Source organism: Mesoplodon mirus (genome assembly GCF_964341445.2).
Source record: "Mesoplodon mirus genome assembly, chromosome: X".
Classification (NCBI taxonomy): domain Eukaryota; kingdom Metazoa; phylum Chordata; class Mammalia; order Artiodactyla; family Ziphiidae; genus Mesoplodon; species Mesoplodon mirus.
Genome location: NC_138981.1, coordinates 136,014,727 through 136,158,905, shown reverse-complemented (window position 1 = coordinate 136,158,905; position 144,179 = coordinate 136,014,727). Strand labels below are relative to the sequence as shown.

The window sequence follows — 144,179 nt, the reverse complement described above, 5'->3', positions numbered from 1 at the left end:
TTTGACCTGGGGGCCATTGTTTGCCAACCTCTGCACTGGATCTTTGCTAAGAAAGATGATCTTTGTTAGCTTAGGGACATGCACCCAAGATGCATCTTGTGTAGTACAGTGAATAGGAGATATGTTAGTATTCTCACCTGGGCAACAGTATTGGAGTGGAGGTCGTGATGGTGAGATCTCCTAAAATGAAGAAAGAATCACAATAGTGATAAGGTCTCTATGTCTCTTTGTGTTACATTGGCCCAAGCAGAGGATGATCAAGTAGTATAAAGAATGTCAAAGGGCTTCCCTGGTGGCACAGTGGTTGAGAGTCCACCTGCCAGTGCAGGGGACACGGGTTCATGCCCCAGTTCGGGAAGATCTCACGTGCCACAGAGTGGCTGGGCCCGTGAGCTATGGCCGCTGAGCCTGCGTGTCCGGAGCCTGGGCTCTGCAACGGGAGAGGCCACAACAGTGAGAGGCCCGCGTATGGCAAAAAAAAAAAAAGAATGTCAAAGACAATAACCCATAAATGGAAAGATGAACAGTTATCCCTTTGACATTTCATTATGTCCTTCTGGCAAAGTCGGGGGGGTGGGTTGCTATAGAACCACCTAGAGCTGTGGAGCTTTCAAAGACAATGAATTAAATGTAATTTCAAAATAGTTGGTCTTTATGCTAAAACATACACACACACGTAGAGGAACAAAGTGTTGTAATCTAAAATGGTTAGAAAAAATGACAGAATAAAAAGAATAATTACATTAAGAGAGCATGATTTATTATAAATCTGTTTAGTATTGACAGAAAGCAGGCATGCAGGAGCAGCCTGAAAGCAAGAGAAAGAGTATTTTAAAAAATACAATGTTTAGGAGAAAACTCTAATTCGAAAAGATACATGCACCCCAATGTTCATAGCAGCACTATTTACAATAGCCAAGACATGGAAGCAACCTAAGTGTCCATTGACAGATGAGTAGATAAAGAAGATGTGGTCTATATATACAATGGAATATTACTCAGCCATAAAAAGAATGAAATAATGCCATTTGCAGCAACATGGATGGACCTAGAGATTACCATATTAAGTGAAGTCAGACAGAGAAAGACAAATATCATATGATATCACTTATATGTGGAATCTAAAATATGACACAAATGGACTTATTTACGAAACAGAAATAGATTCACAGACATAGAAAACAAACTTACAGTTACCAAAGGGGACAGCAGGGGGTGGGGGAGAGATAAATTAGGAGCTTGGGATTAACAGATACACACTACTATATATAAAATAGATAACCAACAAGGACCTACTTGTTAGGTAGGTAGCACAGGGAACTCTACTCAATATCCTGTAATAACCTATAATGGAAAAGAATCTGAAAAAGTATATATATATATATATATATACATATATATACGTATATATATATATATGTATATATATATGTGTGTGTATATATGTATGTGTGTGTATATATATATATAACCGAATCACTTTGCTGTACACTTGAAACTAACACATTGTAAATTAACTATACAATTTAAAAAATACAATGTTTAATGTTATTCCCAAAGAAAATGTTTCCCAACTGAACTCTCCTATCAACAAAATGTGTTCTATTTAATAATGGTTATCACCTATTATACAGATGCCCTGTGACAAAAATAATCTTTTGAGATGAGGTAAAAACCTCAATAGTATCTCTCCTTCTCATTTTTTTCCTCATTTATCTGCAATCCTTAATCACAAAGTAAAACAAACAAGAAAAATACTAAATATACTGAGCACGTGTTCAAATAATTTCTACTCCTGACAGTTACTTGGCATTGACACGATGCTTCCATGGGTCTGATTGGCTCAGATTAAATATTTCATACCCCAATTTGGCTTCCTTCTCTATTTGATCACAGCCTTACATGGTGACACAGCTTTTTGTTCCAGCATCAATCCTGAAAAATACGGTGGCCCATTTGGTTAGAGCAATGTGGACTGCAGATGCAGTCTGTCCAGGGCTCAGCTAGCAGACCAACCACACTGTACCTGTCAGTCCCGGGGGTAACCGCACCATTCCTGGAAGGCCACTGGAGTAAATGACAAGATGGCAGGAAAGGAGTCAGTGAGGACTCAAAGCTATGTTAACCAAGAACACCAGATTTCCCAGGACAGGAGCACTTCCAATAGTTGGCTTCATTGACCCGGCTCTAAATACATTTGTTCTTATCAGACTATGGTCTAGAATTTTAACTTCAGGGCTAGGAGATCTCAGATCCAGCCAGAATCACCTTTCCTTATTTGGTATACTTGCCCTCCCCTGCCTATTTCCCATTAGGGGCTGATTGGCAGTGAAGTCCCTAAGATGAAAGAAAAGTCAGCTAGGAAGTGGAGTCTGGGGTAAGAGTAGCCAGGACAAAGCCGGGGAGGACAAGCATCTGTGACATGACACTGAGTCTCTCTGGACCTTCAATTCCTCGTCTATCAAATGAGCATCTCATACCCACCCTGCCACACCAGATATGAGGATTCAGTGTCAGAATGCATAGAAAGAGCCCCTAAAAGCTCTGGCACAGAGGCAGCCCTTATGTTGATTAAGAGTCGACCCCTGGGGCTTATGGGAAGGGGATCCTGGGTAGCCAGCCCAAGATGGGAAATAGCTCCAGAGCTGAGTCCTCAGTCAGCACAGCTTCCTCCACCCCACACAGGACGACAGCTTGGAGAACAGGCCTCATGGGCGGGTGGTCACACAGCTTGCCCTAGTTGAAAGTCAGCATCTTCTCAGTGCACAGGACCATATGACAACATGTTCACTGGGTACTTTGGGGGAAGCAGCCACCGGGCAAAAGAATCGTCCAGCAAGTCCTCTCAAAATCCCAATTCAACCTAGAATAGATGCTATGCAAGGCCACTGCAGGATACTGCTTAACTGAGGGGACTCTTTTCCTCACCACTCTTTCCACCTTCATCCGGTATCTTTTAGTTAATTGTCAAAAGGTTGTGCTCTTTGCAGCACCTGCTGTTCCTGTGGCTGCTACAGCTGGGACGTTGAGGCTGCCTGACAATTTCCTAATTCTGATCCTAAGTTGAGGACACTGCCAGAGCAACACATGAGTGGCAGAATATCTAGGGTAACAGTGTCATGCCACGTTAACTTCTGTGGCTTGTTCAGTACATTCTGGATTTATTAACCTCTTTAGCTGCTGTGACCTTGAGGAAAAGCCATCTGAATTGTAGTGTAAGTATAGCTCACTTAAGAAGGGGGATCTGCTATACATATATTAAATGATGTCTTTCAAACTGAAATGAGTGTCTTTGGAGTGACACTGTCTTGGATTACCCTTTTGAATTATCCATGCTCCTTCCTTTAACACAACGGAAGGCTGGCATCACCATCACACCTCATTCTGGGGAGTTGGGCAGAGATAGTTAGAAGGAATTTTTATTAATATCTGTGAATGGGTACTCTAAAAATAAAGGAAATGCTTTTTAAAAAAACAACTGCATTGAGACAATGCCTACTTCCACAGAGCTTAACACATGTTGCCATCATCTATTTGATGGCATCTATCCTTAAAATCAATTTGTAAGTATGTATTGAGTATCTGCCATATGTGAAAGAGAACATTCCATACTTTAAACACAGAAGTTTAAGTAATCATAGAAGACGTGATGCTGTCACTTGAGTAAGAAGAGTACAAGAAATGGAGAAGGAACTTGAATTTCTGTGTACCTACTATGTGCCAAGCTCTATGCTAGGTTCTCTCTCTCTCTCTCTCTCTCTCTCTCTCTCTCTCTCTCTCTCTCCATATATATATATATATATATACACACACACACACATATATTTATAGTTACATGTCTATAATTTTAATTTTCTTAAGAACCATAGAAAATAGGTGTTATTAGCTCCTTTTAATAATGAAGAAAGTTGAAGTGGGTAGATATTAAGCAGGTTATACATGGCCATACAAGCAGTATGAGATACAGGTAGAATTCCATCCCAGTCTATCTGACTCCAATGACTGTGTTCTTTTTACTATACTGCGTTGATATCTAAAAATATGGTTCTTCAGATCTGGGGCAGGAAATGTCCATGATGATCCTGGATTATCTTACCATACCTAGCAAGGAAGCAAAGACTACTAAAGTCATGTAAAAAGGACTTAAGGAGCCAGTTTAAAGAGGCTCCCAATGGCCAATGCAAGCCTCAATATGCATAAGAACAATGGATTAAAACACATCAAATATGTTTAAATCCATAAATTCGTCACTATACTTTAAAAAAAATCACTCACTGACTTTACTTGCAGATGCTGGCGAACTAGCTCAGTATTTTGAATCAGGCATTTATCTTACCTTCTTATATAAGCTGTGCCTTCAGATAACCAAGTAGTAGATAAACAGACATATTCCAGCTAACAAATAAAGAAGGAAATATAAAATAAGAATATAACAATTTTGCAATCCTTCATGAATGAATGAATCTAGACTTGATCATCAGTGGCTGACATAAAAAGAGACAACCAGATAATATGTGTCTCTTAATGGAGAGCACAAAACCACGTCTGACATAGTCTCACCAAAAACAAACCAAAAAGCAAAAAGCTTAAACATGAATCTGATTAAGCCTCTAAAATCAACTACTAATTTAGAGAAAACACGTAGTCTGAGGATACTTAGCATACCTATTCAATGTAACGATGGGGATGCAATCAGCAAAATTCAGAGTGTGGGAAATGCTACAGGGAAAAGAATACATTTTCTTCAAAAAATAAATTGCAAGATGAAGAAAGATCAAGGGGGGAACCTGTAGGTTAAAAGAGACTAAAAGGCTATATCAATCAATTACAGTATCTATTCTTATTTAGAGCTTTATTCAAACAAACAAGAATCCTTTTACCCCAATTGTAAGATAATTGGAAATTGGAACACTGGCTGGATATTTGTTGATTTTAATGAAGGTTTGTTCATTTTGAGCTGTGATAATTGCATAGTGAATATTTTTTTAAGAGTCCTAACACTTTAGAAATACATACTGAACTATTTACAGCTGAGGTCTGCAATTTGCTTCAAGATATTACAGAAAGACGGAAAGTGAATGTGGTATAGATGAAAGAGTGGCCATGGGTTGATCATTTTTGAGGTTTGGTGATGGGATTAAGGGTGTCCTTATATAATTCTATCTGCTTTTGTATGTCTTTTTCATAATGAAATGATATAAAACATACATAAGATTTGAAGAGACATACATACAAAATCCCACATCTTGGAATTGATCCTACAGATATACAGTGGAATCACACCATATGCATATGCGAGTCATACAGATTCAAAAGTAGGCACTCAGCATACAGAGAGGGAGAGGGGAGAAAGGTGTGAGAGAGACAGAAAGAGACAGAGACAGAAAGATAGAGGAGAGTTGAGAGAGACAGAAGACAACAATTGAAATGGTGTAGCAAGTTGTGCCTACCATTCTTCTCAATGACCCTGCTCTGCCCTAGAGAGAACGTAAAGTAGATGCTGTGATTCTGTTAATCCCTCAGTAAGTCTCAATCCCCATGTGCCTCTCACAGAGTGAGCATCTCATTGTGATGCTGGTATTTAAAGATGCATACACGTCATTCAACATGGCTCATAACTACAAGCTCATCTCCTCATCAGGTGCTGAGCCAAAGACTCAGAGATCTACTTCAATACTGGAGGACAAACAGGCAAACAGACTCTGCTGGAATGATAAAGATATGGTATGTTAGCCTTCCTAAGGGAATTTTAAGGGTGTTTTTGACTATATAGGATTTTCACTGTATGTGGTAGTTCAATAATCTAACAAAAGATGCCGAAGTCCACTGTACCCCACACGAGTGTGCAAGGATATGTGTAAAATATTTTTAATATTTAATATATCATTGTCATATTTTAAAAACTGGAGAAATCCCAAATGTTCACTAATAGAGGATTGGTTAAACACAGTGCATCCCCACAATGGAATACTTTATGGAGTCTTTACAGAGAAGAAGGTAGATATTTCCCAACCACTGATAGGAAAAGATGTCCAAGACATAGTGTTACATGGAAAAAGCATGTGGCAGGACAATGCATATGGTGTGCTTCCATTTTTGTAAATAACAAAAGGAATAAAGATATACCTATGGATACGTACACACCATTGTTTATTACAGGACATTTCAAGAATACACAGGAAGCTGGCAATAGTAATAGACTCTGATGAGAGGGGATGGGAATTTAGAGTGGGAGAGTTACTTCCCTTGCACTGTACACTCTTCTATATAGTTTGAAATCTTATCATGTTCATGTATCAATACTGAAACTTTTGCTGAAGTATAACACACGTATAGAAAAGTGCATAGTTCATACCTGTACAGCTCAATGAATGAGCATAAAGTGAACACACCCAAGTAACCACTACCCGGGCCCCCAGACAGAACGTTACCAGTCTCCAGAAGCCCATTCAGGCCCATCATCTTCCTCCCCTTCCTCCTGAAAGTTAGCACTATTCCTGATTTCTAATACAATCGTTTCATTTTGTCTCTTTCTGAATTTTATAGAAATTGAGTCACACAGTGCATGCATTCTTTAGGGTCTGACTTATTTTGATCAACATGATGTTTGTAAGAGTTCTCCATGTTCTTGTTAATTTGTACAGTATTCCATTGTATACATGCACCATAATTTATTTATATATTCACTGCTGATGGACATTTAGGATGTTTCTGTTATTTGGCTGGTACTAAATAATGCTCTAATGGACATCCTCGTATATGTCTTTTGGTGAATACATGCAGTGGAATTATGGGGTAGATTGCTGGGTCATAGGGTCGATGTTTGTTTAACTTTAGTAGATACTGCCAAACAGCTTTCCAAAGTGGTTGTATCAGTTCAGCCTTCAGCTAGCAGTGTATGCAAGTTGAATTAACTTTTCAAACAAACAAGAACAAGAAAAAAAACAAAACCCTAATTCAATTCATATAAGCATCGTTGATTTGATTGGTATTTCTGTGTTATATTCTGCGTTTCACTTGTAAAAGTTAAAGACATGGGTCACTATGTTACCACATGTGCTTATGCAAGGTTCTTGTGACAAATCCTCATTTGAGTTTCATGTCAGGGAGAAGATGATCGTAAAAGAGGAATATAGCTGCTTTCTGGTTCTCAGATAATACATACCACTGTAACCCTTAACCCTGACTGCCAAGAAATCCGGAGTTAATGCCAGTGTTCAACAGCTATAGCATTCCACTCATCCAAAGTATTTGGTGATATCGACTCTTTCTTTTTCAAATAGACAATTCTGTTCTATGTCTTACTTTGCAATATGCTTAAACTGGTAAGCTTCTGCAAATCCTTTTGGAAATAAAGGGGAAAGGCTAACTTGTAAATAAATAAAGCAAAAATAGTTCTAGTCCCAGATGGTGAAGTTTTAAAACAAAATTTAGGAAACTAAGGCTAATGCAACCCCAACAAGAAAAGTACAGAAAAGAAGCAGTATAGAATGCAGTGTTCTGTAATTTGTGATTGGCCAATCACCCTGTCACATGGCTGGCGGCCTAGGCAATGTCAGGCTTGTATGAGTCCTAGGTTCTCACCAAACAAAATGCCGTGTTTTATCTTGATGGGAGAAAGGTGGCAAAAGCAGTGCTCTCCCAGGATTTGGGAATTTTTGACTCAATAGCCTTTGGACAAGACCCTCTCCCCAGACAAAAGTCCAATTTCTTCTCCTTGAACTGGAATTAAATCCACATTTGGAAGGGACACACAATCTACTACCACATTTCTCAGTCAAGTATTGCCCCCTTGGAACATCTTCCTAGCTGTGCTTCCAGGCAGATAGAATCCCACATCCTTCTTGGTCACTGTGAATGGCTAGAATGAACCCTAGCCAATCCAGAGGTCCACTTTCATCACCTTTGGATGCTGCTCTGATATTCAGTTAATGCTTCATGAATGTATGAATGAATTTCTTAGATCTCACATTAGTGACCAGATGGTCCTAATAAGAGCTTTCCATTTGGCTTGGGGCTAAGTCTATGCTCAGTTTCAAATGGATATCACAAAGAATAGCAGCTCAAGGGAGAAAGAGAGCCTGGGCTGAGGTTCCAGTAGGGTTTCCAAAGATCTGGAATTTTAATGGAATTTTGAAAAATAGATAAGGTATAAAGGTAATAATAAACCTGATATTTGGTAAATCACATATGCAGAGCAATATGCCTACAGACCAAAGTAGAGGGAATGAATATCAGGAAAGGAAATTTGGGTCAGCTCACAAGGCCTTGAATGCCAAACAAAGGAATTTAGATTTTATGTGATTATTGAAGATTTTTGAGTAGGCTGAGAAGAGATCACAAGAAAAGAACTATTTCAGGAGATGAATATGGCTGTGGTGTGCAGCATAGACTGGCTTGGGGAAGAAAATAAGTAGAGATTCTACTGCTATTGCTATTATCCAGGCAAAGACAACTAGTGCCTGAAGTTGGGAGAGACCAACAGAGGCAGAAAGGCAGAAACAAGAAGGGTACAAAGGAATAATCACCAGGGTTCAGAAGTGATTACATGTACAGAAGGAGACAGAAGGGAGAGTTGAGAATGCCACTGAGGCTTGAAGCCAGGAGAACCATGGGACAGACACCTCTACCACATGTGGTGGCATCCTTTGTAATAACAAAAGACTAGAACCAACCCAAATATCTGTCAATATGGACTGACTGGTTGAACAAACTATGGTTCCTCTTTGGGATGGCATGCTATACAGTTTAAAAAAAAATAGGAGCAAGGAAGATCCCCATACAGTGACATGGAACAATCTCTAGGACATGTTAAGTGGAAAAGGGGGAGCAGAGCAATGTTTGTAGTACATGCTACATTTGTGTAAGAAATAGGGGGTGGAAAACTACTTATTCTCACTTGTTTAATATTCAAACATACAACGGATGCATAAACCAAAACCTAATAAACATGATTGCTGTAGAGGGAGGGAGGATAAAGAATGGAGGCAGGATGGAAGCAGGACTTTTAGAATATCTCCTGTTATATGGTTTTGACTTTGGAACTATGTAAATGTTTTATACAAATTAAATTTAACAGGGGAAGGAAAAACAATCCCCAAAACCCAGAAAAAAATGAAGCAAATGAATCAAACTGTGGATCAACTTGGTAACATAACCACACAGAGAAAAATTACTTCAAGTGACTTTAAAACACAGTACTTTGACTACCTCCCTAGCAGGATTTATTCTAAAGGCAAAAGGAAGAGCAAAGACATCTTAAATTGCATTCGGTAGTCTTGGTAGTAACACTGGAATTGTTCCTTTGAAATTGTTACAGATATAATATAGTGGAATGCAAGTAATTATATTAATATCATTAGGAACCAAGACTTTCAGAGTGGGAGAGAAGAGACAGTTACAAAATCAAAGATGTTAAGTAAAAGCCTATACTCTTAAATTCAACTTTGAACTATCAGTAGGAACTCATCACTTCCCCCTTTTAAAAAATACGCATTTTCTAAACTCTTTTAACTAAAAAGAAAAGACCTGACAACCTAGCAGCGGTGAGGAAACCCAGCCCTCAGAAGGGATTTAACCTGCACACCACAGTGAAACTTCCAAGTCTTAACCACTGGACCACCAGGGAATTCCCAGGCTGTGCTTTCTTAATACCATTTTACATCAAGAGGAACTAGAGGTCCTTGGAGAAATGGCTGACTCCAGGACTGGGTTTGGGATTGTACAAGATGAGCCTGAAACATCTCATCAAACCAAAAATCAAGAAATCTATCATGACAAAAGAAAACAGAAGCCAACTTGAAAGGACCCTCACTGACCTAAGATGAGACAACTTTAGCAACCAAATGAATGACTAAAAGGGATCAAAACACATTAAAAATCCATTGGTTCATAGCAATACTTAAAAGACTTGGTTGGTCACCATTGGAGGTTGCTAGGATACCAACTCATTCTGAAAATTGATGTTTTTAAAAGGAAGGTATCAAACATTTATCCTGCCTTTCTTTTTTGTTTACACTGTAATTCGAGGTAACTAAATGGCTGATAAGTAAAATTCTTCTTTATAGAAAAGCCCCAACTAATAAATGAAGAAAGAATAACAATTAGAAAAATGCCATTTTGCAACTCTTAATGAAATAATGGACCTAAGCAGTAATCATCACTGGTTGTTAAAGCCATTAGGGGAAGGGGTGATGGGATCTTTATAATGGAGGACTCCAGGTGATACTATCTGAGCCCACTGATCAATGTTAGTATAGCTAAAAAGTGGGGGCAATCAGACATTATTTGCCTCATGAAGTAACGGGATAGAAGGTACACAGTCCTGACTGTGAAGTATTCTTTCCCCAGAATTTCAACCTGGATCTAATCAAAGCCTCTAGACATAACTACCAGTTTACAGGGGATAGAGAAACAAGTTCAAGGGACAATATGAGGAAACAATCAAGCAAATTGAGAATGTGAGACATTCTTCAGGGCAAATGACCTGGTTTCTCCAACAACTCAACAGCAATATAAGACTTAACGAGACATAACCAAGTGCAATGCGTGGGCTTTGTTTGGATGCTAACTCCAACAAATTAACTATAAAATGATATCCTTGGGAAAATCAGGGATATTTGAATATGGATTGGGAATTAAATGATATTAATGAATTATTGCTAATTTTGTTAGATGTAATAATAGCATAGTAGTTATTACATTACATATAACATATGTAATGTATTATAACTACATATAATATATATGACGATGTATTATAATGACTATGCCATATATATGTATATATATATTATATATATGAGCTAAAAAAATTGAAAGGCACTACTGCTAATGAGAAAAGAGAAGATGGAGGAAATGAGAAAAGAGAAGATGGGGAAAGAGGTTAGTTTAGGGGAAAAGGGATGAGAATTTTATTTTTATTTTTATTTATTTATATTTTTTAAGTCCTTTCTCTGCCAGTTGCTAGCTGTGTGACTCTGGGCAAGTTACTTAACCTCTCTGTGCTTCACTTTTTTTATAACACTTCTTTTTGATGCTTTTTTTAAAATTTTATTTATTTTTGGCTGTGTTGGGTCTTCATTGCAGCACGCAGGTTTTCTCTAGTTGCAGTGAGCGGGGCTGCTCTTTGTTGTGGTGCGCGGGCTTCTCATTGCAGTGCCATGGAGCATGGGCTCTAGGCGCACGGGCTTCAGTAGTTGCAGCATGTGGGCTCAGTAGTTGTGGCACGCAGGCTTAGTTGCTCCGCGGCATGTGGGATCTTCCCAGACCAGGGCTCGAACCCGCGTCCCCTGCATTGGCAGGCGGATTCTTAACCACTGCGCCACCAGGGAAGTCCCGGGATGAGAATTTTAAACATGAAGTTCAGGAAGACAGCCAAAGAACCAGGTATAGATGTGCAGCAGGAGCTTAAAAATGCACACTTGAAGCTCAGAAGAAATGTCAGAGCTGGAGAGAGATTTGGGAGTCGTTCATATAGATGCCTCTAAGGAGTGAAACCTTGGGATTCGGTTAATTTCACTGGGAAAGAAGAAAGGGCCCAATTGAAACCCTAGAGAATACTTAGATCACAGTGAGGTGGGTAGTGGAAGTGGAAGAGCAAATGGAAGACTCAACACCAACAAAACGAAACGAGGAATGAGGAAGGGGTCAGAAAAGTGGGAGAAAACCCCAAATAGTTCAATCTCATGGACACTAAACAAGGAAAGGATTTCAAGGAAATGGTGGTCAACAGTGTTGAATCCTCGAACAAGACTGTGGAGGATCAGGCCTCAGAAAGTAGAGTATCCCTTACCTTACATTCCTACTATCCATCCAAATTAATTTCAAGCTGACAGTGACCTCGCTAGTAACAGTGAGCCTCTAAGAAACCGTCTTAATCATCAGCCTCCATCTGTTCCTTCATTCATTCCTTCCCTCATGCACCCACTCGTCCAGCCACTCATTTAATCAGCATTACTGAGTTCCTGCTCCAAGCCAAACCCCTGCCGTGTTCTGCAGATACTGAAACAAATACAGTATCTGCCCTCCAGCTTAACGAGGAAGACAGACTTGGAAAAATAATGACCACATAGTGCTAACATTTCAGCATCGACTTATTGAATGTATATTCTGGGCCAGGGAGGCACTAGATATACAAACACAAACAAGAGGTTCCTGCCTCCAGGGCTCAGAAAAACAGCTGGGAAGGCAGATGGAATTAGAATATGCTGCAATACAGACTAGAAATATGAGGAATGTACAAATTATGTGAGAACGCAGAGCAGAAGATGAAGCTTGTGAGGAAGTCTGTGAAATAGGGACTATTCATATGTCCATTTCACACACAAGGAAACTGAGGTACAGGGAAGTGGGGTTACAGCTGTAAGTGGCAGAGCCAGGGTTCAAGTGTGGGTCTGTGAGACTCAGGAGTTCAGGTTACCCACTCTGTCATCCTGCCTGAGGGCCTCTTCCAATACTCCCATTCCCTTTCCACTGTGCCACGCTGGTCACACCTCCAAGGGCACAGAGCAGGTGATCAATGAGGGTCTGCTGAATGAATAAGTGAACTGTGCAACCTCACAGGGCTGTTGGAAAGGTTCACTGAGATAAGTACTAGGTCATCTGAGGTCACAGTGTAGGGTGGCAGGTGAGAATATAAAGACCCCACACCCAGAGGATCTCTGCTGGGTGGGCCACTATTACCGAAAAGAGCAGCCAGGTAACCAGTGTGTCTGGACAGCTAGTGATAGGCATCGGGGAGCTTTGAGACTGGGGGGCAGGACCTCAGTCACAGGGACTGGGACGGGAAGGGGCAAGGGCTAGGCACAGTCACAGCCCTGGAGGGCTCATGCTCTGAATGCAGGGGCTCAGGGACCCAGATCTAGTTACCCAAACTAGGCCAGCAGCACAGAGAGGCGACAGCCTGCCAGGCTGACCTGGTCCCTAGTCCACCAAGCCACTAGAAAGCCCTCTGATGGTGAAGGAGGAGGAAAAAGAGGGGAAATAGAATGGGGAGGAGGCAGAGAAAGACGAAGAAGAGGAGGGTGGAGGAGAGGGAAAGGAGAATAATGGCAGCTGACGTTTACCCAATGCTGAGGGTGGGCCAGGTGCTGGGCTGAGTGCTTTACAGGCAGTCAGGTAACCCAACCATCCCGTGAGGCAGAAACTAACATTTAACTCTCCATTTTACAGACGAGGCATTAAGTAACCTACTTGATGTTACAAAGCCAGGATTTGAACTCCAGCAGCCTGACCCCCAGGCAGGGTTCTAATCCACTGAACTTTCCTGGATCTCACGGTCTTACTGAGATGGGCTAAGCTTGCTAGGGGCCAGGGGCTCTGCCCGCCTCTTCCTGCACCTATCCGAGCCCTGCGGGCAGGTAGCAGTGGCCCTGGCTGATGATGTACATGTGACTAGTCAGCACAGCAGAGAATTAAGAATCTGCTCCAAATATTTCTTTTGAATTGCAGAGAGAAGGTGCTGGGGCAGGCGGGGAGCGGAAATGCTTCCATCTCCTCCTGTGAACTCCTGAGGCTGCTAATCCCTTGATCTGTAACAATGAAGATGTTAACAAGGCCTTGCGCCGGGGTCCTGCCCTGTAGTTTACAAAGCCTTTCACATACGTTACTTAACGTGTCACTTTGGAGAAAACAATTGGAAAAAAAAAAAAAAAGCTGGTTCTTGATCCTGGAAACTTTCCCCAAAAGATTGTGTATTCCTCTCCATTTCAATCCACATATATTTCCCAGATGTCTCTGGTCTTCCTGGAATTTCTATTAAGAATTTCAGCAATCCCAACAAGAATGTTCAGACATCACAGTTTCTACTAACATATGGAGCCCAGATCTCCTGGTGTCAAATTAATTTCGCTTTCTACCCCAGCTGGAGCCAATGCCTCCACAGGAATAGTAGAGGGGAAACAGGCTCCACAGGAGCTGAGGTGTCATTCCTGGTTTCTGTTCCATTAGCCCCCAGTTCAATTCCCCCACTCTACTCAGATCCCCACAGCTAGACCCACTTATCCTTACACCTAGAGGCTCAAGCCCAACCCAGTTCCCAGACCAACCGATTCACAGGCATAGGAGCCAATGCCTGGCCTTAGCCCTGAGGCTGGGGGATTAGGAATAGGCTGCTTTCCTGGATCTGGTACCCCCAGAACAGCTGCCTGAGAGGCCATGATGCTCCCAGACCAGAACTCTCCCCAAGCCCGCCTCTTACACTGACACAGTCTTAACAACTAGCCTCTTGCCTCGATTCCTATCCCTAAGTCCTACGTGTTGTCCTACCAACTATCTCAGCCCCCTTTAGAACTAGCACCCTGGCAGATGAGAATATCTTACTTGTCTCTTCCCCCAACACGTGGCACAGAGGATGGTTCTCAATGCATACCTGCTGGGTGGATGAGCCCTTCCGCCCTGCCTTGGTCTTGCCCACCCTTTTCTCTGGAGCTGGCACCTTGGCCCACTGATGGGTCTGGCCACTAAGGAGGGGCCTTCTAGATGATCATTCCCCAATTGGCTGAAGATCCAAGCAATACTCACATACCCACTCTTTAGCTGTGTGATTTTGAGCAGGTTACTGAACCTCTTGGTGTCTCGGTTTCCTCATTCGTAAAGTGGGGAGAGAGCATTGCTACCTAATGGGATTGGTGTGAAGATCAGAAGAGTAAAGCTATGTTAAGTGCTTGGTACAGCGTCCATCCATATAAGTATCAGCTCCTGCCATTGCTATTACTGTTGAGTTAGTTACTGTGGACCCTTCAATGTTGACCATTTCCCAGAATGTCACTGTGGCCCCTGGGCCTGCTACCTTGCTCCGCACCCACTTGCCTGCCTCTGTCTGTACCAAGGCCACTTCCCCAAGCATGTATTCTGGCCCAGTGTCTGTATCCAGCACCAGGGCTCGATTACCTCTCCCCCACTGCCTGGCCTGTTTCTGCCATTAAGCCCATCATTCCAGATGCACAAGCCTTAGCAGGATGAACACCATCCTTCTAACAACCGAAGTTTGGGTAAGCAGACTGTTCTCTCGGGACCGGGCCATCCCTAGGGTGAGCAGAGGTGGGAGAAAGCACCAGCGTGGTCTGGAGAAGCAGTGGGGTTAGAGGGGTAAAGCAGCAGCACAAAAAGCTGGGCCACGTCCCTGGGAATTAGGTGTGGCTGGACAACCCTCTGCAAGCCAGAAAGACCACTTCCCCTGATGGTAGAGCCACCCTGGGAAGAGTTTGTCAAAAAGCAGGAAGGCAGCTGGGCTATTTGCTTCGTGGGGGGTAGGGGTCCGGCCAGTGCAGCTCCTGACATAATCAAAAGAGAATCCTAGCATCTCAGGGACTCAGGGTCACACTCTGAGAGAGGACAGTGGCCCAGCAAGATCACTTCTTTGCTGCTCAGAGCCCTGGAGGCTCTACAGACCTGCTGATGTGGGGAACGTCTGACACGGGGGTACCCTTAGAACTCGTTTAGCCCCTTGCCTTTCTCCTACAGGTAAGGACACTGAGGGCTTGTTTTGCCCTCTGCCTGGCTCTTTAGATGCAGTTGGCCTATTCACATGCCATCCCATGAGCAGCTTCAAAACTAGCCTCAAAGAATGGCTTGTCTTGGCAACTGGACCCAAGCACTTCTTGCTAGCCTATGACCCACAGCGTCGCTCTTATCCTCACTGCTGTGTTCCACATCTTCCCCATCTACCACCTTAATGCCTGGTCCATTTGGTCCCTCAGCCTGAGCAATCCACTTTATGGACTTGGGCTGCACCTCAGGGCTTTTCACTGACTGTGCTGCTCCAGGCAGTGTCTGCACAGAGAACCTCTCCTTCAGCCCCAGGCAGACTGGTCCCTTCCTTTGCCTCTCCTCACATGCATGCAGCTTCCAGGTCATGGGATTCGGGCACTGTGGCCCAGAAAAGCAATAATAATAGCAACACAAGCTCCTTGGCAGCAGGTGAGATGTTTTTGACTTTTAAAATAAAGAACAGAATACTAGTACAAATCTCAGTTTCAGCTCTGCCTAGCTACACGATCCTGAGCAAGTTATTCAACCTCTTCGAACATCAGTTCCTTTATCCATAAAATGGAAACTAAATGGGATATCGTACCTAAGTGCCTGGCAGTAGGAAGAGCTCACTAAATTCTAACTAACATTAGGAGTAGTAACAGATGATGTAACAACCTTTACATCTTCGCCATCCATCAAGCTGGTGCCCCAGGGCAGTTGCTCAGTAAGTGCTGAGTGAAAGATGTTTCCTGACGTGATCAGCCCAACCACCAGGTGAGGCAGGTAGAGGAGACCCTGGCCTCTCCAGGGATGGAGAGCTGGGGCTGGGCGGCTAAGTGACTTGTCCCAAGTCAGAGTTAGTAAGCAGGAGAGCCTGGACGGGGAGCTTCTGTTTCCTGACTCCCAACTCGGTGTTTACTATTTTATGTCACCTGATCAAATTTAGGGCCAGAAAGGAATGTAGAGATTACATAGCATATCCTATCATCTGAGAATGTGAAAATTGAGGCCAGAGAGACCAAGGACGTTTCACAAGACCAAAGAGCTAGTCAGCCGGGGAGTAGAGCCCAGGTCTCCTGACTGCCAGCTTACTGATCTACCAACACAACAGCTTACCTTGCAAAAATCACCTCACTGTTCCTAGTTCAGCAAACATGGTCATCCTAGGCTCCAGGCTACTGCAGCTTTCTAAGGAAACACCCAAGTGGTAAGTGCAGAGGCCTCCTGCAATGACAGGTCCGCCCTCAGAGGACCAGATTCATTCTTCACAGAGGGTACACTTCCCATGTGATTTGAAAAAACGTGTCAATGCGAAGCTCAGTGGCAATCAAGAGTGCACCAACAGTCACAAGCTCGGTGGTATGGAGTACTATGTTTGAAGTGGACCCTACAGCATTTCTGGAATGTCAAGCATGAGCTCTGAGAAACACCCTACTTGGCAGGTCCTCTAAAGCAACAAAGACAGTTAAATGAGGCCCAAGTAGCACAGGATATTATTGTTTACATGCGACCCTTATCCCAGGGCTGTGGGAAATGGAGCCAAATTCCACAAGCTCTTTTCTCGCGAGAGATGCTTGGCAAAACAGAGAAGGCCAGCAATGCTTCTTGGTCTGCTGTTCTTTCTTGAAGTCAGCTTCATTTGAAAACAAAAAATGATGTCCTCAGAATTTAAGCTCCAACCCTGGGGAGATGTATTAGGTTGTTCCACTTGGAATTAATCTGAGGATGCAAAAGTCAAACGAGCATCATGTTTGCCTCAAATGAAGAACACATGAGGAGGGGGCAGAGGTGAATAACTCATTCATCAATGTAACAAAAAAGCGATATCCACTACTCTTTGAAAGGTTTCAAAATTCGAAGGGTTTCAGCTGAAACACGAGGGGATGTTTTCTGTAGAAGAAAGTCAACACCTTGTATTCTAATAGCACTTTTTTCCCCTTGAAAATATCACCAAACACATCTGTTACACACTTCCTTGTAGTTGGGCAACCGTGAGTGCAGAAGCCTGTGATTGATGGAAGAGGCCTGTCTCCGTGCTCACGGCATGCCCCGGCCAAGCACACAAATCAGGAGTACCTTGCCCTACATCCTCAAGCACAGGCAAGCTAATGCAGGCATCCAGAGGCTCAGTAAATACCATGCTTCTTGGTTCCCTCTGCTTCCGATATAAGTAGCCATAGCAAATCTTAGACAAGTGGTCTGTCTTAGTTAGCACACTTGCTTGGGTCTTGGCAGTAAAGGAGAAAGGCCTTTGGAAAGCACCACCTTTGTGGACAATCTAAAAATGATAACATTTTGCAGTTGGTTTTACTCTTACTGCATTCACCTACCACTTACTGCAGGCCAGGTTCTGGGCTAGGTATTGGAGAAGAAGAGAAGAATAAAGGAGGAAGCAATCAATTCTGTCTTATGGAGGAGGGATTGGGCTTGATATTTTTTGAGCTGGTCATGTAGGACATGAACAGAGCTTTGACAGACATGGGGATGGGGATGGAGTACTAATGAGAGAAGATGTAAGAAGGAAAGAAGCTGGCTAATGGCTCATGCACTCATTTGCTTAAACAGTTGGAATCACTGGATTGTAAATGGTTGGGGCTGTCTTCTCAAAGTGAATGAGTATATTCATGGAACACACACTTGTTATTAATAGGACACAATGCCTTTTTGCAAAAGACTACATGGAGTAGAAAGCAATGGACTCCCATAACTATGTTAGTATTCATTTATAAGATTTCTGAAGCTTCTAATAAACAGGAATTTGGTCTTGTCTAATTGGGTTTTAATAGTTCAGACAAAATTAAGAGCTAGAGGAATTTTATATGGCTTGTTTTTCATTCAAACTTTCTATAATCCTCATCTCTTTAGAAGCTATAAATTATAACTTACCCTCATAAGATTATAAACAAAGCCCATAAGTACAGGAAAAAAAATTAATCAGATATTGTTAGTTTGACTAGATAACAAATATTGCAACCACAGTCCTATGTCTGGTCAATAATGCCAGAGGAAAAGTCATTCATTACTTTCTAGCCTATCGCTGAGACATTTTATGAAAATAAAAATCGTCTCCTATACTGTTAGAACATACATCTGTAAAGGTACATTTAACATGTATACCATGGATGGTAATATTATGTCTATGTCATTAACTGGGGAAGCACCCAAAGCTGAGGATCAATTATTCTTCATTGTTTGAAATTCTCGAAGGTCTTCTAGGGTTCAGAAGGAATCTCTCATTGTTAAGTTCCAATGTCCTGAAATATATACCTAAAGAATTCTAGATATTTTCACTGTTTTAAATAAAAAGAGGTATTTATCCCAGTTCTTATTAAACTTGCAAAATTACAAACTGGCCAGAACCCAACCCAGGACACATCACAGAATCCAGAGATGAATGGTTCTATAAAAGTAGCATAAAAGCAGGGAGGAAACCTCTAGGAAAACAAAGGGTGGATGGGTCAGGGAGCTGAGTTGCATAGGACTTGGGGCGGGGGGTAGAGGGTGGGAAGGCAGGCTGCAAAAGAAGGGCAGGAACAATGGACAGAGGTTAAGGTGGGAAACTTTTTTTTAATGTGCTCCTTTTTCTCTCCTTATCTTTGCCCTGAGAAGACCATTTTCTGCCCCTTTGCCACCGGAAGGCATGTTAGCCATAGGCCTGTACCCACCAGGGGTGGCAGAGTAACTTCGGGGTGGAATTCAGGGCTGGCTGGAATGATGTGTCCTAAGTAACATGTGCATATAGATTGGCTGTCCCTTAAGAGTTCTTCCCTACCTGCATCCACACAACAGTAACCCTGAAAGCTCCAGGACTACAACTGGGAGAGGCTTCTCTTGAAAGAAAGGAATGCCCGAGGCCCAGTCACCATTTGTAACACTAGAGGTTTTCTCCCCGGAGGCATATCTTCCCTATCAAACTCACTGAGGGGCACCAGCCAAGGCTTAAGGTTTAGTTTCTCCTCAGAGTTACATATTACAACCCAAGATAGCCAACAACTCTAGTGGAATAGAATCTCACTAGGAAAAATAGCCAATGGGTATTCCCTGGAAAGTATGGTGGGACAATTGAGACTAGCAGGTGAAACTGGGATGGGTTGTACATTCTCTAATACCAAGTGAGTGCAAGGGGCCTGTGGCAAAAAGGACTGAAGCAGCTGAAGGAATCTAGCCCCTGTGCATTCTCAAAGCTGACCTGCCAAGACTCCGTTCTGTGACAGAATCCCACATTAAGGACAAATTGGCGAGAGTGAAATCAAAATGGAGCAGCATAGTTTCTTCTCCTGACATGGCTGAGTAAACTCCTCTTGATCCTGATCCTCCTGTAGAGAGCAACTATATACTCTGGGAAAAATATAAAGAAACCACAATATGAAGAGACTGGAGGATGAACAGAAGCAGGTATATTCTAAAGGGGAGTTGACACAAGGTGAGTTACCCATTTTTACAGCTTTTAGACTGAGGGCAAACTAAAACTGCTAAGTGGCTAAGACACCAAGAATAAGACGCCAACAGTAAATTAACAATCTTGCTGGTATGAAGAACTATAGGACATAGTTCAGGACCACAACCATTGGAAAGTAAGGGGCGAATCCTGGAAAGAAGAGAGCCAGAGACAGAGGGAGCTCCAATTTCTGTCTATAGACCCTCCCAAACGCAGCTGACTCCTGAACCACACATAAGTGGGAAAGGATTTAGCTAAAGATCAAAGCCCTGAACTAAGATTTCAACTACCACCAAGAAGCAAAGTTTAGAGTTTAAAATCTAACCACATCAACTGTCCACCAAAACAATAAAATCAATATTTTTTGAGGGAATAAATCAGAATCCAGAGTACCCATAAGATAACACTGAAAATATCCAGGCTACAATCCAAAGTTATTCAACATATAAAGAACCAGGAAATTATGATCCATTTGCAAGTGCTAAAACAATCAACAGAAAACAAACCTGAAATGACCCAGATGCTGGAATTAGCAAAAAAGAATTTTAAAGTGATTATTATGACTATGCTCAAGGGAGTAAGAGAAAATACGCTCACAATGAATGAAAAGATAGAAAATCACATCAGAGAAATACGAACCATTAAAAAAAAAAAGAACCAAATAAAAGTTCCAAAATTGGAAAAATATAATACCTGAAAAAAATTTTTAAAACATCACAGGATGGGCTTAACAACAGAATGGAAATGGAAGAGGCAAAGTTTCAGTAATCTTAAGAGAACAATAGAAATATCCAATTTTAAGAACAGAGAGAAAAATATTTTAGGCAACAAAAACACGAACAGAGCCTCTAGTACATATGGAACAATATCCAAAGGTCTAACATACATGAAATTACAGTTCTAGAGGGAGAGGTGGGGGAGAATGAGGTAGAAAAAAATAATGAATGTGTAATGGATTGTTTCCCCCAATTTAGAGAAAGACATAACTTTAAAGATTCAAGAAGCTCAGCAAACCCCAAGAAGGTAGAAAAGAAACTCTGGGAATATCACAGTCAAACCACTGAAAACCAAACATAATTAGAAAATCATAAAAGCAGCCAGAGAAAAACAATGCTTTATATACAGAGGGGGAAAAGTTTCAAATATGGATGACATCCGAAACAATGGAGGCCAGAAAAGAGCAACGTCTTTAAAGCAATGGAAAAAAAGCCAATTCAGAATTCTATACTCAACAAATATATTCTTCAAGAATAAAGGCAAGACAAAGACATTTTCAGATAAAACAAAAGTAAAAAAAAAAATCTTTGCCAGCAGACCTGACCTACAAGAAGCACTAAAGGTGTAGGAGAACAGCTCCACAATACAGTGCCCCAATGACATTTTTGGCTCTATATGGACCACTTAGTCAAGGCGTGACCACAGTCTAACCTGGGTCTTGGAAGAACACTCTGCAATTCCTCCTGGAGCAAAGGAAATAAGCAGCCTGGTGAGGGTCTATCACAGGGCTGTTCTCATCCATCTCCCTAATGTCAGTTGACCACAGGACTTTCCACCATGCCCCACCCCCTCCTCAGGGTACAGCTAGCTGCATGCTATAAAAATATCTGCTGTTGTTTAAAGTTGACTCCTCAATGGCAGAGCAATCCATTGTTCATGCCACCTGTCACCTGGCCCCTCTGGCTCAGTATCATCCTGTGGGACTAGAGATATGGGGTACTAGTGCCATACTGATCTTGCTCTTGTTGCCTAAGTAATAAACTGAATCCATTTGGACTTGTTGTCTCTTTACCAGCTGAATCTATGTAAGTGTGACAAGCCAACTGAGCAGCTGCCTAGATACTACTTGACCTCTTGACAAGAGGAAGTTCTTTATCAGACTGAAGGGAAATTAACCAGATGGAAATGAGTTACTCCTTTAAAAAATGGAAGTGACAAATATCTTGCTAAATACTGAAAGCTATTTGTGTTCCTCTTAATTTCTTAAAATACATATGACTATTTAAAGCAAAAATGATGATGTTGTCTCGTAGGCTCTATATGCAGATGTAATACATATGACAACTACAGAATAAAGGACAGAGAAGGGCTAAATTGACCTCTAATGTTGGAAGGTTTCTATATTTTATATAAAGTATTATAATATTATCTTTGCTTAGACTGTGTAAAGTTAGAGATATATGTAGTAATCTGGAGTGCACACTCTAAAAATTACTGTAAAGAGGAATATCTAAAAAGCCAGTAAGTTTTTCCTTCTATTTATTTATTTATTTTTATTTTATATTGGAGTATAGTTGATTTACAATGCTGTGTTAGTTTCAGGTGTACTGCAAAGTGATTCAGTTATACATATACATGTATCTATTCTTTTTCAAGTTCTTTTCCCATTTAGGTTATTACAGAATATTGAGCAGAGTTCCCTGTGCTATACAGTAGGTCCTTGTTGGTTATCTATTTTAAATATAGCAGTGTGTACATGTTAATTCCAAACTCCCAATCTATCCTTCCCCCAAACCCCTCCCTGCCTGGTAACCATAAGTTCATTCTCTAAGTCAATGAGTCTGTTTCCATTTTGTAACTAAGTTCATTTGTATCATTTTTTTAAAGATTCCACATATAAGTGATATCATATGATATTTGCCTTTCTCTGTCTGACTTACTTCACTTAGTATGATAATCTCCAGGTACATCCATGTTGCTGCAAATGGCATTATTTCATTCTTCTTAATGGCTGAGTAATAGTCCATTGTATACATGTACCACATCTTCTTTATCCATTCATCTGTCCATGGACATTTAGGTTGCTTCCATGTCTTGGCTATTGTAAATAGTGCTGCAATGAACATAGGGGTACATGTATCTTTTCAAATTACGCTTTTCTCCAGATATATACCCAGGAGTGGGATTGCAGGATCATATGGTAGCTCTATCTTTAGTTTTTTAAGGAACCTCCACACACTGTTCTCCATAGTGGCTGCACCAATTTACATTCCCACCAACAGTGCAGGAGGGTTCCCTTTTCTCCACACCCTCGCCAGCATTTGTTACTTGTAGACTTTTTAATGATGGCCATTCTGACCAGTGTGAGGTGATACCTCATTGTAGTTTAGATTTGCATTTCTCTAATAATTAGAGATGTTGAGCATTTTTCCATGCACCTGTTGGCCATCTGTATGTCTTTTTTGGAGAAATGTCTATTTAGGTCTTCTGCCCATTTTTTTGATTGGGTTGTTTGTTCTTCTGATATTGAGCTGCATGAGCTGTTTGTAAATTTCAGAGATTAATCCCTTGTTGGTCACATCATTTGTAAATAATTCTATGGGTTGTCTTTTCATTTTGGTTATGGTTTCCTTTGCTGTGCAAAAGCTTTTGAGCTTAATTAGGTCCCATTTGTTTATTTTTGTTTTATTTCCAATACTCTAGGGGACAGATCAAAAAAGATTTTGCTGCAACTTATGTCAAAAAGTGTCCTGCCTATGTTTTCCTCTAAGAGTTGTACAGTATCCAGTCTTACATTTAGGTCTTTAATCCATTTTGAGTTTACTTTTGTGCATGGTGTTTAAGACTGTTCTAATTTCATTTTTTTACATGTAGCTGTTCAGTTTTCCCAGCACCACTTACTGAAGAGACCGTCTTTTCTCCACTGTATATTCTTGCCTCCTTTGTCATAGATTAATTGACCATAGGTGTGTGAGTTTATTTCTGGGCTTTCTATGCTGTTCCATTGATCTATATTTCTGTTTTTGTGCCAGTACCACACAGTTTTGATGACTGTAGCTTTGTAGTATAGTCTGAAGTCAGGAAGCCTGATTCCTCCAGCTCCATTTTTTTTTCTCAAGATTGTAAAAAGCCAGAAACTCTTATGTCATGCAGAATATTTGGAGTAAAATGCTTAAAAATAAAGTAAGTTTGTTTGCCCTAAACTTGAAATAAGCTAACATTAAACTCCCTTGTCCTATTTTGGTTGATAAAAGTGATAAATGACTTAAACAGTTTTTAAAGGCAATGAATAAGTGAACATGGGAATACTTAATATTGTAAAGGTGTCAGTGACCCCCAGATTAATGTGTAATTCAATGTTATTCCAATTAAAAACCTAGCGTGGCTTTTTAATTTTTTTTGAAATAATTATAGACTTGCAGGAGGCTGCAATATAGTTCATAGAGTCCACTGACTGCTTCCCCCAGTTTTCCTCAGTAGTGACACCTTGTATGATTGTAGTAAAATACAGTTAACTAGACCACAGAGCTATTCAGTTGTTACCAGTTTTCATATGTGCTCACATGTGTGAGAGGTTCTATGTAATATAATCACATGTGCAGACTCATTCAATCATAATCATAATTAAGATAAAAGATTGTTGCATCACCACAGAGGTACTCATTGATGCTACTCCTTTATACCCCTCATCCCTGACCCTGTCCCTTGGCAACCACTAATCTATCCTCCATCTGTATATTCTCTCATTTCAAGAAGCTTACATAATTGGAATCATACAGTATTGACCTTCTGAGCTTGGGTTTCTTCACTAACCATCAAGTCCTCAGTATCAAACAAGGATTTTGTGTATATCAGTAAATCATTTTCTTTTATTGCTGAGTAGTATCCCATGGTATGGATGTACCATGGTTTGTTTATTTATCACCCACTGAAGGGCATTTGGGTTGTTTCCAGTTTGGGGTTATTACGAATAAAGCTACTATGAATATTTGTGTACACATTTTTACATGAGCATGAGTTTTCATTTATCTGAGATAAATACTCAAGTACAATTGCCAGGTTATATAGTACTTACATATTTAGTTTTATAAGAAATTGTCATACATTTTTTCTAGAGCGACTATCATTTTACATTCCCACAAGCAATGTATGAGAATTCTAGTTTCTCTATATCCTCATCAGCATTTGGTGTTATCACTATTTTTTATTATAGCCATACTAATAGGTAGGTTGTGATATCTCATTATGTTTTTCTACGAGTGAATATATAATATGATATGATATAATATAATGTAATATAACATAATATAATATAATAGGAACCTGGCATGAGCAAATGGTAAGAGTGTGTTATCTCATTATGGTTTTAATTTGCATTCCCTGATACCTAATGATGTTTAATGTGATGCTTATCTGCCATCTGTGGATCCTCTTCAGTGAAATGTCTCTTCATATATTTTGCCCATTTTCTAATTGGATTATTTGTTTTATTCCTGTTGAGTTCTGAGAGGTCTTTATATATCCTACATTCTAGTCCTCTGTTGGATATGTAGTTTGCAAATATTTTTTCCCAGTCTGTAGCTTGCCTTTTGTTTTCTTAGCATTGTTTTTCACAGAGCAAAAGTTTTAAATTATGTTTTGTTTTAATTTTTTAAGTTTAATTTTGATGGGTTACAATTTATAAATATTTCATTTTATGGATCATGGTTTTGGTATCAAGTCTCAGAATTTTTCACCAAATCCCAGATCTGTACATTTTTTTCCTCTAAAAGTTTAATATTTTACGTTTAAATCTATGAATCATTTTGATCCAGTTTGCTTTAAAACACATTCTGAATAAAATGGTCAAAGGACAAGAAGAGACAATTTACTTCTTCACAGGAAGAACTAGAACTACTAAACAAGTATGGGAAATTCAGTCTCACTAGTAACCAAAGAATGCAAAATTGCAACAATAACAAACCATATTTTAAACTAATTAAATAAGTAAAAATTTAAGCAATTTGTTCTGTAGAATTCCCCACACTCTGGGTTTGGTTGATTACATTGTTATGGTGTTTTAAAATGTAGGTTTTATTATTATTCAGGTATAGCTAGGCCAACAGATCAGGAGACAACTGCCATTGAAAAGATAGTTTGTTACTCACAGCTCCCAAGAAGGGGACATGGCACACCACACAGGGCCACACAGGGAACCACCAAGGTCAGCCAGCAGGCAAAAGAAGTGAGGGGAAAGTATGGGCAAAAGCCTTTACTGTGGTTTTCCAAGAGATGGATGGGAGAAACAGGTCAAGCAAGAAGGGCAGCTTTAGGATTGGATAGTTTGAGTAATTTTGGCAGGCTCTGGGCTATAGGGGTGGTCCTTAGTTGTCTAGCGCCTGGCTCTGGGATGATTTAGGGCAGAGAGATAATTAATGTCCTGGTCTGTGGAAGCCTGATAAAAGGAGGAGGATGGGGTATGGACTCAAGATTAGTTGGTTTGCATATGAAAGGTGTGCTGTAGGTAAGTTGTTTATCCCAGATTAGCTAAATCTGGTAGGGTCAGTCCTGCCCTGGGTCCACAAGGGTCCACAATATCAAAGCATCATAAATATAGAAAATAAAAAACATGAGATACACATGGTGTTGTGGAGGTGGGAGTTTTGGTAATGGAGTGACTAGTATATGTCTTTGCAGTTACTGCATCATGAGTTTTCCCAAAGACAATAAATACAGAACTGAATATCCTCCCATAGTGGTCCATTTGTAGGATTTACTGATCCCAATGTACTAAAAGACAGTGTTTTTGTTTGTTTGTTTGTTTGTTTTTACATCTTTATTGGAGTATAATTGCTTTATAATGGTGTGTTAGTTTCTGTTTATAACAAAGTGAATCAGTTATACATATACATATGTTCCCATATCTCCTCCCTCTTGCACAAAAGACAGTGTTTTTAAAGGAAAAGAAAGCCAACCAACAACAGTAGTTGGGCAGACTACAGGAATCTCAGGCTAAGCATACCAAAAGTGAGCTTTCCTCAATTTCCCAAAAGTCTCCAAAGTACCATCTGCTTCTGGCCCAGTCTCCTGACTAGAGAGATTCTGGATTAAGCACTGAACTGCATGGTATTGAAGCTCCCACCATCAGACTATCAGACTTAACAATGACTGTCACTTCCCCATATTCTGGCTTTCCAGTTCTTACATATTCTGCTTCTTATGGAAATTCCTAGTTGCAGGACACTTGCTACATGCCAGGCAATGAGAGAGGCCGGGTATAAACATCACCTTATTTAAGAGATATTGAGAAATAGACTCAAGCATATATGGAAATTTAGTATGAAACTGGCATCTCAAATCATCAATCTCAGTGATGAAGATGGCATTTCAAGTCACTTTTTAAATAAACGGTGCAGGGACAATTGGAAAACTATAAAATAAAATCCATACATGAGAATAAACTAAAAAAAAAGGGGGGGATCTAAATGTAAAAAATGAAACCATACAAGTACTAGAAGAAAACATGTGTAAATTCCTCTTTATCTATGATGCAGGGAAAGGCTTTATAACTATGACTAAAAATCCAGTGAAAACAAAAGACTGACAAATTGGACTGCATAAAAGCAAATAATCTTTGCACAACAGAAAGCACTAAAAATGAAGTAAAAGGAAAATTGATAAACTGGGAGAAATTATTTGTAGCATATATCACAAAAGGCTAGTTTCCTAAAATATGAAAAGTATTCAACAATTGAGGGACAAAGGACCAAAAACCTGGCAGTAAAATGGGGTGTGGCATGAACAGATAATTCACAAATATATATCCCTTAACATATGAAAAGATGTTTCAACTCACTCAAAATTAGAGAAATGCAAATTAAAACAACACCAAGGTACCATTTCTCACCTATCAGATTGATGAAAATTTAAAAGTATGAGAACAATTTTATTTGTGAGACTGCAGAGAAACAGGCACTTTCAACCATTGCTGATGGGAATGCGCATTGGTACAATTCTTATGGAGAAGAATTTGCCAATAGCTAACAAACAAAACTAACATGCATCTACCTTTTGACCCAGCAATCCTACTTCTAAGAATTATCCATGAAGCTACACCTCTGACAATACAAAAATACATACATACCAGGTATTTTATTGCAGCATTGTTTGTTATTTCAAAATGTTGAAAAAACCCTAATGCCCATACATAGAAGAATGTTTGAATAAGCTATGCTATATACACACAATGGAGTTCCAATGCAGCTGTAATAAAAGAATAAGAAGGATTTTTATGAACTGAAATGGAGTAATTTCCAGGATAAGTGAGAAAAAGCAAATTGTAAAAGAGTTTCTATAGTATGTTATCTTTCATGTAGGAAAGTATGGGATATAAGAAAATTTACAGGTATCTGCTCATTTGCACAAAAAGAAATACAGAAATGGTAAACCAGAAGTGAATGAGCTTGCTTACCTATGGGGGTAGGCAGGAACAGGGTGAAAAGAAGGGAGGTGAGAACATTATATATTAGGGTTGATCAAATATGTGAATGTATTTTAGATAATGAGTGTCAGCTTTCTCACTGTTGGAGAGAGGAGTTAAAAAATAAGGGAAGGATATTGAGCTGCATGAGCTGTTTGTATATTTTGGAGATTAATCCCTTGTCGGTTGCTTCGTTTGCAAATATTTTCTCCCATTCTGAGGGTTGTCTTTTCATTTTGTTTATGGTTTCCTTTGCTGTGCAAAAGCTTTTAGGTTTAATTAGGTCCCGTTTATTTTTATTTTTATTTTCATTACTCTAGGAGATGGGTCAAAAAGGATCTTGCTGTGATTTATGTCATAGAGTGTTCTGCCTATGTTTTCCTCTAAGAGTTTTATAGTGTCTGGCCTTACATTTAGGTCTTTAATCCATTTTGAGTTTATTTCTGTGCATGGTGTTAGGGAGTGTTCTAATTTCATTCTTTTACATGTAGCTGTCCAGTTTTCCCAGCACCACTTACTGAAGAGGCTGTCTTTTCTCCACTGTATATTCTTGCCTCCTCTGTCATAGATTAGGTGACCATAGGTGTGTCAGTTTATCTCTGGGCTTTCTATCCTGTTCCACTGATCTGTATTTCTGTTTTTGTGCCAGTACCATACTGTCTTGATTACTGTAGCTTTGTATTATAAATAACCCAATGAAAAAATGGGTGGATGACCTAAATAGACATTTCTCCAAAGAAGACATACAGATGACCAACAAACACATGAAAAGATGTTCAACACCGCTAATTATTAGAGAAATGCAAATCAAAACTACAGTGAGGTATCACCTCACACCGGTCAGAATGGCTATCATCAAAAAATCTACAAACAATAAATGCTCGAGAGGATGTGGAGAAAAGAGAACCCTCCTACACTGTCGGTGGGAATGTAAATTGGTGCAGTCACTATGGAGAACAGTATGGAGGTTCCTCAAAAAACTAAAAATAGAACTACCATATGACCCAGCAATCCCACTCCTGGGCACATACCCGGAGAAAACCATAATTCACAAAGATACATGCACCCCAGTGTTGATTGCAGCACTATTTACAATAGCCAGGTCATGGAAGCAACCTAAATGTCCATTGACAGAGGAATGCATAAAGAAGATGTGGTACATATATACAATGGAATACTACTCAGCCATAAAAAGGAACGAAATAGTGCCATTTGCAGAGACCTGGATGGACCTAGAGACTGTCATACAGAGTGAAGTAACTCAGAAAGAGAAAAATAAATATTGTATAATATGGCTTATATGTGGAATCTAGAAAAATGGTACAGATGAACTTATTTGCAAAGTAGAAATAGAGACACAGATCTAGAGAACAAACGTATGGATACCAAGGGGGAAGGGTGGGGTGGGATGAATTGGGAGATTGGGATTGATATATATACACTACTATGTATAAAATAGATAACTAATGAGAACCTACTGTATAGCACAGGGAACTCTACTCAGTACTCTGTGGTGACCTATATGGGAAAAGAATCTAAAAAAGAGGGGATATATGTATACGTATAACTGATTCACTTTGCTGTACAGCAGAAACTAACACAACATTGTAAAGCAGTTATACTCCAATAAAATTTTTAAAAAAAATAAGGGAAGGAGGGAGGTTAGGATGAGCCCTGTGCTGTTAGGTTGGAATTAGAGATATCAGTGTGAACTCATGGTGTTTAAGAAAGAGGAGAGATGCAAGAATTAGTGGGCAAAAGCATAATGATAAATAGGATATCTTCATAGTCTCAAAGTATCTCTCCACAAGATTCTTATTAGTTACAAAGGGAAAAACAGTAACTTAAGCGTGGAGAAACCAGGCAGACACTCCCTTAACCAAATGATCAAAGTTAATATCACCAATACCATAGATATCATGAACCTCCAGATACGATGCACTGAGAAGGGCACACATACTTCTGTGGTATTCTGGCCAGAAAAGAATAAACTCAATATAATCATAACATAACATAAGACAAACCCAAATTGAAGAGCAATCTATGAAATAACTGATGAGTACTTTTCAAAAGTGTCAAGGGCATGAAAGACAAAGAAAGACTGAGGAACTCTTCCCAGATTAGAGTGGGATCATGGATTAGATCCCCAAACAGAAAAGGGACTGGTGAAATTTGAATAAGGTCTGTAAATTAGTTAATAATATTTTATTAATGTTAATTTCCTGGTTTTGAAGTTTTACTATGATTATATAAGGTGTTAACATTTGGTGAAGCTGGATGAAGTGAACTCTATGTACTATTTTTGGAAGTTTTTGGAAGTCTAAAATTATTTCAAAATAAAATCTTTAAGTTTCTGCCTGAACCAGCACCAAATTCATTCAGGGTTCCTCAGGTTATCTTTCATGTGGAAGGTCAATAATTGGACTGCAGCTTGGAAGGTCTAAAGACCTCAAGACCTTGCTCCTTTAGGATCCCAAAGCAAGGTGGGTAAAAGAGGTAACTAATAACCAAGTGAGGGCAGGAGGCCCTTCTAGTTTCTGGATGAGAATGAAAAGGAAGATTATATCCATGGGCAATTAATGAATCCTCTTTTTATGACTGAGGATAAATTACATAAAACACCCAAACTAATCTTAAGAATTAATTTAAAAAAGATAAGAGGGGCTTCAGTTATCCAATGTAACACAACTGGAACTGAAATTTAAGCACTCCAAGGAATTCCTTGGTGGTCCAGTGGTTAGGACTCCATGCTTTCACTGCCAAGGGCCCAGGTTTGATCCCTGGTCGGGGAACTAAGATCCCACAAGCCACGTGGTGCAGCCAGAAAAACAAAAAAAAATGAAGTTTAAGCAGTCCAATTTTCCAGTTAGACAAAGAAGTTCAAATTCTGACCCTCCTTTCTCAGTGGTAAGACTATATACAGTGGCAAAAATTTGGGCAGAACGAAAAGGACCAAAAATAAAAAGTTTTAAAAAAAGGAAATTCTACACAAGAGCCCTAAGAGGAACAGAGAGGTTCCTTTCCTACTTAGCCCATTCCCCTCCCAGGAAGGGAAAGAGCAAATGAGGAAAGAAGTGAGGTTGTGAAGCTGTTCATTGGTCTCTTATCTGTTGATCCCTTACTGACCATTCATTTCTTGTCACCGAAAAATCCCTTTCCCTTTAACTTTACTATCTGCCATCTTAAGTTCAGGATCCTTCACTTAACATCTAAAGCTCTCCACAGCATGGCCCTAACCTTTCTCTCCAGTCACGTGTTTATTTCTGAGGCATAGAGCTTAGTGGTGAAGTGATGGATGTTAACTAAACTTATTCTGGTAATCATTTTGCAGTATATACATATATTGAATCACCATGTTGTACACCTTAAATCAATACAATGTTATATACCAATTATATCTGAATAAAACTTGAAAAAGGAAGGAAGGAAGGAAAGGAGGGAGGGAGGGAGGAAAGGAAAAAAGAACTTAGGCTTTGGAGCCCAACAGACCTGGTCTGAATTCCTGTTCTGCCATCTCTTAGCTGGTGACCAAGTTACTTAATTGCTGTGAGCCTAAGTCTCCTGATTTGTACAGTAGGGATGATACTGTCTGTAACTAATGTGATTGCTGTGAGTGGCAATTAAATAAGAGAATGCATACAAAGCACTTAACGTTACACATGGCACAAAAGTAATGACTCAATACATGGAGACTACTACAAGTCCTAAATGGATCCTATGATTCTCACCTTGTTACTTTTACTCAAGCTGTTCTTGCCTCCTGGAATGCCTCCGCCTGTAGAAATTCTATCTGTTCTTTAAGGCCAGTCCCCAAAGCCACCTTCTCAGGAACTCTTTCCTTCTGTTCCACCAGGACATATTCTATCCCTGCTTTGAATGTCCAGTTCATTTGCACTCCTCCCCTGGCACCTCCTTCACACTGGTAAGTGTACCTGGGCACTGCTCAAGCCTGAGCCTGAACTGAGCAGGTGCTCCATGACTATTTACTGAAATAAATCCACGTAATGCCCAAATGTTACATGATTCTCTAGAATTTTTAGTAAGAATTCCAAGTATCTGAGCAACAACTCGATTAATTCCAGGTGCCAAGTTTCTGCTAACAACCTCAACTCAACATGACCAAGAACTGAATCAGGGGTAAGAAAGCACAGAGCAGAGGATTGTGGGGAAGAACTCTGCTGACATTTGCTGCCAATGACAGTGCTGGCCTCCAAGATGTGCATGTGTCATATATGTGTTTTGGGGGCCTGCTACTGTCATTTTCTGTTTGTCCAGATCACTTTCTTTGGGGTTTGTTTACTACAGAGAGCTTGAAAAACAGTTCACAAGCAAACACATGCAAATGCTTTTTAGGTAGGTGGGAAAGATGACATTTGCCTATTGGAAGGAATAAAGGAATAACTCTGATGCCCCTCTCAGCCCTGGTATCTCTTGCTCTGCCTGCCTCGAAACACCAGCAAGTAATGCCAAGGGAAAGAAAAGTGTAAAAGACACTCACCCAACTCTTCCCTGAAAGCTAAAGGTATCTGAGTCAATGCTGATTTCTTAGGGTTTGGATGCCGACAGGTGTGCATTACCCATATGGCCTCAGTGGGCACTCGTCATACAGTCACAGATGAGCAAAAAGAACTGCCTCCCTGAAGAGGGAGGAAGAGAGATCTCCACCAGCTCTTTGGAGATGCACTGACAGATTCCAGACCAAACAAAGCTTTGTGGGTTATCTTCCCTTCTTATTCCTGACTTGGGAATGTTTACTGGTGTGCGAGTATATCACTCTCCATCGTTAATGACTCAGAGGGAGTTTGATGGCCATGGAAAACCAGGTAAATGGTCAATTCAAGTGGAGTCAAAGTAAGCAGGTTGCCCTTAATATTATGTTAGTGAAATGAATAATGCTCAATTATCTTTGAGTCTTTCACAGTCAGACTTAACACGGGAAACATGGTCCACAGCAGTGCAATATATTGACACACATTAGGATGTCACAAAAATGGGACAGAACAGCTATTCTCTTGAAGAGAAACAACCCTAGCTTCATGTTCCAGCCTCAAAATTCTCTCCCTCCCTCTCTTCTCCCTTCCTTCCTGGCATAGACATTTAATGAATACCTACCATATACAGAGCCCTGTGACAAGTGCTACTGGAAATACAGAAATGAATAATGTTGTGTCCTCGGTAATTTGCAAGTTTAACAGGGAAGAAAAGACTGTAACAAAAGCAGAAATGAGCCACTTGAGGATCCTACAAAATAGCCCGCAAACCTCAGACACTGGCTGCCTCCAAATAAACTCAATCCTGGAGATGTGACCAAAGTAAGAGGAGTGTTGATGGATCTGAGAAATTAAAGGGAAGTTTGTGAGAGGGTTCTGGGGAAGTCTGCCCATTTATATTTATTATAGGTACTGTCTTATTGGATTTATTTCAAAGAGAGTCTTTGTGGGGTAAACTTTCTGAGGCCCTGAATGCCTGACAATATTTCATTCTTACATTTAAATAATATTTAGCTGGGTATAAAATTCTAGGTTCCAAGTTCTTTCCCCTCGATACTTTGAAAATTAACATTCCCCTGTCTTCTTGTATTTTGAGTACTGAGACATCAATATGATTTTGTTCCTTTGTAGATAATCTGCTTTTTCTTGCTAGGAAGTCTTCTCTTTGTCTTTTTTTTTTTTAATAAATTTACTTATTTATTTATTTTTGGCTGTGTTGGGTCTTTGTTGCTGTGTGCGGGCTTTCTCTAGTTGCGGTGTACAGGCTTATTGCAGTGGCTTCTCTTGTTGTGGAGCATGGACTCTAGGCACACAGGCTTCAGTAGTTGTGGTATGTGGGCTCAGCAGTTGTGGCCCATGGGCTCTAGAGTGCAGGCTCAGTAGTTGTGGTGCTCAGGCTTAGTTGCTCTGCAGCATGTGGGATCTTCCTAGACCAGGGATTGAACCCATGTCCCCTGCACTGGCAGGTGGATTCTCAACCACTGAACCACCAGGGAAGTCCCTTCTCTCTGTCTTTGATATTTAAAAAAAATTACTAGTAGGTATCTAGATATAGGTTTACCTTATATATCCTGTTTAGCAAACTCTGGATCTTTTCAAACTGAAGTCATCCATATTCCACTAAGACTGGGGCATTCTTGGTCTTTATTTCTTCAAATGCTTAACTCCTCTCCAGTTCTTTTTTCTCTCATTCTTGGTTCTTATTAAACTGACGTGACACTTCTCTTTCCATCTTCTACATCTTCCGTGTTTCTGAAGGATTTTTTTTCGTATTTTTCAATTATTATTTTAGCTCATTAATGTATTCTTCATTTGTACTCATCTTGTTATTAACCTCCCCCCCACCATCAAGTTCTTTATTTCAACTCATATTTTTCATATCTGATATTTCTAGATGATTCTTCTTTGTAACTGTTTATTTTTGCTTCATGTTACCAATATGCTCCCTTAGCTCTTCAATGATATACTAGTTTGTTTTCAATTATTGTTTTGACTAGTTTATTAAGTTTGCTTTGTCTGGTAAGGTCTGTTAAGTTTGTTGTATTTCTTTTGGAATAGTTGCACTCATAGGTTATGTTACTTAAGAGGATCAATGCTCAGTAACTCCTAAGGTTACCACAGCAGTTTTTTTTTTGATTGGGCAGACCACCTTTGTTATAAGTTTCAGTCAGATTTCTCAGATTAATGTTGTGACTCCACTCTCATTCTGTTAGGTTTAGGTTATACATTCATCCTTCCAGGGATTTATTCACCCTTCCAAAGAAACAAACTTTTCCACATCATGCTTAATACATTAAGGTTTCTGAGAAAATTCAGTAGAGGCAGAATTCATCTGAGGGGCTCCGCTTTTCACCTATGATAACCACTGACAGAAGTTTGGACTCTCTTTGGGCATGGCTACACTAAGTAAAAAAAGTGGGGTGAAAATAGCACTTTCCTGGGAATTAGTAGACCTAAGCTCCAACCACAATTCTGTCACATAATAGCTGTGTGATCTTGGACACATCACCTAACTCTCTAGGCTTCAATTTCTTCATTTGTAAAATTAGGGTTGAACTACATCATCTCTAAGGTCCCTTCAGGCTGTACAAGTCTATCATTCAGTTTCATACGGTTATACCATTCCAAAGAAACATCAGTATTTTACGTAGAGGAATCTACTGCTTTAGAAAAAAAAAGTACATAAATTTACTTTTGTAAAAAGACAACCAAACAACAGTTCTTTTTATTCCAAACTATTGATCCAACACTCCACACCTACCTTGTGCCCTTAAATCTGTGTTTGGAAATGTCTGAATCATGTAAATATGAGAATTAGAAACACTATAATAATCAGTTGTGAAGCTATTTAAAAGAATTTTTTTTACTTTTTATACAATTTTACAGGTTACTTTCCATTTACAGTTATTACAAAATATTGGCTATATTCCCCGTGGTGTACATCCTTGAGCCCATCTTACACCTAATAGTTTGTACCTCTCACTCCCCCATCCATTGCCTATCTCCCCTCCCCACTGGTAACTAGTAGTTTGCTCTCTATATCTGTGACTCTGCTTCATTTCTGTTATATTCACTAGTTTGTTGTATTTTTTAGATTCCACATATAAAAGATACCATACAGTATTTGTCTTTCTCTAACTTATTTCACTCACCATAATACCCTCCAAGTCCATCCATGTTGTTGCAAATGGCAAAATTCCACTCTTTTTACGGCTGAGTAATATTCCATTGTATATATGTGCCACATCCTCTTTATCCATTCATCTGTTGATGGACACTTAGGTTGCTTCCATGTCCTGGCTATTGTAAATAATACTGCTATATGCAGATGGCCAACAGTCACATAAAAAGATGCTCAACATCGTTAATCATCAGGGAAATGCAAATCAAAACCATGACGAGATATCACCTCACACCTGTCAGAATGGCTATTATCAAAATGAACACAAATAACAAATGTTGGCGAGGATGTGGAGAAAACGGAGCCCTTGTATGCTGTTGGTGGGACTGTAAATTGGTGCAGCCACTGTGGAAAACAGTATGGAAGTTTCTCAAAAAAACTAAAAATAGAGTTACCATATGACTCAGCAATTCCACTCCTGGGTATTTATTCGAACAAAACAAAAACACTAATTTGAAAAGATACATGCACCCCAATAAATTTACTTTTATGTGTAAACCATGCAACCTCCTATAGAATAATTGAGAAAAGAGGAAAGTCTATATGCAGAGAGTCCAATTTGCAACTTACTCTGCAATAAAGCTCAGTTTCTAACTATTTCCTTTATTAATCTTACTCCTAGCTATAGACTACCTCAGGGCATTTTCACAGCTTTCACCAATCTGTTCCCATTTAGTTTTAGCTGCTAAATCTATAGACTCCAAGTGCTAAATACTAGATTAATAGGTCCTTACTAAGAGTTCCAATAGCTCAGCTAGCTCTTGTGCTCCCAGCTTAATCTCTCTTGTCTTCCCCAGTAATCAGCCTTTGCATAGTTCCCAAGTCTCAGCCCCTTCCTCCAGTTCCCATTATTTTTCTCTCCTTGAATCAGAGTTTGTGAGCTGCTTTTTATGCTAGAGGCACATGATGTCATTGTGTCTACCCCCAGCTGTTCTTAATTTTCTCTCAGCTCAGCTCTCTTGGAGGACTCTCAGCAGGCCCAAAGACACAAGCCCTCCCTTCTAGGGTGCAGATGAAAAGCTGGGGTGGAGGCGGGGAAAGGGCAATACACCAACCCATAATGACTAATCCTAGCAAAATAAAGGGCAGGGCCCTTTTAAGAAACAGAGCACTCCAGGAGAAGGCGGAGCCAACTGAATAAGCCCCAGACTCCGATGAGACAAGTGTGCTCCTGGAAGCTGTCATAGCAACAGGAGTTCGCTATCCAAGATGTCGACCATCTCTCTACCTTAGCCAGTTCTCTAAGACCTGAGAATCATGCTCTGAGCGCTGTCTTGAATAACCTGGCTCTAACTACCCACAGTGCCAGCCTCCTGCCTCCCACCAAGGACTGGCCTTCTCTGTTTAGAGAGTTAAAATGGATTGTGGGGAACTCTAGACAAATTTAGCTCTCTCCCCCACAGATGCCCAGTGTTTTGTGGCATTGTAGAAAATGCCCTGATATACCAATTCACATGACTTGTAATTCTTATTGAATTTATATTCCAGTATCCATAAGTGCTGCATGAAAAATGATGTAATGATGCTTTACACAAAGGAATGAATCTCTGAGGTGGAAATTCTTACTATACAATGGCACCTGGCTAGAGCAGATAGGATAGTACCCATACTAGTAACTTTGAAATGAGTTTCCCACTGGGATAGTGGTAGAAATATTTTTCCCTCATTCTATTTAGACCAGCAGCCAGTTGAGAACAAATCCCTCCACAGCAGGGCAATTTTGATGGAGAAGAGTAGGAGAACACAGTGGAAACCCATGAGGCAGGACCTAATGGATGAGATAGCAGCAGTTCTCAGCCCTGACTACACATCTGGGGGGGGGAGGTGTTAGTTTTTAAGTTTATCTTGAAATAATTTTAAAATTACAGACAAGTTGTAAAAACAGCACAGACAGCTGCCACACACATTTCATTTAGCATTTCTCAGGTCAAAATTTTACATAACCATAGTGCAGTTATCAAAACTAAGAAATTAACCTACGTACAATACTATTAACTAAACTATAGATTTTATTTGGATTTCACTAGTTTCTCCAGTAATGTCCACTTTCTGTTCCAGGATCAAATTCAGGATACCATGTTGCATTTACTTGTCATATCTCTTTAGTTTCCTCCAATGTATGACAGTTTATCAGTCCTTCCACATCTTTCATGATCTTGAAGAGCACTGAGCAGTTATTTTGTATAATGTGCCTCACAAATCTTTCCACTAATGTCCTTTTTCTGTTCCAGGATTGAATCCAGAATATTATGCTGCATTTAGTCATCCTATCTTCCTAGTTGTCTCCAATTTATGGCAATTTCTCAATGTTTTCTTGTGTTTCACGACCTTGACAATTTTAAAGATTGTCACGTACTTTGTAGAATGTCCCCCAGTTCAGGTTTGTCTGATGTTTTCTCATGATTAAATTGGGATTATGTATCTTGGGAAAGGATAGCACAGAAGTGAAGTGCCTTTCTCATCACATAGTATCAGGAAGTACATGGTATCAATATGACATACTGGTGATGTCAGCCTTGATGACTTGGTTAAGGAGATTTCTTCCAGTTTTCTCCACTGTAAAGCTACTATTTTAAAAAACTATTATGTTGATATAGTTGTAGATTCACATGAAGTTGAAAAGGTGATACAGAGAAGTTCTGTGTACCCTTTACCCAGTTTCCTTTAATGGTACATGTGTATATTCTTGTAAATACCACTACAATCAGAACAATTTCTACAGTCAGAAACAGAACAATTCTATTACCACAAAGATCTTCCTCATGCTACCTCTTTAGAGTCACAACCCTCCTCCCAACATACCTAACTCCTGGACACCAGCGATCTGTTCTCCAGTTTTTAAATTTTATCATTTTAGAGAATATTATATAAATGTAATCAATCAGTATGTGACCTTTTGAGACTGACATTTTCCTACTCAGCATAATGCCTATGATATCCATCCAAGTTGTTGTGTGTATCTGAAGTTTACTCTTTTTATTGCTGAGTAGTATTCCATGGAATGGATGTACCATAGTTTGTTTAACCACTCACATATTGAGGGACATTTGGGTTATTTTCACCTTGTCATTATTGCAAATATCTCTGCTATGAACATTCATGTACAGGTTTTTGTATGAATGGAAGTTTTCATTTCTCTGGGATACCTGCCCAGGAGTGCGACTGCTGAATTGTATGGTAAGTTTATGCTTAGTCTTGTAAGAAACCACTAAACTATTTTCCAGAGTGGCTGTATTATTTTTACTTTCCCACCAGCAATGTATAAGAGATCTAGTTTCTTCATATCCTCACCAGCATTTGGTATTATTGCTATTTTAATTTTAGCTGTTTGAATAGACATATAGTGATATCAAATAATGGTATTAATTTGCATTTCTGTAATGGCTAGTGATGTTTTAAACATCTTTTCAAGTGTCTGTCATCTACATATCTTCTTCAGTAAAATGCCCATTGCCATTTTTTGCTTATTTTCTAATTGGATTGTTCTTTATTCTGTTTAGTTTTGAGAGTTCTTTATTCTTTGTTCAATATGTGGATTACTGATATTCTGTCCCAGTCTATAGCTTGTATTTTCATCCTCTTTAAGAGGGTCTTTCACAGAGCAAAAGTGTTTAACTTTGGTGAGTTCCAATTTACCTTTTTTTTTTTCTTTATATGGATCATGCTTTTGGTGTCAAGTCTAAGAACCCTTTGCCTGGCCCTAGATCCAAAAGATTTTCTCCTATGTCTGTTTTCTGAAAGATTTATAGTTTACATTTTGCAAACTTACATGATCCATTTTTGGATAGTGTCTGCATAAGGTGTGAAGTTTAGGTTAAGGTTCTTTTTTTTTTTGCCTATGGATATTCAGTTGCTCCCATACCATTTATTAAAAAGGCTATCCTTCCTCTATTGACTTGTTTTTGCAACGTTGTCAAAAATCAGTTGAACATATTTGTGTGGGTTTATTTCTGGGTTCTCTATTCTGTTCCACTGATGTGTGTGTTTATCCCTCTGCAAAACCCCACTGTCTTGATTAATGTAACCATATAATGTCTTGAAACCAGGTAGACTGGTTCCTTCCACTTCCTTTTTCTTTCTCAAAATTGTTTAGCTATTCTAGGACCTGTGCCTTTTCATATACATTTTGAAATAGTCTTCTGATAAGAACTTGGGAGTGATCACTCCCATCCTTTCAAGAAAACTGGGCAAACCAAAAAAATCAATGACTTTTCTTGGACCCATCAGAGAACCGAGGTTGCAGGGCAAACCACCACCCCAAAATCTAAAGATTTAGGAATATCCAGAGAGATACAGCTGTAATTTACTTACCTGGAAAAGAAGGCTCTGGAATCATAAACTGGTAGGAACACCAAAACTGGTTATTTTGACAAATTGCTGGAGGAAGAATGTAGACTACTGTAAGAGTGAGAAACTTCTGAGGACTGAAGGCACAGGGGCACCCCCCAAATTTCAGGAAATCCACCAAATTCTCACAATAAAGATGTGAATAAGATCCTCTTGTGAATCTGGCAGGGGAGGGAAAGAAGAATCATTGTGAAATATGCCTAGAGCCTTCTCCATAACTCTACAAGGAAAAAGACTTTGCCACACCTTATCCTAACTGGGGAATGGCATTCCTCCCGCTCCAGCCTCCCTCTAGCCATCTTTAGAAAACCACATACAAAGACAACATCTTTAAGGAAGACTTTACAAGGGAACAAGCATAAGAATTATATCACACTTCTTGTCAGAAACCATGCAAACAAGAAGAGAGTGGAATGAAATATTTAAAGTGTTGAAAGAATAAAAACACCAATCCAGATTCTATATCTGGCAAAATTATCCTATAGAAATGAAACGAAGTCTTTCTCAGAAAAAACAAAAATGGAGGGAAATAAAAGAAGACTTGTCCTGCACAAAATGTTAAAAGAAGTTCTTCAGGGGGAAGGAAAATGATGATAGAGGTCAGAAACTTGGACCTTCATAAAGAAAGGAAGAGTGTCAGAGAAGGAATAAATAAAGGTACGGTAAAATCTTTTATTTTTCTGATTCTTAATTGGTTTAAAGATAACTCTTTAAAGTAAAAATAGTAACAATATACTGATTGATTATAGCATATGAATAAGTGAAGTAAATTACAACAATGTCACAAGAGATGGAAAGGAAGATTTAATAATACTCTGTTATAAGGTACCTGAACTACATTTAAAGTGTTATTTGAAGATGAACTCAGTTAAAAATGTATATTGCAAACTCTAGGGCAACCACTAAAAAGTTTTAAAGAAGTATAATTGATATTCTAAGAGAAGAGATGAAATGGAATCACAGAAAATCTCAGTTAAAACCAGAGAAGGTGGGAAAAAGAGCAAGGGAGTAATTTTCTTTGCTCTGAAGTCTACTTTATCTGATAGTAATATAGCCATTCCCACTTTCCTTTGAATAAGATTTGCATAGCATATCTTTTTCTGCTTTCACTTTCAACTTACTTATATATTAACGAGAAAATATACATAATAAATAGTAAAACTACTATCTGTCCCTTTCCATACTTTATTAGAACTGAATTACCAAGTCCAGCCCACACTCAATGGAAGGGAATTAATCTCCACCACCTGTAGGGAGGAGTATCAAAGAGTTTGTGGACACATGTTGAAACCACCAGAGCAATTAATAAATATTTTGGGGGTGACAATTTGAAGCTATGCAAATATCTTGCCCTCCAAAATTATTACTAGGCCTAGTTCTTTTTTTTGAGAATGGTATTTAGAAAACAAGATGTGGTTCTAGGTAAGCTCAATTCTATTTGAATGTTGCTGCTTTTAGGCCCTGCCAGTAGAGAGAGCGAGGGAACACAGGCATGTAAAATAATCCATGTATACACACACATAAATATTAATGCCTGTATCTACTTACCTTTACATGTATATATTTATATATGGATATAGATAAGCTTACATTTTTATATGGATATCTCTGATTCTAATCCAGTACCACAGAGTTTATTCTAGCTTTCCCTCCTTGCTTATTTGTAATTTCTTTCTATGACAGACTCTCTGAGGTACCTTTAAAAATACAGATGCCTGAAAAAAAATAGATGCCTGGAGCCCCATCCAGTATCAATTAAGTTGGATGCATCTGTATGTTTTAAATATACACCCAGGCAAGACCAAATACGTCATTTGTGAAGCCCAGTGAAAAATGCAAACGTGGGGCTCCTTGTTCAAAAAGCGGGGTAAAAGTGTCACTAAGGTACTACAATGTACAGATTTTTCCTTTCTTCTGAAGCTTTTCATTCAACTTGTCATGGTATTTTCTATTTGCTACTCAATATTATTCTAAGTCAAGAAAAAGTTAAAATTTCAATTATTAACATGTATCTTACCGTTCATCTTTACATTGGACAATAGCAGTTTTAAATAAAAATACCAGAGCATTTAATTCATATGCAGAATCACCAAAATTGCACAACTTGTATTGCATGCCCCAGCCCTGGAAGGTGCCTTGAGCTGGCCAGAAGAGATGAACACAAAGTCAGACTCAAGAAAGTTAGTTATAAGGAGGAAGAGAGGGTCACCTAGATGTGGAGTAGGCCCAAAGGACACTCTCTAGGGCATGGGAAGGCACTCATGAGGCAAGTGTAGGCCCTTACAGGCACCTGGGAACCCTACCCCATGACTTGTGTCACGTGTGTGTGCTCAGGCCTGACAACTGTTTGGTTTCATCCTTCTTCTAGCTGCTGGCCTGACATGATGTGCCTTATCAGAGAGCAGGGAAGTTGACCCAGGCATCTTCCTTCCCGAGGCAGATGCCTGCCACCCCATCCAACAGCATATAGGCACCTCTCAAGGGTATTACCACCTCCTCACAAGGATGTACTAGGTACCTGGATCAGGGATGGGCAAGAGATTCACCCCCACTGAATGTGCGTGGTGCTGTGAACCAAGTGCAAGGATGGCCACTGCCATGCCCCACCTTGAGGGGCTGCAGGGTGCATGCACCTGACTTGACCCTCCCCACATCAAGGCTCCCGCTGGAGATGGATGGACATGGATGCGGGTGGGGGAGGGTAAGGGAGACTCAGGCACCTGGAACGTGGGGAGTGGCAGTCAAGAACCTATCTTGAAGATATGGGGAGGTAATGGGGGGTGGAACCATATGTGAATTGAGCTTCTAGGCCCCCAGTACATTCTCTACTGTCCCACTGGACTTTACTTACAAAACACAGGTTCAAAAATAAAATTATTAAGAATTTCAAATGGCAACCGCAAGGCATTAAACCCACAGCATGGAGCCCCCTTCTGAGCATGGGGCCCTGTATAACTGTGCTGGTCATATGACTCTGAAGATGTCCATGTCCCCTCTCCCCCTCCACCTGCTGTGATTCTAATGTTCAGTCAAGGTTGAGAACTACTGAGCCAGATACTGCAAGGGTTGGTGGTCAAGATGGTCTTGCTCAAACCAGTTCCCAGGCTACCAGAGCCCCTCAGAAAACCATGGATGGAGAGACTGACCCAACAGTAGCTGAGAGGAGGAGACCAGACTGTGTATCACTGCCTGAGGCTGTCATTACAGAGATCACAGTAAGGAAGCAGGGAGATCAAACACTCAGTTTTAAAGAGAGGCTCTCATTCCTCTCTCTCTCTCAGAGCCCACAGCCTTACCTCAGTACCTGCTGGTTACATGTTGGCCTGCCTTGCCCAATGTGAGGGGTTTTAAGGTACAGGTTATATACATCTAAGCAAAGTGCAGGTGCCAGCTAAGTCATGGAGGCCACCTTTCTCAGCAACTTATTTTCTTACCTATTTTACCCACCAGCAGGTTAGGCTCTTAGCAAGGAACCCTGAGGCTGCTCCAGGCAGCCATCTTAGCCTGGGTCCACAGCTTATCAGCTGAATTCCAGAGTCAGAATATACAAATCCTCTCACCTCTAGCCCCTAGCATGACATAAGCTCCTCGAGGGGTTTCTTTCCTTTTTATTCAACCTTGATCCTTTTTTTAAATTAAAAATATTAGTTTTTAATTTTTATTTATATTGGAGTATAGTTGATGAACAACATTGTGTTAGTTTCAGGTGTACAGCAAAGTGATTCAGTTATACGTATACATGTATCTATTGCTATATTTAAAATAGATAACCAACAAGGACCTACTGTAGAGCACAGGGAAGTCTGCTCAACCTTGATTCTTTTTAGAACATTTTAGCCTCTGTCACCTTTCGTAGTTCGCATAGCAAGCACTCACTTAATATTTGTAGCCTAATTTGCTTGCTTCTGGCCTGCTCATAGTCCAGTTCTTAGAGTCTTTTCCTTAACTTCCATTGCCTTTCTTGGTTCCTCACTCAGGCAAAACTCCTTCCACTGCCTAGCGTTCTCTTTCTAACCTCTCTCTGGTACCCTAATGGTGCTTTATAATACCAAAGTATCTGTATTTACATTACAGGGCAAAGAGAAACAAAATGAGAAAATATACATACTGGGGGACTAATCACAGGCCCTTTCTGCCACTTTGGTCCTGAAGGTCAGTCCCCTGGGGAAGATGGACAAGCGCAATGTCAAGAACCAGAGCTCTGGAATTTGAATCCTAAATCTGCCTCTTACCAGGTTGCCGTGTGACCCTGGACAAGTTACTTAACATCTTTGTCCTCTGGATTCACTCTCTGTCCTGCTTTCCTCCCCAGGAAACTGGTATGGGTTATATCAACAGGCTTGACTGGTCCCTGGCTTCTGGTTGGATTTGGTCAGAAAGGAACTCTGGCCATTGATCAAAGATTGGGAGAAGAGTGCAGTTTCCTCCTAACTTCCTGCCTCTGAAGTCACCCTGTGGGGAGTTAGCTATGTCCCTTGACCAAATACCACTGCTCATCTGAAGGCTACCTGCTCTAGAGGTCTCTCCTTCCAGACACTCTTTCTAGACTCTCTTTTCCTTCATTCCTTTGGGCCTGGGTGATAGTGGTGGAGTAACAGCCCCACTATACTAGCCATAGGGTATTTCGCTAGCCCTTATGGCTTCCCTACACCCTGCCTATGTCTTGTAAATAGTCGCTTTAGTAAACCCTTCTCAAACTCTCCTGACTGAAGTGTGCCATATTTCCTGTTAGGACCCTGACTAATGCAGAGCCTTATTTCCATTGCCTTTAAAATGGAGATAGCAACACCTATATCACAGGATTGCTGTCAGAATTTAAATGAGACAAGTCAAATAAAAGTATCCAGCAATGTCTGGCACAAAACAGATGCTGAATTAGCTCCCTCCTCATTTTTTCTTTCTTCTTCAAAAGCTATTTTTTTTATTTTTGGGTTTGAGTCCTAACATTGTGACTTATGAGCTAAATAATTTTCAACAAGTGCTTTCACCAATCTGAACCTTAGTTTCCACATTTGTAAAATGGAGTTCATTTAACAAATTCATCCTACCAAAATTAACAAAGCTTCTACTATGTACCAGGAACTGTTCTGAGCAGTGATTTAAGACTATCCGTCTTGCCTATGTCACAGAATTATTGTAAAGATCAAAAGAGCAATGAGTCCTTAAATACCACAAACTTCCAAAACTCACCCAAGATGAAATAGATAAACAGTCCTATTATCATTAAAGAAATTGAATCTGTAGTTGAAACCTTCTGAAAAAGAAATCTTCAGGCTCAGATGATTTCACTAGCAAATTCTATACAAAATTTAAAGCAGAAATAACACCAGTTCTATACAATATTCCAAAAAATAGAAAAGGAGGAAATGTTTCCCAACTGATTTAATGAAGCAAGCCTAATACTGATACCAAAATCAGACAAAAACAGTTCCAAAAAAGCAAGCTACAGACCAGTATCCCTCATGAATATAGACATAGACACCCTCAACAAATATTATCATATCAAACCTAGCAATATATAAAGAAATAATACACCACAATCAAGTGGGGTTTATCACAAAATTACAAGGTTGGTTCAATAACAGAAAAATCAGTCAATGTAATCCACCATATTAGCAGTCTAAAGAAGAAAAACTACATGATTAGAGGCACACCTTGGAGATATTGTGGGTTTGGTTCCAGACCACTACAATAAAGCAAATATCACAATAAAGCAAGTCACATGATTTGTTTGGTTTCCCAGTGCATATAAAAGTTGTATTTATACTATACTGTAGTCTATTAAGTGTGCAATAGCACTATGTTTAAAAAAATGTATATACTTTAATTTAAAAATACTTTATTGCTAAAAAATACTAACCATCATCTGAACCTTCAGCGAGTTGTAATCTTTTTGTAATAATAACATCAATCACTGATCACAGATCATCATGACAAATATAATAATAAAGAAAAAGATTGAAATATTGCAAAAATTGCCAAAATGTGACACAGAGACACAAGCGTCCCAAATGCTGTTGGAAAAATGGCACTGATAGACATGCTCAATGCAGGATTGCCACAAATCTTCAATTTGTAAAAAAATGCAATATCTGCAAAGCACAGTAAAGCAAAGAGCAATAAAATGAGATATGCCTGTATATCGATCAATGCAGCAAAAGCATTTGGAAAAAAGTCAATATATATTAGTAATATAAATTCTCAGCAAATAGGAATAGAAGAAAAGTTCCTCAACCTAATAAAGTGTCTCCAAAAAATCTACAGATGACATCATACTTCATGGTAAAAAGACTGAATGTTTTCTCCTTATGATCGGGAACAATGCAAAACATTGCCTCTTGCCACCAATTCAACATCACACTGGAAGTCTTAGCCAATGCAACAAAGCAAGAAAAATAAACAAGAAGCATAAATATTGGAAATAAATAAAATTCTATTTGCAGGCAACGTAACTGTCTAGACAGAAAATCCCAAGGAATTGACCAAAAAATTTTCTAGAAATAATAAGTGAGTTTACTAAGGTGGTAGGATACAAGGTCAACATACAAAAATCAATCATATTTCTATATACTCCCAATGTTACCACTGGAAACTAAAATTTAAAATTATATACATACACACACACACCATTTATGGTAGCTCAAACAAAATGAAATATACTTATGTGTAAATCTAACAGAATATGCACAGACTCTGTATGCTAAAAACCATAAAACACTGATAGAAGAAATTTTTAAAAGATCTAAATATACAGATAGATATACTGTGTTAATGGATTTAAAGAAACAACATAGTAAAAATGTTAATTCATGCCAAACTGATCTATAAATTTAATGTAATTCCAGTCAATATTCCAACATAACTTTTTTTTAGATAAGTAGAATTTATTTGAAAGGCAAAGGAACTAAAAGAGCTAAAATAATTTTGAAAAAGAAGAATAAATTTAAAGAATAACACTATCTGACTTCAAGACTTACTGTAAATCCACACTGATCAAGACAGTGTGGTACTGGCAAAGGGAAGGAGCCATAGATCAATGGAACAGACAGAGTCCAGAAATAGACCCACATGAATATGGCCAATTGATTTTTGACAAAGTTGCAAAAGCAATTCAATGGGAAAAAAGTATTTTCAACAAATGGTGCTGAAACAATTTTACACCCATATGCAAAAATATAACCTTGACCTAAACCTCACACTTTACACAAAAATTAACTCAAGGTGGATAACTGATCCAAATGTAAAACATAAAGCTATAAAACTTTTAGAAAAAAAGAACATAGAAGAAACTCTTCATGACCTTGGGTTAGGTAAAGAATTCTTAGATATGATACCAAAAACATGATAAACTGGACTTCAAAATTTTAAAGTTTTGCTCTGTGTGAAAGACAGTTAAGAGAATGAAAAGACAAGCCACAGGCTGGGGGAAATATTTTCCAACCACATATCTGACAAAGGACTTGTATTTAATATATAAAGATCTTTCAAAAGTCAACTCTTTATCCTCCTAACCATAAGATCATTCTAATTCAACCTGCCCTCACTGAGCATGTGCTCTAGGCCAGACTTAGTGCTGGATACTTTCACATCCAGTGTCTCAATGATTCCTTATGCCAACCACAATTTAGGTAGTGATTATTATCGCCATTTTAGGATGAGAAAACTGAGGCATCAGTGATAAACAGAGAAAAAATAATAAGATTGATGAGAAACTGGATAGTAAGGCACTTCAATCTTAATCCCAGATTATACCACTTTGATTTCCCATACTGAGGCCATGTTATGATTCATAGAGTTAGTAAGGGTTTTTAGAAAGAAGAAGAGTTTTCACTGAAATAAGTAGCACTCTAGGTAGGAGAAACCCGGTCATCTAAACTGAGCCCAAATTAGGGTCATTTGCCCAAGTTGTTGGCTTTCATGCCTGCAAGATACAGCAGGAGAGACATCAGGTGATTAAAGGAAAGACTTCCTGGCTGACCAGGGGCTTCCATGTTCCAATATATGGATGGGTGAGCTCATAGAATCTTTGTCTTCAGGAGAAGAGATGTTCTCAAGAGTTTCTTTCAGATTAAGAGATGAAGGAGAATGGGGAAAGTAAAACAGAGAAGTCAAAGAAAGAAAATGTATCCAATTCTTCTGCCTTAGCAAGGTCAGTTCAACAGGTTATCATGCCTTCCCTCTTGCCTCCTTTCTAATTTCATTCTTTAAATCACAGATAAAGTGTTTAGCTTCATTACTTTCATTAGACACAACCATTAGTGTGAATCATAGGATCAAAAAGCCCAAGTGCCTTTTGGGAAATTCAACTTAACCAGATTTTTTCTTCCTCAGTCTCATAATATGAACAGTGATGTGGTGATGGATAATTTGTCTATCCAAGATCATCGACCCCATTGCACCTTTTAAACACCTATCAAAACTGGTGTTGACGAATGCAAATACTGTCTTCAATTTTAAATAGACCTTATGGCATAAATAATCTAACACTAGACATGATTCTAGTAAGCAGAGGCCAAGCCAAATGGGCTACACAAGTATAAAGGCGGCCCCTGTATTAGGGAGAGTTTGAATCACATCACATTTGCGTGAAGGTTTTCCATTTGACAGAAATAGATTTAACACAGTCCATTCAAAACAGTCTCATTGCAATTCATTGGGGGCTTTAAGAAAGGTGGAAAACTTTAAACAGGCACACTTTATTCTAAAAACCCTTTGTTGGATACCTGTACACATACAAAGACAACAGTCAATAGCAAGAATAAAGGTTTTATCTCATTTCCACAGTACTTTTTTCTTAATATGCCTCCAATCAGCAATGCTCTACCTCTGGAATTCCAAGCTCAAATTGCATCTAACCACTGTCAAATGAAAAGGAGATAATAAAATTACTAGTGTGTTACAAGGTGATTAAATTTACATAATGACTTTGGATTTGATTAAATGCCAGATCCCCCCCTCCAAAAAAAATTACCTGTAGAGGCATTAAATCTTACGGCCACACACTTCACTGCATTTACGCTTTATCCACAGAAGCTCCGGTTTATCTTAGCAGAGATTACTGCCATCCCTCCACAGGAACACAACATGTAGGTAATGCCTGGAAGCTTATTCAGGAGAGTGACAGGGACTCATGCAGCTGATCTGCAGAATAAATATCAGAAAAATGTGAGAGAGACAGTCATTTTACTCATCCAGAGAAAAGCCCGTAGTGCAGACTCAGAGGCAGATTTTTCTACTCTACTAAAAATGGAAGGGCTTCTTAAAATGCTATCCAAATACTTTCTCCCTAAACCCAAGGCTTTCCTCCCATTAACAAACTCTGAGGAGCTCACCATGGGCTTGCTCTTCCAGGGGCACACTGGTGAGGAGTGAGGCCACAGTGTGCCAGATTTGAAACCATTCCTGTCAAATTGGTAAGACGATTTATGCATGTTCTCTCACCCTAAATATTATCCCACACCAGGATCGCATAGTGGGGTGTTTTCTCATTGCTCAGTTGCTGCACAGCCCTGGATGGCAGTCTTTGAAATAAAAACATTCACACAAACAAGTAAAAAACAACAACAAGAACAAAAACCTATGCATTATAGTTTTAACAGGCACCAAAGCATAAGGCACTATGATACAAATTTCGGAATACCTGTCATACCTATTGAAAAAGATTATACAAAAAAGTGCTCTTGAACATCATTTGCCTCTAGACCAAGCCATTGGAAAGGGGCTGGTACTGGCTCAGAAAAGAAATGTGCCTTACCACTTTTCAATGGAACATTAAGGAAAGGGACTATAGCATCAGCATGTTGTTCATTTACTGGGTCCAAACTGCTTTCGTCGGGAAAATTGATTACTTCTCTACCAAGACTCATGTAAACTAGTCATTCTACATAATCCTAGCTTCAGTTAACAGAGTCTTCGCTGGGGAAGTATAGAAATCTAAACTCTACCAGAGCTCTTGGTGTTGTTCAATGTTCTACACATCCATCCCTTTCAAGGGATCCTACTGTTTGCTAACACATGTGCATCAATCCCTTGCTAGTCATTCACTGAGATTTAGAGGTAGCTATGGTCTACCTACAGCCTACCTACAGTGTGCCTGCACTGCATTCAGTGAAGGTAAGACTCAGGGTTTCAGGTCAATGCATTATCATTAAATCATAAATAGTAACCACAATTGTGGCAGGCAGGTTGCCTCAGCAACCTGAAACAGTACTTTAGCATATGTCTGACCGACAGTACTTGCAAAATAACCTTTTAAAAAGTGCCATTATTGGGCTATTTTTCAAGCATACAACAATTTGAATATAAAAAGACCAAATTTCCAATTGCCAGCACAAAGTAAAGTCTATAAACTAGTGGATTAACATTTTCTAGGCATCTGTTATGGCCCTTAAAAATATGTGTGAGCACAATAAATAAATAGTTTTAAAGGATACAGGATGTCTTTTAGTATTTCCAAAAAATCGTATTCGTTAGTTTTTATAATAATCATTTGGAAGGCTAAAACTAAAATTTGTTTTCCTGCAAAATGTTTTTCTTTATCACACCGGTTTATTATGGAAGAGTTGCTGTGAGTCATGAAACTGCCTTGTTCCATTTTTCTTTAAAAAAAAATCCCCAGGGAACTCAGGGAATTAAACTCATAAATTTAATTTCAATATCTGGTAAGCTGTGGGGACAATTATTAAGGCAGTCATTTATGAGTACCTAGGGGAAACCCAAGTGATAAACAGTAGTCAATATGGATTCTTCAAACACAAATCATACCAAACAAAGCTTATTCCTGTTCATGATAGGATGACAAGCTGAATGGTGAAAGAGGATGGAACAAAGTTAACATATCTTAGAGAGAGAAGCATCTGATGTAATTTTATCTGACATTCTTACAGGAATGCCAGAGAAAGACAATAAATAGAGCTAGTAAAAGAGAAACCTGATGTAACAGCTAGAACTGGTTTAGTATAAACTCAAAGTGAGTGGAACCAATGACAGGGTAGGATAAATTTCAAACGCAATACCACCCAGATCATGAATAACTACTCTCGGGTTATATCAACATGGATTGTAATCTTAGTCAATATAATCAAAGTACATATAGCTACATACACTGTCAGGGAGAGAAATAAATTAAATGCATTATTGATACATTGGAGCTGTTTAAATCAATTGCATGTGTTCTGTATTATAAAGTCAAGTATTTCCCATATAGAGAATCTTCATCAAATGAATACGAATGTAACTGGAAGGTATCTGTCTGTACAAAGAGGCCACTGAGAAGCACACAGAGACTGTGATGATACAGAAGAGATTCCTCTTTGTTTAGGGGAGGGTAGTAATCCAACACTTCTTTTGTCTGCAGAGCAAGTCCATAAATGGTCAGACTTACCTCTCCAGTTGTATTTCTGGACCAATCGCCATTCCCCTAGGTTTTCACACCTGAAGGCTGCGTGGTTCCTCAGCCTAAACTATCTTTTTTAAAGTGCCATTAAAATGTCTTCCTGTAATAGTCTCATCAACCCTTTAAAACCAAGCTCAAAAATCTTCTTTCAAACATAATATTTCCAGATTCCCTAATTAAATTTAATTTTTCACTCCTCCAATACTCCCACAGCACCTTGTTTAAACTTCTGTATATACCTTTATTATTATCTTCCTTGTATGAGAATGAACAGTGTACATGTTGACTTCCCTGTTAGACTGTGAACTCCTGGAGGGTGAGAGCCATATCTTAGTCATTCGTTATCTTTTTCACAGCAGGTATTCAACAAGTATTTGTTGAATTGAATTGGATTGGGACTGGAATAAGCACATCATCTAGACATTTATTATTGAGAAAGTCCCATAATTCCAGGACAACTGCTATTGGTTTGACCTTTCCCTTTCTAGATTTTCAGGTTTATTTTCCCATGCTTGGAATAAAATAAAACTGAAAACCTGAAAATAAGTAAGTAAATAAATAAATACTCTTCCAACTATTCGATTTCTATCAGACAGTTAAGAAATGAAAGGCATTTACCTGACATCTGGAATGGTCTTTCTTTTGGACTCCAAGGGACTTAGAAATTCCTGATTCAGTGACTGGGCCATGACGTCCATATTCTGAATCCCCAAAACAAGAAGGCAAGGCAGTTGGAGAATCAGGACTGGAGATCAAAAAAAAAAAAAAAAAAGAGAGAGAGAGAGAGAGAGACCAGAATAGAAATCATCATCTCCTAGTTACCATGTACTTTATCTTGGACACCTCATTCAGATCAATCTGAATTCCAAGAGGCAACACCCAGGGAAGGCAGCATTGGTAGGGAAAGTGGAGAACTCTGATCTGGAAAATAAAATTAAAGACCACTTCCCTCTTGTAAATTGGTGTTTTTGGTCAAAGTAGGCGTTGTAAGCCTGTGTCTTTAACTGAGGTGGAGCATGAAGAGATTAAACAAAAATGCCCAATAGCTGCTGATTCTGCCTGAGGTCTTCTAACAGTATTACACAGGAAGGACTGTGGGGCTTCATAATGCGGGAATCCCTTTTCAGCTTGAATTGTAAGCAGGAAGTGCTTCCTCCCACCCAAGATCCCCTCCATGGTTTAGCTCCTAAGAATATGCTATTCCAGCATGCGAGAATTCAGTGCCACCCTATTGCACAGAGCCTGGCATGCAGCACATACTCAGGAAGTGGATGTTGTGGCCTGTCCTTAGTGAAGCACAGGCTCACAGATAAACTAGGGTTGCTCTGTAATGACTGGCTAGCCAAGAAGTACTTGCTGACTTAGGGAGACAGTACATGTGCTGGTTAAAAGCACACCTTCTAGGGTCAGATGAACCTGGGTTCAAATACCAGCTCTTACACCTACTAGCTGTGTGACCTTGGACAATGTCCTTAACTTTTCTGTGCCTCATCTATCATTTGGGAATAATTATTGCACATCCCTCATGAGTTTGTTGTGAGGATTAAAGGAAATGACACATACAAGTCTGATGTACAATAAGTGTTCAAATAAGGGTGTGCTAGAATTAGCAGTTCTTTGAGGGAGGACTCAAATTGTACATGGCCAAATGAAAACTAGTAAGGACAGAACATGTCCAAATAAGCAAGAACTTTATAGTCAATGAGGCTAGACCAGAAAATATAGGCTGAAGCTGAAGGAGAAACTCTTATGAAAAGGAGGAAAAAAACTGTCATCAAAGGTTGAGACAAGCCCTGGAGGCTGGATTGGCAGCCCCCTTGAGAGTGGTCCAAGGCCAGAGTGGATAAATGGTGTGCAGGCAGGGAAACCGATCAAGCTAATTTTGATTTCCCTGAAGCATCCGCAAGCCACTGGAATCCTTCAAGTGTTGGAATGCATAACTGGGTAACACCCTCAATATATAGAAAAAGTAAAAGAAACCTGAGGACAGTGAATGAAAATTGAGTTTATACATTCAAAAAATTGGCCATCTTTAGTGCCCTCTATAGAAAACTCATCAAAACCTCAGCGCTTTCCTAAAGTCACATTTAACCATGCAGCCTTAAAGGGAATCAGCAGGACTGCATGTACTGACATGGAAAGCGTGCCAAGATATATATACGTAGAAGTGAATTTACAAAACTGTTTCTAGCTCTAGCCAGTGTTTCCTGAAAAAGCATATATATGTATGTATGAACCTGTATGTATATAGTTGCATAAATGTAAACATACATACACTTTTGTATGCATAGAAAAGTTCTGGAAGGATACACAAGAAATTGTTACTGATGATTATGCCTAAGGAGTGAGACTAGGGGCGTGAAGGGGCTCTTCATTTCATATCCTTTTGTACTGTTTGCATTTTTACTATGAATATGTATTACATTTATAATTTAAGAAGGAAAAAGACAGAAGAGAATAACTAAAACCTCAGACTATTGTACGGTGCTTTGCATGAAGTAGAACCCAGTAAATGCTTGAATGAATGGATGAAAGTCACTCAATTGTCCCATCAGTTGGTATATGAGAAGGGAGAAAAGGATATAAAAAGAAAAGAAATAAAAGGGGGAGAATATAGAGATCACAGAAGCAGCCTGAAGCAGTTTTCACTACCTCAAAAGAGGAAAACTAGAAGGAAAGCTACCAAAGGAAGGAGCTGATGAATACCTTCCCTGCCCCAGTGGCACCTGTTGGCCAAGATTCCAATGTACTTGGCAAATACTGTCCTCAGACCTATGAGAGGGTGTAAACAGAAGGCCCTTTAAGGAGCTGATCAAAGCTGGGCTGTGCTCCAAACAGGGAAGGAGCGGATCAGAAGTTAATGTCCTCCTCCTGGCCACAAAAGATGCTTTGCCATGAGGATGCATCTCATTAAGGAGCCCAGGGACTCCATGGAAAGTGCAGTAAAACATCCCATATTGGTAATGATATATGCCATTTGCAGAACACTACGTTCCCAAATATGAGAGTTTATTTTAAAATGTCCTCCCACAAAGAACAGTACAAATTAAAGGTAGAAAACCCTATTAGGTCATCCACTTTCTCCTAAAGGCCTAATGCAGACTATATTCTGCCATATAAATCTTAACACTTTCAATGATGTATGAGGAGGATTTACACTAACAAATCCAAAATGGAAAACACAGGCACAAAGTGGCAATACTGACTGCAAAGGAAAGAGAGTTACCTTTACTGATTCATCCTGAACTCTGAACTGCCAGGATGTTTTTTAATTTATATTTTTTCAAAGAATTACAACTTCATTGTAGGTTTAGTGGATGGAGCTATCAGTCAAGTTAAAACAAATGAACACATATGGCATTTTCATTGATCAATTCAATTTAGTATGCTCATGGGAGACAACTAAATTCCTCAGCAAATATAGGGAGAAATAGGGAGATCTGGTGAACAGCAATCCAAGTGTGCCTTTATTTTAACAAGGGCAAATACTCTTTGGTCAAGGTGGTAAGGTGGCTGGACAGTGCTGTGGCTTTCTTGCCATTAGAGAATTCCCTAGGAAAGCTAATTAGCTCTCCAATGAAACTCACTTACACTGATCATCTTCAACTCTGTGATTTAGCAGTGAGGGCCCTTATAAATGTTTTTAAATTTTCTTTTACTTTACTTTTCAGACTCTTCTCTTTTCCTTCCTTGTGATCCAGCTGGGAAAAATAGGAACATTTCCTAACTTTAGGACAATTACTCAACAAATGACCTATAGTAAAACCACAAGAGGAATTCAGACTTCTATTTCCTTCTCCTTTCTTTTCTTCCTTACTTATTGTCTGGCCATCTGAACAATCAGCCTGGCTGCACCACCAACTTGCTGTGTGGCCTGGAGAAGCGGCTTCTCCTCTTTAGGGCTTATCTGTACAACGAAGAGCTAGACCAAACGAGCAGTCACTTTCCATGGCGTTGACTCTGTTAAGTCTGAGTGAGAAGACTCTCAGAAGTCCTTCTTGACCCCATTATCAGCCGGAAAGAGCTGGAAGCCCTCTCTAGTCAGATCCCCAACCCATGGTGGAGGACATCCAGCCTTCAATGTTCTCCCAGGGGAGTAAAACTTCTCTGGTGTAAAAGTGAGAGCCTTCCACTGAGGCGCTGGGTTGACCTCTCAGGGATCTGCGTCGATAGAGGTTGTACCAACCAGCTTCCGTGGCACAATAGACACTCACTTGGTAGACAGAGCAGAAACTCAATTAATAATTTGTGACTGACCGACAACGTCAGTAAAAGAACTCACAATGACCACACACTTAAGGCTCTCAGTGATCCTGCAACTGTCTCTGCCCTAAGCTACACTGCCATCTTTATGTGTCTGTCTCAGTCAGGGTTCTCCAGAGAAACAGACCAATAGGATAGATAGATACAGATGTGTATATACACATACCGATAATATATAAATATACACATATAAATACATATATACACATATACGTGTATATATAAATACACATACACACATATATATATATATATATGGAGAGAGGGAGAGCAGGGCAGTATTTGAAGGACTTGTTTCACATAGCTGTAGGGGCTAACAAGCCTGAAGTTCGTAGTACAGGCTGACAGGTAAGAAATTCAGGTAAGAATTCATGCCGCAGTCTTGAGTTCAAAATCTGCAGGGGCAGGCCAGGCAGGTTGGAAACTCAGGAAGGGTGTCTATGGTACAATCTTGAAGCCAAATTCCTCCTTCTTTGGGAAACCTCGGTCTTTCATCCTAAGGCCTTCAACTGATTGGATGAGGCCCACCCACATCATGGAGGGCAATTTGCTTTACTCAAAGTCAACTGATTTAAATGTTAATCACATATAAAAAAATATTTTCACAGCAACATCCAGACTAGTGTTTGACCAAACAACTGGGCACCATAGCCTAGCCAAGTTGACACATAAAGTTAATCATCACAGTGTCCAAATGCAGCCTGCCTTTGCTGCTTACCTAGGCCACTTACCACTCTCCTTTGAATTGGGTTTACCTTGGGCTAGCTGATACTGGCCTTGTACCCTTTCCCTGGTCCCTAAATCCTGCCAGACCTTATAAGAATAATCCCTCACATTCATTCCACTCTTCTTTTAACTGCTATTAACTGCTTCCAAATAGCTTCAGTCTGAGCTGCTAGAGCAGCAACAGCAAGTGCCAAACAAAAAGAAGGCAGTAGCCCCTGTACTCTAGCTCAGGAAATTCCTCTCCACTCAGGAAATTCCTCTCCTTCAAACTTCCCTGTGCGTCGGCTCTGCTGGCTCCCTAAAGCACTTGGCTTTGTATTCTATCTCTCCAGTCTTCTCTGGCTCCGTGTCACGCCACTTGCCTTATTTCTGACCTGCTATTCCCTCACTGATCCCAATCTTTGCTGTCCACCAACACTGGGCAAGAGGTTCCATGTCCATGGCTCCCACCCAACTGGCAAAGAAGACCGAATTATCTGTATGATGCATTACAGTTCTTAAAACACTTTCATGTCCACTGTCCACTAACTGGCATTCTTGACACCACCCTGAGAGCTTATAAATGAGCAAAGATATTATCTCCACAAAGCCTCATTTGGCAGATGAGGAAACTGAGGTTCAGAAAGAATAAGTCCTCAGCACAACGGCATATAGCTAGCCGCTACGCATGCCCCTGCTATGGGGGCTGGGATCCTGGGTTATTTCATTAAGCCAGATGCACCTTTGCAAGGAACTGAATACTACTAGGCTGACTACTAATAACAATAACAATCTCACCTTAGATTCACATGCAACTTTGCTTCTCAAAAGATCTCAAGGACATTTTTCACCTTTCACCTAATTATCTCTTTCTGGCTCAAAAATTCACAACAGCACCTCTTCTCCCTACCATAGGCTACAGAGATACAGAAATTCTCCCTCACTGTCCATCTCATAATTTTAACTTGAATTTATCCTACAAAGTCATTGACTGCAAAGTTTTATAAGGCTGTTTGTTAACTGGCACACAGTGGGTGAGTCTGGACACAGTAGTTTCCATCCTGAGGGATAGGCCCAGGTAGGAAAACCTGGCCCAAGAAATGTCCACAAAGACTTTGTAGGCTCTAACTGGAAATTGGCTGGGGTTGGGATAGACCAAGCTGGGGAGATCCAGGACCCAGAGACCAGATAGGCCCAGGAAGGCTCTAAGGGTAGGATCTCCAATGACATACGAGAAGTAGAGGCTAATAGGCAGCATCAGGAAGGCCTGGGAGTAACAGGGCAATGTCCCCACAGAGCAGATGGAGACACCTTAAGAGGGTCTTGTAATAAGCAGTAGACAGAGGTCCAGGCAAGGCAGGCAGCAGCTTCAGTGAGAGCCAGTATCAAGCAACAAGGGGCTGTGCTGGACAGTAAGGAAGAGGCATTGTGGAGTCTCAGACACAAGCTATAGACAAAGATCTCTGCAGGCTGATGGGTAAATCCAGAGAGGTCTGGCAGTGGCCAGGCTCATACCTGAAGACTGAAAAGAGCAGCAGAATTCCAGTTTTCAAAGGACAAGGACACCTAGTATGAAGCTAAGGCAGGGACCTAGGCTCTCTGGTAAAAGAAGAGTGGGTAACAGACAAGCAATGAGCTCCTGGCGTGGAGGAGAAGGCAAGGGGTTGGTCACGGAAAGATATCAAGAATCGATTTATTAGGACTGAGGCACAGAGTCTGAGAAGAACTTACAGCTACGCTGCCTCAATGACCCTAGACCCTTTACGTCTCCCTTGAATACAGACAGGATGGGGCTCAGAGCCTTGCTGAGTGCAGCGATGGCCTACCTCTGGAGGCCACATAGGCCCAGCTGTGGGTAAAGGAGGTAAAGGAGAACTGAAGGAGCATGAAGCCAATAACCAATCTCCTTATAGGGCTTGTGGAGTGGAGACAGCACTTCCCTGGCCAGAGGAAAACCTGTAAGAAAACCCCCAGTCATACATGTCACCACCTCCCTGATCCACGGGTCTCATGATGTGAATCTCTCTTTCTCATTCCAGTAAGTACCCTCCAGAGCCAAAGCAGGGAGAAACTTAACCCTAAATATTCCAGAAGCCTAGAATGGGAGAGCTGGAACAGTTCAGCCTCCAGCACTAAAAATATGCGGAACCTGAGACCCAGAATCCCTTTAGAGACCTGCCCAGATCGCATAGTGATTATATAACAGAGGCTGGGACTCAGGTCTCCTAACTCGGCCCGAAGTTATTTCCATTAAATCCCAAAGATGAATATTCCAACACCGGTACAAATCTGAAGATAGCTTTATGGTAGCCCAATTTCCATCCATGCCTTGGACAATCAAGCTGATTTATCTCATTTGGTTTCAAAACACACATTTATAGATGTAGATCAATAGGGAGTAGGGAGACTTCAGCAGCCATTATATATAATAAATTAACTTTCTTTCCATAGCCTGACTTACACTGTCATTTGAAAAATAAAGGAAATACCTATAATATGCACCTCACCACAAAGTGTGCTATATTTAGTAAATTTCAGTAGCATGTTAATCTCAAAATTCCAGTATTTCCCTGTTGCTATAGTTATGGCATCTGGTTAAATCAGAGTTCAGCTGCTTTGGGCAATGCTAACACTGATTCCAGCCAACTTTGTGCTTTGTTTCTAATGTACTACGAGGAAAATGGGAGCAAAACACTCACTTTCTCTCCTACCCCTTCCCAGGAGCAAAGCCCCTTAGCTAGTCTGGGTTAAGCAACATATTGACTCCCCAGCTAGCACCAATACAACTGGAAGCAGTGAGTCCCCAGGCACTGATTTGATGATGCAAGCAGCTCCAGGTCTATAGTGGGGAGTTACTGTGCTCTGGACGTGCTAATATGCCAAAGCTATAATCTGCTCACCCAGAGAATTTTGATGCCTAGTATACAGTTGTCCCCCGGTATCCACCCCCACCCACAGATACCCAAATCCGTGGATGCTCAAGTCCCTTATATAAAATGGCAAAGTACAGTCTGCCACTTGTATCCATGGGTTCCACATCCTCAGCATACACGGAGGGCTGACTGTGGCTGGATGTTGGAGTGTCAATTCCTTTTACAAACATATATCATTTAAGGATTCCTGGACAGGACAAAATGCGGGCTTTTAAATAGAGTCATCACTTTGAGCTACACAGCCTTCCATTTTTGAAGTTTCATTTTGAAGTCCTATTATTTGAGAGCTTCTTTTGCTTGCTTTTCAAGACAAGTTGTCTTACGTAGGTTTCTTAGTTCTAAACACTGGGCCCATTAATGGGCTCTAACCTCTCTACATAGGCCTCAATTTCCCTTACTCTGAATAGTGACTTGGTCTCCAAATGTTATTCTGAACATTTACGGCCATCACAAACACACATGACAGAGTATTTTCAAAGTGTGACAATAAAATCAATATCATATAAATTATGGCATGGATTTGAAATGGCAGGCCATCCTTTAGGATTGAAACAGAGTTAGGCCCATTTTTTAAAAGGGCATTTAGCAGGTTTTTTATAATCCTTTCTATCAGATGTTAATTTTCCCACGAATGTTTCATAGGTACACATTTTCTGGAAACTATAATCCATATCTGAGTTTAAATGGACTTTTCAAAAAATCATTCATACACAGACACTGAGATTATTCTGTGCATGTCTAAACATATTGGTGATGGATACTTGTGAAGAAGTTCTGATAGCAGACTCTTGAATAACCCTACAGAAGCATGTTTTCAAAATGGTCCCTCCTTTCTCTGACTATCTTGGAGTGGGATGCCCTCTTGATGGACCAACATGCACTGGTTTCTGGTAAAATGCCTATAGAGCTTATGTACTATGCTACATTCATTTCGTCTGGGCTGGCAGACACAACTATGATAAATGACTCTGCCTTTGAGATTGAAGATTATCATCTGGTCATGCTGCTAAGTCCTCACTTGGCTCTGAAAGTCCATCACAGAGACAGAACCAGGGGCAGGACATCTTCACACAAGGCCAGTGGCTCGTCTCAGTTACTGTAGTTTCCACCTGGAAGCCCTCAGCTTGAGAGGCCTCCCTTCATGGGAGGTCTGCTACTGTGAACTTTTGGGGGTCTACATAAATATGAAATCTGGAGATTGGCACCCTTTTTTTTCAACTAAAAAATATCCACAGAATGCCTTCAGAGTGTGTGCCATGTCTCTAATACCCCAGAATCTTAGCAATAGCTCCCAATTTTCAACACTTGAAAATTCATGTACACTGCTCACATGTCAGGAGGCATTCTACCATTTTGAATTCCTATTTATACTGATATTGCAACAGTATGATTACAGGGCATCAGTAGTTTCATCACACAATAATATGCATTATTGGCCAATTTTTCCATTCCTATTTCTAAATGACTTACCAACATTCCCATGTTATTAAAACATTCAGTGTACAAATTCTTGCCCTAATGGGGACTTATCCTCACTGATGTTCACATCAATTCAAAACTCAAAGTGACATGAACTGCTAAGTCTTTGGTGAATGTGGCAGGGGCGCTCTGGAGAGCAATACAAGAATCTCAAAAACTTTCTCATATAATTACATACCCTTTGAAATATATTTCAGAGTGAAATATAATTTGTTGACAGTGATTAGAGAGAAGATAGTAAAAAAGTATCCTTTATTACCTGGCCCTTGCTTGCCTTCCAAATTAAGGGAACACATGGTATAGGAGAAAAGCACTGAATTAGAAATCAGAAGTCCTAGGTTAGTCTTTGCTCTGCCAATGACCAGCTGTGGGACATTGGGCATGTCTCTTGCCCCTTCAAACCCCACCATTCCCATCTGTAAAATGATGGACTTGGAACGGCTCATCTCTAAAGGCCTTTCCTACTCCAGAGTCTGTGGTTTCCTAACATTTTCATTCTGCAAGTCATAGTGAGAGTCATCTCCTGTTTTCTGATATCCATGTTAATGGTATCACTACCAACCCTAACCAATTCAAGGCTTAAGCTTCTGAAATCGTGTTATCAGACTGGCCTTTATTACCTCTTTCACAAATACTTCCATATTATTCCTTTCCAAGTTGACTTTAATATGAGGTTCCTTTCATTGAGCTTATCTGGACCAATAAAAAATCACAAGGGAAGAAACTGACACACTTTACTCCACAGGAAGCCTTTTGTGCCCTCTCGGATGATAGATGGGTAGAAAACAATGTCATTTGATGACCAGCTGAAGGAACTTTAAATGTTTACTCTAGACAAGAGAAGACATAGAAGTATATGAAAGCTGTTTTTAAGTACGTGAAGAGCTTTCACACTGGCAAAGGATTAGCCTTGGCTCGTGTGGCCCCAAGGAATTTAATCTAGGACCAAGTAGTAGAAGATACTAGTTGATGCATTTTGGTGCAGCCTAAAGAAGAACTTTTAATAGAACAACCTGTAGATGAAGTAAGCTGCCATGAGAAATAATGGGCACCCTGTCACTGGACATATTCAAAGAAGAGCCAGACCATCACATGTAGGGATGAAACCGAAAGTACTTAGTTAGCCTAGGATAGCTGATCTTTGCAGCCCCTTCCAACTCTGAAATTCTGTGGGCTCATTTCCACCCTCACTCCCCTCCTCCATCTTCCATCCTCTCATTTCCTCCACTTCCCTCCCCAGCCACCACAAGTAGTCCATCAGGTCATTAAATGCACTCCTCCTCTCTATCCCCACTGTCCCTGCCCAGGCTCAAGCCCCCATCCTTTCTCACTTGGGACTAACAAAAGAAACAGCTGGTAACTGGTACCCCAGCTTGCAGTCCCTCTCCCTCCGTCGGATTTCCACACTGCTGCCATGATAATCTAAAATTTTTTAAATTGGCAACATCACTTCCATACTTAAAGCTCACCAGGGCCCTCCTGTTATCTTACAGGAAAAAAAATCCAAATTTCTTAGCACAGAATGTGTCTTTCAAAGCCTGTCTTTCGCCTACTTTTCCAGCCACACACTTCATGCCTTAGTCAAAATGGACTCTTCACCTTTGTCAGAATATGCCAGGGCACTTTTGCAATTCTGCACTCTTCCGATATTTTTTCCCTCTGCTTTGAATGCCCTTCCCTCTCTTGCCTATCTGAGAAACTCCCATACAACCTTCAAAGTCTAGCCCAGTGTTCTGTAGGGATTTATCACCTCCCCAGATAGAACTAATTGCTCCTTTATTGGTATGATGCTACCATTTTCTAAATACCTCAACACATCTTACTCTCTGAAGATGCATTTGGTGAACTGTGTATGTGGCCACGTCTAGAAACAAAGAATGCAGATGTGCCCTAAATGAATTCCCAATCGACTGGATTTAATCTTCTATGTGGCATTGCTGAGTTTGTAAACTATTTAGCTTCTTCAATAATACTTCTTTATGCTTTGGTTTCAATTCAATTTCTAGACGCTGAGGATGGAAAGGCTTTATTATTATGACTTTTTCTGAGAATTTTAAAACATTAGTTGCCAGAGCATCCTGAGGAGAAAGATGTTGTTGTGAAGAAAAATGCAAATGGCTTGCTCATGGAATGCAGTGAGTCAGTGGCAGATGAACAGGCGTAATTTAATTTTGCAGGGTTAGACAACACAGAATGGAAATAGAAACTAGAAATGCTTTTTTCTTTCTAAACGATGAATTCTACTTCTTCCTGTTCCAGATAAGGGTCTTACTAGGTCAGGGCAGCAGGTTGAGAGCAGGTGAGAAGTAGAGAATGATGAAGCCACACCAGGGTAGCAGAGAGAGATGATTCCAGAGGAATGAACAGAAAGGAAAAGGATGCAAACTGGTGAGCAGAGTCAGATGATAAGCCCCAAGACCTTGCAAATATCTACATTTATGCTTATGTGTGTAAGACTTATTCTGGAGGGAACCCCAAGAATGTGGCTGTACCAGTTGCCTCTGGAGGAGGGAACTAGGGGACATAGGATCACTAGGAGAAGGGGACTTACATTTCACTTAATATGCTTATTTTATTTGCATTGTTATCACGTGTTTTCTTTTACAACAAAAAAGCATATAATAAGGATAGACGTCAGCGACTGTGAATAGTGAAAATGTTGAAGGAACAGCACAAGATACTCACAGGCCAGATAAACCAGCAAGGCTGTCCTACCTAAGCAAACAAGGCAGGCCTTGTGACCAGAGTCCAGAGCTCTGGTAATGGTGTGGTCAAGGCCAGCCCTAGAAGGAAATCACCATCACCATCTACGAAAACACCCTGAAAGAAAATGACGTGCTGAAGGGAAAGGCATCAATGTCTGCTTTGAATACAAAAGTCAATACACCATTATGGAACATGTGAGGGAACTGCCTTTTTCTTAGCAATTACATGGTAGGCACAACAGTTAAAACACTCTACCAAGTTGTGATTATTACCCCCATTTTTACAGCTGAGAAAATTAGGCTCAGAGAGATAAAACTAGCAAGTAGAAGAGTCCCTTCAAAGCCAATTATGTCTGATTCCAAAGACTATGCCTTTTTTGTTCTAAGAAACTAGGATCTAGAAAATCACATTCTGTGCAGGAAAAGCCAATACTGGAAGGAGAATCTACCAGAACCGATCAATAGAGCTGTCAGCTAGGTCCACCAGAAGGTGGTAGAGGGCAAGGTGTGTCTGCTCAGCACAGGTCTAGGACATGGTCCCCAGTCAAGGGCTGCCAAAAATTATTCTGAAGGACAGGACGTGGGCAGCAGGATACTGAAGTTCATCCATCAACAGGGTCATGATAGCTGAAGTCAAAGGTTAACAAGGGAGAAGACCAAACCTTGATGTGAGAAGTACCACCTTGCAGCTCCAGACATCAGAATGACCCATGGATAAACAGAGGCAAGCAGAATCTGGCTGGCAAGAAAGGGGGTGGACTGGGCCCAGATGTTGGCTCTGCCCCCACTGTTCCTTATGGAACAGAATCATGGCCCGGCTTGGTAAAGTCTTAGGGAGGGCTCTAACAGTTAAAAAAATGACATTCTGGTGACATAAGTTTACCCACATGTTCAACTAATACACCACCACCATTCATTCATGTACTTAATAAACATTTATGGAGGTGCTATTATATACTAGGCACCATGGCAACAACAGGAACAATGGCACAGTCCCTATCACCACCTGTGTGGCTCAGGGTTGGGCATTTTTGGAACACTCAGTGCATTTGGAATGATTCTTCCAATATCTGCCTTCACCTGGGAGAGCCATGCATGTCGGGAGAGACGTATCTGGGAGCAGGAAGGCAGTTGGAAAATCAAAGATTACAGTAAAATATGATAAGTATAATAATGATGGAGATAAGCCAGGGGTAGGGGTGGCTAAGGGAGTTCAGAGGAAGACATCTAAATCCAACTGGGATAAGGACGGTCAAGAAAAGTTTTCCAGGAAGGAGGGGCTCCTCACACTGAATTCTGAAGAATAAGTAGAAGTTAGCAAAATAAAGAAGAGGGGGAACTGTCCCAGTGGATGGAACAGCAATGCCAGTATTCTGACTGAACAAGCCTAATAATTAGTAATCACTTAGCAAACCCTCATCTCAGTCAAACAATTGGATTTTAGCCAATCAGAATGATGGAGGCCACTGTGGTGGACACGAGGCTGTGCACCATGCCCTGTGAGCATGTGCTAGCCAGCAGAGTTGGCTGGTTTTTCTGGTGCAATATGGAACACTGAGCAAGGGGTAGGGGGCATCACAGGAACTCTCCAGGAGAACACAGGGGAACAACCCTAGGCTCTCTGCCGCTTAGTCGTGAAACGGCAGTCCTATACAACTCAACAGGCTTTCTAGTCATTTCTTCAAGGTGGCCTGGATTGTTTGTTGACCAGTTTGCTTCCTGCTCCAATGGCATATAATCTTCTCAAGGAGAGCAGCTCTGTCTGTGGTGTTAAAGATATCTGCCAAGTCATTGCTATTTCTTTCATTGAGAAGTGGAATGTAATCACCTCCCTTTGAATCTGGGTTGGCCCTTAGTGTCTTACTTCACCAAGAGAATGCAGTGGAAATGACTTTCTTGGACATCAGAGGCTGGGTAATAAAAAGCCATGAATCTTCCACCTGGATCACTAGAACACTAGCTCTTAGAGCCCAGAGCTTCCACATAAGAACACCAATCGTTGGGTTTCCCTGGTGGCACAGTGGTTGAGAATCTGCCTGCTAATGCAGGGGACACGGGTTTGAGCCCTGGTCTGGGAACATCCCACATGCTGCAGAGCAACTAGGCCCGTGCGCTACAACTACTGAGCCTGCGCGTCTGGAGCCTGTGCTCCGCAACAAGAGAGGCCGCGATAGTGAAGAGGCCCGTGCACCGTGATGAAGAGTGGCCCCCGATTGCCGCAACTAGAGAAAGCCCTCGCACAGAAACGAAGACCCAACACGGCCAAAAATAAATATAAAAATAAATAAATGAATAAAAGATTACTATTAATTAAAGAAAGCCAGACATCTCAAGTTAATGAATTTAGTACTTAAAAAAAAAGAACACCAATCACACTGACACACCATGCTGGGTGTAGATGCTCTGGCTGACAGGGCCAGCTGAGCCTAGCCTTCCAGCCATCCACCAAGGCACCAGACATGAGTAAAGCTATGGTGATGGGCTCACAAGACCAGCCCATCTTCCAGCTAAATACCGTTGAGTGATCTCTGTCAATGACAAGAATCACCCAGCTGAGCCCTGAATGAATTCCTGAATTACGGAATATTGTAAAATGGCTGTTTTACAATATGCATCGAGCCCCTAAGTTCTGAGGTTGGTTTATTGCATAGCAAGAGGGACACTGTCTCAGTCACCATGATATCCATGGTGCTGGCACTGTGTCTGGCACATAGTCGACCTCTAGCCCTCTGGTACATATTCGCTGACCAAAGGAATGAGTGCTAGAGAGAAGAATAAGAGAAACGGCTACCAGAGAAAGATAAAAATGACTTACAAGTGGCAGTTGTTATGCGTTTAGAGAACTTCAGATAAATGAGTATACTTTTCTAAATAATATGGCACCTACTCTGGGAAGCTAAGCAAAATAGACAGTTAAATTCTCCTGGGGTGGCAGGGGGGATCAGGAAGTAACAACGGAGTCTTTACCCCATGTTCCCTACCTTAAAATCCAGCTGTCCAGTGGCTTTCCCTTTATCCCAAGATCTCAGGTTTTTCCATTTCTCATGATATGGACCTAGTCCAGTTACAATTAATATGCTTTTCCTTCTCTTCACTTATAAGACCTTTGCACTTTCCTGGAAGTGATTAACTCCAAAAAGACAAGCTAGAAACTTGGAGCAAGAGATTAATTACCAAAACGAATGCATTTCCAAGTTTGGCTTCAGAACTAGGCCCACCTTGCAAAGCATACACACAGACTATGCCTCCCAATGGAGATATCTGGGCTTTGATTCTAAATGTAACTAGGTTTTACTTCCCTTACTTTTAATTGCCCGAAGTTTAGCCTGAAATTCAATCAGTAGACTATTGTTTTCTGCTTCCTGGGAAGCAAGTCACAGCTGAAAGGACTGCTGGGGGAGAACTGGGTGGGGTTATAAATCTGAATCTTGGCGTGACTTTTATGAATTTTCTTGCCCATTTTACTCACCTCTTTCTGGCTCTGATGTTATCAGCAATTTCCCGAGACAGAGAAAACCCAGACTTCCTCAAAGAGTTCAACTACCTGTTTCAGCAAAATCCGAAATGGGGGGGAGACTAGCTGCTCCACAGAAACCCCCCTCCTGTGTTTGTGTCCAAGGAGAGGCTCACAAAGAAAACACACTGGCAGGCCGCTTTCATTTCTGCCTTCCTCTAGTTGGCTAAGAAGCAAAGCCTGTGGTGATTCTGGGCAGGCCCCCCAAAAGCCAGAATGGACAGGACACTCTTACAGCCAATGACGACACATTAAGAGAGAATATTAAGCTTCTTCTGATGTAGTCAAAGGCATGAGCTATCCAGCACCAACAAAACAGATGAGGAGCTGTGCAAAGGGCAGACTAGAAAGCAGCCTCATCAAGTCCAGAGCTTTGCCTGCTCAGCGTTAGTTTCCAAATGGCACACATGTTAAAAGATCAAACCTGGGGGCTTCCCTGGTGGCGCAGTGGTTGAGAGTCTGCCTGCCGATGCAGGGGACGCGGGTTCGTGCCCTGGTCCGGGAAGATCCCACATGCCGCGGAGCGGCTGGGCCCGTGAGCCATGGCCGCTGAGCCTGCGCGTCCGAAGCCTGTGCTCCGCAACGGGAGAGGCCACAACAGTGAGAGGCCCGCATACCGCAAAAAAAAAAAAAAAAAAAAAAAAAAGATCAAACCTGGCGTTTTCTACCTACCAGTGAACTGGGAGTTAAGAAACCTGGGCTACAGTCCTGCTTATGCTATTGACAGACTCTGTTTTTCCAGACCAGCCCCTTCCCCTCTCCAGGGCGTAAGTTCCCTCGTCTGCAAAACAAAGAGCATGGACAGACAGTGTTTAAGGACTGGAAGTGACAAATGCGGTCAAATGTTCATTATCCAAGAGCAGATTCTCATGAGTGTAGATTCTCTGTGGGTCGCTTTGCCTTCAACCTTATGGATAGCGCCACTTCTGATGAGTACCTTCCCCGCATAATTAAGGCTCTGCTGCCATTTCAATATCTTTTTTACTTTGTATTTGGAAATGTCCTTTGAAATCCACACACTTAATGACTCCTATGTTGTAAAGGAAGTCTTAGAGAGCAATGCTTATCTCATTCTAAGAGACCTAACGGGTGAGGAGCATATATTCAAATGTAAGCACAAAAGCACAATCACCAAATAATAGGGACTGCATATTAAAATGGCCACTATGTGCCAAGACTTTACATGGATCCTTCTAATGCTTACAACAGCAATAAATGTACCAGCGACAGTTGTTGATGAGGACCACATGCTGTGCTGGACACTGTGAAATATATACTTTCTGACAGCAAACACTACATAGCACATAGTGCCTGCCAGGCTCTGTTCTAAGTGCTCCATGTATATTAATTTCTTCAGTACTCACACCAACTCCACATGGGAGGAGGTATTCTTAACCTTGTGCTACAGATGAGGAAACCAAGGCACAGAAAGTTTAAGTAACTTGACCAAGGTCACAGGAGTTAATAAATAACAGAGCTAGGAACCAAATCCAGAAAGTCTAATTCATACAACCCTTCAAGGAAGATAATGTCCTATGCCCATAGGGAGTCTTTCAGCTGTCCATTAACTGACAAATTAACCTCAAAACTCCACTGGCTTTACATTACAACAGTTCGTTCTCACTAATGCTACATGTTCATTGCAAGTTGACGAGGCTCTATGCTCTTCATGGTCACTTAGGGACTCTGACAGATGAAGGCTCTACCACTAGTAGTGCCGCCAGCTGCCACAGCAGGGAGAAGAGAGCACACAGAGATGGCACACGTGCTCTTCTCTGCTTCAGCCGAGAAGCGACACAGCTCTTTTTCCCTCATAGTCATTAAGTACGTGGATTTCTGAATACAAGGTAAAGAAGATATTGAAATGGCAGCAAAGCCTTAATTAAGCCAGGAAGGTACTCACACAGTCCCACCTAACTACAAGAGGACTTGGAAGTTAGTCTTTCACACTCCCAGAAGGGAAGAAACAGATGTTAGTAAACACTAGTAGTGTCTACCACAAGCTGCAAGTATCAGAACACTCGACTAAAAGTTCCACTCCATACCTTATGGAAACCAGCATTCTTATAACAGAGAAGAAAATGGCTATTGGACAGGTAACCAGCAGCGTTCATCATACACCCTCATCTTAAGATGAAGAACCCGAGACTTAGAGACGTTTAGTAATGCACACAAAGTCATTCAACAAGAAAGTAACACCCTGAATTTGAACCTTGGTTTGACTCCAAACGTCTGTATTGTTTTTACTCCAGCAAACTGCCTCGCAAAGGAAAAAGAAAATGTTTCGTGATCATCTACCACTCAGGGTTATCCACAGTGGTCCACAAAGTCAGAAGAGAGAACTGGAGCTCAAGCTGGCTATGGACCACCACTGCATCATACAGAAGTGCAGATGTCAGCACTGGAAGGGGCTCTCAGGCAAGAGACCAGACCACCTTTCGCCACATCAGCACCTTTTCAGATACAGAAACTGTGACCCATCAAGTGAAGTACTTTGTCCAAAAGTACCTGGACTATGATGAGATAGCTCTACTATAGCATTTGTGTCAGCCAGGGTCCTGGCAGCAATCAGAGGATACATTCCAAAAGTATAACTGAAGGTGTGGGCAGGGTAAAGGGGACCAGGAGATTGTGCAGCAGGCCCGAACCAGCAGCAAGGAAAAGCTGTTACCATCCTAGTCCTGAAGTGGGAAGGAGAACAGAATCTGGTAAAAACTGAGGCTGTTGGAAAGGGACAACCCAACAGAAGGTGTGGCACAAAACAGAGGAACACCATCATTGCCAAATGTGACCTAGCAGAGAGGGAGCTGGAGAAATAAATATCCAGACCTCCCTTTCCTCCCAACTCTCTAATCCTCCTCCCTCCCCCACTGATACCTCCCATTGGCCAAATCCACTGGAAGCCAAGGGTCAAGGAAGCCTGGGTGATACAGTCCATAGAAGTTCATTTCCAGGGGCCCAGAGCAGGGGAGATAAGGGTAAAAGGGGGATCTGAAGTGTTAAACTGAGACTATACATTATAGCAACTTTTCTTGTTATTTATCGATTCATTTGTTTACTTATTTACCATGTTCAGTGTCAGAAAGTGCTAAATACATTTTAATTCCCATCAAAATTCAAGTTTGTCTTTGAAATCTGGTAGTGAAAGCATGTCACCTATCCAAGTATAATGCTATTTTTATTTAGAAGATCAAGGGTATATTTTAAGGCCATGTTTAGTTCAGCATGAGGTAAAGAAAACTACATTTTAACCACAGCTTGACTTCTCGTTAAACATGGCAGATTGACCACATGTGATTATCTATCTCTCTCTCTCTCTCTCTCTCTCTCAGTCCCATTAAAACAACAGTAAAGAAATTAAAACAAAACAATGAGAGAGGGAGAAAAGAGAAGAGAGAGAGGTGTACAAGTCCACACAAACTAAGAAAATAGGAAAGGAGACCTTAGTGGATGAGAACTGTCAACACATTTTTTTTTTTTTGCGGTAAGCGGGCCTCCCACTGCTGCGGCCCCTCCCATTGCAGAGCACAGGCTCCAGACGCGCAGGCTCAGCGGCCATGGCCCACAGGCCCAGCCACTCCGCGGCATGTGGGATCCTCCCAGACCAGGGCACGAACCCGCATCTCCTGCATCGGCAGGCAGACTCTCAACCACTGCGCCACCAGGGAAGCCCTGTCAGCACATTTTTTGAAGATGGAAAGTCAGTGGAGGAGTGTGTATCAATTTAGAAGAGTGAAGGAAATGCCAAAGAAAAGTGAGCCAGTTAGCCCCAAGAGAATTCTGGGAAGGCTTAGGACTTAAAAATACCAGGTACCACAGACATTAGGGGTAAAATACAGGAAAACAGGAATTGAAAGTATGTACGTGGAGGAGTAGGTTCCCACATTTCCTTCATCCCATGCAGCTAGCCAGGCAACTGTTCCATCCACCCTTTTTGTGCCTGGGAAACAAAAGCTGTAGTCTCTGAAGACACTGGATCAGACACACTTGGGGCATTGGAACACTGGGTATAGTAGAGGGTGGGATGAGGCACATGACAGAAAATGGAGGGATTAAGTGAAAGTATATATATGGAATGGCAGGAACCCAGCCAGCCTACCCCCAATCCCAAAATACGTGCAGGCAGGCTAAAGGATTCTATCCTTGAATAAGTAAAGGTCACTAGAGGAAATTCCCCTGTATACTGACATTTGGATGTCCTCCCACAAAAAGGCAGTCGCTGCCCAATCACTCTACAGTGAAGCCACTAGCTGGCACGCTCTGCCTTTCCATCCAACACTTCCACCCAGCTTTTGAGGGCTCAACTCTTAAATACGAATTGACAGCCAAGGATCACAAGACATTTGAGGAGAGCCTCTAAAATGAGAGAATAGAAGAAAAGTTTATGTGTATTTATATATATATTTATATATATAAATGTGTGTTTTTATGTATTTCATATATATATATATATATATATATATATATATATATATATATATATAAAGCATGAAAGGACGCTATGAGAAAGAGATAGAAAACAAGGCATTGATGGATATTGAAAATATGATAATCAAAATGAAAAAAAGAGTAGGAAGATTAAAATAGGGAAATCTCTCCAAAAGTAGAACATAATAAAGACCAAGAGAGAAAAAGATAAGGAAAGTAGAGGAATAATCACGGAGGTCTAACATCCAAATAATTGAAATTTCAGAAAGAAGAAAGAGGGGAGAAAATTATTAAAGTAATAATACAGGAAAATTTCTCAGATACTAAGGACATGAATTTCCACATTGAAAGGGCAAAAGAAAGGGCCAGAAAAGATGAATGCATAAAGATCTATACCAACTCACATCATCATAAAATTTCTGAATAATATGGGTTAAAAGAAAATCCTAAAAGCTTCTAGAGCTGTATAAGAAAAAAAATCCTATACAGAAGATTAGGAGACAGACTGGCAGCAGACTTTTAAATAGCAACATTGAAAACTAGGAGACAATGTCTTTAAAATTCTGGGGAAAAAAATCAACCTATAATTTTATATGTAGCTAAACTATCTACTTCATATGATGAATTATATAATTTTGCCTTTAGGAGAACTATATTTCCATGCTCATTGACACCTGGCTTGGCCATAAGATTTGCTTTGGCCAATGAAATGTGAACAGAAGTGACATGTGCCAGTTCTGAGCAGCAGCACTGAGAGTCATCGCTGGTTTTGTCAGTGCTCTTTTTCTTCTGCTGTGAGAACTGCTTTTCCCAGAAAGGGGCTTCTTCCTCAGCCTGGGTCCAAGAATGAAAAATACCAAGAGAGAGCTGTGGCTGACCCATGAAGAACAGAAGACATGAGTAAGAAAGAACTTGTTGTGTAAACCATTGAGGTTTTAGAATAATTTACCACCACAGCATAACCATTAGTCAGTAAAAAGCTGACTAATACACTTCCCATACGCCTTTACTTAGGAATCTACTAGAGCATGTGCCTCAACAAAGCAAGTGAGTAAACCAAAACAGAGGGAGACTTTGGACCCAGAAAACAAGGACTCTAACACATGAAACTGGTGACAGAAAGTCCTAGAATGATACCTGTGCAGCAAGCCTAGAGAGCAACTAGCCCAGACTGAAGCAGGAGGCTGGAACACTCCAGGAAAAAATAAAATTGATATATTATCTGATAGTTTTTAGTATTTAGAAAATAATACTGAGAGCTATTTGACAAATCTGATGGATGTTGTAGAGAAACTAAGGAATAAATAAATACAAAGAAAACTAGGCAAATAAAAATTAAGCAATTATTGACCCTAGTGAAAATAAAATATTATTTAAAAAAGGACATGTAAGCTTAATGCATTGGCTTACCAGTGGCCAATATTTACAAAGCTATAATAATATAAACATTGAATACTGATTTTGAAGAAATATGCAATTTACTTATATTAGGGCAATAGGGGAGGGAAGATGGAGGGATTCTGGAGCAGTCATTAGGGCTGTTCACAAATATTCCAGGGCATCTCCTTCCAGGCATGTGGTAGGACAGTCCTTTCTGGCCTTCTTTAAAATTAACTGTGGCCCTATGGTTTCCTTCAATCAATAAAACATGAGGGAAACTGACTTGTGACATAACTGGGCAGAAGCTTTGAGAGCCGGTATGTAGTCACTCTGTTATTTGCAGAGATCATGGAATCAGGTGTTGTGATGGAGACTCCATCAGCCTAGAGGACCAGCGTAAGCCAGAGGTTCCCTAACCACCTAGGGTGAACATGTAGCAGGAGCAAGAAATAAACTTTTGTTGTATAAAGCCACCAGTAATTAGGAGTGGTTTGTCTGCAGCATAAACTAGCCAAGCATGACTACGAGACAGCTAGATTCTCATCTACCGTTACAGGAAGTCAACAAACAACATCTAAAATAATGAATCAAGGAACCACAGTAAAAACATATAAAATATGAAGGTAAATACTACAGGCAATAATTAAAACGGTTGAAAGGTGGTTGCTCCAAAGGAGCAGGCTTAAGAGGGAGCAGTGCTGGCCTGATTGTTTTTGTTGTCTGTGTTCTTACAAGCCTGATGTTTGAAAAAAATATTTGTACTATTACCTTGATAAAAATAATTTAAAACCATTCTATATATGCATATTCTAGTGGGGATCCAGTATAAGGAACAAGATACTGGTAGCAGCAGGGTTGTATGTGAATTTCCTCTCCAGTGCTTAGAATTCCTAACGAAGAAAAGAGGGTCTAGCCTACATTGTTTTTAATAGAGAAACTCAATTACCATGAGACCCTTAAGACAGGTCCCTCTAGATTGAACACTGACTCCAGATATTTTGTAGGACTTTTATCTCCAGGATCATAATTCCAAAAGAAGCAATGATAAAAACAGTAGATATGGATGAATGAAGAGTTTTGATTCTAAGTAATCAGGGATACTTAGAATAAGTCGTCAGAAGGACTTGGAGATTGTATTATAAAATCATCATGAAAGTACATGTTTCTCCAAGGGCTGAGGAGAAAAGGGCTCCCTAGGAGCATCTCTGTCACAATAGGATACCTGCCCAAGTGGACCCTGATACCTCGTTCTAGAGATATTTCTTCCTCAGAGAGTTTCTCTGCTCATGTTTAGAGGAATTTGTACTGTGCTTCTGTAAAGGAGCAATACCTCTTACACTCCAATAGCGAATAAGGCAGAGCAGCCTAGGAAAGACCTGTGCATCTCACAGCAAAGTAACACAGAGATGAAGCAAGATGAATGATGGCTCATGGTGAAGCCCATTTCATCATCCAGAAGAGTCAGGAGACTCACCCAAAATATCCAACTCATCCAAAACATCAGGAGAGAGAAAACTCTAGTGAAAGCTGTGTTTCTATGTGTACTGTCACATCAATCCAACCATACTGCCTGTTATAACATGGCACCCATTTGGAAGAGGGTGTGTTGGGAACAGGGATAGTACTTGTAGCTTTGGACCAGAGAGTAAGTTATATATGCCTGGATCAGGGTGTACTGTCAACAACAGCTCCTATCATGCCCAATGCATTCCTAAATGGCTCCATCTTTGGCTGCTCTTGCAAGCCTAGTCATTTGATCATGTCATGGCTGCTTGTGAACTGGAATCACATAAATCAACCAAACTGGTCCTTTATATCTGAATTGGATGTGAGGTGTTCACACTGACTTTTAAGTATGGACTTCCATATGTTCTGGGACATGACAATATTTCAAGATGATAATGAAATCAAACTATAAATTTCTGACTGGGGAGTAGGTGCAAAAGTATCCAGCTCTACTATCCTTCCTTCCCAATCCTTCTTCCAAGACCAAATCTTCTCTCCCCTCCCTAAACTAAAGATACATCACATACATCTCTGACTGATGCAGAGCTGTAGCTCTAAGCCATACTGGATGCTCTAACCTCTGACTCACATGGTCCCTAGGGCCTAGGACCAGTTTTTCAGCATTAATAGCTTTCTCTTCCACCTCCTGCTAAACTAAACAAAAGTTCTAAGAATGTCGACCAAACTGTCACTTTGATCCAACATCTTGAGTTCAAGGGATTCTAACATCTTCTGAACGCTAAAAATCTCAACTGTTCAAAATCTGACCCAAATCTACCTTACCTTCCAGTCTTTTCTCCAGTAGCTTCCTGCCAACATCCACACCTCATTCCACTACGCTAGATTACTTGTGGCTCGGTGAACAACCCATGTATTTCCCTGCTGTCGACCTCTGCTCGTGCCAGTGCCTTGACCAGGAATTTTCTACCCCACTCAGGGTGCTACAGCCATTTGTTGATGTATGTCTTTCTCTCCCACTAGACTATGAGACAACCTGAGAGTAGGGACTGCGCCCTTCTCATCTGTGCATTCCTGGCACCCAGCATAGCACGTAGCCCATAAGAGGTACTCAATAAATATGTGTTAAACAAATCTTAAAAGGCACCACAAACCATTCGCTGATTTCTTAAAGTAACAAATGTACCAACTGAAGCATACTACTCCACATGATTATTCAGAACAGCCGATATCAAGGCTTACGTACCCCATATATGAGCTAAAGAGCCTAAACAAACTAACAAACAAACAGTGATCTCAGATCTCCAGAGGAAAGAAAAAAAGGAAAACCTCACTTCTCAAAATACTACTTCAGTGTGGCCAGAAGGCAGGAGGAGCCTCACGGAAGCCTAACAACTCCAAAAAAAAAAAAAAAAAAAAAGGTGCAGTGTATGTTCCTGGGCCCTCCATGTGTTCTGAGCTTGCAGCAAATGACTACTCCAGATAGGATTCTGTTTCTCACCTGGGCACTGAGAAATCAGAAGTCTGGCAGGAGAACAGAGCCATAGTTTTCTTAATTAATAGATCTCTGATGCTCATGGTGTTGAAGCAAATGCAGAACAAGAGGAAACAAAACATCCCCTCTCCCTTCAACACAAAAGAGTGGCCCAGAAGTCCAGGTGGTCCATGACAACAGCAAAGGATAGTCCACGAGTCAACTAAACGACCAAACACCAACATTCACTACATGCACAAGGCAGAAATGCTACAACGGTTCCGTCTTAACCCCATGAATTGGTTTGAGGGCTTAAGCACAATACATGTCATTAAGGACTTTTAAAGTAGATATGCTGTGGATAATCTACATATGATGGAGATCTGGTTACTGTATAGATCAAATGCCACTCGATTTCAGATGTCACCAAAAAGTTTGCTAACATGTACATGTAGCATAATTTTGAACCAAAAACCTGGAGTTGTGAAAGAAAAATGACACCTCCAAGCCTATATGGAAAGCGGCGGGAGGCAGGGGTAGAAAAAGAAGTACAGGAGAGAGGGGCAGCGTGTTGGTAGCAGTCAACAACGATTTGTGTAACTGAACTTGTCTGGCCTTCCTAAAGACCTTGACATAAACCCAGGCACCAGCTGACAGAAGCAATAGCAATTCGAGTCCATTTGCCAGAAATTCTATGGGCAAAGAGAAAACATCACCTTTGGGCTGTAAAGAGGGACTCGGGCACAGTCACTATTAAGAAAACAAAAAAGAGAAAACGATTTTTAAAAAGATACATGACAGTACCCCTTTAATGATCATAATGTCCTCTGATGAAGGTGGAAGGTATTTGGAAAATAATCAGTAACCTTCCCTAATAGTTTTTTCGGGGGGAAATGGTGGTAAACCTTTTGTTGCCTTCTCTTCAGACATGCACCGGTGACATACGGCAGTTTCAAATTCCTCCCAATGACAATTCACCCTGGAGAGTCTATTTCACGCTGGAGCACAGAGGAAAGAGAAAATTGTCAAAAAGCTAGGGCAGCCAGATTTTGCTAATAAATCTGGACAGTTAGCTGTTTGGTATCGCATAGCGTTTTATTTCATAGGAGGCTGGCAGATCCCCTTGTGGCTTCTTTGGTTAATGCTTCCTGGAGAGAAGAGGCAAGAACTGTGAGTGGGTTCACCCCAAGTGAACTGTGAGATGCCCAGAGTGTCCCATGGATGTATAACCGGACTATGGGATAAGATAGACTATTGCCCATATTTTGCAGCAAAACTTTTATAGCAATAGTGGGGACTCCAAAGATTTCAATGCCAGGAGAGCAGGAAAAGGAGAATGAGCACAGTTCAAATGGAGGCAGAACTTGGGAGAGCCATAGAGTTGTCCCCAAGGGGGCTGACCGGCGCTCCAACTTACAAAGATCAAAAAACTACGACAAATGCAAGCTGGCTATTTCAGATGGCAATCTGGTTAGGAAAGACTGGGCAGCAGTGGCAGTACTAGTCATCAGGCAGGTAGAAGCACTGTGCTCCCACAAGAGTTTACTTGAACTGGATCCTAGCTGGCAGCCAGGTAGCGAGACAGAGCCCAGCACCCCAGAAAAAGGCCTAGCAAAGCCTAGGCTGGATGTCAGAGCCCCAACGAAGCAGGACAGCCTTCAGTGGGTTCCTGGAGCTTGTCCCCACTTCACCCACACCCTACTGTAAAAAGGGTGACTGCAGACTAATTAGCACCCACGGGCCTCAGGGGCTCTTCCCAGGGACACTTAGTATTGAGTCATCAGACTACTTCCAGATGTTATCTATTGGGCAGAAGTGGTGGTGGATTACTACTCACCTGCCAAGGTCAGTCCTTAATGCTTCAGGCACTGAACGTCACTGAGTCTTCTGGCTGAGACCTTTAGCACCTACCCATTGGGGCTGGGGCAACTAGAGTCTGACAATCAGATGGCAGGTCTGGAATGCAAGGTCTATTTCACCACTGTGCTCTGCCAAGGTCATCAATCCACTGTACAGGGCATCCAGTGCCATGTAAGGGAATGGAATTCAGCCTTTGATTCAGCAATCCAGGGCACTAGCTCCCATTATATCAATGTCTAAGTGATACCAGTGGATAAAAATCTAGCATTAACATTTCAGTGTCAGTGGCCTCAGAGAGAGCTTCAACATACGTACCAGATGGATTCACTCTTTTAGATTTAGTTCCCTTCTCTCGGCAAACTCCTGCAACAGCAAAGGAATAATTACTGCTCAGTGGAATACTGTACAGCGCTAGCCAAAAAATAAAGTCACATCAATTTAAACCAGTAAATATGAATTTTTGGAAGGGAAAAGAATTCTCTTTCCAGAGGCAATTATTTGTCTTTTCAGAAATGTTTGCCAATACAAAACCCTCCTCCCCCGCCTGTGGAACTCCAAAGACAAGAACCACAGGAGGGCATCTTCACCGCTGGAAGGGGCTGGAAGGCATTGGGCAGAGGGGCAGAGATGGCCTTGTGCATTGCTAAGGGGAACACAACTTAAATCTAAAACTCATATGCAATGGAGAGCACACTCACAAAGGAAAGATAGCAAATGGTAGGATGACCATCATTCTTTTTTTTTTTTCTTTGCAGTACGTGGGCCTCTCACTGTTGTGGCCTCTCTCATTGCGGAGCACAGGCTCCGGACACGCAGGCTCAGTGGCCATGGCTCACGGGCCCAGCCACTCCGCGGCATGTGGGACCCTCCCAAACCGGGGCACGAACCCGTGTCCCCTGCATCGGCAGGCGGACTCTCAACCACTGCGCCACCAGGGAAGCCCCCAGGATGACCATCATTTTTTCATGTGGACTCCACTTGACAGACAACAGATCACTTTCGCGTTCATTATCTCACTAGAGGCACCCAACATCTCTGCAAGGCAGGCAGGGAAAGGACTGTTAGACCCATTTTACAGATGAAGAAGCTGAGGTGTGATAGCAATTTAATGGACTTCACTTCAGACCTGCTTCTGTCCCACAACCGTGGCATCACCTAGGTGGCAGTGGATACAAAATGGCATCCTCATCCCTCCACTGGCCACCTCACCCCAACCACACCAGCTACTGCTCTTAATTCACTGAGGAAACTGCTTGTATCCTAGGTGTGGAGGCAGCTGTTCAAAGCCCTTTACACCCACATCCAACTGGCTCCCACTGGAGGCCGACAGCTGGTCTAATTGAATTGTCATTAGGCACTAGAGGCAGCACCTCCACCGTACACCTTCGACAGAGAAGTCAACAGATGTGTCTCCCTAGCTACTCAAGAGTGTGCTTGGAACAGTTCGCTTTGATTCCCTTTTAAAGCAATAATGGCCCCAACACTACTACTCCCCCACACCACAAAGAGCCAGCAATGCACGGCAGCGGCTTAGTACCCTGAGGACTCATGAACCACTCCCACCCTATCCCCATCCACATGGACATTTAGGAAAACCTTCAACAGCATCGCTCTTACACTGGGGCAACAAGGTCCCTGCCAGAGGCCTCACACTTTACAGGGCCTTGCTCTGGCCCCACTCCAGCCTCACCACTGCCCATAAAGCAAGGAATCTATGGGGCCAAGGGGACTTGCCCACCCAACGTCTATGCTTTCCTCTTCTATGCCACTCTCAAACTACCCAAGACCTTGAAATTCCCTGCCCATGTGCCCCAAGCCTGTGTTCATGGCCTGGCAATCCTCTGCCCTAGTTTTGCTTTCCTGAGGATGGAGCAAACCACAGATGGACACAACCCTAGGCCTGAGTGGTGAACGACGGGTGTCCACTGAGCAGCTGTTACTCTTCTACCCGGTGATGATGAAGCTTGACCATGTGGGCTACAACAGTACTCAGTACTTCTCAAACTTTAATGTGCTTGTGAATCATCTGGGATCTTATTAAGGTCCACACCTTGGTTCAGTAGGCCTAGAGTAGGCCCTGAGAGTTGACAGTTCCAATGAGTGCTTGGGTAATGCTAATGCTCTGGGCTGGGGTCCACACTTTGAGGAGCAAGGTTGGTGTTTATAGGCCTGTGTGGAGGGCCCCTCAGGGTAAGAGACAGAGCCAAGAGGTTGGAGAGTAAGGGGAGTTTGCAGTGAGCCTGTATTTTGCACCCTTGCCCCAGGCCCACCAAAGTTAGGGGTGGCCTTGCCTTTCATCATGTCAAGAAGTATCAAGAGTATGTCAACATCTCTGAGCACCAAAGGAAAGCAGTTAAGTGAGACATACCATTTGTCCCTCCTCCAAAGCCCCTACATCCTTCCCACCATCCCCTCCCATGCCAGAAACTGGGAGGCCATCTCCTGGGACCTGTCACAGTGATACATGTCATCAATTTTCAATACCAACCGCCCCCTTCCATGGATGGTCACGTAGTGTTTTACTATGCCACCATAATGTCTGGCTCTCAGAAGTCCGACCTTCCACTTTGCCTTACCAGTGGTCAGTGACAAAGACTGAAGATGTGGAATTCAAGTAAGCTGGAAAAAAAATACTAGATTCTTAAAGACAACACATCTTCTACCAAGGAGTCCCACGTACTCCCTGGCCTGAGAGGGAGGGCAGGACCCTTTAGGTAGACCTGACCCATCCACACTAACACGTAGCCAAGAAATCATAAAACCCCAGCCTCAGGCACTGGTCCACCAACAAGTTACAGACAATCTATACTCACATTACCACACCCACATGAGCAAGCCTCGAGTTTTTCCTGTCCTTTATCATTGTAAAGAGATAGGTAAAAACAAAAATAAACACAAAACCACAGAAATATTGCTTAATTGGAATATGCAAATGGGGGAGCAAACCACCAATGCATTCCTGAGGCACAGTTTTCGAAACTTTTTCAACGCGAACTCACTTCAATCCAATGGTAGTGGTAGCCCATATAAAACAGATGAAAACAAAACTTCATATGGAGTATGAAATGGGGATGGGCAGCCCAGAGCCCTGTTTACTTGGGACCCATTGACTGATACACATGGAGGCACCCAGGGAAGCTCCTAGAATCCTCTAGTGCTCCCAAGTATTCCCTTTGGAAATGATCACTGAAGCATAAGTCACTTTATTAAGATCAGATCAGACTTTCTAATCTCACCAATTAGCACTCAGGCACAAGAGAAGCAAAAAAAAGAAAGTTCAGATGAAAGAAGTTACAGCACAGTACAGTGGTCTGGAGAGTGGGTCACAGAGCTGAGAAATGTTTTGATAATACATCCAAATGAAGCCTCATGCTCACTTGAGGAATACAGAGAGCTGGGTTTGAGTCCTAATTCTGCAGTTAACTCACTTTGTGACCTTAAATAAGGCCCTTCCCTTCCCTGAGCCTCAAGACATAGGACCCAGATGGCCTTTGTCCAGCTCTGACACTCTGGGATTTTATGATTATTTCAGCATTCCACATTTAAGTGAAGATTCACGGTCATATCATCCATCACAGATAGATGCTAGCAGAAAATAAAGGAAACCTTTATGGTGTTCTGCTGGCACAGTTCTGTGCTTTCGTTCAGAAGCTCAAAGCATTTTAATAGCTTATTCTGTTGGAACCATAGCAGAAAAACAAAAAGGAAATTAATCTTGAAGAAATCATATATCTGCAATCTTTTACTATCTCTTAGTAAGCCTCCAGCTACTTCTGCACATTGCCAGTCCTTACTGAATTCTGGAAAGAGGGACAGAAGATAGTGTTTGAGTCTTTGCAGGGAGGGAGGTGGTCTTTAGGGTATAAGACCAGGGAGGCAGCGAGCCCACCAGGAAGCATTTGCAGTCATCTAAATAAGTGATAGAGAGGACCTGAACCAAAGTCATGTCAGTGGAGGTGGAAAGGACAGGACAGGTCCAAGTGGCATTCAGGAGGATACACCCACAGGACTGGATGCTGGGGTTGAGGGGAGAGAGGGAGAATGAATGCCAAGCATTTTACCTGGGTGATGACATGCATGACAGTGCCATTATCCAAGCTATGATGCTGAGAAGGAAAAAGAGATTTGAGACGCAAGCTGATGAGTTAAAGGTTGGAACGTTGACTGTGAAATGACTGTGGATCATCAGGTGGAAATGTCCAGTATGCCCGTGAGTATACTGTTGTAAAGTCCTACAGGTCTCCGCAGGATCGAATGCAACCACGAGATTGTTCTGGAAGTCCTCAGCGTACGGGGTCCCTGCCTCCTTGTAATTTTGCCACATTGTCTCGTTTATTCATTAAAATGTTGAGTCCACTCCCCCAAATATCCAGTCCCTACTTACTTTGTTATGCAAGGGGATATATGGGTGAATAAAAATAGACATGGTCTCTGCTCTCATCTAGCTTGTAGTCTCGCAGTAGAGACAATTAACAAGAAAAAATATATAGTTATCATTTTAAGTTGTGATAAATATTATGAAGGAAACAAATGGGTACAGTGATCAAGAATACCAGAGGGAAGAGGGGGGACCTCTCGAGAAGGCCTTTAAACCAACACTTGAAGGACATTCCTAGACAAGGTAATAGCACATGCCAAGACCTAGAAGCAGCAAGAATTTAGTTGCAAAGCTAGGACACCCACCTAGCGTGGGTTCTGTGGTATGCCTGGAAAATTTGCTGCTGTTACTGATGTCTCAGTGATAGTAATAAAGTAGTACAAGAAGGGATGCTCATAAAATTATACCAAAGCCAAAGCACTTGATGCCTGTGACATGGTGTTTAACGATTTTATGTTGTCACTGATGGGATTGGCTGGATACAGATGGTTACATTAGTCAGATGTAATATTAACTTAAACAAAACTTTAAATAAAATTGCCACGGAACTCTGTATTCCATTACTAATAGCTCTGATTGCCTCAAATCATGCCAGAATGTGGAAGTCGCACTCTGGGCAAAGTCACCATTCTGTACGATTTCAGTCAAACACTGTTATTGAGGAAGCAATACTTAAAATAACGTTCCTTTTAATGATTAAATAGAGGGTTGGCACAAACTACAGAACAGAAAAAAAAAAAGATTTGATATAGCCACTGGGGAAGGGATAAGTAGGTTGTGTTTGCAATTCCTTCCTGGTGGGTTTACAATTATTCCACAGCATGACAGCTAAAATGCCTAAGAAATCGCTTACCTGAACCTCAGTAATAATTAGTTTTCTATCCTTTGTATGTTCACCATGAGTTCTGTTGACCTCGCCACATGGAAAGTCTGAGTTTACCCATTTACAGTTCAAGTATTCATTCCTTGCAGGCAAGCAAAAGTGTGCTGGGGGGTGAACAGTGCCTGGCCAGCAGTGTGTGTTTTAACTAGGATGTTTAAGATGCATCAGTTGAATAATTAATGTATAAATCTTAGCTGGCTGGGTAACAAAATGAAAACAAGCTTTATTGGGTATAGACATAGATTTAGCTCAAGTCTTTTTGCTTTTAAGATGAGATGTCAAAAAAGGCAAAAGACAGACTCCTCTTTGTAGTGCAATTAAAAGGGAAACAAATTGTGTTAATGTGTTTTGCTTGTGATTTGGCTGAAAACTGTGGTGCTTCAGTATTACAATTTAGGTGCGGGACAGCATGCCAGTGAAGAACTCACAGGTGCTTATCAACTACTCACCATTCCCTCGTTTGTAAAACCATTCAGAAATGTGTGGTCTGCCTGCAGCAAGCTATAACTAAAGCTATTCTTTGTAATTAAGGGCTATTTTTAAATTTACATTTTAAAGTCCACTGGCAGCCCTTATGTCTTTTGTCTCACAAGGGTGGAACCGACAGGGTGGGCCATTCAGAAAGGGCCCTCAATCTAACCCCAGCCCTCAGCAAAGGAGCCATGTGTGATTCTGGCAAAGGACTAAAGGGCTCCAGCTTGCTGGTGGTGTTTGCATTACTAGGGGGCTATCAGCCCCATCGGAGTCCCTGGAAAACAGCAGCCCTCTGCTGTAACACAGTACATAAGCTATTGCATCTGCAGAACTCTGTGCAGCTTGCTTTGTGCTATTTCCACAAATGCTAAATAGCCCAACAGAACACAGACTTTCTTCAACACTCCTGGCTCTGGCAAACAAGCTGGGGAAATGATTTGACTATATAGAGTTCAATTTTGACTCTTGGGGTTTCCAGAGGTTCAGCTCAAATGTAGTGCTGAGGGTGTGTTTCTTTCCCTCAAGTCAAACAAGCTGAATGCCAAAGGCCACAGAGTTGTTTTCCGTGCTTTAGAACTCACAAGTGATGGATGAACTGTACATCTCTACCTCCTCGTGCCTCACTTTATATACAGGGAAACTGAGGCTCTGAAAGTTTAGATGACTCGCCTAAGGTCTCCTGGCCAATTAGTGGCAGAGGACTGGCTAAAACCTGAGTTTTGTCCTCTCCCGGCGGGCCTCTTTCCAACACACTTCATCACCCCCTAAAGCCAGCCTGCTAGAAAATGTCCAGGCAGTGTGTCATGTGGAGTAATTTACTGGTATAGAGGGGTATCTATGAGGGGTAAGTGAACGTAAACTCTAAGGCTCCTACAGAACAGCCTGGTTATTGAGCTGCTCAGCTTCCATCTGTGGTCCGACCAAAGCTTAACACCTTGCTGGGTCACCATGGCCAAAGCAGGGTTTGACTGGCTTAGACTTGAACTATGCTCCACTGTTCCTCGTATCTGTTACCCCTAACTCTGACCCATCTTCTTGTGGTTTGGCTTGTGACCTAATACTCCTTGGCTCCCCACTTTGGCTTGTTCATAGATTTTCTCTCTTTCTCCCTTCCTCCCAGCTTCCATCCCACCATATTCCGTTCTTCAATCTTCCACGCCTACTGCTGCCCCACCTGGCCCTGTCATCTCAGGATTTGAAGTCCAGGCCATCATAGACAGATTCCTCCCTCTCTCTTGGCCCACCAGTCCCCATGGATGAGCACTGGGGGCAGGGAGTGAGGTGGCGGAGGCAAGGGTTATTTGAACACTTGCTTTTTCAAAAGATCAACTAGAAGCTTCTCTCCACCACCCCTTGGCATAGCTACAGTGCAACGAAAAAGGATAATCGAAAGCTGACCCAGGGCCTTGCAAAGATCATGAAGGCCCCGCCGAATGAAAAGATGAAATTAGGATCCACCCACAATTAGGACTGAATGCATTTTCTTACATTCTTGGCTTTTTAAAATTGTTCACCTCTATATGGTTTATAGTAGCACTTTCCTAGCTAGAATATTTGCTAGGTATGAAATTACTATTATTTGGGACAATTGCTTTGGTGATGTTTTTAAAAGAGCCAGGAAGTCACCTAAACTATCAGAAAGATAACTTCTCATCAAACAGCTTGGGTGGAGACCTTTCATTTAGAGAAATAATCTCTGTGTAGAGAAAGTTACCAAGAAAATTCGGCCTCATTAGCAAATGTGTGTTACACTAGTGACTGGCAATAAAATAAATACATAAAACTATAATTCAAGTCAAACTACTGCTAAATTTGTGATAATTTAATCATGGGTTGGCATATTTTACCTTTCCTCTATCTATTAAAAAAAACAGCAACAATGGGTTTCTGAGTAAATTAAGAGTATAAACATGAGCTCTTAGGGGATGTTTAACCCAGTTCAGAGAACAACTTGTTTCCAAGCTCTCTGACAACATTCATTTGATATAAATAATTAGTGTGCTGATTTCAAATGATCTTTACCTATTCATTGGAGCATACTCCATCAAGACCTCTGCTTGGCAATATTTTGCTTGCTGCTTATAATATCATTTCTGCTTGCAAGTAATAAAGATCAATCATTTAAAAGGAACGTATAATTCAGAATTGTCTCGACATCAGAATGCCCACCCCTCCCCCCTCCTCCCTCTGCCCCTCGCCCCGCCCTGTCTATGTTAGGGAGGCCCAACTACACTACACAGACACACTTCCGCGTCCACCAAACCCTCATTAAAGAGCATTAGAATAAAAATGCCTATAAACGCCCCCATGCGATAAGACCTAAAGCAGTTTACCTGGTTATTAGGGGTATATAAACCAAGACTCCACTTAGGAGCCAAAACACCCAGGGCTTTAAGAGATTTAAAAATATATATAAGCAACCATGTACCTGTGTTACTCCTACAATTATAAAACAATCTAAGTCGTGTAAAAGTTTTCAGAGGAAGGGTAAAGAAGTATATTCGTAACTCAAACATTATCTGAGCAACAGCACCCCTGGCGACAAAACTCTCAGTGGAAGCCCTAGGAACCCAGCTTCTCTTTAACGACCTCCAGAGCCTCAGAGCTTCCCACCTCCCAAAGCTCTTCCCATCATCCAAAGGCTCAAGGCATTAGACCTCCTTTCTTTACATTGGGCCAAAACCTGCCTCCCTGTAATTCCTACACATTGGTCCAAATATCTTGGGGGGGGACGACTAATGTTCTCTATGGTTCTTTACATGGCATTTTTCACATACATGTTCTCAGTTGACCTTCTCAATAATCCTGTAAGGCAGACATTCCTATGACTTTTATCTTTTTTTTAAACTATGTGATGCATAGCAGTGTTTTGGGGTTTTTTGTTTGGTTTTTGTGTTTTTTAAAAAAATATTTATTCATTTATTTTTTTGGCTGCGCTGGGTCTTCATTGTGGCATGCGGGATCTTCGTTGTGGCATGCGGGATCTAGTTCCCCAACCAGGGATCGAACCTGGGCCCCCTGCATTGGGAGCATGGAGTCTTAACCACTGGACCATCAGGGAAGTCCCTACGACTCTTGTCTTATAGGTGAAGACCTAGAGGCTGAGAGAGACTCAATTCTGCACAGAGTGGTGAAGTGGCAGGGGCAGGGCTTCAACTCAGCTTCCCTAAATCTACCTTTTATGCCATTTTCATTACTCTGCCTTGTCTTGCTGAAACAGTTAAAAAAAAAAAAAGCTTCTGCTTTCCCATGAGAACAACCGCTGAAGGCAGAAAGGGGTAGAATAATTGAAGGTGTGCTCTCCATGCAGTCTCCCTGAGAGATCTCTGCTACTCACGTGGTTTTAAATCCCCCATACAGAGGGGCCCGGATCTGTTTCTAGCCCTGAGTTCCAGGACACAGTAGCGGCCCTCCCATCTGGATATCTCACAGTACCTCAAATTCAGTAGGTTCCAGGCTGAACTGGTCAATTGCTTCTTATTGTCTCTCCACCCTCCACTCCTGATCTTGGTCAGAAATAGCACACTCTACCCAGGCAGCCATGCCAGAAACCTGGAGAATTATACTAGACACTTCTTTCTCCCTCGCCAGCACCCTTGCCCCAACAGCATAAGGATTCCAAGACTTTGTAATCTCATTTGATCTGCCTCTTCCTCTCTATCCCCACTGCTACTGCCCTATTCCATTCACCATGAAATTTCACTTCGACAAATTCAACAGACTCCTAATGGTCTCTGTGCTTCCAGTAGCAGCCCTCTCAAATCCTCCCGCCTCCAGGTAGATCACCACCAGAGGGATCCAATATGACAATCTACGTCCCTCCCCTGCTACCAACCTGCCAATGGCTTCCTGTTGCCTCCGGAAGGGACTGTCAAACCCAGCTGATCAAGAAGATCACTGGGAATGTAGATGGGACATCTTTATATTTTTTAAATTCCCCAGTTGATTTGAATGAGTCAGCAAAGTTGGGAAGTAATAGCGTGAGAGGCAAAGTTGACACTCTCAATGATCTGATTCCTGCCTACCTCTCTAGTCAACATTCCTACCACTTTACCCTCAGCAATGGACATTCCAGTGATCTCAGAAACATACCATGCTGGCTCACACCTCTGTCCCCCATTAAACTGATCTCTCAGCCTACAATGTTCTTTCTACCTTTGGCCAACCTCTACTGAACCTTCAAAACTGAACTGAGGTGTCAATTCTTCAAGAAGTCTTTCGTGACCTCATCAGAGTGGATTAGCCGTGCCTCCTCTGTAACCCCCATCACACTGCACAGAGTTCTCTATCATAGCACTTAGCACATTGTGTTGAAATTATTTCCTATGTGTCTGACTCCCTGGCAAGCCTAAAAGCTCCTCAAAACCAAGGACCATGTTTATCCATCACTGGCAAATGCCTGTAATGTGACACGTGCTCAGTAAATGTCAACCTGAAATGAACTTGATTTCAAGCGAGGCTCTACACTGACTAACTGGAGATTTGGATTTTAGGAAACTCAGTTCACCTGCTTGGGTCTCAGTTCCCACATCCATAAAATAGGATAATAAACCCCCAGTTTCATTCATACGCCAAACATGTGAATGTCCACTAAGTGCCAGGTACTGGGTTATGTGAAGGTTAAACCAGTTAGATTTTTGTAAACTGTTACACAATATTGCAAAAATATTTCTGCAATTCTAGCTTTTGCTTAGTCTCTCTGGACCAGAAATAACAATTTCATTCCATAAAACCAAAGTCTACTAAGCTGTAGTTTCCATTAGGCTCACCAAGGTGTCAGGGTAAAGTCACTCAGCCCAGAGGGAAGGGCACTGGCCTAACTGGGATTGAAGGTGCAGCCCGGGAAAGCATAACATACAGAGAACCTGCTCTGGCAGGGGCAGTGCTAATCCTCCAGGGACACAGGAGTCACAGCTGAGCACCACTGAAGAAAGGTCACTGAGCCCCAATCCTTCTCCCTACTGACCTCTGCCTGACCTGTGAACAGGTTTCCATGGGAAAGGGTGTGGAGCCTGATGCAGCAGTTTACACTGAGCTCAACAACCTGACTTCCTGAGGCTTATCCAGGACTTCCTGAAGCTTGTCTACTCAGATGAGTACTGGGTCCCCTGAGATATTTCTGGCGATGTCACTGCCAGAGGCAACAGTCTTAAAGTTCAGTCCCACAAAGCCCAGGGAAACCAAATTGATTTGCTGGACCTGAAGAATTTGATCCTAGAGCAGCTCTGGGCTATTCTCTAGCAAATTACACTGCTGTTCTTGAGGGCTTGTATCCTGCAGGCACAGAGGGGATCACAAACTCACTAAAATCCTTGGACTAAAGATTCTTGGACCTGTTCTAATCTCCCACTCTCTCCCATATAGTTGTTCATCCTCTATGGGGAAATTCTAGTCAACAATTGCTTCTTAGAACCCAAAACTCTGCAGGCATCTAGCAATGACAGCATGTGATATAATGCCCAATCCCTTAATGCAATCTGATCTCTCATTGGCTCAGAAGTAACTCCTAGCATGGGGGAGCTATCAGAAGTTATGCCAAGAGCCAGGCAAAGAGGAGACAGAAGCATTTCCTTTATGTACACACCCCCGGAAAGCATAAGTCCACTTTCACTGAAGCAGGTTCTTATCAAGCATTCCCTCTGGATACCAGCCAGGTGATCATGCCTACCTCCAAGAAATTGCAAGGTTTGAGCTCTTTGACTAAGAGAAAATAAAAGATGAGACCTGTGCTATCATGTTATTGCACACTCGACATATGGAGTTAGACTTCCAGGATCACATTCGGCCCATGGACCTTCTCAATCACTCATTCAATAAATATTTACTGAGCACCTACTCCATAGCTGGAAAATCAGCCAAAATCTGTCCCTGCAGAGCTCACAGCCTAGTAGGGAAGACAGACATATAAACAAAAGAGTTGCAATATGACATTGTATGAAATCCAGAAGAATCCCAGAGCTGGAAGCCTCAGAAAGGGCTCTCCAGAAGAGGGGACACCCAGACAGGGCTTTTGAAGGATGAAGAAGGCAGACAAGGCAGGAAGAAGAATCTGAGCAGAGGGAACTTGTTAAACATCCCAGAAGAATATTGCTGGAGCCTGAGATAAGATGGGGGTGGGGCATCATGAGAAATGAAGCTAAAGAAGTAGGCAGGAAGCACATCAATATGCCAGGCTGAGGAGCTTGAACTATCTGCTTTAGGAGAGTGAGGAGCCACCAGGGCGACTCTAAATATTTTCATGTTTTTATTTTGTTGTTACTATTGGTGTTCTTGTTTCTGTTTGTTCTTTGCAGTGAAATGGCCATGACTAAATTTTCAGTTTGGAAAATAACTTCGCGTTGGTGGAAGGAGTTGTGGAGCGTGGTGAGAGATCAGATTACAGGTCACTGAAACCGTCTACATGAGAGCCGATAAAAGCTAGAACGAAGAAGCAGCATTGGGGTACAAACAGCGGATTCAGGGCAATTTTCCAATAGAATAGATTTGGTAAATGTGTGGCTTTTGGGGAGAGGGGGAGAAAAGGAATGATGGCCAGATTTCTATCCTAAGGAACCCAGATCAATGGCATTGCCATCGACTGAGAGGCAGAGCAAGTTTGGGGGCAGCTGGGATGGGACTAGTTCAGTTTAACCAGACAGCTGGCAGAGCCACAGGTTCCACATCCATGGATTCAACAAAGTACGTGTCAACAATATTTGAAAAATAAATTTCAGAAAGTTCCCCAAAGCAAAACTTGAATTTTCCATGCTTCGGTAAACATTTACATAGCATTTACATGGTATTTACAAGTATTTACATAGCGTTTACAATGTATTAGGTATTATAAGTAATCTAGAGATTACTTAAAGTACACAGGAGGATGTGCGTAGGTTATACGCAAATACTGTGTCATTTTATATAAGGTACTTCAGCATCCTCAGATTTTGGTATCCACGGGAGTGCAGGAACCAATCCCCCGTGGATACCAAAGGATTACTATTCTGAGTTTGAGAAGTCCGTGAAATAGAGATGTCCTGCAGATGGTTGGATACATGTGTCTGAAGTTCTCAAGATATTTCAGAGCTAGAAATATATATTTGGGAGTTAGTTATAAGTGTGTAAATGATAGTTCACATCTTGGGATTACATAAAAATAACCAAGGCAGAAGATTTATAATGATCACAGAAGATGGTCAAGAAACGGGCAGATCATTTAAGGTAAAAATAACATTTAAGGTAAAAATAACCTGAGATAAAATAATCAGATGTAAGAGAACCAGGAGAATAAGAGACTGAGAAAGTCAAAAGAGGTTAGAGATCAAGAAGGAGAGAATAAAGAGAAAACAGATGCAAAACATTATGAAAGTAACATAGAACTTGGTAATGAATTGACTCTTCCCTATCCCATTTCTCTTACATCCAGATATGATGACAAGTTTCAAGTTCGGGTGATTAGAAGAATAATGGTATAAATAACAGAATTAGAAACACAGAAAGAATAAATAGCTTGGGAGGAAAGCTGATGAGTTTCAGTTGGGATATACTAATTCTGAGATTCAATCAGGACATTAATCTCTAGTAAGCAGATGGGAATCCGAGACAGTCTCAGGAGAAAGCTCAGATGTGAAAGTTAATATTTGAAAATCACCTGTATGAAGGTATCAGTGGAATCAGTGAAATTCTCATGGAAGAGAATATCAAAGTGAAGAGGAAAAGAAGGTATGCAAATGGCCAAGAAGTACATGAAAATATGCTCAGCATCGAGTCATTAGGGAAATGCAAATCAAAACACAAAGAGATACTACTTCATACCCACTACTATGGCTGTAATCAAAAAGACTGACAATAACAAGTGTTGGCGAGGATATGGAGAAAATGGAACCCCTCCTACATTGCTAGTGGGAATGTAAAGTGGTGCAGTTGCTTTGGAGAAGTCAGGCAGTTTCTATGGAAAACAGTTTGGCAGTTCCTCAAAAAGCTAAACATAGAGTAGCCATATGATCCAGCAATTCCACTCCTAGATATCTATCCAAGAGAAATGAAAAATGTTATGTCCAAACAAAATTTTGTACACAAATATTCATAGTAGCACTATTTATAATAGCCAAAAGGGAACAACCCAAGTGTCCATCAACTAGTAAATGCATAAAGAAAATCTAGTATATCCATACAATGGAATATTATTTAGCTGTAAAAAAAGAATTATACTTTATTTAAAAAAATTATGCTTTGGGAGCTTCCCTGGTGGCGCAGCGGTTGAGAGTCCACCTGCCGATGCAGGGGACACGGGTTCGTGCCCCGGTCCAGGAAGATCCCACGTGCCGTGGAATGGCTGGGCCCGTGAGCCATGGCCGCTGAGCCTGCGCGTCCGGAGGCTGTGCTCCACAACGGGAGAGGCCACAATGGTGAGAGGCCCGCGTACCACACACACACACAAAAAAAAAGCTTTGTGAAGGACATTGTTAAAAGAATGAAAAGAGAAATCACAGATTGGGGGAAATATTTGCAAAATATGTAGGATAAAAGACTTGTACCTAAAATATACAAAGAATCCTTAAAACTCAACAGTAAGAAAACAACCAATCCAATTTAAAAATGGGCAAAGGATCTGGACACTTCACAAAAAAAGACATATGGATGGCAAATAAGCATATGAAAAGATGCTCCACATCAAATATAATTAAGGAATTACAAATTAAAACAATAATGAAATATTACCATGTACTACTAGGATGGCTAAAATCTAAACAACTGACAACACCAAATGTTAGGAAGGCTGGAGAGCAACTAGAGCTCTTGTTCATCACTGATGGGAATACAAAATGGTACAGCCAATTTGGAGGACAGTTTGGCACTTTCTTACAAAACCAATCATACTCTTACTATATGATCCAGCAATCATGCTCCTTGGTATTTACCCAAACATGTTGAAAACTTATGTCCACACAAAAACCTCTATACAGACATGTATAGCAGCTTTATTCATAATTGCCAACACTTGGAAGCAAGCAAAATGTCCTTTGGTTAGTGTATGGATAAATAAACTGTTGTCCATCCAGACAAAGGAATATTATTCAGTACTAAAAAGAAATGAACTATCAAACCTTGAAAAGACATGGAGGAACCTCAAATGCATATTACTAAGAGAAGACAATCTGAAAAGGCTACATACTCTATAATTCCAACTACATGACATTCTGGAAAAGATAAAGCCATGGAAGCAGTGGTTTGCTAGAGGTTCTGGGGTAGGGAAGGACTGCACTGCACCAAAAATCCCCTGTGCTCCAACTATTCATCAAAACTATTCTATATGATACTGCAATGGTGGATACATGACATTACGCACTTGTCAAAACCCACAGAACTGTACAACACAAAGAGCGAACTCTAATGTAAATTATGAACTTTAGTTAATAATAATGTTTCAATATTGGTTCATCACTTGTAACAAATGAACCACACCAATGCAAGATGTTGGTGGGAAAAACTATGGTCAGAGGAGTGGGAAGAGGGGAGTATGTGGGAACTCTGTAATATCTGCTCACTGTCTGTAAAACTAAAACTTCTAAAAATAAAAGTCTATTACTTTAAAAAAATTAAAGAAAGAACGAAGTACTAGTCCATGTTAATACATGGGTGAGCCTTGGAAACATTACCTTAAGTGAGAGAATCCAGTCACACAAAAGACTACATATTATAATATATGATTCCATTTATATGAAAGGTCTAGAGGAGGCAAATCTATGGAGACAGAAAGCAGATTAGTAGTTGCCTAGGGCTAGGGAGAATTAAGGGGAAACAGAGAGTGTTTGCTAATGGCTATAGGGTTTCTTTCGGGGGTTTTGAAACTGTTGTAAAATTTCTTGTGATGATCGTGGTGATGGTTGTGAATATACAGCTCTGTGAATATACTAAAAACCACTTTATTAATTAATTTATTTTTGCTGTATTGGGTCTTCGCCTCTGTGCAAAGGGCTTTCTCCAGTTGTGGCAAGTGGGGGCCACTCTTCATCGCGGTGCATGGGCCTCTCACCATCGCGGCCTCTCTTGTTGCAGAGCACAGGCTCCAGACGTGCAGGCTCAGTAGTTGTGGCTCACGGGCCCAGTTGCTCCGTGGCATGTGGGATCTTCCCAGACCAGGGCTCGAACCCGTGTCCCCTGCATTAGCAGGCAGATTCTCAACCACTGCACCACCAGGGAAGCCCCTAAAAACCACTTTAAATGGATGAATTGTATGGTATGTGTATTATATCTCAATAAATCTTGATATTGCTAATGAATTTGAAAATCTCAAAAATGGATGATTTTCTAGGAAACTTATCCAATTAGAATCACAAAGATGTACAAAATATGGGGGAAAAAACCTATGCTGTTTAAAAACATTTCCTCCAATGAATATAATAGTGTCCAGATCATTCTATGAGTAAGTTCTTTATAATTTACAAGGAACAGATAATTTCCATCCTCTAAATATAGCTTCCAGTATAGAGGAAAAGAAGGAACTAAGCCCCATTATTTTATAAAACTGAAGTTATCCTACCCACAAAACCTAGTGAACACATGTGCAAAACACAGAGAGAAAGAATACTGAAGATTAATGTCACTTACGAACATAGATGTAAAAATCCTAAATAAAATACCAGCAAACCAAACTCAGCAAGACAAAAAGAATACTACACCAGGACTTCCCTGGTGGCACAGTGGTTAGGAGTCCGCCTGCAAATGCAGGAGACACAGGTTCGAACCCTGGTCTGGGAAGATCCCACATGCCGTGGAGCAACTGAGCCCGTTCGCCACAACTACTGAGCCTGCACTCTAGAGCCAGCAAGCCACAACTACTGAGTCCCTGTGCCACAACTACTGAAGCCTGCGTGCCTAGAGCCCGTGCTCTGCAACAAGAGAAGCCACCATAATGAAAAGCCCGCGCACCACAACGAAGAGCAGCCCCTGCTCGCCACAGCTAGAGAAAGCCTGCGTGCAGCAATGAAGACCCAATGCAGCCAAAAATAAATAAATAAAATTAATTAATTAATTAATTTTAGAAAAAGGAATACTACACCATAAGGAAAGAGGAATTATTTCAGGAGTACAATTTAATATCAGTAAATCTAGACACACAGTATATCACAATAACTAGCCAAAGGAGAAAACCTGCATGAATGACAAAGAAGTTCTTAAATTTACTTTTTAAATTTCTTAAGAAAATAAGAAAAAATATCTACAGCAGAACAGAAAATTGGACAAAAGAGTAAAGAATAGAAAAAATTAAAAAAGCAGCTTCACTGGTAACCAAATAAATGTAAATTTTAAAATAGGATATTAGGGGACCTTCAAGATGGCGGAGGAGTAAGACACGGAGATCACCTTCACCCCACAGATACTCAAAAATACATCTACATGTGGAACAACTCTTACAGAACATCTACTGAACGCTGGCAGAAGACCTCAGACCTCCCAAAAGGCAAGAAACTCCCCATGTAGCTGGGTAGGGCAAAAGAAAACAGAATAAACAGAGACAAAAGAATAGGAATGGGACCTGCGCCAGTGGGAGGGAGCCGTGAAGGAGGAAAGGTTTCCACACACTAGAAGCCCCTTCACTGGCGGAAACTGCAAGTGGCGGAGGGGGGCAGCTTCGGAGCTGCGGAGGAGAGCACAGCCACAGAGGTGCGGAGGGCAAAGCGGAGAGATTCCTGCACAGAGGATCGGTGCCGACCGGCACTCACCAGCCCGAGAGGCTTGTCTGCTCACCTGCCGGGGTGGGCGGGGCTGGGAGCTGAGGCTCGGGCTTCCGAGGTGAGATCCCAGGGAGAGGACTGGGGCTGGCAGTGTGAACACAGCCTGAAGGGGGCTAGTGCACCACGGCTAGCCGGGAGGGAGTCTGGGAAAAAGTCTGGACCTGCCTAAGAGGCAAGAGACCATTGTTTCGGGGTGCGCGAGGAGAGGGGATTAAGCGCTGCCTAAACAAGCTCCAGAGACGGGCACAAGCCGCAGCTATCAGTGCATACACCAGAGACGGGCATGAAATGCTTCTGTAGCCACCAAGAAGCCTGTGTGCAAGCATAGGTCACTATCTACACCTCCCCTCCAGGGACCCTGTGCAGCCCGCCACTGCCAGGGTCCCATGATCCAGGGACAACTTCCCCAGGAGAACACATGGCGCCCCTCAGGCTAGTGCAACGTCATGCCAGTGTCTGCCACCGCAGGCTCGCTCCACTTTCCGCACCCCTCCCTCCCTCCCCCCCTCCCCCCGGCCTGAGCGAGCCAGAGCCCCCTAATCAGCTGCTCCATTAACCCCCTCCTGTCTGGGCGAAGAACAGACACCAGAGGGCGACCTACACGCAGAGGCCAGGCCAAATCCAAAGCTGAACCCCAGGAGCTGTGCGAATAAAGAAGAGAAAGGGAAATTCCTCCGTGCGGCCTCAGGAGCAGCGGATTAAATCTCCACAATCAACTTGATGTACCCTGCATCTGTGGAATACCTGAATAGACAATAAATCATCCCAAACTTGAGGCGGTGGACTTTGGGAGCAACTGTAGACTTGGGGTTTACTTTCTGGATCAAATTTGTTTCTGGTTTTATGTTTAGCTTAGTTTAGTATTTAGAGCTTATTATCATTGGTAGATTTGTTTATTGATTTGGTTGCTCTTCCTTTATATATATATATATATACTTTTTCCTTGTTCTCTTTTTGTGAGTGTGTATGTATATGCTTCTTTGTGTGATTTTGTCTGTATAGGTTTGCTTTTACCATTTGTCCTAGGGTTCTGTCTGTTCGTTTTTTTGTTTTTTTTAGTATACTTTTTAGCGCATGTTATCATTGGTGGATTTGTTTATTGGTTTGGCTGCTGTCTTCTTTCTTTTTTAAATTATTTTTTATTTTAATAATTATTTAAATTTTTTATTTTAATAACTTCTATTTTACTTTATTTCTTCTTTTTCTCCCTTTTCTTCTGAGCCGTGTGGCTTACAGGGTCTTGGAGCTCCGGCCAGGTGTCAGGCCTGAACTTATGAGGTGGGAGAGCCGAGTTCAGGACATTGGTCCACCAGAGACCTCCCGGCACCATGTAATATCAATCAGCGAAAGCTCTTCCAGAGATCTCCATCTCAACGCGAAGACCCAGCTCCACACAATGACCAGCAAGCTACAGTGCTGGACACTCCATGCCAAACAACTATCAAGACAGGAACACAACCCCACTCATTTGCAGAGAGGCTGCATACAATCCTAATAAGTTCAAGACACCCCAAAACACACCACCAGACATGGTCCTACTCACCAGAAAGACAAGATCCAGCCTCATCTACCAGAACACAGGTACCAGTCCCCTCCACCAGGAAGCCGACACAACCCACTGAAACAAGCTTACCCACGGGGGGCAGACGCCAATAACAACAGGAACGACGAACCTGCAGTCTGTGAAAAGGAGACACCAAACACAATAAGTTAAGCAAAATGAGAAGGCAGAGAAAGACACAGCAGATAAAGAAGCAAGGTAAAAACCCACCAGACCAAACAAATGAGGAAGAAACAGGCAGTCTACCTGAAAAAGAATTCAGAGTAATGATAGTAAAGATGATCCAAAATCTTGGAAATACAATGGAGAAAACACAAGAAAGGTATAACAAGGACCTAGAAGAGCTAAAGAGCAAACAAACAATGATGAACAACACAATAAATGAAATTAAAAATTCTCTAGAAGGAATCAATAGCAGAATAACTGAGGCAGAAGAAAGGACAAAATCTACAGAATACACTTTCTTCTCAGGTGCTCATGAAACATTCTCCAGGATAGATCATATCTTGGGTCACAAATCAAGCCTTAGTAAATTTAAGAAAACTGAAATCATATCATGTATCTTTTCCAATCACAACCCTATGAGACTAGATATCAATTACAAGAAAAAATCTGTAAAAAATACAAACACATGGAGGCTAAACAATACACTACTAAATAACAAAGAGATCACTGAAGAAATCAAAGTGGAAATCAAAAAATACCTAGAAAAAAATGACAATGAAAACACAATGACCCAAAACCTATGGGATGCAGCAAAAGCAGTTCTAAGAGGGAAGGTTATAGCAATACAATCCTACCTCAAGAAACAAAAAAAAAAAACTCAAATAAACAACCTAACTTTACACCTAAAGCAATTAGAAAAAGAAGAACAAAACAAAACAAAAATACCCCAAAGTTAGCAGGAGAGAAATAAAGATCAGATCAGAAATAAATGAAAAGGAAATGAAGGAAACAATAGCAAAGATCAATAAAACTAGAAACTGGTTCTTTGAGAAGATAAACAAAATTGATAAACCATTAGCCAGACTCATCAAGAAAAAAAGGGAGAAGACTCAAATCAATAGAATTAGAAATGAAAAAGGAGAAGTAACAACTGACACTGCAGAAATACAAAGGATCATGAGAGATTACTACAAGCAACTCTATGCCAATAAAATTGACAACCTGGAAGAAGTGGACAAATTCTTAGAAAAGCACAACCTTCCGAGACTGAACCAGGAAGAAACAGAAAATATAAACAGAACAATCACAAGCACTGAAATTGAAACTGTGATTAAAAATCTTCCAACAAACAAAAGCCCAGGACCAGATGGCTTCACAGGTGAATTGTATCAAACATTTAGAGAAGAGCTAACACCTATCCTTCTCAAACTCTTCCAAAATATAGCAGAGGGAGGAACACCCCCAAACTCATTCTACGAGGCCACCATCACCCTGATACCAAAACCAGACAAAGATGTCACAAAGAAAGAAAACTACAGGCCAATATCACTGATGAAATAGATGCAAAAATCCTCTACAAAATACTAGTAAACAGAATCCAACAGCACATTAAAAGGATCATACACCATGATCAAGTGGGTTTCATCCCAGAAATGCAAGGATTCTTCAATATATGCAAATCAATCAATGTGACACACCACATTAACAAATTGAAGGATAAAAACCATATGATCATCTTAATGGATGCAGAAAAAGCTTTTCACAAAATTCAACACCCACTTATGATAAAAACCCTACAGAAAGTAGGCACAGAGGGAACTTACCTCAACATAATAAAGGCTGTATATGACAAACCCACAGCCAACATCGTTCTCAATGGTGAAAAACTGAAACCATTTCCACTAAGATCAGGAACAAGACAAGGTTGCCCACTCTCACCACTATTATTCAACATACTTTCGGAAGTTTTAGCCACAGCAATCAGAGAAGAAAAAATAATAAAAGGAATCCAAATTGGAAAAGAAGAAGTAAAGCTGTCACTGTTTGCAGATGACATGATACGATACACAGAGAATCCTAAAGATGCCACCAGAAAACTACTAGAGCTAACCCATAAATTTGGTAAAGTAGCAGGATACAAAATTAATGCACAGAAATCTCTCGCATTCCTATACCCTAATGATGAAAAATCTGAAAGAGAAATTAAGAAAACACTCACATTAACCACTGCAACAAAAAGAATAAAATACCTAGGAATAAACCTACCCAAGGAGACAAAAGATCTGTATGCAGAAAACTGTAAGACACTGATGAAAGAAATTAAAGTTGATACAAACAGATGGAGAGATATACCATGTTCTTGGATTGGAAGAATCAACATTGTGAAAATGACTATACTACCCCAAACAATCTATAGATTCAACGCAATCCCTATCAGACTACCAATGGAATTTTTCACAGAACTAGAACAAAATATTTCACAATTTGTATGGAAACACAAAAGACCACGAATAGCCAAAGCAGTCTTGAGAAAGAAAAATGGAGCTGGAGGAATCAGGCTCCCTGACTTCAGACTATACTATAAAGCTACAGTAATCAAGACAGTATGGTCCTGGCATAAAAACAGAAATATAGATCAATGGAACAGGATAGAAAGCCCAGAGATAAACCCACGCACATATGGTCACCTTATCCTTGATAAAGGAGGCAAGAATATACAATGGAGAAAAGACAGCCTCTTCCATAAGTGATGCTGGGAAAACTGGACAGCTACATGTAAAAGAATGAAATTAGAACACTCCCTAACACCATATACAAAAATAAACTCAAAATGGATTAGAGACCTAAATGTAAGGCCAAACACTATCAAACTCTCAGAGGAAAACATACGCAGAACACTCTATGATGTAAATCACAGCAAGATCCTTTTTGACCCACCTCCTAGAGAAATAGAAATAAAAACAAAAATAAACAAATGGGACCTAATGAAACTTCAAAGCTTTTGCACAGCAAAGGAAACCATAAAGAAGATGAAAAGACAACCCTCAGAATGGGAGAAAATATTTGCAAATGAAGCAACAAAGGACTGATCTCCAAAATATACAAGCAGCTCATGCAGCTCAATATCAAAATAACAAACAACCCAATCAAAAAATGGGCAGAAGCCCTAAATAGACATTTCTCGAATGAAAATATACAGATTTTCAACAAACACATGAAAGGATGCTCAACATCGCTAACAATTAGAAAAATGCGAATCAAAACTACAATGAGGTATCACCTCACACCGTCAGCATGGCCATCATCAAAAAATCTACAAACAATAAATGCTGGAGAGGATGTGGAGAAAAGGGAACCCTCTTGTACTGTTGGTGGGAATGTAAATTGATACAGCAACTATAGAGAACAGTATGGAGGTTCCTTAAAAAACTAAAAATACAACTACCCTATGACCCAGCAATCCCACTACTGGGCATATACACTGAGAAAACCATAATTCAAAAAGAGTCATGTACCACAATGTTCATTGCAGCTGTATTTACAAGAGTCAGGACATGGAAGCAACCTAAGTGTCCATCAACAGATGAATGGATAAAGAAGATGTGGCACATATATACAATGGAATATTACTCAGCCATAAAAAGAAATGAAATTGAGTTATTTGTAGTGAGGTGGATGGACATAGAGTTTGCCATACAGAGTGAAGTAAGTCAGAAAGAGAAAAACAAATACTGTACGCTAACACATATATATGGGATGTAAAAAAAAAAAAAAGGTTCTGAAGAACCTAGGGGGCAGGACAGGAATAAAGAGGCAGACGTAGAGAATGGACTTGAGGATATGCGGAGGGGGAAGGGTAAGCTGTGACAAAGTGAGAGAGTGGCATGGACATATATACACTACCAAATATAAAATAGCTAGCTAGTAGGAAGCAGCCGCATAGCACAGGGAGATCAGCTCGGTGCTTTGTGACCACCTGGAAGGGTGGGATAGGGAGGGTGGGAGGGAGGTGCAAAAGGGAAGGGATATGGGGATATATGTATACATATAGCTGATTCACTTTGTTATACAGCAGAAACTAACACACCATGGTAAAGCAATTATACTCCAATGAAGATGTTAAAAAAATAAAATAAAGTAAAAAAATAGTATATTAATTCTTCACAGTCAAATAGGCAAAAAATTCAGTGATTTCAAGAATTCAGACAAAAGGGGCATGCCCGTACTCTACCTCTAACATGACAATTATTATAGGGTAGTTTAGCAATACTCATCGAAAGCCTGAAAAATGTGCCTACATGTGGAACCAATAATTGCACATCTAAGAATTTATTTAAAAGAAGCAATCGGGGTTTTTGCAAAGACTTAGCCACAGAATACTCATCTCTGCATTGTTTACAGTAGGGAAAAAATATAACCTAAATGTCTAACAGTAGCGAGTTGGTCAAATAAATTGTACTTTCATACAATGAAATGCTAGTTAACCACTGAAAGTGTAGAATAATGAACTTGAAAGAATGTTCAGAATATATTAAGCTCATGAAAGAGGACGTAGAATATAGAGAAAAGAAGACTGAAGGATTATAATAAAATGTTAATAGTGATTACCTCTGAGTGGTAAAAATATGGGTGATGTTTACATCCTTTTTCATTCTTTTTTGTATATCTGTGATTTCTACATGGTCTATAATAAACATGTATTACTTTGATAAAGAAAAATTCAATAACAGAGTGCCTTTTAATGTTCATCCTCTTTGAGAAGTTCTACCTCTAGAAATTTATTCTGATAGTCATACATTCACACAAGAACATACATTACTATAATAACCAAAAAGGGAGACCAATTTAATGTCTAGCAATAGTAATTATAAAGTATGACATAACTCTAGCTATAGCTATAGGATGGAATACTGGGCAACTATTAAAAATCATGAGGTAGAAGAACATTTAAACCATAAAACATTCAGTGAAAAGGCAGATTATAAAACATTAAATACAATGCAAAGCTAATTTTTAAAAAACTATGTATAAATAGAAAAAAGAATGGAAGGAAATATACCAAAATGAACATCAACTCTGGTTCTCTCCAAGTGGTAGGACTACAGGTAATTTATTTTCATCTTTCTGCATTTTGCACTTTTTCTACAATGTAATTTTAAACTCCAGAAAAAATTTAAGTTTGCATTTGAGGAGCAAGGAAAGAAAATGTAGAACAACATAACAACTCTCTGCTGCCATCATGCTGTGAGGCATTTATATCTAAGCATGTTGGCATTCCATAACTGAATCCAAGAACTGGTCCTGTTATGAATGGGAAGAATATAGATTAAAATAAGTGAGAATAGGGGCAATATATTAATATCACGTATAAACACAGAAAACTTCGGAAACCAATATATCAAGATGATAAGAATGATTAATTCTTGTTGGTAGGAACATAGGTGGTGGTTACTTTCATGGGTGTGATTTTCTATATTTTTTTAAAATTTTCCAAAGATAAAAAATAAGATAAATAAAACCAAGTGAGAGAGCTATAGATATTTCCAGTCACTGGTTCAGGAACAGTGGGGAAACCTCTGATCTTCTGTCTCTGAGACTGTGGGAGAGCCTAGTTAGTTCTGGGATGGGAGGAAGCATCCACAGCCATTGCTTTCCTCTATGGCCTCCAGGGTTGAACCCAGGGGCACTACCAGTGAAATAATGCAATGATGCTAGTCTCTCCCTTCCATTGCATGCCAGGGAGCCCCTCACCCTATGCCAACAGCCGCCCAATTCAGAGTCTCGGACCTCCAGGCCTTCACAACCTCTAGTCATGCAGAGCTTCCAGTCAGAAGCATTTCCTTTCCTGCCATGGCCCCCTTCTCTAGCTCTTCTGCAATCTGCCCCCTGCCACTACACTGCGAGCTTCTGGAGGGCTGGGACCGTGGTTTAGCTCAAATCTTGCCCCTGTGCCTACCACAGCACCAATTAACATTTATGAGACTTTGCAGGCAGGTATGAAACAGAATCTTGATGCCTAGTTTGGGAGTAGAGAGCAAGGATACCAGCAACCCAGAAGTGTTTCATCCTCACAGAAAAGCACAACCCAGCCCACTACTGGTGATGATATGACTAAAATAGTTTCATGGGTAAGAGTGCCACCTAGTGGAATGGGGCAGACGTGGGCAGTGATTAAAGTAGGTCAAAATAGAAATAAAATAATTCAAACAGATCTTCTTTGAAATAAAAATACACAACTCATCACAATAACTGGAGCAGTGGGGACCAGATGAACTGTCTGTGTAAGGACATGGTAGCAACAAAGTCAATATAGCATCAATATACAAACTTACCTGTTACATGATAGGTTTCCTTTGCTTCACGGTGAAAAAACACATCTCATCTTACTGCCAAGGGCTACAAATTAATCATAAGGGTCAAGGTTCATGGTACTTACTCAAGGTTTCTGTGGATACTATGTTACTCCCATAACTTTAGAATTATTCTACCATTTTCAGCATTGTTTCTCTTAGTGGAGAGATAATGGAATTTGTCTATTATAAGAAGTATGTAAAGTGAGAGATTTCCTTTGCCAAAAGTTCATATAATGAAAGGTATGGAAAAATAACCTTTTTTCATTGAAACAAATTAATCCTGTAAATATTTGCTGGGTATACCAAGCCACTGACTAGTGTTCCTAGAAAAAAGCTTTCAGGGGTAGAAAAACTGAGGTCAAAATTATTATATTTTCCAAAAAAAGTATTATATTTTCCTCTTCAAATATAAGCCAAATAGTGGCTGTCAAACATCACAGGGAAATGCTCCATTTCCCTCAGCATCAGAATGGACTGAGGCCCCGCTGTTCAAGCTCACACACAGCACATGTGAGAGCATGCATGGGTGAAACTGATCAGAGTTGGTCTGTGTGAAGTGATGCCCTCTCCTCCAATGCAGTAAACTGGAGATGGTCAAACTGGATGTGGAGCTCCATGGAACTACATACACTTCATGATGCCAAGAGTACTATACACAGCTTGAGAAGCACATTCTGAACAAGTAAGTGCCTTTGAACCTCTGAAAGGCAAGGCAAAGCTTTTTTTTTTTTTTTAAGATTTTAGGCAAAATCTTAGCCAGCATAAGAAGAAAGTCTGTGGAATTCAAGAGGTGACACCTCACCCGTTATTTATTTATTTATTTATTTATTTATTTAGGCCGTGCCACACGGCTTGCAGGATCTTAGTTCCCTGACCAGGGATTGAACCTGGGCCCAGCAGTGAAAGTGCGGAGTCCTAACCACTGGACCACCATGGAATTCCCATCACGTGCTTTTAAACACCAGCACAGTGACAAAGCTCATAATAAAGGTGGACAACCTCCATAACACCTTTCATCCAGATCACTGCAGTTTCTGATGGATCTCTCCATCTTCACTGTCCCAACTTGGCGAAACCTACACATTCTAGCCATATTAATAGTCTTGGAGTCTAACTCTGGCCACTTCATACGGCCTTTTCTCCTCCAACCCGTGCTTAAAAATCTTCACTGCTTCCAAAGTGCCTATCAAAAATGTTGAAACACCTCAGTTTAGTATTCAATGTCCCTCAAAATGTGGCCCCAACCTACCTTTCCAAGCATATTTGACATAATTCCCCCATAATGAGCCTGTGGTCCAGCCAGATTAAAATTCTCACTGTTCAAGTGTACATATATTTTCTCACCTCTCTAGCAGTGAAAAAATTCAGGTCACCACAAAAGGCCATTAGGATCCTTCCCAAGTGCTGTGCAAAGCTTGCCCAGAAGAGAAGCGTCTTTAGATGCGCCATCACATAACGCATTGCCTTTGGAAATACAGATCCATGGAGGATGAGTCAAGAGTTTATACATCTCAGTACCTGACCTGGATTATTTTAATGCTTGTTCTGGTACTCACTAGTCCACTGCTTTCCAAACGTTTTTGTAATTTTGACGTTTCATTGGTCCTACTTAAAAAAATTTTTTTTGTAAAACTCACTGACCCTACCCTAATGCTGGAATTTTTTTCTAAAATTTTAAAGCCAATTAAGATGAATTTGGTTTTGAGAATTTTAGAGCAATTTTGTGAGATCTTATGAGACACCCTGGAATGCCCCCAAAATGGAGTTTAGAATCACTGTCTCAGCAAATATGTTTGCCTCTCCATGCTTTATTATTTCCACCTACAGAATGAGAAGTAATGATGCTCCTACCCTCTCCCAAGTCCCTCAGCCTGTATATTATGAGAACACATGCTGTATATAAAGAACTTTGTTTTCCCGGAATGAAGGAGTCATATATAACCCAAATAAAACAATTTGACCATAACCCCAAAATCCCCTTATGATAGTAAACATTGTAAATGTTACCAATAAAATATGAGACACTATCACATTATTTGATAACACAAAAATATAAAATTCTTTCAGGCTGCAGAAAGACATTTATGTTATTGAACTTAATTAAGAGACCACAATGCTTGGGAAGGTGGTGCATCTAACATCCAAAAAGAACTGCCCGGGGAAGGAAGCAGACTTAAGGCTGGCTTTAGCTTGTGAACAGAGGAGTTCCTTCTGAGGTAAGGGTGGGAGTTTCAGGACTCTGAGAAGATGTCTCAATTTCAACTTGGTTCCCTGTTGAAATGTTTCTTTCTGCAGAGAGATTAGAAGTGAAGTGCTGGGAGAAGAGGCCGGAAAGCAAACTTAAGGCTCCCTTGTCAGGAGTACATTTTGTCCCCACAAAGCTAGTTTTGTTTGAAGTCACAATTCAGTAAATTCTTTTTGATAGAATTCTTTTATTGCAACTGTCTCGAAGAAGTTGAACTTCTGCAAGTAGCAGTCTGTGGAGAATTCCAATAGTAGACTTAATACTGTGACTATAAATAAGAGCCCTACAAGTCACCAGAGAGTCTCAGACCAAAAGGAAGGTGACAGACCATGCAGGCTACTGCCCTGCCTCCAGGCTGTACAAGAAGCCCATCCCAAGTACATTGGAAGAGTCCAAGTCATTCTAAAAGGGTTACAGGAAGGAATCCAAGAATTGTAGACCTATCTTAGAGCCAGAAAAGACCTTTAGATATCATCTGCTGTAGGCTTTTTGCAAAGAGCAGAAGTTTATGCTACTTTTATGTAGGCCAAATGTTAAGAAGAAATCACTTAGCCTCAGATGAAAATAACTAATGTGAAATAATACATGTGTACACTCTCAATAAGATTAAATAACTTTTTAAGGTTCTATGACAATTTTTTTCATTTAAAAAAAAGGCCAACATAAATTAGTCAGTTAGCTCATCTGATAGGTGCTAAACAGTTCCTCCTGCTTCTTAAGTAGTTCTTCTTCCCTATCTTGTAGAGTGACTGCTTAGGTCAATAGATGCTTCCAGTTCTTACCAGAAACACAAGTGATTTTAACCTTTCAGGGGAAGAACCATCCCAAAGACCCACAGAAGCCGTGGAGGGGTGGACAAGCACTTGCCTCCCCTTAGGAATTTCCATGTGTTTAGAGAAGGGAGTCTAGATTAAACCAAACCCATTTTCAGAGCTGACTAGACATCCCAACAGGAAGCTGCAAGTTTCCCAGATCAGAAGCAGGGCAAAACTAAACACACAGCATAGCTCTGGGCTTCTGAAGTCTTCATTGCTCTTCCCTCCTCAGTCACAGGAGATCAGAAGTTCCAGGTATCCCGGGACTCAGTGTATGGGCTAGCAGACAAGCATAAGGGAAAGCTATCCCACCTCTGAAAGAGCTCTGAATGCAGAAGCTAAAAGGCTATCTGTCTGGGACATTGCAAAGAAGATTACTGTATTAAGATGAAATGTGGGATTGATCTCCTCCAGCCCCAGGACTTGAGGAATACTAAAGGGGGGGTGAAACAATAGGGCTCACTCCAATCTCTGGTATGCTGCACTTTGAAATTTACAGATGACTTTCCCTCCCACTATTACAGTTGATCTTCACAACAGCTTTATGAAGCCAATGTAGTTAGAATGACTTTAGAGATGAGGAAATTTATGCAGAGGTGAGTCAGTGGCCCAAGGCCACGCAGCTGGTGAATAGTAGAGCTAAGATCCAAACAGTCCTTTTATGGAAATACAACACCTGTGAACAGAAGATATTTTTCTGTTTTTCTGAAGCCCTATCACCCTTTCTGGAGAGCCTCCAGGATGAAGACCTTGCAGAAGACACAATCTAATTTTCTCTTGAAACATTCTTCACGGCTGTGGAACATACAGTCAAGGGTATCTGTGGCACTGTGGCAGAAAGCATAATAATCAGCAGAGTAAATTCTATTCTTGAGGGAGTTCCTCTTCCCTGGTAGATTCCTCAGCATGAAGCCCTCCATCTCCAAAGAAGGACATGGCCCCTGTGATTTATTGCGAGTGCCTATGTCTGAGTCCTTGAGAAGAAAACCGAGTATTATTTGTGTTTTACTAGAAGAATTAATACACCAAGGGGAAAGAATTTTGAGTAGCAGCACTACTGTGGGATTCTAATGACCAGAAAGTAGCACTGCCTCGTTCATTCAGACCTCAAAAGTACAGAAGTTAGGATTGATTTCTGTCTTTGCAGTATCTATGAAAAACTAGTTTCTAACCTAATTAATCTGGTACTAACTTAAATAACTCCTTACCTTTTTCATGCTAAAACAGAGGTCAGGGAAATTATGTACTAATGTAGCAGTCTCCCTCAGCCTCAGTCATATTTGTTCATCTTTAAGAGTCTTTCTTCTTGAAAAGCAGTGATGAATCTATCTGAAAAGGAATCTCCTAAAATGTCTTCCTTCAGCAATTACTGCAGTTCATGAAGAAATTTAGTTTGCAAATACTTAGGGAACAGGTGGACTTCTGATTATGAATGTGATGGAGTAACTTGTAGTAGACTAATACTTCCACCGAGAATAGCTAAGAAATCCAGATAAAATTTTTAAATGTCTGTTTGAAGGAACTAGAGCATGACGAGGCAGCCAGGACTTTGGAAAAGAGAGGCAATGACACTCTGCAGCCATTTTTTTCCTCAGAATGTTTGCTGATTCTGGGCATGAGGTAAATGGGTGGGGATATGAGTAAGAACGTGAACTGAGGGCCTCTACTAAGAGGAGAGAAACCAGCAGAGCACTGGGTAGAAAGAAAGAGGGGAAACTGAGCCCAATATTCTGCCAGTTTTCCCCTCAAGATATTTACCAAACTCTGAAACTGCATTAACTGAAAACCTAAAGAAAAAAAAGAGACTGTCAAACTAGAATTTTAAACCCAGGAAAAGTGTCTTTCCAAAAAGGAAGGCAAGATTTTAAGCAGCGTGGCATCATAGTTTTGAATCTCCCTAAATTTGACTCTCTCACATAAAACAGATAAAGTGCTAGAATAATAGAACAAAAGCCCATAAACAACATCTACAACAAAGCTAGGTAAAACATACCCCAATGAAACCCAAAATATGACCAGGTAGAGATAATCCACTAATAGCCATGAAACAGTAAAGTATCAGCATCTGCTGAGAGGAGGAAGGGATAAAAATGGCATCTGAAATACCTGAAAATAGGAATACCCCAAAATAGTCAACATGTACTTACTGCAAAGCACAGCAGAACATTTTAGGAACAAAAGTCACAGGAAAGAAGAGTTCTGTACACGCCAATGGATGAGTAACTACAAGGCATTTGAGAGGCTGAGCAATGTGGGCTTGAGAAAATCTAAAACTTCATCTTCTACTCTGGGATGAAGTAAGGTGGAAGAAACATCACTCCCATAGTTAAGACAAAAAATAAGCCAGATTAACTTCAAATTCATGAATTTTTCTATTGCATTGGAGAGCTGAGTTTGCAGAGCAGCACACTTGCCCAAAGTCTGAGGAGATACAGTCCCTACCGGAGGAGAGGAGACATGAGCACTCACTTACCTGGGGTAAGCTTACCAAAAACCAGTAAGAAGAGTTCCACTAGAAACAAACACTAATGAACTGGTGAAGGCAGATTATGGACTGGCAGGATAGTAGGAAGGCTCTGAGGGCCTCAGAGACTTGGGGGTCTGCACTCTGTTGCAAGCGCTTTCTCCACGAATCCTGCTGGGGGCTTTCAGAAAGGCTCAGAAAGAGCCCTAAGAACGGACCATTGCGATGCAGTCCTTGAAGAGAGGAGCATTAGCCATGCAGGAGGAATACGAATCTCAACCCCATGCATTTCCCCTATCTCCCCCAGGGAAAACAGTGTCTTTCTCTGTGGGGAAAGGACAACACACTCTAGGGCAATGGTGGAAATTCATTGTAGCTGGGAGAAGGAAATGGGGAAAAAGAACTACTCCTGGGGGAAGGGCAGAAATATACACTGGGCACAGAACCACATACTCCTGAGGCCATACCGTGGACTTAGCACCTAAGACTGAGACTTGGGCAGAACAACAGAAAATGCCCACCTCCCAGTTCCCCACATCACTAACTAAATAAATTCAAGTAACTAGTAACAGCATAATAGTACTGGGAAAGGGACAGAAGCGGAAACAGAGTATGCAAAGATGCCATCTGAGGCACAGTGTAAAGGGAAGACCTAAAGTTCAGTGTCGAAAAGACATTGCTCTGGAAGACCAACTTTCATGTTAAGCACAAGGAATCACTATAGGAATTTGAAGTCTGTCATACACTGAGGGTGGACATAGCAGCAACAACCTCAAACCCAATCCAACTCCTAACCAGGTTAACTCAAAACTCTGTTCTAAAGACCCAGCAGAAGGAAACATGTGCCCATTTCCAGGCATAAAAATTTCATACCTCATTCTCTACTGGCCTACACAATATGTTTGGCTTCAAACAAACAAATAAAAACACACAAAAAGGTAAGAAAAATCACATTCCCAAGAAACAAAGTGATTATCAGAACCAGAATCTGATATGACACAGACACTGGAACTATCAGACAAGGAATTTTAAATAATTATCATTAACATGTTAAAGGCTCAAATGGAAATGGTGGACATTATGCAAGATAAGCAGGTAATTGCAGTAGAAAAACACACACTAAGAAAGAACAAAATAGAAATGCTAGAAATGAAAAGCACAGTAGCAGAGATAAAGAATACCTTCAGTGGGCTCACCAGTAATCTCAACACAGCCAAAGAAAGAATCAGTGAACTTGAAGATCACTCAACAAAAATTACCCAAATTGAAACACAAAGAAAATTTAGAAGAATATCCAAGATAATATAAAACAGTCTAGTATGAGTCTAATTGGAATCCCAGAAGCCAGAGGGATGAGAGATTATTTTATTTTTATTTTTTATTTTATGACAACATAATGGGTGAGAATTTCCCAAAATTAAATGACACACACCAAACCACAAATGCAAGAGGTTCAGAGCCCCCAGTAAACCACCTCTTGGCATATATTCAAACTACTGAAAACAAAAGAGAAAATCTTGAAAGCAGCCAGAGAAAAAAGAAACTTTACATAGAGAGAAAAAAATAAGAATTACATCAAATTTCTCATCAGAAACCATGCAACTCAGAAGTCTATACCCAGAAAATATCTTTAAAAAAATGTAAGGTGCCATTGCTGGTGCCAATGTAAACTGGTACAGCCACTTTGGAAGACAGCTTGGCAGTTAGTTCCTTAAAATGTAAAACATAGTGCACTCTACTTCTGCTGTGAAAGGTATAATAGTCTGGTGACACAGGAGTAGTTTCACATTTTAAAAAATCATCACCTTGAACAAAATAGAGAATGAATAGTATTATATAAATATTGTATCTTAAATAGTTTATTCAGTCTCTTCAAAAAATAGTTCAATTTACTGAAAGAAACATTTTTAAATGTTAAATATAAGTTTACCATGCAAACCAGAAATTTTACTCCTAGTTATGAAGTAAAATGAAAACATATGTCCACACAAAGACTTGTAAGCAAATGTTCATAAAAGCATTACTCATAAAAGCCAAAAAGTGAAAACAATTCAAGTGTTCATCAACTAGTAAACAGATAAATAAAATATGCTATATCCATGCAGTGGAATACTGGAACAAAATACCGATACATGCTACAAAATGGATGAACCTCAAAAACATTATTCTAAGTGAAAGAAGCCAGATGCAAAACACTCAATATTGTATAATTCAACTTATATGAAATTCCAAAGACGGCAAATCTATTGGTATAGAAAGAAGATTACTGGTTGCCTGGGGTTGGGGGTGGAAAGGTGATTGACTTACGGTATGGGGTTCTTTGGGGGTGATGACAGAATTCTAAAAGTGGATTTGGGTGATGGTCGTATGATTCTGTAAATTCACTAAAAATCACTGAAGTGTACACTTAAAAAAGGTTAATTTTACAGTATGTAAATTTTATCTCCAAAAGGCTAACTTTTAAAATGAAAAAGAAATAAAGACTTTCTCAGAAAAACAAAAATAATTATGGAAATCATAGCCAGAAGTCTTACTCTACAAGAAATCTTAAAGAAGTTCTTCAGGCTGAAGAAATATATTAGGCTGAAACATGGATCTCCACAAATAAATCAAGAATGCTAAAAAGAAATAAATGAAGGTAAAATACATTGATTTTTCCTATATTTAATTGACCTAAAAGATAACTGGGGGGCTTCCCTGGCAGCACAGTGGTTAAGAATGAGCCTGCCAATGCAGGGGACATGGGTTCGAGCCCTGGTCCAGGAAGATCCCACATGCCACGGAGCAACTAAGCCCGTGCATCACAACTACTGAGTCTGCGCTCTAGAGCCTGTGTGCCACAACCACTGAAGCTCGCACGCCTAGAGCGTGTGCTCCACAAAAAGAGAAGTCACCACAATGAGAAGCCCGTGCACCGCAACAAAGAGTAGCCCCCGCTCACTGCAAATGGAGAAAGCCCATGCACAGCAATGAAGACCAAATGCAGCGAAAAATAAATTAAATAAATAAATAAATAAATAAATAAAGATAACTGGGTGTTTAAAGAAAAAATAGTAGTAAAATATTGTGCCAGGGTAGCTATAATAACACCAGCAAAAACTTCAGGACAAAGAACACTATTAGAAATAAAGAGGATCATTACATAATAAAGAGGTCAATTCTCAAATAAGATATATAACAGAGCTTAAAAATACATTGGACAGGTACTTCCCTGGTGGCGTGCCTGCCAATGCAGGGGACATGGATTCGATCCCTGGTCCGGGAAGATCCCACATACTGTGGAGCAACTAAGCCCATGTGCCACAACTACTGAGCCTGCACACCACAACTACTGAAGCCCGCATGCTGCAACTACTGAAGCCCATGTGCTTAGAGTCTGTGCTCTGCAACAAGAGAACCCACCACAATGAGAAGCCTGCACACCTCAGCAAAGAGCAGCCCCCGCTCGCTGCAACTACAGGAAGCCTGTGTGCAGCAATGAAGACCCAGCGCAGCCAAAAAAAAAAAATTGGACAAAAACTGATACTACTGAAAAGAGAAAAGGACAAATACACAATTACAATCAGAGACTTTAACACTCCTCTCTCGGCAACTGACAGAACATGTAGGCAGAAGATTAGTAAAGCTATAGGTTACCTGAACAGCACTATCAACCAATCTGACTTAATTGATATGTGTATATGTGTGTGTGTGTGTGTGTGTGTATATAAACACCACTCAACACATTATTCTCAATTGCACATGGAACATTCATAAAGATCAGTCATATTATGGGCCACTAAAAGAAAAGAACCTCAATGAATTTTAAAGAATAGTGATCATTAAAAGTATGTTTTCAGAACATACTGGAAATCAATAAAAGAAAGATATCTATAAAGGATACTGCTAAAAATAGAACTACCATATGACCCAGCAATCCCACTACTGGGCATATACCCTGAGAAAACCATAATTCAAAAAGATACATGTGGGCTTCCCTGGTGGCACAGTGGTTAAGAATCCGCCTGCCAATGCAGGGGACATGGGTTTGAGCCCCGGTCTGGGAAGATCCCACATGCCGCAGAGCAACTAAGCCCATGTGCCATAACTACTGGGCCTGCACCCTAGAGCCCGTGAGCCACAACTACTGAGCCTGTGTGCCACAACTACTGAAATCCACATGCCTAGAGCTTGTGCTCTGCAACAAGAGAAGCCACCGCAATAAGAAGCCCATGCACGGCAACGAAGAGTAGTCCCCGCTCGCCGCAACTAGAGAAAGCCTGCGCACAGCAACGAAGACCCAACGCAGCCAAAAATAAATAAATTAATTAATTTTTTTTTAAAAAGATAAATGCACCACAATGTTCACTGCAGCACTATTTACAATAGCCAGGACATGGAAGCAACCTAAATGTCCTTCGACAGATGAATGGGTAAAGAAGATGTGGCACATATATACAATGGAATATTACTCAGCCATAGAAAGGAACAAAATTGGGTCATTTGTAGAGACGTGGGTGGATCTAGAGAATGTCATACAGAGTGAAGTAAGTCAGAAAGAGAGAAACAAATATCGTATATTAATGCACATATGTGGAACCTAGAAAAATGGTACAGATGAACAGGTTTGCAAGGCAGAAATAGAGACACAGATGTAGAGAACAAATGTATGGACACCAAAGGAGGGAAAGCAGGGGTGTGGGTGTTGGTGGTGGGATGAATTGGGAGATTGGGATTGACATATATACACTAATATGTATAAAGTAGATAACTAATAAGAACCTGATGTATAAAAAGTAAATAAAATTCAGGGCTTCCCTGGTGGCGCAGTGGTTGGGAGTCCGCCTGCCGATGCAGGGGACACGGGTTCGTGCCCCGGTCCAGGAAGATCCCACATGCCGTGGAGCGGCTGGGCCCGTGAGCCATGGCCGCTGAGCCTGCACGTCTGGAGCCTGTACTCCACAACGGGAGAGGCCACAACAGTGAGAGGCCCGCGTACCACAAACAAACAAACAAACAAACAAAAAACACAATGAGATACCACTACACACCTCAATGGCTAAGAAAAAAAATTAGCAATACCAACTGCTGGAGCAACTGGCATCAGCAGGATGTGGAACAACTGGCACTCTCACACCCTGCTGGTGGGAATGCAAAATGGTATAGCCACTCTGCAAGAGTTTGGCAGGTTCTTATAAAGGTAAACATTCACTTACCATGTAACCCAGCAATCCTGCTCCTGGATAGTTACTCAAGAGAAATGAAAACAAAAAAACCTGTATACAAATATGTATAACAACTTAATTCATAAGAGACAAAAACTGGAAACAAACCAAATGCCCCTCAACTGGTGAATGGATAAACAAAATGTGGTACATCTATACAGTGGACTACTATCCAACAATAAAAAGGAGTGACCTGCTGATACGCACAACCACATGGATGAATCTCAAAGGCATTTTGCTAAGTGACAGAAGCCAGACCCAAAGGACTACGTACCATATGATTCCATTTACTTGACAATCTGGAAAAGGTAAAACTATAGAGATAGATATCAGACCAGTGGCTGCCAGGGTTTAGGAATGAGGGAGGGGTGGAATACAAAGAGGCAGCACCAGGCAATTTGGGGGGGGGTGATGGAACTTTCTGTACCTTGATTGTGGTGATGGATACACGGCTCTGTGCTTCAGTCTGAAGTCATGAAAAAGCATACCATAGAAGTTTGCTCTATGTAACTAAATAAACCAAAATAAGATCCCCCTGCACACGCACCTAAGTGAGAGCATGTGCTACCAAGGATGGACAGTAACTAGAACTCACACACTGCTGGTGGTAGTGTAAACTGTTACAGCCACTACGGAAAGCTACTTGGCACCATCTGCTAAAATTAAACATGTACATCCTACAAATCAATTCCACCTCTAGACATATATGCAACAGAAGCATATATTTACCAAAGAAATTAAATAGCAGGCTATTCATAGCAGCTTTATCTGTATTAGCAAAAACCTGGACACTACGCCAATATCAGCAAACAGTGGAATAGATAAATCAATCATAGTACAGTCATAAAACGGAATACTGTATGGCAATGAGAATAAAGGAAATGCTGCTCACATGACAACCTGAATGAATCTCAAACAATATTAAGTATGAGAATCCAGACAATAGTAAGAGTACATAATGTAGGATTCCATTTATGTAATCAAAGATGTTACAAGTCAGACTAGTGGTTACCCTTGGGCAGAAGTAGTGACTTGGATGGGATCACAAGGGAGTTCTAGCAATGTTCTATTACTTAATATAAATGCTGCTTATTGGTGTGTTAACTTTGTGAATATTCATTAATCTGTTCACTTAATATTTGTGCATTTTCCCTGTTTGCAAAGTATACTATACTTCCATTTTAAAAGTTTTAAAAGCAGAGTATGTATATTTCATTTTCTTTCCTTTTTAAAATTTAGGTTTGCTGATCAAAGATTCTTTGATTCCATGTGCTTTCCTGGTGGCGCAGCGTTTGAGAGTCTGCCTGCCGATGCAGGGGACGCGGGTTCGTGCCCTGGTCCGGGAAGATCCCACATGCCGCGGAGCGGCTGGGCCCGTGAACCATGGCCTCTGAGCCTGCGCGTCCGGAGCCTGTGCTCCGCAACGGGCGAGGCCACAGCAGTGAGAGGCCCGTGTACTGCAAAAAAAAAAAAAAAAAAGATTCTTTGATTCCAAAGGCAAGGACCAAGAATCAAACAAGAAAACCTTTGTTCCTGGTTGGATAGAAGGATGGAAGCAACTTTTGATTACTTGCTCTATCATGAATGGTGCCAGGGGCTTCACGACAACCAGTAGAGGTGGGAATTTTATTTCCATTTTTAGAGATGGAGAAGACCCAAGGGCAAGAAGATGAGTGGTTTCAACTATGATTTGTGATTCAGCATTTCTAGAAAGATGACCTTTGGGAACATCAGAGAGAGAAAGGCCTCTAAAGAGCATCTAGCCCAGCCTCTTTATTTTACAAAAGGAGAAAATGTGCTCCAGAAGAGAAAGGGGTCATTCAAGATTATCCATCTACTGAAAGAGAAGGGACTAGAGCTTCAGTCTCCTAAGTGCCATCCAGTGTATGTCCAATGCATCATGGCCATCGTTTACAGACAAATCATCAAAACCCTTTAAGGAATGGAGGGAAAAAAGCATTAAATTGGGAGTTGAAAGGTCTGGATCCTATCCCAGTTTTGCCAAGTAAGCTTGACTTCCCCCTTTGGGTTTTAATTTCCCCACCCGTGAAATACGAGGTGACAATACAAAATCAACAAGAGATAGCAAGTCTTGGATCCATGACAGAGGTAGATCCAGGTTTTATGGGACCTGAAGCTTCATAACACTTGAGGCCCTCGTTAAGGATAAGAATACAAAATTACCAATACAAAATCAGGAACAAGAGTAAAAATTTTAAATGAGAAAATAAATACGATAGAGTACACATTTGAAAAAGTTGACGAATGCTAGACATATCACAAAATTCAGGAAAAATGACAATAAACTAAAGCATATTTTTATTAGTTGCCTGATAAACCTCTGTAATATATTATTCCCACTTTTCTGTTATAGTCGGAGACTCGCAGGACTCAGCATATAGTTGTCCTCACAGCTAAGATTTAGTACAGCAATGTAGCAAGGACACAAAGGTGGATCACAAGGGGGAAAGACACAGGCAGAGCCTGGAAGAATCCACGTGCAGACTTCCTTATGCTCTCTCCTTCCCACGTGGAGCCACACAGAGGACACTCTTCCCTCAGCAGAGAAAATGCAGCGACATGTGTGTGATGTTGCTGCCCAGGGCAGCCCAGATTCAGTGCCCACGGCTTTTCTTCACGGCTGTTCACATAGGCAGCGTCTGCCTAGCGTGCCCCTTCTGGGAGAATTCCAGACTGCCGGAAGGAAAGCAGGGGTCCAGCCTAAAGCACACTGTATGTATAAACAGTCTAAGCACAGTGAGCCATTCTCATCAGTTTTCTATTAACTGGGGACACTCTGAGAGCCATGATGCCAGATGCCAGCAGAAGGCCACCCTTACAAGCAGGTCTTTCTAAGGACAGCAGTCTCAGGCCTGCTACATTAACTTCTGCACACCACTCAATGTTTGGAGTCTTGTTTCGTGTCGGTGCTCACAATCTCAGGAATTCTGAAGGATGCCATTTCACACAACCCCCATCCAAACAGGAATATAAACATATCTTGTGTTTATAATTGCATACACTGCACACTAAGTATACTACTGACAGGACAGAACTTGTGTTCGTTGAGTTTACGTATCTGATTCATGACTGGAAGACTTTCCCACAGACTAGCTTCTAGCTCCATATATTGTGAACCTTGATGCTCCTCCACTGTCAACATACTTCTGGTACCTAGTACTGTAAAGCACAGTGATATCACAACGTTCCCTCCAGCCTCACACCTCTTGTCCTGGTACCGTGCGCATTGACACGGTAAGCAGGAGTATTCCTGGAAGCAATTTCAATACAAGATGGCTAGCAATAACTTGGAACATGTACAGAATTGGTTGGGAGCCCCTTAAATATGTCTCTCCAAATCCAAACTAAGTGTAGCCCAATTTAATGTCCCCTTAGCCAGATTCCCAATATGCCCATGGCCATTGTATTGTCACCCAACATAAGAGCAGGAGTGATGGAGACAGCAGAATGGAAACAGAGATGCTCTGAACCAACTGTGGCTAAAATACCTTTTGTAGATTTTACACACCATACGACTAGTGCATATACCACAATGCTAAGGCCCCTTCCAGGTCTGTCAATGCCAGTGACTCTGAAGCTTGACCTTGAACTTCATTAGCTTCGGTGTGCATCTCTGGTCCCGAGAGTTACAGAAGGGGAACCAACACTGAGAAAAGGCTTGGGACCCAGATAACAAGGCAGAAGGGAGGAGGGTACCTAACCAGAAGCAAAGATAAGGCAATCAGGAAGAATTCCAGATAACCAGAGTGCAAAAGCACCTGGGAACGAGTGATTAGCATGTGACCTAAGGGATGGAAAGACAGCCTGAACTGGGACACAACACAAGGACCCAAACTACAGAGCTGTCTTTCCTCCACGGCTGAGGCAAGAAATCTAGCATGAGGTTTGGTAGACACTGAGTGGGCAGGACGAGGAAGCAGTTCAGGGGAGGCAGGCTTCTTGAACCACCATCAGAGAAGAACTGTGCTGGGCCAGCACACAATCGAATTGAGCAACACGGAAACCAACAAGACGGCTGAGAAAGACAACCTTGTGAATAGGTCAAGACTGAATTCCCAGATGGAACAGTCACAGCATCCAATGTTTGCCGAGCTTGAAAGGGCCTTCTGGGTCCCATGTTCCACCCCCCGCCCTCTGTGGGGACAGGGAGCAGGTCAGCGGTGTGGGAGTCAGAAGGACTGGTTGAGTCCTGCCTCGGTCGCTTACTGTGCCAGCTGAGGTAAGTCACTTCCCCTCTCTGATTTTCAGCTGCCTCATCTCTAAAACGAAGAGAATGATAACGCCTTCTCAGGAGCCCAGGGAGAACCCAGTGTGATACTAGGATGAGGAAAAGGATTCGGAGAGGCATTTTCCTGAACTGGAACACAAGGACTGGCAGGCAAGCCTGCTGTGAAGTGCAGAGCTTTGCAGGACTGTTAGCTTCGCCATTACCCCAGTGCAGACAGCAGCACAGGAGCTGTGCCTGCCCACCTCTCTGCAGACAGTTGGGTGGCTCAGAACACGCCGACTCTTGCTGACCCTTCCCTCTCCTGAATGGATAAGCAATTTAAAACTGCGATCTTGGTGCTATTTAGTGGGAAATTGACAGTACTTCTTTGGGATTAATTTGATATGAGTAACAGTCATCTTCCAAATAGGATGTATTCTGAGAAGTAGTTTTGCTAAGAAGGGAGAAGGAAGGAGGGAGAAACATCGAAATGTCTGAAAGAGAGGGAGGAAAGCAAGGGCAGATTTGCTGTGATGGCAGATGACACTTTCACTCCCTTATGTCCCCACCAACCTTGGTCCAAGCCCTACTCTATCCTGTCAGGAAGACATATATGGAAGGGATTGGCAGCAAAGTAAAGTATGCCTTTTTCGAAGTCACATGGCTTTGGACTACACACAGGAACAAGTGACAGACTTGATGAAAACTCTGGTACCCTGGTTATTCTGGAGAATCCATCAGTGGGACTCTCAAGTGTGAGGACAAATATAGCCGCTGGATTTTGCAGTATTCAACTGCAGTACCAGGGATTAAAATCTAAGGATGGTGCTTTTGGACAGCTGTGGCACACAGCAGGCCCTTAACCTCCCTTCTGATTCGGCCTCCCCTTACATTCAAGAGAGCACCAGCCACAGGTGAGTGAGCGGAGCTGACCCTTTGGGTGCCATCAGGAAGTATACCCTGTGAAATTCATACTCCTGATTAACGTGCTACATCTCCCCGCCCCACAACCTGAAGGAAGCTGTGGACCTGCTCACGAACAACACGATTCCAAGTTCCTAAGCCACACTGCATGGGAGCTGGGAGGTGGTGAAGTGGTCAAAGCAGTGAGGCTGAGCCCCTTGCCTTGGAGATGTGTAGCAAAGGGACATGGCCAAGAATACATGCAGGGCCCAGGGACGGCCCCGCACTTCAGAAGCATAACTCAGGGCAGCAGCCAATAGCCTGGGCACCAGGCTCGGAGTGTCTATCCTGTGTCCCCACCCTGCTTGGTGGCCACACAGACCCTGGGTTGGCTGAACCTGTGTTTGAATCCCAACTCTCCCTGGGCCAACTGGGAGAGCTCAGCCGAGTCCCTCAGCGTCTGCGCTCTCAGTTTCCTCATCTGCCCGGTGGGTCTAACAGTACTGGTCTTGCCAGGCTGATTCCAGGACTGAAGGAGATGAGATGTGGGGGGCACCTTGGCCCCAACTCCTCTGCCTGGGCTCTTCTTCCTCACAGCCTCTGATCTCCTGTCCTCCCAACTGAAAGCTCGCCTCTCGGGAGTGGACTCCTATATCACCACCTTCCAAACCCTGCCCACTCCTCGGTGCACAGCTCAGAGCCCGCTCCCCTCTGGAGTCTTCCTCATCTGCCAGGGAGATTCATCCAGGACTCTCCTGAGGCCTCACAGCACTTCAGATGGTTCTGTGGAGAGGGTCTGGTCCTGCCTGCAATGAGATTACTGACACACCCGCCTTGCTGACCCACCTCGCACATGTTGACCCCCGGGGCAGGGCCGATCTCATCAACTGCTGAGTCCAGAGCAGCACAACAGCGTGTCGTGGTAGCTAGCCTATGAGCGCCACATGGCGATAAACAGAACTGTTCATTGCCACCATCTGTCAGCATCTAGTCAGTGTCTCCTCGGGCAGAGGCAGGCTCTGGGGACAGTACCAAGGTGACCTGGGTGGGATCCTTATCCTCAAAGGGATTGCAGTCTAGCTGGGGTAACAGGGCACACACACACACATAAAACAGAAACCACCCAAGGTGACCTCACACAAAAAGAGTACAGTAGGGCTTCCCTGGTGGCGCAGTGGTTGAGAGTCCGCCTGCCGATGCAGGGGACATGGGTTCGTGCCCCGGTCCGGGAAGATCCCACATGCCGTGGAGCGGCTGGGCCCGTGAGCCATGGCCGCTGAGCCTGCGCGTCCGGAGCCTGTGCTCCGCAACGGGAGGGGCCACAACAGTGAGAGGCCCGAGTACCGCAAAAAAAAAAAAAAAAAGAGTACAATAGACAGGGTTCTGGAAGGTTGTAGAGAAGGAACGGTCCTGAAGCCAGCCTAAGAGGCTTCAGGAGGACACAGAAAGTGAGGAGGGAGGGCATCTGCCGTGAGTGAGCAGCGTGGAGGGCTGGGGACCGGGAGAGTCAGGCTGCGGGAGTGGACAGTACGGCCGCTACCAAGGATGCAGGAGAGGGCCGCCGTGAGGAAGGCCACATTAGGGTCACAGCCTCGTGAAGTGTACAGAACGAAGGCTGAGCCCGGGCCCACTGAGGGCTCATCGTCACCCCATGAGTTGAGGACTATTTTTATTGTCCTCATTTGACAGATGGGCAAGATGAGGCCAGATAGGTGCAGGCACTTGAAAGCCAAGCTTTGGGAGCCAGGGGTTGCCCCGGGCAAAGCTGTGTTTTAGGAAGCCTGGTTATGCTACAGGGGAGGCTGGGGTGACAGGGGGCTGGAGAGGGATTAGAAATCTGCTTGTGTCATGTGAGCAAAGGCCCCAGCTTTAAGAGAGCTCAGGAAACAGCAGAAGAACAGGATGCTCTTCCAGAACCTTCTTCTCCTTAAGGATTCTATCTGCGGCTCCTCTACTCCTCACTGCTACTTCTGTAACGGGGGTAGGGGTGGGAAACTGAGTGGGAGAGGGGTGACGGGGAAAAGAGATTCTTGTGCTTTGTAAAAGGTGTCCGAGGAAGGCTCAGGCACAGACCGTCCAGAGGTAACCGTGGTGAACTGAATATTCTGGGGAAGAGTCCACAGCCCCAGCCTCACCATGCCCGGCCACAAGTTATGCCTCCCTCCTCGGAGATTCCAGAACCTATGAGATGCACCTTTCTTAAGGCCTCTTGTGCTTTCCACCTGTCTGTGGCTTGTCAGCAAGTTCCCTATCTTCTCCATCTTTGTAGACCCAATGCCTGGCACCAAGGAGGTGCTCACACACCAGAGAGTGAGGGGATCAAGGAAGGAAGGAAGGAAGGAAGGAATGAGGGTGACTGATGGCCACTGACAGAGCTATTGATGGACCAGTTACCAGACGGTCAGCTTTTGGAGGAGGGGAAGTTGGGCACACTCCCTCTTTGTTTCCCACCCGCCTGATGCTAAAGGAGCTCATTGACAAGCCCTTGGAACACACATCTACTAGACTGTTCACCTCACCAACTGTGTTCGGATCCAGCCTCCCTGGCATTCAGTCTCCCCTCGCTTCCTCAGATGGTGCACGTGCCACCTCTGCCCCCATGGGAAAGCTTTCATCCTTCTTAATGCAGGGCTCGGGCAAAGCCACAAAGAACATTCTGGTCTTCTGCCATATTCCACATAGGACGTGTGACATTTAAACACACTGGCTACTCTAGCAGTTGAGCTTTTGTCTCCTTGCTAAAGTGGGTTCCCCACCTTAGCCATGACATTACTGAACTGAAACAAAGACTGACAAGCAAAGCTCTATAGTCTGGTAAAGCAGCTGGTCTACTGGACACACACAGGAGGAGCCCCAGCAAGGAGTGCAGAAGACAGAGCACTCTACCAACACTGAACCTGGGGCACTCGACACAGCACTGGATAGAAAGGATGGAGGCCATTTACATGAAGGCTTCTTTCTAGGTGCCACGTCATTAAGATTATCAAGAAAGCACATGGATGCCAGACACACCGACAGCTGTCCACAATTCTAAACCTTCACTTAGACCTAGAGCGTGGAGACGGGCCTCGGCCAGGGTCTGAAAGCAGGTCATTTGTTTCTGCCAGAAGTTCCCTTAGACAAGTGTCCATTAACTCTCAAAATGAGACTTCCTTATGATCCAGACTGCATCCAAACCAAAGTGCAACTCTTCTTAACAAAGTGCAACAGCTTCTTAACCCAAATTGTGCTCTTTACAAAATATTTTACAGAGGCTTCCGGCACTCAAAGTTGGGAAACAAATACATTCTGTCTCCTTCATCCTTCTCCTCCTCCATCCCAGGTCAGTTTCCACATCTGTATAATTGAGAATTTTGCCCTCAACAGAAACCACTCATTCTACACAAATTTTCAATCTGTAATATAATCAGAGTATCAGTAAGTAAAGAACCCAGAATCAAAGGATGTGAAAGATCAAAGGCATTCTGTGATCAGAGCCTTGCTTTTCAAAATGCTATCCATGGACCAACCACTTAGGCATCAACTGGGATCTGCCGAGAAGTGCAGAATCTCAGGTCCACGCTAGAACTTCTGAATCAGAAGCCACATTTGACAAGATCACTGAGGGATTTGAAAGCACACTGGAGTTTGAGATCTAGGTCACTGGGTTTCAAACTCGGTTCTGTGGAATGCTTCGCGGGCCAGGAAGAGACTGGGAAGAAGAAGGGGTGTGGGGAGCAGGCCGTACTTCAGCTGAGCAGCCTGCCTCTGATCTCTCTGGGAGGTTGAACCCCCAGCCAGACTAAGATATTCCATGGGCACAAAGGTTGGAGAATCACTATTCTAGACCAATCATCTCATTTTCTACATGGCACAACTGAGATCTTCCAAAGAGCATAAGGGAATTTTACCAAGACACATCATAGTCCCTTGAACACTGTTAGAGAACTCTGAAATTTACCAAGCCTGGGAATCAAGGAAAATCTTCATAGTCATTGTTGCTGGAATAACGTCTAATCTGCAAAAGTAGAAGCGAAGACAGACCCCGAGCCCCGGTGGAAGAGGACGTGACGTCCAAGGCTGTGCCCTGGAAAAGCCCTGTGACATTAGTGGCATTTTGTGCCACCTGGTTTTCAGGAGAGGAAAGAGACACACAGAGATAGTAAGTGCCAAGGCTACACAGGAAAAGAAGAGCTGACATCCAAACCCAGGTCCCCGGGCCCCAAAGCCCAGGCTCTGGATCACGTCATTCACATTGTGAGCGCACACTGGCAGCCCCTCTGTGTGCCCCATGCACTGGCCCAGCCTATGAGCTACATGGACACACATCCACTCAAAAAAGGGGGTAATCCATCCGCACGGACCCATGGCATACAAACGATGGGCTCCCTTGCCAATGCCTGTGCTCCCGGCATAAGCCCTACCCACGGAAAATGCAAACTCAGTTGCTCTATCTTCATGGTAACAAGCATTAAGAATCTGTTTTAATATACATTGTTATGTATCTAACATCTCTATGCCTTGGGAAAGGTAGAAAGATCAAGAAGGTAGAAATGGTCAGAGGAGGAAAAGAAGAAGAAACACTTTACAACGTACTGACATATTAGTTTCAGCACCTTGTCTTGTTTTTACATTCATCCGCCCAAGCACTGCATAGAGCTTTCTGCCATGGAAGCTCGTATTACCGACCATCTTAAATTAAAACTGAAGTTGCAAAAAAACCAAACAACCCAATCAAAAAATGGGCAGAAGACCTGAATAAACATTTCTCCAAAGAAGACATACAGATGGCCAACGGGCACATGAAAAGATGCTCAATGTCGCTAATTATTAGAGAAATGCAAATCAAAACTACAATGAGGTATCACCTTAAAAAGGTCAGAACGGCCATCATGAAAAAATCTACAAACAATAAACGCTGGAGAGGCTGTGGAGAAAAGGGAACCCTCCTACACTGTTAGTGGGAATGTAAATTGCTGCAGCCACTATGGAGAACAGGAACAGTATGGAGGTTTCTAAAAAAACTAAAAATAGAGCTACCATATGATCCAGCAATCCCACTCCTGATTATATATCTGGAAAAGACAAAAACTATTTTGAAAAGATACATGCACCCCAACGTTCATTGCAGCACTATTTACAATAGCGAAGATATGGAAGCAACCTAAATGTCCATCAACAGATGAATGAATAAAGAAGATGTGGTATATATACACAATGGACTACTACTCAGCCATGAGAAAATAATGAAATAATACCATTTGCAGCAACATGGATGGACCTAGAGATTATCATACTAAGTGAAGTAAGTCAGAAAGAGAAAGACAAATATTCTAAGATATCACTTAAGAGATGATACAAATGAAATTATTTACAAAACAGAAACAGACTCACAGACATAGAGAACAAACTTAAAGTTACCAAAGGGGAAAAGAGAGGGGAGGGATAAATTAGGAGCTTGGGATTAACAGATACACACTACTATATATAAAATATGTAGACAAAGTCCTACTGTATAGCACAGGGAATTATGTTCATTATCTTGTAATAAACTACAATGGAAAAGACTCTGAAAAAGAATAGTTGCTGTACACCAGAAACCAACACATTGTAAATCAACTATACTTCAAAAAAAAGGTGAAGTTGGAAGAGCTGGCCAGCAGATGGCACAATGAGCAAGCAGCACATTACTAGCGTCAAACCCTAGTGTCATTTCAGCCAGAAAGCTGGCCCCTTTCACAAAGCCTCCTCAGAGTATCACCTGGGAACATTCTACTTGGGTGATGCAACACACCAAGGCCACCCTCCCACATCGTCTTGTCTTCAACGCCTGCCCTCCTCCTTCAAATGCAGTAGGTCCAGAGGCAGTGAGGGGCCCACATGGCTACTTCCTCCTGGCACTGGAGGCTGCCACAGCTCAGGCCATCGGTGAGCTGCTCTGGGCAAACCCGCACCACACCTTCTTTCTCTGGGTCAGCAGCAGCAGCCACTCCGCTCAGCCTTGGCAACTCTGGGTGCCACACGGGGCAAATCAACATTCTGGTGCAGACCAGGAGAATCTGGCCCCAACGCCTGCACCCCCACCCAAGCAATAACCCTCAGAACATAAAGACCTACCGTCATCTCTCTAATCTTCTTTCTGAAGTCAGAAACAAGAATTGGAAACCTCATCACAAGCCAGGAGAAGGAGGCGGCCTGCAGAGAAAGGCGCACGTGTATAGATCCGCAAGGACAGGCACCCGCACACGGAGCGACACCTTACTCACCCGTGTGCCCCTCTTCTCTAACTGCTGCCTGGCCTGGGAGGCACACACAAGTTTGTCAGATCACTGACTAAGCAAATGAGTGCATCGATGAATTCTTCTCAGGGAGAGACACAGTGGTTTGCCTTTAAAACTGCAAGTGAGGGCATTGATCGACTGTACGCAGGGCACAGGCCTGACTCTTTAGGGTGGCCTCTGAGTTGAACCCAGTCTAGTTTCCCAGCCTCCTCTCCCATGAACCGGCTCCCTAAGCACCTGATCTCAGTCCCCTGAATGTGTCTGGCCCTTCCAGGGGGCCTGTCCCCCATCTCCTAGCTAAGGAGACCCTTCTCACTTCAAGACCCGGCCCAGACGGCACTCCTCTGTGAAGCCCTCCGCAGCCCTTGCTCTGAGTCAGGGGTTCCCCGCTCCTCACGTTCCCCTCCTTCCGCCTCGCTTCAGACTCTGTGCCTTACATGTCTGCCTGGAAGATACCCCACCCCCACCAGCCCTGAGGAACCTAAGGGTGAGTGGACACTTGTGTCCCTGCACAGGCCAGGACCCTCTCACAGGACGGACGTCTGCGGACTTAAATGGGCTTTGCCTTATGATGTCTGGTATCCAGATCTGTCCTCTCCCATCAAGCTGCGCTGACACCGACGATGCTAACAGATGGCCAGTTAGCCAGCGCCCTGGAAGCACGTCCCCTGCCCAACCCGATTTGCTGTGGGAACTGAAGCGCTACAAGCAGGAGAGAGCAGGAAAAATGGGGAGAGGTGGGCAGCCCACTGCCAGGCCCCCAAACAGAGCGAAGCCACCTCACAACACAGGCCAGGCGCGCCAGGCCTGGTGAGGGAGGAAACGGATGAGCCCCTGCCCTCCCCCGCCGCCCAGGGACTGCAGCAGAGGTCGTGGGGCGCCACTGAGCAGCCAGAAACCAGGGGCTATGACGATGACCGCCACTGACCAGGAGGCCTGACCCACCGAGGGGGGCAGGTGATCAGTACAACACGGCTTCCCGGGGGCTCGATGGATAGGCAACCAACCAAGATACAGTCTAAAACGGACACTCAAAAGAGCGAGGACAGACGGCAGGAGGCCGAGGGCAGCCACCCCAGTGAACAGGTCATGATCCCTCGCCCAGGTTCTGCCCCTGAGCCAGTTCTCAGACGTGGAACCGCAGACCAGGGACTTGGCGGGTCCCCAGGGGGAAGGACGCTGCAGCACCAAGGCAAGCAGGCACTGGAATGACCCCCCAGCCCCTCCCAAAGGGACCTCGGGCTCCGTGCTGGGTGACCCAACACCGGGAAGCGGGACAACCAGACAGTTGGAGGCTGTTGGACACTGGGCCCAGCTTGACCCTGATGTGGGAGACGCAATAAACTCTGTCTCTGCAGCCGCTTCAGGAGGACCCCTGGGCTGGGGTTTCTGAGCAGAGGCTGTCACTGGGCCGTTCCCGAGGATTTGTCAGTTGGTCTTGAGCAGGGAGAGGCTGCAATCCAATATCCTCCAGAACCAGGTGCAGGGCTTAGTGAGCTGTCTGCCGAGGAATCCTTCAGAACCCGGGTAACACTTAACGGGAGTGAGAAGATGTTAAGGCCCCATGGTAACCCTGCACGCACTGCAGTGAGTGAAGGACAAACGTGTAGAAAAGGAGCAGGGGAAACACGCCCCAGGCGTGAACCCGCGAACCGTCTTGCCTCCAGGTGACGCCTCATGGGCGTCCCTCGCTCCTGCCTCTTCACATCCTCTCCGTACTTTGTAAAGTCGCCACCGAGAGCACACAGATACTCAAGAGGCGGCTGAACGGGCCCCACATGCAGAGCACATCAGTCCTGTCATCCAAGCGCTGTAACCACGGTTACGGGATGGCAACACTCGCTCCAGACCCCCACCCCCGCACCCCGGCCCCACTCCTGAATCTCTCAAACAAGTAAGCTGGACCCATTCACTGGGCCACGGCCTGATGTCGGGAAGGCCCCCTCCAGCTGCGAAGGGCCTGGGGCTCGGGTCGTTGCTGATCGGCCCAGAGACTGAGGACGCTCAAGAGCACGTAGCCCCAAGAGCTCAGGAGCCGCAGACGTGGAGACGAGCGTCTCCCGCCCCCAGCCAAAGGTGATGTAACGGTCTGTAACGTGAATGCACGTGGGGGCATCGCCAGAAGTGCACAGGAGTCCCCCTGTGCTGTGCCACGTTCCCTACGCAGGCACCACCCCGAGCAGTGGTGGCAAAGTGGCTCCTCACGTCTGCGGGTCCCCTGTGTGCAACTTCTTCCCGAGGTCCTGCAGCGCCAGTCACTAAGACAGAATCAGAAACACCTGCGGTTCTCAGGCTGGACCCCTCGATCTGGGCCGTGTGGAGAGGGACACGGCCAACAGGAGCTGCCCAGGGGACAGAGGGGAAGGCGGGGGCAGGGGAGCACGTCTTAGAAACAGGCCAGATGTGGGGCGGCAGGAGGTAAACCGGGAGCTGGGGCAGAGAAAACAAGGCCGGCCGTCTTCCTGCAGCCGCACAGCTGCCTGCGTGAGTCCAGGGCATGGAACTAAAGCCAGGCGGTGACCGAGTGACTTACCCAGTCAAGAAGGAGCCCCTTCTCACGGGCAGAGCGCTGGACGCCAGGGCACCGTCTCCGCGGGGACCACTAGCCCCAGGGGGCGGGCCTGGGAGTGGACGGCAGCCTCCAGCTGGAGGGCCGGCGGGACACGCTCTGACGTGTGGGGCACTTACAAGTCGGAGAAGGTGTAGGTGCATGCGGAGTCCAAAGCTGGCCTTCAAAGAGAGGAGGAAACCGGCCCCCACGGGGCAAGAGGAGGCATCTGCAACACCAACAACCAGGGCGGGATTAGTACCCGGACCCCGAAAGGAGCTCCCACGACTCGGCACAAAAAGGACAGACACGCAGCTCGGTGGAAAGATGGGCCAAAGGCGTTTCAGAGAGGAAACCAGCCCTACCAAGGAGGACGCTAGTGAAACCGAGACTCTGGGTCGAGCCCGTCCCACACCGGTGGTGCCCCCCAAACGAGCAGCAGGAGCAAACTGGAACCCTCTCCGGGCCTCAAAGACACAGTTGGGGTGCGGGGCTGGAGGGACCCAGGCCACCGGGGACCAGAAGGGGATGCAGCCGCAAAGGCAAGTGCCCAGATGGGTCGCAGGGACAGTGAGGTCTGCTGGTGCCACGGGCGGGGGGTCAGAAAGGGAAGTGGACTCAGAGCAGGTGCCCTGGGCTCCGAGAGGAGGCGATGTCCTCGGGGCACCGTCCCCCAAAGAGCAGTGGCGCAAACGACGAGGACTTCTTAGAAGGAAGACAGGGTGCCTCACGGGGACAGAAGCGTGTCTGGGGAAGAAGCGGAGCTTGAAGAGGAGACTCCCTTCTGGGATGTGGGCTGCGGCCCAGTCACAGGGGCTGGGAGGAAGCAGGAGCCCGAGCAGCGGAAGGCAGGAGCAGCCAGGCTGGAGGCCACGGCTGACACCCTGATGAGCAGACAGAAGGGAGAGAAGGCCTGTTCCTGCCGGGACCTTGCTCCTGGAGGGTGTGGGAAGCAGCAGGTGGAGAAACCGTCACCGGGAAGTCAGAAATCAGATGGTTTTAAGGCTCGGCGCTGACTTACCTGTACTGAAGATCAAGGCTGAGTTGCAAAGGGGTCCGTCTCACAGGGGCAGCCAAACACCGTCCCACGCCCACCTGCAACACGGCCAGGCCATTCCTCCTGGGCCCGCCCATCCGGCAGCAAACTGGCCTGGCAGCCACTACCCCAGACCTCCCCCGCCCCGGGGGCCCTGGGGCTCCCCGCCTCTCAGCACTCAGGGGAGGGTCAGAGAAGGGAGTCCTTAGGGAGGGCCATCACAGCTGTCCCCCAACCAGCAGCCACCTATCACGTGCCTCTAGCTCACCAGGCAAGTTCTAGTTCTTCTAGTTCTGGAACACCAGCAGCCCACCCACCATTCACGGGACCCTCCCTCATGATTTGAAACCACTCCGACGAGGTTCTGGGGTGTCTGGACGCAGCTGGTAACCACTCTTAGGGCGAGGAGCCGAGGAGGGGAGGAGGGGCATGGAGGGAGCTGGATCTGCTAATCGCTCAGGTCCCCCGCAGGCCCGAGGCCTCAAATCCACGAAGGCACCCTCCGCTCCTCACCTCGGGGCCGGCATTCCTGTTTCCTCGGGCTTCTGCAAGGAGACAGGAGGCCAGCTCGCTGCAAGAGAAAGCACTGCGCTGTCGAGCCAACGTCCCCTCAGCAGCAGCTGTGTCAGGCGCCCGGCTTCCAGGAACGAGTAAGAGCCTGTCCTTGTCTTCCCGGGACTCCTGGAGAGCAGCTCCAGCGCAGGAAGAAGAGCCCAGTGAAGGAAGGCAGCAGGAAGGCACAGGGCGCTGCCAGAACCCCGGACGGGAGCTCCTGACACTCGCGGCAGGTGGAGAAGGGGACGTCACACTTGTGCCTGGGAGGAGGACAGGAGCTTGCCAGGACAAGAGGAACCAGGGGTCCAGGAGCGGGAACCGCGCGTGCCGAAGGGTAGAGACCCGCAGAGCGTGTGCGCGCAGCGTGCAGGGACAGCACAGGCACCCAGGGTGTTGGGCGACAAGGACGGAGAGCTGGGGCCACTCGAAGGCCCTCCCAGGGCACCAAGGAGGTGTTGGGGCTTAACCAGGAGAGTGCTTGGCAGGGTTTTCAGTCCGGGGTTGACGAGGACAGATGTGCGGTGTGACACGGAACCGATGGCCTGTGGGGCACCCACTGGGGGAGGAGAGACAGGAGGCGTCCCGGCCGGTGGGGAGACTCAGGTGACAGCACCGGGCCTAGGTCATGAGGCCTGAAGTCAGCCAGTAGCAGTGGGGACAGAAAGAGGAGCATTTATTCTCATCAGGCACTTGGGAGGCAGGGACACAGGACTGGGTCACCAAGGAAATGGGAGGGAGGGCGGGCTTCGGGTAAGCAAAGCCAGGAGGAGCAGAGCCAGGTGGGCGGCACTGAGTGGGCTGAGGCCCCGCCCCCCGCCCCCCCACTGGGAGGAAGAGGACAGGAAACTGCTCCGAAGGGGAAGTTGGCTTTGTTTGGGACATGCCAGGTCCCAGGGGCAACAAGAAGCCGAGTGAGAAATTTTCTTCTCACCTCAGAAAAGGCCAGATAAAGACTGTCCCTCAGGACACGGCCAGCAGTCCCAGGGTGGCTTGGACAGGAGGTGGCCTGGGCATTCAGCCCAGAGGCCCCGCCCTGTCCCCCTCCCGCTCCCCTCCCCGCCCTCCCCCTGGCCCTCCCCATCCTCCATCTTCCCCCCCACCCCGCCTCCCTGTCCCCTGGGGTCCATTCTGAGGCTCGGATTCGGTCGCTAAGGACCCTGGGTCGCTGCCACTTTGACCCTTGCCGACTGTTGCGGCGCGGACTGGACGCCTAAGGCAAGGGACTCAAAAGGGCACCGCCTGGCCTCCGCAGCTGAGCTGGCCTCGCCCACCCTCCATGGGTTCCCAGGGGTCCAAGCTCCATCCCTGTCAGCTCCGCCCCCGCCCCGCACGTGCCCGGCTTTTCCCCAGCTCCGCCCCACTCCTCCTCAGCTCTGCCTCCTCCTCCAGAAGCTCCTCCTCACCCAGCTCTTTCCCACACTTCAGCCCCAAATACTCCTCCCCCCGTTCCTCCCACCCCCGCCCTGCCCCTCCCCCAGCTCCTCCCCAGCTATTCGCCACAGCCCCGCCCCTTCCCTTCCGACCCGCGCCCCCGCCCACTTCCTGGTCCTCCTCCGGGTGCCGCTCCCCGCCGCCGGTCTCGAGCCTCCGAGCGGCCTGGCCTTCTGTGCGCCGCATGGCCTGGCGGCTCCTACTCTGTCTCCTAGCGGCCGGAGCCTGCGGCGAATGCGCGATTGTTCGTAAGTGCGTGTCTACGTACCTGCGTGCCTGCGTACGTGCGTGCGTACGTGTGTACGTGCATGCGTTCACCCCGGAAATAAGGGGCGTCAGCGCTTGCGGGCGCGAGTACCTGTCACCGGTCCCGGTTCCCCGAGGCGGACGACCGTCCTGCCCGGTGGCCGCAGCCGGGCTGTCCCAGCGTGCCCGCGACTCGCCCCGCCCGCAAGGAGCCAGGACCCGCCGCGCCCGCGGACGGTACCTCCGGGCGGGAGCTTCCCGGGCTCTGCGTCGGGGGAGCGCGCGCGGGGCGGCCGAGGCCGCACCTTCCTGTCCCCTCCAACGCCACCGTCCCCGCCCGCCATCCTTCCACGTGTGTGTCCCGCGATGCGCTGGTCCACACGCACCTGCCGCCCGCAGTCCTGCCCCACCCCCACCCCCACCCCGCCCAGCCCACCTCCCTGCCCTGCGGGGCTCAGCTGCTTGTCCGTGGCTCCCCTCCCGGTGGGGCCCACCCAGGAGTCCATTGAGGGTCACGGACTGTGGGGCTCTCCAGATCCTTCCCGCGTGGCACTGTGAGGAGAAGTGTCGTTTTCTCCTGTCGGATGCGGGAGCTGCTGGGCTGTAAGATCACCGTCAGTCCTGTGGGATGGGCTTCTGTGCTGCGGGCTGAGGCATCGTGGGGTTCCCGACCCAGCCGGGCGGACACGGGGCCGTTGCCTTGATGAGCAGAACCGACCCTGAGGGAGCCGGCACGTGTGTTTCTCATCGGTTGGGCCCTCCTGGGTCCTGGTGGTCTCCGGTCCCTGCCGAGGAGAAGACCGTTGTGGTTCCTTGGCCAGCATTGCTGTCTTGTGGCTGATGACTTTTCTCCTTGTCCCTCTGGTCCTCGTGCAGGTGAATACACCCAGACAAGTGGAAGAGTGTTTTCTCCTCTGGCCGCCAAGCAGGCACCCTCTGCGTCGAGAGGTAGGAGGGCACTCAGCCCCCTTCTTCCCGAGGGATTCTCCCCAGGGATTCCGCCCACACGGTTCGGGTCCCATGGTTGTGATCTGGTGGCGCCCGTGAGGAAGGGGCTGGCTGAGAAGCTGAGTGGCGGAAACCGCGGGCAAGCCTGGGATCCAGTCACACACCCCAGTAGGAGCCAGAGAAACGGCCAGGCCCCAGGGACTGGCCAGCCTCCCTCGTAACTAACCCAAACGCAGTGAGGAGGGCGACCCTTTGTCACCCATCAGGTTGGCAGAGGTTAAGCGGGATGATGATGCTCGGGGGCCCGCCAGTGCGTGAGGGCACGGCAGCCTCGCCCGTGGCTGGCAGAGTGTACATGGGGGAGCCTTTGCAGAAGGCCGTTTGCTGGCGTGTGTCAGCATCTCGGGATGTGTGCCGTGTGACGTGGGCCTCCTCCGACCCGGGGCTTCAGTTAGCGAGTGTGTGGTCATGTTGAGTGTCTAGAGGGGCAGAATGTGCCAAGCAGTCTGTGAGTCCCCATCGGCAGGGGGAAGAGTCAGCAACCTGTGGGACAGCCGACGACGCAGTACAGTGTGGGCAGTGAAAATAGGACAGATGGAGACGTACAGACGTGAAGCAGTGTTCCCGAGGTGCTGTGAGCGGAGAAGTCATCCCCCACCCCCGCGTGGAGAGGCATCCAGGACAGGGCTGACCCTCTGTGATCGCTTGCCCGGGCAGTCGTGTCAGAGTCCCACAGTCTGGGTGGCTTGAACTACAGAGTGTATTGCCTTGCGGTTCTGGAGGCCAGAAGCCCGAGATGTAGGTGCCGCTGATGGTGGCTCTTGTGAGGGCTGCGGAGGGAATCTGTCCCGTCCCACCCCCCTCACTCCCGGGGCTTTGCTGGCTGTCCTGTGTGCCGGTCTGTCTCTAACTGGCCCCGTTTTATGGGGACATCAGTCCTGTTAGAGGAGGGTCGACCCTAATGAACTCATCTGACCTTGATCACCCCTGTGAAGACCTTTGCTTTGTAGGTAGGGTCACGCCCTGAGGTACTTGGGGTTGAGATTCCAGCACGTGAATTTCAGGGGCACGGTGTGACCCCTAACACCCTCCAAAGGCTCTGAGGTAGGAGCACACGTGGAACGTTCCAGGGATGGAAGGAAGGCCTTCATGGCTGCAGGGGATGAATCCAGGGGCGAGGAGAGCAGGCAGCCAGGGGGAGGAGCCAGATCATGTGGGGCCTCATGGGCCCTGGAGAGAAATGTGGCTCCGCCCTGCTCGGGGCAGGAAAGCCCTGGAAGGTCCTGAGCTGGCTGCCTTTGCGGCCTTGTCCCCCGTCCTCACAGCCACGTGGAAGTGGAGGCTCCGTGCGGTGCCGTGACCCGGCTGACATTCAGGCCCGCGGCTCCCCTGCTCCTCTGTCCTCAGCGAGCGGGGACCCTTCCCCCCCACCCCAGGTACAAGGAAAGCAGGCGAGGACGGGGGTGCGTGGAGTCAGGTCCCCTGGAACCATGCGCTGTCTCTCTATCCTTCGGCGCCTCCTCAGCTGCAGAGCGGGGTGACAGTAACCTCCCGGGTTATTTGAGGATTGAAATCTATGATCCCTGGATGGTGCCCGTCCCAGGTCCTGGCGTGGAGACGGAGCGCGCACCAGTGCCAATAGTTCCTGCCGTCACGTATCCTTTCTCGGGCTCCGGGCCGGGGTGGAAGCGGTGGTGCAGGAAGGGGTGGGAGGAGGGTGGCTCCCAAGGCACGGGGAAGAGACACCTGGCAGGACCATGTGAGAGCCAGGGCGTCCCCAGGGCCGAGCCAAGGTTGGTTGCCAAGGATTTGCACTCAGCAGCCCTGGGGTAAGGTGGGGGATCCGCAGAGCATGGGCAGCGGCAGGGCCAGGGAGCTGCGGGGCCGGGGACAGGGGAGAAGCCAGGCCCAGGACTGTCCCTGTCTGTGCCAGGAGAGGGCCAGAGCCCGGCCACTGGGCTGTGAAGCCAAGGGGCCCTCCCTCCGTCCTCTCTGCTGCCCGGGGCCCAGTGCCCTCTGTCGTGGAATTGCCCACACGCCTGTCTCTCGCTGTCCCGGCCTCCCTTGTGAGCTCCCCGTGGACTCCATCTGATGGACGGATCCCCCCGGTCAGCACCCCCTGTCGGCTGACGGCGCGGAGACGGATATGGAAGGGGCTGGCGCCCGGGGGGCCCACGGGGCTGAGGTCAGGCCCACGGGTCACGAGCTCGGAGGCCGGCACGTCAGGCTCCTTGACCATTACGGTTCTGTGTTTCTGCAGCTGCGTGAGGCCCTGGGAGCTCTGGGAGATGAAGTTCGGCTGCCTGTCCTTCCGGCAGCCTTATGCGGGTTTCATCTTAAATGGGGTGAAGACCCTGGAGACGCGGTGGCGGCCCGTGCTGAGCGGCCAGCGGCACCGCACCCTGGCCGTCCACATCGCGCACAGGGACTGGGAGGACGCGGCCTGGAGGGAGCTGCTGGCCGAGAGGCTGGGGATGAGCCCCACGCAGATCCAGGCCTTGCTGCGGGACGGGGAGAAGTTCGGCCGTGGAGTGATAGCCGGCAAGTGGCGACCGCGCCCCGGGGCTGCCCCCCAGGGTCTCACCCGGGGCTTCGGCGCCTCGTTCTCTTTTGAACCGGTCGGTGTGGGGTTAGGGTTAGTTTTCCTGAGGCACCTCACCTTCGGAGGGGCCGGGAAGATCCCTGGGCTGGGGGTCGGCGGGCCCAGGTCCCCTCCCGCCCCTCTGGGCCTCAGTCCCCCTTTGTGCTCTGAGAGGCAGAGGTGGCTCCGGCTCTGCCCGTGGCGCTCGTCTCCGTGTGTGTACGTGTGCACGCGCACGTGTACACGCGTGTGTCTGTGTGCCGTGGCAGAGCCCGCGGGAGGCAGCATGGCAGCCAGAGCTGCGCGTGAGGGGACCTGGGAACTCAGGCTGCCCGCCCGGCTTCACGTGCCTGCCTCACCCCCGCTGCCCGCGGCGTCAAGTCCCCTAAGCCCCCCGGCGGGGGGGAGGTCCCGCATCAACCGCTGGCCCCCAGTGAATCGCTCAGGGACCTGATTGCCCGTAGGCTCCCCGCAGCGGCGGCCGGGGGCCCTCCTGAACTGTACCTGCTGCCTGCAGCGGTCGGGCTGGGGGCTGCCCGGGCCTTGGTGGGGTCATGGAGGACCAGACCTCTCCTTTTCATTGCTCTCCCTCCCTCCCTCGGCCTCGCCCCGCATTCCCTGAACCGAGGTTGGCAGGTGGGAGATGCTCAGCCAGAGGGACCCAGTTCTCGCCGGGTCCCCTCGATGACGTGGTCTTAGTCTCTAGCGGTCGTGACTTTGAATCACCTTGTTCTCCATCTGTGTGTTTCTGTCTTTGTGCACAGGGCTGGTTGACATTGGGGACACTTTGCTGTGCCCAGAAAACTTAGGTCCCAACGAGGTTGCGGAGCTGGAGAATCAAGCCCTGCTGCCCAACCTGCGGCAGAAGTACCTGACTGCGCTTGCCAACCCCCGCTGGCTGCTGCAGCCTGTCCCCGGGAGAGGCGGGAAGGACGTCTTCCAGGTGGACATCCCCGAGCACCTGATCCCCTTTGGGCAGGAGGCCTGACCAGACTGGGCTCTCGAGAGGAAGGTGATGGAGCGACCAGCTCATCGTGCCACCGTCCGCTCACCTTCACGCCCTGGACGTGCACGTCTGGTTCGGTCTGAATAGGCCCTCCCCTGGGGAGCGCTGCCCGCTCCATGCTGTTCACGGAAGCAGACGTGCCCACCTGGTGCGGGGACGGGTTGGGACTCTCCTCGTGCGATGCCGCTCTGGGCTCAGCGATAGAGTCTCGAGGACTTTGACCTTTAGGAAAAGATGGCAGTGCCACTCGTTTTGGCCCTACTGATTCTGGGTGGTTGAGAGAAATGTGTTTTGAGGGTACCGGTTAGCGTTTTCCCCTCTTTGTCCTGGTCAGAACTCCCAGATGTTTGGAGTGCGTCTGGGGAACGAACGATGAGGGAAGGCTGGTGGCGGGCCTCGTGCACGCGGGCGAGGACCGCGGGCCCAGAAACAGGGCGCGGTCTGTCCTTGCAGGTGACCCTGGCCCTGTTGTAAAGTGTCCCTTGGCTCGCGAAGCGTGTGTGTTAGACGTGCTGCCCGGCCACTTCACGTCCGAAGACAGGCTCCTAAATACAGCTCTGACGGCAAAGTGAGAAGGGCTGTCGCTCACTTTGTGGAAATCTCTTACTTCTCTGTGGGGTTTGGGGCCATTTGTCAGCAAGCTTTCTAGGGGTTGTTACCTCTGAAGGTGCTGGGCTTTCCCCCAGGTGTCGGCTGGAAGGGCCCGTCTCTTCTGCGGCAGACGGCAGTGTGCACGCCTGCAATCTGCGGAGCCCTCCTGCTCCTCATCCACCTCAGGGACCTTGTTTGGGGACGTGGCTAAAAGGGCCGCCAGCAGGAGGGAGAAACAGCTGTACAGAGACATCTCCGAGCCATAAGCCGGGTAAACCGTGGGGCTGGCGGGCAGTTCCCTGGCGCCGTCCCTTCCGGCGGTAGCCGGGGGCACAGAAGTGACATTCCAGGGAGTGCCCTCCCCACTCGGACTGCCCCGCTCACTGGGGCGATGGTTTTCCCTGGCTCATCCCGCTCCACCGCTCATAGAGAACAGGAAAGACTGGGTACCGCTGGGCCTCTGAGCACTTGGGGCTTTCTTCTGGGTGGTGGAATTGTTGTAATGGATTTGTGGGGAGCGTCTGGTAGCAGCCACTGGCTTCTTTCTCTTTGGGGCTGTTGCGCTGGTCCCGGGCTGAGCGGTTGCTCCCGGGTTGCCTTTTCTCTGAATGTTCTCGATGAGCAGAGGCTTGTCTCTCTGAAAGTTGGAGCTGCGGTAGATCTGAAATGAAACGAATCACTTGAGCCATTCTGGGAGAAAATACCCATTCCTCCCCGCCCACCCCCCCTCCCCCGTCCATCATAATGGTCTTATCTGACTATGGAGGAAAGGTCTCTTTAAGTTCCTGGCAGGTTATCCCGCCTTGGAGTGTGCGCTCCCTAGAGCTCCCCGAGGTGAGCCTCGGTCGAGGTGTTACTGTCACTACCTGACATCTCGTGGCCTCTCGAGAGGGTCTGTGGGCACACCTGCAGGTCCTCTCGCAGGGGCTGTGGCTGAAGAAAGTTATTCTCGGAAATGAAACCCGTTCAGCACGTGGCCCATCTGGCCTCCCTGGAAGGGGCTCGAATAACAAGAGAACATGGGCAACGGAAGGGCTTTCTACTTTCCCGTCAGCCTCTTCTTCCCTGGAGAGCGGCCGGTCAGGCGTATTTTGCTGAATCCGTACAGGTTCAGTTGGCGGATGAAAGTCTTCAAGCTGTCTGTGTTGAAAATCCTGTCTGCGCCTCTGCGGTGAAGAGCCTCCCTCTGGAAGAGGTCTTCCTTGATGATCACCATGTCTCCCTCGTCATTCCAGTGCTCAAGAGGTGAAGGTGGAATCCTCCACCATCCTCCAGAGCTTTCTTGGGAAGGAGAGCTCAAGGGTACTCTCGTTGGCCACGCCGTTGTTTGGGCCCTGTGGTGGCGGGTTGTCTTGGGAGCCAGGATCTGGGCTCTCGGCTTGGTCACCCTGCTTCTCCGAACTCTCCCTTGAATCCACATTTGGATCCGGGGACGCACGAGAGGGGGACCCACGTTGCTGGCTCTGCGTCAGCCGATGGGCCCAGCGTGGCTGTACACAGCTCATTGCTACTCTGGCTAGCCATGGAGCCAGTCTAGATTGGGAGCATTCTCCATCCGAGACCGTATCACTGAACTCTCAGGGCAGAAATGCCTTTTACCAGAGCGGGGATGCCCAGTAAATAAATACTGTCTGCAAGATTCTAGAATCTCGGTAGTGGGGCAACCAGCCACTTAGGTCGCAGTCTTCTTTATTGGTCACGTGATGTCACAAAGGTGGTCTGGAGAGGGAGCCTTGGCCAAGTGTGGGGGAGGGGATGGGAACGGGGTCCCCGGCGTCTGTCTTTTTTTCTAAAAGTCTCAAAAAGCGTGGTTCAAGTTCCCGGGAAAGACTCCCGTCTGCCGCCAGGCACCTTGTTTCAAGGGGCCAGGCACCTTGTTTCAAGGGGCCAGGCCCCCGATGGGTTGAGAAACGTGATCCTGTCTCCACTGCCATCCCTTGATGCTGGCTTCTGATTTGCTCAAGGGCCAGGCCCTGGCGAGGCATAGCTTGGCTGCCACTGAGACCACAGGGATCACGTGGGCCACTGGCGACTGTCCCTCCCAGAAGATGGGGCTCCCTAGCGGGCTGGTTGGCCTAGCCTGAGTCGGTGCCCACCCCCCCATCCCCCTTCCAGCTCTGGTCGCTTGCAGCTGTTCCTGCCAGCTGGTCGGTCCCGCTTAGATGGGCCCAAACAAAGAGTCCCGATTTCCTGCCTCCCAGGTCAAGCTGTCCCCGACTAGGGCTGTGCGCGACCTCACATTCAACTCGAATGTTCCCCAAGCACCTCAGACACAGCCCTGCCCACGATGCCGCGTGGGAGGGCATAGCCACGTGCCCTCCGCTGGGCATTGAGTCTCCTTTTGAGCTCTGCCTGCCCCCAGACCTCATCCCTGTGCGGATCACAGAGGCATTGTCTTCAGCGTCCATTTCTTCCCGTAGAAGCCCTTCTCATGGCCCAAGAGCGCTCACTTTTGGAACACCTGCGTGTGTCCTTTTCCCATCGCCTTCCCAGACCGTCGGATTCAGCCTCCCTGGAGGCTGCCTCGAAAGCCCTGTTTCCTTTCCGCAGTGGGGTGGTTTGGCTTCTGCTCCCCCCCGATCCTGGCCTCCCACGTCCACTTTGGGTCTCCGTGGGTACTTGCCCTTTGAAGGACTTGATTTGGGGCTTCAGCGTGTAGCCTGTCCCATTGAAAGCAAGCATTTCACTGGTGCGCTCCCAGGCCAGGCCTGCTCTCCTTCCCCACGCCCGCCCCTGCCCCCCCTCCACCTCCACCCCCGGGGCCCTGTCCCACTGTTACCTTGAGGATACATAGAATGATTCTGTTTGCTTTCAGCTTAGACACTTTTGAATGGGCCTACATGACACGGACTCAGTCCCAAGGAAATTTCCTACTTGCCAACCTAGACGTGACCGGAGGAAGCCCCCGTCCACGTGCATTTGGAAATAGATGAGGGTCTGGGTGTCGGACGCGCTGAAACCCGAATGAGAGTCGTCCGTCTTCACCGTAGGTGGGAGGATAGGTTGGTGGGTTTGGTGATGCGCGTTCTCTGGCCGTTGTGGGCGACTTTGTCCTTCATAGTCACTGTGTAGGGGACAGAGTGGCACCTTGGAAAGGCCCGTCTGCGAGGATCCTAGGTCCCTGTCCCAGCTCTGCCACTAAGCAGGGTCATCTGTCCTCTGTGGGCGCCACTGCCCTATTTCTGAAAGGGGAGAGCTAAGAGGGTGTGGAAGAGGATCTCCCGAGGTGCCTTTCAGCCTAAGGACTGGCATCCTGGATGGAGCTCCCAGGCCTAGATTCGGGCCTGCTCCCTGGTCTTTATGCTTCTAAACTGGTTTACAAAGCATTCTTCAGGTCACGTCCTCCTGTAGGGACATGACCTCGGAGGCTGCGAATTTTGGTGGAGGCCGTCGGTGGCTCCTCAGAAGGGGCCCGAAGGCTGGGGCCTCCTTGGGCGAGCCTGCCTGCGTGGCCTTGCCTGCTGCCCCCCTCCTCGGGCCCTCCCTCGCCCCCTGCGTCCCGTAGGAGCTGCCTCCTTCCTGGTCCCCCTCCCTCCCAGGTGCCAGCCAGGCCCCGGCAGTGGGTTTGTGTGGCACCGTGGGGTCTTTCTCAGCCAGGTCTCGGGACCTTTCACTTGGGCAGGCACAAGCCCTGGTGACGTCCAAGGCCTGCCTTTCCCAGCCTCGCCCTCCAGCCCCTGCCCTTGGCTTCTGCACCCTGATGCCCCCAGCCCAGAGGCCCTCCAGCCACTCCCCTCCCTCGCTGCCGCCAGGGTCTCGGGGTGTCTGCCAGCGTTAACTTCCCTCCAGTATCTGAGGAGGCTCCTGGAGGGGCCTTATCCCAGTAGGCACTGGGGCCTTACAGTCAGTCCCAGGCAGTCTCATTCCCTCCCTCCCCGTGGCTCAGCCATGAGCAGCTCAGCAGGCCGGGTTCCCGTTGGACAGGAGGGCCCCAGGGCGGGAGCAGGGACAGGGCGCCGTCACACGGGAAGGTGCCGGGACTGGACAGAAATGCCGGCACCTGGCAGTGTCAGATCTCAACAAACCACAGACAAGCCCCACACTGTCTCTGCTTCTCCTTGGCACCTTCCTTTCTTGGGCCTGCTTTTTGTCAACTGAAAGACACCGTGTAACACTGAGAAGAGCAATGAATCGCCAGTCAGAAGGTCAGCCACGGGCTGGGGTGGGTGGGAACAGCATGGGCTCGAGAGGAATTCAGACCAGGGCTCTGGTCCCCACCCCGTCACTTACCAGCACGTGATCCTGGGAAGATTCTCAAGCCCCGTGGCCTCGGGTTCTTCACCTGTGAAGCGAATGGGTGTGATGAGCCCTGTCTTGGGCTGCAGGGATGTGTGTGAGCTACGTAAAGCAGCTCACAGGGCCTGGCGTCTGTTGGAACTTTGATGATGGGCAGTTATTTCTCGTGTTGTTTGGCCTCAGACCCTTCCCCTCTCTCCTCTGGCATTTGGTTGGGAGGTTTCTTGTCCCGGTCATGTCAGAGAATATGCAGCTCAATAGGATGTGGAAAAGCTAATTAGCCAAACAAGATGTTTCATGAATAAAACTAAGTAAATTTTCCCAGTTAGAGGATGTGTTAAATTCGGGTGGGGAGGAGTGTTCCCAGTGGGATACAACACGAAGCTCCAGGAAGTAGAATCAAGGAACAAGGCTTTGCATCCCTCCCAGATGCTCTTCCATCCAAACCGTTCCTTTGCTTCATTTCAGCCCCACCAGACATCGAGTCCTTGATTACAATTGCCAAATTACAGTCACCATAATGATTAAAGCTAATTAACACCTTGGGTTCTGGTCCCCCCCAGAAGAGGGAAAAGAGGGCCTGTCCACGGACTTCTGGGCATCACGTCAAGGGAGTGTGACCGCATTTCTCCAGAGGTTGCATATATAACACCTACTTCTTCACTGTGGTCAACAGCAATGCGACAAGAGCCAGGAACCCTTCCTTCCTGCCCGAGTATGAGATTTCTCTCGGGTTTATCCGTGATCCAGAAGAACACCTCACAGCAATGTCGCATTTCAGACTTTCCCCCCAAACCCAAGTCACACCGCCTGCAGGTCTGGCTGCTGCCACCACCCAGCTTCATCACCATCACCTCCCACAGAAGGAAGCCCCACTTCCCAAAGCCCCAAACTGCCCTGGCTTGGGGCACTTACCCTCCAGGGCCCGCTCCTGGAGCCTCACCGCCTCGTCCCGTGTTGACTTGTTCTGTGGGACTTAGGGGACGTCTCACCACGTTCCTCATGTGACTGCAGCTCCCAGACCATCACTCTTCGTGCGGTGTGTCCTGCTTTTCCTAGCGTTCCCGCTACTAACACAGGGCCTTGCAGAGAGCAGAGGCTCCGTCGAGGTCTGCCAAATAAATAAGCCGGAAAACGGGGGGCTTACTTGTTAAAATCAATTTTTTCATACTTTTCGTAAATCACCGTGCAAATCCAACTAAGCAGAGATAGCTTAGTTTTACAGAATGACAGACAAGAAGGATAAGAAGCAAAAACTCAGTGCGATTACTTTTATTTTTCTAATTCTTCCCCCATCTATATTACTGCTAAGTACTTTCACATTTCCAGAGCAGTTCTGATTCCAATTCTATGTTATCTGCTTCAGGGTCACAAAACGAAATGGGAGATTTCCCAGTCTCTTTTACAAAACAGCAAAACCCTTGTTCTTAAACTGGGTAATTATAAACACATTCTAATCAATGTCATTCACAAAGTTAGACACTGAAGCTTGTTTAGTCTTCCATTAAAAGGAATAACGTTTGAAAAACTCCTAAAGAAAACACGGGTGATATTCCATGTCATCAGACACAACAGGAACCCAAAGATGCTGCACACCGGGTTCCCCCCACTCGCAGGGGCCCTCACTACTTGGAAACTCGACCGCTCCCTCTTCAAACTCAGAGTGAAGGACCAACCTCACTTCCTACCAGTGAATTGGGCCTGGAAGGAGCCTGGCTGCTGCTCTGGCTCAGGGTCCCTGTTCCTCATCGCTCACACCCTCTGCACACAGGGATGGGAAGGACCTGGGATCGGATCCAAGCTACTGACCCGGAGCTGATGCCCCAGGACCTGACACTTGCTGGTCTCCGCGTAGGCCCGGGGACCCCAGAGGAACTCGTAGCAGGCGGGGTCGCTGTGGGGCACCTGCCGGTACTCCACGTAGCCCTCCTGCACCCACACTTTGGTGAGGAGCTCCCTGGGCTCCCCATAGATGTAGTGCTCCCTCCCGGCACACACCCCAATCTTGCTAAATGCTCCCCAGACCTCCTCCCCAGGGGCAACAAAGTCGTCCTCCAGGAGGATCAGGCCCAGGGGCAGCACCAGGAGGCTGGTCTTGTGCACGCTCGGCCTGTCACTCAGCATCCCATCGTAGGTGAGGCCCAGGAGCTGGGATTCTAGCCATAGCACACCTGAGACCGGCCCCTTATACCTGTTCCTAAGCCTCTCTGAGACCCGGATACGTAAGTCAGCACTCGCTGCCAAGTGCTCAGCCCGCCTCAGGGCCTCCCAGGGCTGAAGGCAGGGAAGGGTATAAGGGTCAGAGTCTCACAGAGACTGCGGAGCAGGTGTAAGGGGCGGGGTCTCAAAGAGGCTAGGGAAGGGTATAAGGGGCGGGGTCTCAGGCGGGCACAGGAGAGAATCCCAGGTCCTGCATGGAGTCAAGTTGAGAGCACTGAGGGAGGACTGCGGGAAACCTGGACACCGGAACAGAGTTGGCCCTGGGAGGCCATAGGGGGGGATGAGCACGTGCAGCACTTCCTGACATCCGGGCCTCAGAGAAGCTGGGGACCTGGGATCAGAGGCGGGGCCTCCACTGGGGAGAGTGGAGAATCCCGGGTCCTACCATGAGTCAAGGTGAGGACCCTGAGGGAGGACTGAGGGGATCCTGGACCCGAGAACGTGGGTGGAATGTGGTGTGTCCTGGAGAAATCTGTCCCTGGCCTCAGCTTGTGGAAGCCCCATGGCGTGATGAACAGGTGGCAGCCTGTCCTGACTTCCTCATCTGGGTCCCACAGAGACTGGGCACCTGGTATGAGGGGCGGGGTCTCGGGGGGGTGGGGGGAGAGTCACGTGAGCCCACAGTGAGAGTGAGCACCCTGAGGGAGCACTTAGGGGACCCCACTGAAACCCGCCCCTGCTGCCAGGCCAGGGAGGCCCTGGGTGGCATGAGCACACGAGGTGTGTCCCAACTTCTGCATCCGGGACCTAGAGAGAATGGGGAGCTGGTGTGAGCAGCGGCGTCTGGATGAAGACGGTCCAGTCCTGGACCTGCAGGGACGTTAGTTGGAGACCCTGAGGGAGGGTCGGCACTTGGACTCCAGAACCCCGGGGCCTCTCTCCACCCCTGCTGTGCCCCTGGGGCCTGGGCTTTTGGCTCCAGGTGCCACCCCCGAAGGGCAGCCTCGCGGGTTGGACCCGGTGAGGGTCTGGGTTGAGGGGTCAGGAGGCTCAGGCCCGGGGGGGTGGAGAAGGCCTGTGTGTGAGGCGCCCCAGGATGAGCCAGGGCGGGAAAGGCCTGATCCACCCTCGTGGAGAGCTGTAGGTCCCCAGCTCCCTGAGAGCAGTGACCCCAGGGGCCCGGCTGTCCCCTGTCCCCCACGGGAGCCCGGGCAGGGAGGCTGGGATGACGCGCCTTCCTGCTGCGCCGTGCTTGGGGGTGCTGAGCGGCTCAGGCTTCAGGGGGAATCGGTCAGCAGGGGTCAGGTCAGGCTCCACGGGAATAGGGGCGAGGATCCTGGGGCCGGACTGAGGACGCAGCCTTCCAGAACAGAGGGCACCCTGCGTGGGGTCAGGGCAGCCTGCTGGGGAGGGGGGACCCGGCGTGGGAGGATGGCGTCGGGGCATCTAGGGAGCACATCTGCTCAGCAGCGGGAGGAGCCCCAGAGCCACCAGGAGTCAAGGTGAAGACCCTGAGGGAGGGGTGAGGGGACCCCACCCTCACCACAAAGAGGGAGCCCACAGGAATCCCTCCAGCCAGCCCTGGAAACCCCCGCAGGGCCCGTACGCCAGCCTCCTCATCCAGACGGCTGGTCTCAGCCAGGGGGCCTTGCTCCGTGGGTCTGGCCTCAGGCTCCGGCAGGGGGCGTGGTGAGCACTGGGGAGACC

The 144,179-nt window shown here is 44.1% G+C and overlaps 2 protein-coding genes across 17 annotated transcripts; one reads left to right on the top strand and one right to left on the bottom strand.

The window, feature by feature from the left end:
- Window positions 1-36,987: 36,987 nt before the first annotated feature.
- On the bottom strand, window positions 36,988-130,893 carry LOC309796051 (uncharacterized protein). Of its 8 annotated transcripts, XR_014292419.1 has the most exons (9): window positions 129,232-130,290; window positions 128,704-128,777; window positions 125,700-127,911; window positions 124,971-125,048; window positions 78,022-78,069; window positions 52,120-52,246; window positions 49,078-49,247; window positions 40,071-40,267; window positions 36,988-38,457 (listed from the first exon to the last, which is right to left on the bottom strand). XR_014292419.1 is itself a non-coding variant. In XM_082608971.1 (7 exons), exons 1-5 carry the CDS (start codon window positions 130,888-130,890, stop codon window positions 49,235-49,237), a joined length of 324 nt encoding a protein of 107 aa, XP_082465097.1. In that variant the 5' UTR covers window positions 130,891-130,893; the 3' UTR covers window positions 36,988-38,457; window positions 40,071-40,267; window positions 49,078-49,234. The 8 variants fall into 8 exon arrangements, 1 of the variants encoding a protein (XP_082465097.1); XR_014292418.1 differs by having other exon boundaries at window positions 124,971-127,911; XM_082608971.1 differs by lacking the exons at window positions 124,971-125,048; window positions 125,700-127,911; window positions 128,704-128,777 and adding an exon at window positions 130,813-130,893 and having other exon boundaries at window positions 129,232-129,289.
- LOC309796049 (protein EOLA1-like) lies at window positions 130,856-136,060 on the top strand. 9 transcript variants are annotated; one of them, XM_082608964.1, is made up of 7 exons: window positions 131,040-131,187; window positions 131,827-131,898; window positions 132,909-133,002; window positions 133,224-133,334; window positions 133,424-133,553; window positions 134,159-134,439; window positions 135,244-136,060. In XM_082608964.1, the coding sequence occupies exons 5-7, from the start codon at window positions 133,486-133,488 to the stop codon at window positions 135,465-135,467; spliced, it is 573 nt and encodes a 190-aa protein (XP_082465090.1). In that variant the 5' UTR covers window positions 131,040-131,187; window positions 131,827-131,898; window positions 132,909-133,002; window positions 133,224-133,334; window positions 133,424-133,485; the 3' UTR covers window positions 135,468-136,060. The 9 variants fall into 9 exon arrangements, with proteins under 9 accessions (XP_082465088.1, XP_082465094.1, XP_082465090.1 ...); XM_082608963.1 differs by lacking the exon at window positions 132,909-133,002; XM_082608962.1 differs by lacking the exons at window positions 131,040-131,187; window positions 132,909-133,002; window positions 133,224-133,334 and adding an exon at window positions 130,856-130,952.
- The last annotated feature ends 8,119 nt before the right edge of the window (window positions 136,061-144,179 follow it).

What these genes read in the sequence shown, in the direction of transcription:
- LOC309796049 (XM_082608962.1), top strand. Translation starts at nt 130,889, where the DNA reads ATGGCCTGGCGGCTCCTACTCTGTCTCCTAGCGGCCGGAGCCTGCGGC. An exon ending in GGCACCCTCTGCGTCGAGAG is followed by an intron (nt 131,899 to 133,423) that starts GTAGGAGGGCAC and finishes GCGCCTCCTCAG; the next exon opens with CTGCAGAGCGGGGTGACAGT. An exon ending in CGGCCGTGGAGTGATAGCCG is followed by an intron (nt 134,440 to 135,243) that starts GCAAGTGGCGAC and finishes CTTTGTGCACAG; the next exon opens with GGCTGGTTGACATTGGGGAC.
- LOC309796051 (XM_082608971.1), bottom strand. Translation starts at nt 130,890, where the DNA reads ATGCGGCGCACAGAAGGCCAGGCCGCTCGGAGGCTCGAGACCGGCGGC. An exon ending in ACCCGGAGGAGGACCAGGAA is followed by an intron (nt 129,290 to 130,812) that starts GTGGGCGGGGGC and finishes TTTCTCTTGCAG; the next exon opens with CGAGCTGGCCTCCTGTCTCC. An exon ending in ACAGGAATGCCGGCCCCGAG is followed by an intron (nt 78,070 to 129,231) that starts GTGAGGAGCGGA and finishes TTGCTGTTGCAG; the next exon opens with GAGTTTGCCGAGAGAAGGGA.